Source organism: Schistocerca serialis, chromosome 8 (assembly GCF_023864345.2).
Source record: "Schistocerca serialis cubense isolate TAMUIC-IGC-003099 chromosome 8, iqSchSeri2.2, whole genome shotgun sequence".
Lineage (NCBI taxonomy): Eukaryota > Metazoa > Arthropoda > Insecta > Orthoptera > Acrididae > Schistocerca > Schistocerca serialis.
Genome location: NC_064645.1, coordinates 455,582,143 through 455,709,875, shown reverse-complemented (window position 1 = coordinate 455,709,875; position 127,733 = coordinate 455,582,143). Strand labels below are relative to the sequence as shown.

General features: G+C 40.3%; 1 protein-coding gene across 1 annotated transcript; it reads right to left on the bottom strand.

The window, feature by feature from the left end:
- Positions 1-9,480: 9,480 nt before the first annotated feature.
- LOC126417067 (RING finger protein 44-like) lies at positions 9,481-124,794 on the bottom strand. Its single transcript, XM_050084960.1, has 14 exons — positions 124,589-124,794; positions 123,790-123,944; positions 103,912-104,080; positions 91,134-91,263; positions 90,968-91,044; positions 90,505-90,644; positions 84,138-84,422; positions 82,556-82,559; positions 82,288-82,434; positions 58,503-58,613; positions 56,281-56,423; positions 54,022-54,192; positions 36,265-36,400; positions 9,481-17,839 (listed from the first exon to the last, which is right to left on the bottom strand). Exons 2-14 carry the CDS (start codon positions 123,942-123,944, stop codon positions 17,777-17,779), a joined length of 1,731 nt encoding a protein of 576 aa, XP_049940917.1. The 5' UTR covers positions 124,589-124,794; the 3' UTR covers positions 9,481-17,776.
- Positions 124,795-127,733: the final 2,939 nt, after the last annotated feature.

Genomic DNA, 127,733 nt, shown 5'->3' with positions numbered 1-127,733 from the left:
ATTTCTCTGAAATCCAAACTGATCTTACCTGAGGTTGGCTTCTACCAATTTTCTTTTCTTCTGTGGTTGAAACCTGTAATTGATAGCAGTGAGATTTTTGGGGAAATTTACAGTATATATCAAAAGGATAGACTAATGGTAATTAGAGGTGATGTATTTGTCACAGTAGATAAGAAACTCAGATCTACTGAGATAGAAATTGAAGCTGCATGTGAGACTGTTTGGGCAAAACTCAATATCAGGGGTGGGCATAAAATGGTAATTGGATCCTTTTATCACCCAACAGACTCATCTCTTGATATAACTGAAAATGTTAGAGAAAACCTCAGTTCACTTGTAAGTAAGTTCACCAATCATACTGTAGTCATTGGTGCAGACTTTAATCATCCATTCATCAACTGGGAAAATCGCTGTTTTGTTAACTGTGGGTGTGATAAGACATCCTGCAAAACATTGCTAAATGCCTTGTCTGAAAACTATTTAGAACAGATAATTCAGAACCCCACTCATGATGGAAATATTGTGGATCTAATGGCAACAAATACACCTGGCCTTTTTGAGGATGTCTACCCTGAAGCTGTTATCAGTGACCATGATGCAGTTGCAGCAACAATTATTACAACTAAAACAAGAACAGTAAACTAGATCAAAAAATCATCATAGGGTAATATCTCAATGAGGAACGTGAAACTTTCAGCAAATGGCAGAAACACAGAGGATATATGCCTCAATTTTAAAAGAATAGTTGACCAAGCACTGGATATATATTGTGATGGTACCTAACTGTTACTGCTGAGCAGTTGCTGATCTAAACAACAGTCCATACAAGCAAACCAGTTGTGTTTTTACCTCCGGTTACTCGTACTTTAGGTACTTTGGGCTATGCACAGCGCTGTTTAAAAAGAATAGCTCAATCTAGTCATAGGGGCAAGCCGCGCGCGTCTGCTTTCAAGGCCGACAGCTAATTTGCTGCAATTAATATATTGTAGCTGTGATCCTGCAGTCACATAGTCTATGGATTGGCTAGAATTGGAAATTAAGAAAATACACAGAAACACAAAAGTTAAATGGATAATTTAATAACAAGGGGTCTATTCTAATGCCTGTAGTTGATGTAGATGACAGAATTTTGTTGAATAATATTTATTCAAGAAAGGACATCTCAAATAAATGGGAAGTGGTCTTATGACATTCATTTAAAATACAGATAGAGAATACCCTTATCAATTGCAGTAAAGTTACGTTTAGAGCATCACGAGAATTTTAGCATAATCCTCAAACCGAACTGTTATCAAAGATACACAAAAACTAAGTTCATTTCACTATCACAATACACCAAATATTCATCAGCTTAAAACAGTTTAGAGTTCAACATGATGATTCACAAATTAACACATGATATACATAGAACAGTAACTCATATTCTGTCTGTTCTCAGTTGCATAAATCAAGTGGTAATAGAACTCCACAGGACTTTCAGATCTCTCAAAATATGAACTCCCTTCAGAACTTAAAAGTACAGTAGTGGCCATTCACTGCCTAGAATCAATCACTTATAAGACTGAATCATGCACATTGCTGCAGACAGGTCTGCCTTCTTCAAGAACTTGACATAAAGTGTCCAGAATCGCTCCCATGAACTCTTCACTTCAAGTCCCAGTCTCCACTTGCCTCCTGTAGTGTTCCGCTATTGTCTGCTTGTCCGTTGGCTGAAGGCCATCCCCATCAAAAATACATCATTCTTATGTGCTATGGACATGATTTGACGCATCTTGACTACTTCCTGGTCTAACCAAGCCATGATGTGGTTGAAGCAACAATGATTACAACTAAAACAAGAACAGTAAACTAGATGATAAAATCAGTAGTGTAATATCTCAATGACGAATGTGAAACTTTCAGCAAATGGCAGAAACACGTAGAGGAAATATGCCTCAAGTTTACAATTATATTTAAATAAAGGAATGTCATAAATATTTGCTCAAACTCAGATCATTCACAATAAATACAAATAATGGTTCGTCCATAAATTCATAAGCTAGTATTCTTGCACCAGTGTGCTCATGTTAAATGACAATGAATTGTCATTAAATGATATTTGAATAATTATTTATGCCTTCCTGACAGAAGTGTCTTGATTCTCTTTTCAGTTGTGGTGAACAGTAACAAATGCGCTTGATCACTTTTAAATTAGCATAGTTTTTTAATAGGCACTTGCAATCAACATTTAAATAAAGTTACTGGCAAAATAGTAAACTGTTCATTAAATATATAAACTAATACGACAAAATGTGAGGTATTCGTGCTGTGTAATTATGGACGATATGATGTTCTGACAAATGATTGCATAATGAAACAGATATAAAAGGCACTTTAAATCAATAAATAAAATAGATATAGACGTGTAGCTTTCAGGGATGATAGCTATAGTGCAATGCTATCATCTGAGATGACGTTTGTTGAAATTGCACGAAGCATTTCAAAGTTGTCAATTAAGAGGTTCATTGTGAAAATGTTTATTCACTGTGAAATATTACCTTCTGTGGTTTTAAAGGTATTGAAATATTCTTGTGCCATTGGATGTGCCCAATTTTTCTGAGGTTGTCTATGCATACAGATTCAATTTAGTACTTGATGCGAATTATTATAGACTCTCAAAGAGCTGTAAGAAACAAACTTTCAGCTTGCCTGACACTCCAGCACATCTTTGAGCATTGTCTCCTGCACAAAGGCGATGTGAGTGAGAGCTGTCATAATTACTACAACTGTGGTATAGTTCCAAATAATCAAATAACTTCTGGGGTCTCCACAGATGAGGCACTGAATGCCTTCCCCAGTGGAATCAATACATCCACAAACAGGATAGCAAGCAAAAACTGATTTGTAGCATAGGCAAAACACATTTGATTTAGCTCAACATTTCGAATACTCTGACCATGTTCCCACTAGAAAAAGTCTTTCATGCTGTGAAATTTGTTTGAGACCATAATGCAACTAACATTTTACAATTTTCGTCCATTTAGTTTTCGTTTTGTGTATGATCGGATCATAATTCATCAATATCTTATCTGCATAATAAAGCTCTCATCCACAGAATTATTTTCATAAACATATAATGAACATATCCCCATAGTTTTACATACATAAATCTGTTCAACACTTCCAAAATAACATACATTACATAATTAACCTATATAATATACACCCAAAACTTTGCCATTATTCTGCGCATAACTACATATCCCTCCCCCCCCCCCCCCTCCCTCCCCTCCTCCCTATGCCCTATGAACCACGGACCTTGCCATTGGTGGGGAAGCTTGCTTGCCTCAGTGATACAGATAGGCATACCTTAGGTGCAACCACAATGGAGGAGTATCTGTTGAGAGGCCAGACAAATGTGTGGTTCCTGAAGAGGACCAACAGCCTGTTCAGTAGTTGCAGGCCCAATGGTCTGGGTGACTGACTGAACTGACCTTGCATTGCTGCACTGGTACTGCGAACAGCTGAACGCAAGGGGAAACTACAGCCATAATCTTTCCCTAGGACATGCAGCTCCACTGTGTGGTTAAATGACGATGGCATCCTCTTGGGTAAAATATTACGGAGATAAAACAGTCCCCCATTCGGATGTCCGGGTGGGGACTACTCAGGGTGATGTCATTATCAAGAGAAACAAAACTTGTGTTCTATGGATTGAAGCATGGAATGTCAGATCCCTTAATCAGGCAGATAGGTTAGAAAACTTAAAAAGGGAAATAGATTAAAGTTAGATATAGTGGGAATTAATGAAGTTTGGTGGCAGGAGGAACAGGACTTCTGGTCTGGTGAATACAGGGTTATGCCTGGTAGAATTTTACACAGAACATAACTTAATCATAGCTAACACTTGGTTTAAGAATCATGAAAGAAGGTTGTATAAGTGGAAGGGGCCTGGAGAAACCACAAGATTTCAGAGAGATTATATAATGGTAAAACAGAGATTTAGGAACCAGGTTTTAAATTTTAAGACATTTCCAGGGGCATATGTGGACTCTGACCACAATCTATTGGTTATGAACTGTGGATTAAAACTGAAGGAGATGGGACCTAGATAATCTTTAAGAACCAGAGGTTGTATAGAGTTTCAGAGGGAGTATTAGGGTATCACTGACAAGAACAGGGGAAAGGAATATAGTAGAAGAAGAATGGGTAGCTTTGAGAGATGAAATAGTGAAGGCAGCAGAGGATCAAGTAGGTAAAAAGACGAGGACTAGCAGAAATCCTTGGGTTACAAAAGAGGTGTTAGATTTAACTGATGAAAGGAGAAAATATAAAAATGCAGTAAATGAAGCAGGTGAAAAGAATACAAACATCTCAAAGTTCGACAGGAAGGGCAAAATGGCTAAGTAGGAATGGCTAGAGGACAAATTTAAGGATGTAGAGGCATATATCACTGGGATGTAGGATATATGCCACTTACAAGAAAATTAATGTAATGTAAAAAATTTTTACTTCTGATGAAGGCTGCCTTAGAGCAGTTGAAACCTAGGTAAAGTTGGAAATTTTTACCTGTGCAACCGAAGAGCTGTATTTTCAAGTAATATTATAAATTAAAGAGAGCTTTGACAAAAAGAGAATCACTTGTATGAATATAAAAGCTCAGACGAAGAACCAGTCCTAAGCAAAGAAGGGTAAGCAGAAAGGTGGTAGGAGTATACTGAGGATCTATAAAAGGGTGATGTACTTGAGGGCAATGTTATGGAACTGGAAGAGAACATAGATGAAGATGAAATGGAAGATATGATACTGCACGAGGAATTTGACAGAGCACAGAAAGACCTAAGTCAGAACAAGGCCCTGGAAGTAGACAACATTCCGTTACAACTATTGATAGCCTTGGGAGAGCTAGCCATGACAAAACTATTCCATCTGGTAAGCAAAGTGTATGAGACAGGTGAAATACCCCCAGACTTTAAGAAGATTATTATAATTCCAATTCCAAAGAAAGCAGGGGCTGACAGGTGTGAATATTACCAAACCATCAGTTTGGTAATTCTCAGTAGCAATTTATTTTTTGGGGCACAGATGTTAGACTCTCGTAGAATTCATTAATTTTCCACAACTTCTGTCATTTTGGGGATGCTTGTGTTTACTTACTCCACTAGCCTGCATTTATGGCCAGAGTAGTGAAAAACCACCATTCCTGCATCTAACACTGTCTTCAATATGTTTACCAAGTATAACATAATCTAGTTCTGCTAGAAGTGGACTTATGTCCCTTGTGTCGTCAGTATTTACAAGATTTACAACATTATATGAGTGAAAATTATCTATTAAAGTCATGTTATACATATTGCAAGATTCTTCCTCAATATTCAGATTACGAAGTATAGTGAGACCACTGGGACCATAATATCCCACTATATTACTAAATATGTCTGTGAAACTCACTACCTCAGCCTTTTATGGATGATAAAGGCGAATAACCTTATGTTTTCTCACAATCTTTCTGCTTGTTTTTGTGTTGAGTTCAATGTGTCACTCCAATCAACCATTGTTTACTGCACAGATTTAAACAGTTTATTTACTTTGCCTCAAGAAGACAATAACAAAGATGTCCAAGCAATGGGAATAGTAAAACCAGGTCACATATGAAGAAAGTTACCGATGCTCACCCGCAGGAAAAAATAAAAAGCTGAAAATGAATACGTTGGTGCAACAATGTTGCAAAAACAAGGCACAAAATTCCCTACAAGTCTGGAAAAATTCTTAGAAACTAACATATCTTTAAACACAATAGTTACAACGTTACCTCACAGGCATGATCTAATACACAATGTGTGCGTCAACAACGAGATACGAAAAACGAACATTAACATCAAACAGATGTGTGCTTAATATACTGCTTGGTTCTTGCAAACGTTTCCATTACAGATCATTGGCTTTCGCATTATTTGGCACCAGATTTTTTTGTCTATACGTATTTCAGCATCATTTTCTAACTTCTGTCGAGGGAGTTCATTGAATTTCTTTTTAATTCTTTAACTTCAACAATGAGCTTACTGATTACATCATTAGTAAAATCACTGTTATTCTAATCTAGTCCTAGCTCATCTTCCATGTACAATCAGATCTTTTGTTTCAAATTCAAATTCGCAGAAGAGAAATGAAACTGTTTCACATATGCCTTTACAGACACTATCTCCAGGGTAATGTGGCACTTTGCTCGTAAGATGAAGTTGCTACACACTGTCACAAAATATGTTGAATTTTTTGCACATGACATGTCTTTACAGACACTTTACATTTGTTTGTCAAGAAATTAAACTGATTATTCACATCTGATGCCATGTTGAAAGGGACTTTGTCTAGACAGAACAAAACTGTCTCCATGATCAATTTGGTCTCTATGCGTCCACAATGCAGAACAGCATGAAATTCCCCTACACTGTGATGTGTGAAGGTAGGCAGGAGTAAACCTGGATCAGTGGGGAGGTCACATTATCTGCACTGACAAGTGCAGCATTTGTCTGATGCCTGACAATTGACTAAACAGAGTGGAGGCAACCAGATATTGATGCACACACCAGACAAGCAGCCCCACAGATGCAACAGATAGATTTGTCATCATGTTTTGGCTGGTATTAAGTAGAAGTATAACACTTATTATTCTCAATGATAGGACTACACTGTATACGCTGACAAGAACTCTATAAAGCACACTTGGGGCCATCTGAAACTTTCAGTACGGGTTGAAAGCACACACTTACACTGGAAAGAGTAGTAGAATTTAATGTCCCTTCAATCTTACACTGGATGACATAAGGGCTCCCAACAAGAAGTTTTAAAGGCTTGGATTATCTCTAGCACATTGCATACAGAAAGCAAAGGAGGATCCAAAATATTTGCAATGCATGGACTGGACAATACGCTATTGAATGTTACTGAGCAGCAATTTAGATTTCACAGAAATACATTTTCATACTACTGTTTTTATTTTTGGTTGTTATGTTTTTATTTCTAAGTAAACTTAACATCATTCCTTACTAGCTTAGAGTTTAATCTTGCCCCCACTTTTGCAGATAAGCAGCTAATGCAAAATTTTTTGAACAATCTATTAAAAAATATACCTTTTATGTTAAACTCTGAAAATATCTAAGTATCATCCTTACTTAATAAATGCAAATCAAAATATGTGAATTATGAACAGAAAGAGTCATGACCCATTAATTAGCTGTAGTAAAAGACAAATTAAAACATATGAAATACAATGTACATGCAACATATAAACTTATTTCTTGTCGATTAAATATTTTTCAGGCCACCCTGTATTAAACAGCTTCTACTTACAACTCTGCGCAAATGCCCTGTATACCAAGAGATGTTGACCAGATGCCACTGCCTGTCATTCACATTCTGAACACATTACTGAGGGACATGGCTCTGACATCATTAGCTTTGGGAATCACCAGAGAGAGAGAGAGAGAGAGAGAGAGAGAGAGAGAGAGAGGCTACAAGACTTACTGGGTGTTGCTTGCCACGTAGCTGCAACTAGTCCTTGCCAAAATGTCACTTAATAAAAGAGCTGTCACATCTGACCTGGGGAGGGAGGGATAGAGAGTAATTTCAAATGTTACCCAAAATTATCTCCACAGATTACTGTAACAGGAACTATGTCTCAAATACTAGAGCATAACAGATGTACAGCTCCTTACTCAAGGCACTAATTATGCAAAATCTTACTTAAAAAAGGGTCTAGTTAAATTAACAACTTAGTTTTCATGCTGATCAAACCAATATTTAATCCATCAATTAGTAAGGTTCATGTATATGTTACTGTTGACAGAAAGAAATAAGCAGCTGGCTCTTTCAATATGTAATGTGAATGTATTTCAAACATACAGCACCTCCAGTGAGTGAATCAAATGCCCGAACAATTACGGAAACATTATCTAAGTTGTCTCATTTGTCTCGACATACTACTGAAAACTCTTAACAAAGATACAGCCACAAACTTTTAAAATAAATCAGCCTTGCCAATAATTATTATAATAATATAATATGCACACATCATTAAACCAGAAAGAAAATTGCAACAGAGCATCAATAAAATTTACAGTAATAAGTAATTTTATTTACTCAACAGCATCTAAAAAGTTTAGGTGGTTAGTATACAACAGTACGCACAGAAGAGTTAAGTACAATGAAATCTTAAAAAATCAAATTGTTGCTTATATCAAATTTCCAAAAGATTTTCATAAAATTTATGCAGATGTGAAAATCAGCCACATGTCCCTGTTTCAATAAATTTTAGGAACTGCAGCCAGGTCACTACATTACAAATATTTACAGATACCATATGGTAGGTACTCTACATGGTCCACATGTCACTTTAAAAGAGAAGTTACTTTATCTAAGACTTTCAAGTTACTTAAAGATACTGTTGACATACAGTAGCCTAGTTATTGCTCTAATTGCTCACATTATCAATACTGTGTTGTTTATTTTCTGAACAATAGTATAAAATACAAAGATTTCACAAATGGCAGGAAAACTTCCATCTCTGAATCCTTGCTGAGGTGGAAAAGCAATAGTGCAAAGAATTACATTATTTACAGGATGGGTATTTATTTTGATACACACTAAGGCACACAGCTGTGTTAGTAAGTAAGGCTTATATTCTGTTGCTGGTTCAGTATGGCCAATTGCCATTGTGAAATATATATGTTTACATATTTTTACACAGAGAAGCAGCAAACATATTTATGTTAAGACATGATTGTGTTAAGTACATAGTAATAAATCTAGCAAATCACTTATTTCACACTGCGGTTTCTGATGCTTTAGATACATGGCCTGATACTAACCACACAATCTCTTCTCAGCTTTGAGGGTTGCGTACAACAAAAGAAACCATATTCCAAATTGAGTTTGGATGTAGAATACTGTCAAACAGTTTCACAATTTACAGTACTAACACAATTTCAAAGTTTTGACTAAAAATTATCATCTAGATGTTTTTTGTCCCACACTAGTATTGCACACTAACAAATTAAGTTTGCATTCACCTACTGCTCCAGTTAAATGTATAAAGAAAATTGGATACTAGAAATGTCACTTTGACAAAAAATTAAAAATATCTGTATTAAAAGACTAGAGGTAATATTATGGGCTACAGCTATTTAAGTGTATATGGGTTGCATTGCATGGAGTGTTTATTACAACCTCAACATGCCAGTGATTAATGACTGAAATACTTGTGTACAAATCAGAGTTGTGAGTGGTGTTAATGATTGTCATAGTATGATCCTCTTAAACTAAAGTTACATATAAACTTATAATTCCTCCCCCCCCCCCCCCCCCAACACACACGTTTTTTATGTATGTATATTAATATAAAATATTTTCACAAGCAACTGCAATTACATGAACATAAATTAAAATCCAATCAGGTATGCCTTAACCTTTTAACTGCAAGTTTATTTTTTCCCCTTCATATTTTGTGTGTGTGTGTGTGTGTGTGTGTGTGTGTGTGTGTGTGTGTGTGTGTGTGTGTGTGGGAGGGGGGAAAGATCAACGCAAATACACCACTGGGTTTCAAGGGAGTTGTAGAGGGAGTATTTACGGACAAACTGAGGACAGGAACCCACGTTCAGAAACGTCATCCAATAACCTACACAGCATTGAAGTTATGGTAGTGGGCAATGCCTGCTGCTAGGGATCCCTTTTAGTAGTGGTCTTGGGTTTGTAAATTGAAGGATCTAAAGCAGAACTTCAGGATAGAGACTGCTAAGCACAACAGCAACAGGAGTGTCAGATTGGAGGCCCGCATCTGCTGCCAAAGGGATGGCTTGCCTCATGCATTTCCCTTACAATTTCCACACTATGTAGCGTCGTTCGATGACTTTTCTGGATAAGCCCTATCATCAAGATATTTTCTACAAACACTCACTCAAAGGTTATCTGTATATTTTTGTTACACTGTATGCAACCAGTATTCGACCCAATAGAGAGAGAGAGAGAGAGAGAGAGAGAGAGAGAGAGAGAGAGAGAGAGAGAGAGAGAGAGAGAGATGGGCATTCAAAATAATTCGAAATTAAAATACCCTCTGTCGAATCACAGTGCAGTTCTTCCATCACAGTTATGATATGTTGGTGTCTCCTTGTTGATACATTAGAATTACACCTAAGATACATTCAATGAGAACACTACATCAGTGTAAAACAGTCTCATTATGAACCTTTGTTTGTTATACAAAATTGGGAAAGTGCAACTGAAATTTGACTGCTTAAACAATTGTGTGTTTTCTTAATAAGCCTGAGCACCAACTGACTTTGCTACAACCTATCTAACTCAATTTCTCAACCGACCAAATAATCCACCTCTTTAAAAGATTCTAGAACTTAATTAGTGCATCAGTCAATCTACTTTCATGCGTTAAAAGAATATTTCTTTTTCCATTCCTTGCTTGACTCAAGTTCAGGTTCAGGTTTAGTTTTGACTTCATTAATTTGTACAGACAACTGGGAAGTGTTTATGGAAATGCTAACCACGATAATGCAAAGAGTTGAGGCCTTTCAATCACCTATGATTGCCTGACCTCAGTTGCATTCACTGATTTAGCACAAATTTTTTAAGACAGACACTGGAATGACAAGGACTGACATGTCTCTCCGTTGCAATCTGAATCTTGATTTATTAATTGTCTAGCAATGAACTTAGAACATGTTTTTAATTTCACTTAAGATTGCTATCTATAATTGTTAAAATAACCTTAATTGGCTCATCAGGGTTCCTCACCTGATAAATATTATGAAAAGAAGACTGAACTAAGACTTCTAACTATGTTGTGGGGGTAGATTTTAGAGATTCAAAGTACATCTCAACAAATCTAGTTAAATATAACTTCAAGAAATACAGCAACCAGCCACTCATGCCTGTATTTTTATTTATACCAATGTTTTCCGGCCACAATTAAATACGGTAAATAGGAGTAACAACAAGCACAGTATAAATGAAAAAAAAAAAAAGTGCTAACTGAAGATCTAAATATGTATTATGCCAATCCAAGAAGGACAAAAGTTCAAACCCATTTTGGAATAAATGAAAATGCTTAAAAATCTGCTGGTTGTTGTATTTCTTAATGTAATATAATCCACAGAGACGAAACTCAACAAACAGTAAAATAGATAAATTAACATCTAGTTAAATACTGCACAAAACTTAAGTTTACATTACAGACATCTGACATCACCCTATGAGATAGAATTATAAATGCACTGAAAATTTGGATATTCAGGACAGATACAGAGAGCATGTTTGCACAAAAGGTGGGTACAAACCTGTCCCTAACTTACAATCAAGCGGACTACCTACATGGAATGACGTAGGAAGAAAGCATTTTCCAATTTCTCCTAATTTTCTATACATTTCTTTATATGTGAAAGCATGTGTAAGAAACATTTAAAGCACTTTTTGTTCTTCGGCAGCCTAATTCAACGGTTTCAATTTACCTATTACAAGCACGTGTATGTATATAAAAAATGTGTATGCACATAACAAACTGGAAAGAACATCAATGAGCTCATTACTACTATGAAGCTTGAAATGGCTAAGAGAAAGGGGGCAGGGGAAATCAGAACCAAAAACATGTAAGTGGATCAGAAAATCAGTTTGCTGATGACATTATTTTCACATAAATTTAAAATTTGTCATTCTCATCCTTTAAGCGTCCACTGCTTGTGGGAAACAAAGCTAGAAATATAAACACTCATGTTGTAACCTAATACAAAGCAGACCATTAATTTGTCAGGATAAATAAATAATACAATGTTACATATTACAAGGACCTTACAATTGAAATTCCTCTGGACAGACATATTTCAATGTGCTATGTTGGAGAACATTTACACTCTTCAAATAATCAAAGTTGCTCAAAGTACAAGAACTCAGTTCATTATCCTCTGACAGAAGTAACTGTTACAATATTTCAGTCCAACAATATACTGGGACTGTAAAAAATATGTTTAAAGTAGGATTACATTGCATTCCTTTCCCCATTAACTGCAAATAAGCCACAAGTCAGAAATACAACAATAAACAAAGTAAATCATTTTGTACATGCTGCTAACAAATGGCAATATTCCACATGACTAGTGAAAGAGGCCTGAGTTAATATGATGGCTATAAGCATTGGTTACTTACAAACAAATTGACTTATAACTATGTAAACCAACAGAGTAGCCAAATTTTTATTGCTATCACTAAAGTGAGCTTTAAAGAGTTAACATGAAAGTGCATTAACTACAGTAACAAAAAAGATTACAGTCACAAACAAAGCTTAGTGTATTCACAAACATTACTTCGATGACATAATATGCCTCCAATGCAGACTCAAAGTTCTATATCATCATAATACAAGGGCAATTCTACATAATTTCACAGCAACAGCTTATGGTAGACAAAATGATAACGCATTCTTAACCAAGAGCTTTCACTGCACATACAATTTACAACTGTGTAATGAACACACCTTCAAATCTAACAGTTGGCAGCCTCAACAAGCTGGTTGTTCCATCTTCCCACCTGCTCCTGTTTCAAGCCAGGTGTCGAAGGAAACAAGTATTATGTTAATCTTTGGCATCCAAAAACCTCTCTTCCATCAGACTTACTTCATACTGGGTGTCAAAACACTGCAGTCAGTTGTGTAACTCCACATAGTTACACAACCACATAACAGTACACCCACTAAGTGCAAAAAGCATGATTCTATGTGTATAAAAAAAGCTATGAAATTCTAACTTACAAAGCCACTAGATAACGATATTGCTTCAGTCACTTACAAAATAAGCAAATATTTACAAGCCATTAGTTCATTACAAATGAATAAAATTACATCTAAAATTAGAAAACAAGACTGCCACAATGCAGTTTTTCAGTAATCCCTGCATCAAAACTATATACAGTTTGTAGTGGTTCTTTGTACTATTCAGATCTTTTTCCAAAATACTCTGACTGAAATGGTTCTAAATCTGTATTATGCAAAATGCTACTGTTAATGAGGTAATATTAATTTTATTGCATTGCTCAGAATAACCTGAGGGGAATGAAACCTCAATATGTTATGGTTTTATGACCAAACTGAAGGATCCTAGTTAAGGAAGAAATTGTTAGCTTTTGGAGAACACTGCACAAATCTTTACCCCTTACACTAAACCAAGTATTATATCCCAGTGAATGAAGAATGGGAAGAAAAAGCCATTTTACAAACATGGTAACCAAAATTCATGAAAGAGCAATTGCAAACACATTTGTATGTTCATTATCCCCTGGTATATGCTTGTAGTATGAAGGCACAACACACTCTGTAAGCAGATTTTTGTTGGGTTTAGCTCAGCTGGCATTCTACCTCTTCATGCATATTCCTTGTAACTATTTAATCGATGTACTATGGGTAATTTGTAAAATACTGTACTTTTATACCATACCAAGTCATGAAAAGGAATAATATACAGTAAAACCCTAAACTAACGAACCTGCTTCTAAGGAAACCTCACTTTTAAAGAAAATTTCTGTTAGTCCTGGCGAATCTCCCATAAGAACAATGTTATTTCTACCCACTTTCAACCATGCTCTACGAAAAAGTCTGCTTTTGTGGTATAACCATGAAACATTTTGCAAACTGAAACCCAACATTTATGTAATTCCTAACATGTTCAAGTGAGTTTGATTTCTTTCCATTTCACACACACACAATTTCTTGTCATGTGGCACAGTAGATGGTAATCTATTCAACCAGCCAACATGTATGTAGATCGTAGCCAATAATTCGGCTTCCTTTGTATAGATACCAGCAGATGCGTTGAAAGAATCTGCAATCTTATTTTCATGAGACTTAGCTTACATAATCTGACACCACAGTCACCGAGTCATGGCCAACAAGATATACTGAAATTATGAAGCATGAAGTGTCTAAGTTATCAGTTTTACTTTTGTGGATTTGTGGCCAGCAAAAATAGAAAGCTGATGATTATTTATGATGTCAATGACAATCTTAAAATAAATCTTTCCGACACGGCGAAGAAATATATTCAAGAATAAGGATGCATTCTTAAATGTCAAAGCACATGATTCCTGTGGATTCAGAAAGGAAGAACATTCAATATGTCTACATTCAATCATGTGGAAAATATTATTCTTAAGTTGTTTCAAGGACTGAGAAATTGAAGCATTCCTCTTAGCAGAAACTTAGTGCATGAGAAGGCTATTGAAATCACTCTGAAGATCAGCGCTGAATATTTTAGTACATCAAAATCTATCCATTCAAAGTGTAAATGAAGAAAGTCAAGCTCTTAGTCAAAGAAAGTGTATACTATTGGAAGAACATTATGTCGCCAGGACTGATACATGCTTCTGAGCCCACAGCATTGATGAAACTGGTGCCTTTTTATAATTTACTTCTTGCAATATTATATTCCATTAAGGGAGAAAAATGCCATGGAGGTAAAAAGTAAAGAAAGGATTATGACACTATTGTGTGTAAGTAGTGATGAAAGTTAAAAACTGCCTTCATTACTTTTCTGGGTGTAGATGCCACGATGGGTGCTGCAGGAAGGAAAATTTACTTATTATTGACCTATGTTTTGTACATACCAAGGAAACAATTTCAGAGGAATGTAAATGTTGTGTTTCTAAGTCCGAACTACCCAAGTCATCCGCAGCCTCTGTACCTAGGCATAATATACTCTATTAAAACCAAATACAGAATAGCAGTTGTCTAGAAGCCAATTTCATTCCTTGAAAGTAAGGAACTCATGAGACTTGGCACCATACAGGTTATGCGTATGTTTGTTGCTGCCTGGAATTCTGTGACATAACAGATTGTGTTAAATTGTTTCACAGAGGCTTCCTGTGGTACATAAGTTGCTGTTTAAGATGACAGTGTTCTAGAAGAAGCATGGAATAGGAAAACTGGTATTTCTGAAAATGCAAGATCATAGGACGTTGTCATGATGACAGCATCCCGGCTCCCAAACCCGAGACTGATGCAAGTAAAATGTTTGTAAGGTAACACAGATAGGAACTGGCAGTGGGAATAATGAGGATGATGATGATTTAAGAAGACGAAGAAGAAGAAACTAGTGTGTTGCATCAACTTTCACTGCTGCTGTGCAAGGAACTGATACTCCCAGAAATTTCTTTTTCTCTTTTAACATAGATGGATCTATTCTACCTTATATCAACCAGTTGGAGTACAACTTCTTTCACTATAATATGCTGGAAGGACAGAAGAAACAAGACTTGTTAATTTTAAAGAAAATGAAAGATGTGTTTGTGAAAAGTGTAATCATTATATATTTACTGGATTTATATCTGTAGCATAGGATACTGGTAATTCCGTGATTAAAAAGCATTCCGTATACTTTGGCAAAACCCCCATTTAAGGATAAATATTTGAGTGACCAGAGATTCGTTAAAGAGGGATTTTACTGTGATAGTTGTGCAAGTAATCTTCCAATTCGAAGTTTTTCCAGACTTCTGGCAACATCTCTTATAGTTATATCAAAGGAAAGAATTTTATTGTATCATACTGACACTTAGACAATTAATTCCAACACCACCTGCAGTAACAAAATTATTTCCAAATGGTGGTTCCACAGGTAAGTACTGTCTACATGGACAAAGTTGCTACTTGCACTTTTTTAATATCTTAAAAATAATTTTCAGCTACACACTAGATGTCATACATTTCCCTGGGTCAGACTGTATAATTCAGCAATTTTGTTTTATTAAAACACCAAGAATGAGAACAGACAAACTTAACAGCATGTAAACTGACTAAAGGGAACTGCATCACATTAAGTGTATCAGCAATTACACTGATCAGCACAAAGATGTCTTACAAGGCACATAAATGTACTACCCGAATTGGGACAAACGAAAATGACTGAGCAATCTGAACAATTTTTGAAGAAAAATTATATCGACAATTAAAATGATATTTGTTTAGTAATGATCAACTTATTGTTTATCTGAACAGATGACAGGGTCACTTAAGACCGAGCATGTATTGATACAAAATATTCAAATAGATGATTCCCACAAGGAATAGGCAACTGTATCGATCATCTTGTATCCTTAACAGTACATGAATAAATAACTAGATCCTATTTCTTATTTAAGCTTTAGAATCTTTACCTGGAATTACAGGCTAACAAGATTGTGTGTGTTAAAACTCTCACTTCACCTACAGAACTTCCAGAACTATATTTATAGTCTGAATGAACGTCATCTTGCAATTGGCTAACATTTCTTCTTACAATAAAAATTACTTCAATAAACATTCTCAAGGTGTTGATGGTTTCTGTATCATCCTGTGACAATATTAAATTCACATGCATTACTACTATATTATGCCCACTTCCCCAAATCTCACACATACAAAAATTTACATTAACCACATAAAAATTTATGCCATTCTTTAACAGCTAGTGTACTACTTTGAAACACTTCCCTTCTGTAATATTCATGGGAAACCACACATTTTTTCCCAAATTGCTCAAGTCATTTCAATGTCTCCAAAATAAAGAACATTTGTAATAGTAAACATTTCATAATGTTCGGCACAGTTATATTTATTTTGTTGCAAACTGGCTTTTGGCTTGTCGTTTTACCTTTACCTAATAAGTCTAAAGCTAGTTCGACACCAAATAAATACACTTTTCCAGAACATTAGTAACTTTTTCCTATTTAATGTTACGTTTTGCTAAACACCAACAGAAAATTCAGTTGATGTTAATAAAATTTGTAGTCAATACTACAAAAGAAAACATAGGAAGAACAACATAACGGAGAAGAAAATTAAAAGTAGTTATTTCACATGTCAAACTTTTTTTCCTGCTTCCCACACATCTGGGCCTACCATAAATCTTCAACAAAGTAATATCAATTTTTCTGTAGTAATAAAAAAGCTAGGGTGATGAGGCAAAGTTACATCTGATGAAGATTTATGGTATATATCTAATGAAGTAACGATGTTCTGAAAAACACTGTTGGGGGTATAAAAACAGCAAGTTTGCTATGATGGTATTCACCAGGTAAACCTCAATACTGCATCCTGTAAAATGGGATGTTTCATTCATTAACTTTACAACACTTCACCCAACTTTGTAAATCATTGTGCTTATGCTTAAACTAATTTTATAATTTCTACTGAAGAATGTAAGACATATTACATACTTCACAGACTTCTTTTTTTAAGGCAAATTTAACCTTCAAAACTAAACCATAAAAATATACCATTAATGAGATAATCTTAGATTTTTTTTAATGCATACCAGTAACCATCAGAAGTTTGACAAAGAACTTGTCATGGTGGGTTGACGGGAGTGTTAGGTGGGGGGAGTTAATGACACATGCTAATATGTTGATACCCTGAATGTGTTCCTTATCCTTCTCAACAGGGCACACACATGCAGCTTATTAATATATTATTTGTCTGTGTAATAATATTAATTGGGAAACCACAGAGCTTGTAAGAGGCACGAAAAATCTAAAAATAACTTACAAAAAACTACGAAGTACAACTTCTGTTCATCTGTTTATATGATTTTACTTCTAAGAAAATAATCATGTAAACTGCTCTAGACAGAATGAACAAAACAAGAATAAATAACATCAAAGGAACACATCTAACAACATAAAGATTAAATCTTTTCAATTTTCTTTATATAACAAGAAATATATTCTCTTAACATAAGAAAATAGCACTTCCAAGTTCTGCTGTATTACTTGCTCTCTAATCCTGGTGGCTGAAATAATGAGATGCATCTCCACGGCAGATGGGACACGTTCTGTTGGACTGAAAATAAAACCGAAAAACAGTTACATGCAAGTACTACTGTATTTGTAGGCAGAGTCATGTAAACAATATCTCTGACAGATGTAAAAGGCAAAACAAGTATATTTTTGAAAAACAGATTCTCTCAATCTTTCTGGTGTTAACAAATGTCTTGACTCAAGTGCTAAAATGTGGGATGTTTTCAAATTATTTGTGCATGTGCACGTGTCCACATGTCCGCCCTCCCTCTCTTTCCTCCACCCACAAACGTACAACATTAGAGAAAATATAAACGAATATTGTAAATGGGAACCATCAAGTGTCATAAAAGAGTATGAAAAATAGAAAACTGCTGTTATATGAGAGAAATGAAACAGAGTTGGAAGAACAAAAACCACGGCATATTAAATCAGAGAAACAACAGTACAAGGAGAGAAATGGAATTTTAGAATGTGAAGAAAGAACAAGTTTCCGGGTAGGAGACATGTACTGGCAGAAGTGAAGCTGTGCGGACGGGGTGGGAGTCGTGCTCGGGTAGCTCAGAGGTAGAGCACTTGCCTGCGAAAGGCAAAGGTCCCGAGTTTGAGTCTCTGTCCAGCACACAGTTCTAATCTGCCAGGAAGTTTCCAGAATAAATTTTTCCTTCTGCAAGTACAAACTTAATTATGTATATAGATATTTCATCGATACTGACAAGATATTGGTCCTGTCGACTCAAGACTTTTGAGAATGTTTTAAGTTTTCATTTTTTGTGTAATTTTGCATTTGCTACTGTAATTCTTGAGAAAATGAGGGTCTTGACAGACTAACAGCCAGATAACAAATGACAAAAAGGTATATAATTACAAATTAAAAATTTTCAAATTTTTTCCGTTAGTTTAGCAGTGAAACCTTGCTTCTTGCCAAATTTCATGATTCTAGGCCAACAGGAAATATCCTATAGTTTCTGATGAGCGAGTCTGTGAATTTCAAAATATGGGACATAAACGGTTGTATCTGTTGATTGCACTAATTTATGAACCTAAATTTTTCACACTCAAAGGAATAATAGACCTTGATATGTGACAAATTTCAACTTGAGATGTCTAGCCATTCCTGACAGAAAGGGGTCTTAACAGGGAGACAACAAGTAACAATGCAGTTAGATTCCTTCTAGCTGTTGCGTTTTTCTTCCACACAAAATAATTACTATTACTATTATTACCATTATTATTATTATTATTACTATTCTTTTCCAAATTCCATATTATCTTTAATAATACTGTCATTTACGTGGCATGCACACAATACTTAAATATCTAAAATATTAACTCATGGCTTATCCAACTTATTTTATTACCTATTAAATTCCTTTGGTTATCAGGAGTTAATGAGCTAGCTGGTTTGCCTGAAAATGATAAAATATCAGGAATTTCTAATTTCACTATCATGCACACGACTGATTACTGTCTTTCTGTTGTGACAACACACTTATCTTAAGTGACAGTACACTTTCCCTTGGGAGTTTTAAAACTTATCAGTCCATTGAATGGTAAAGATTTTATACACCGGCGTAGAATGTGAAGTTTCGTATTATGAAAGTGTAAATATGAATTCCACCAAACACACCACATTAGTATGCGAACTGAGATTGTGATGTGCTTTTCTCAGTTGATCATAGTTCACGTCACGTGATCTCGCCATCCATTACAGCAGATATTCAGAGCATATGAAGATTGGTGTAGTTAGCCAATACCAACCTCATTACAAAGTAGTGCGAACACACAAATAGGAAAAGTTAATGATTTAAATTAATACACCTAGAGCACAGCAACAAGCAAAGCTAAGCTTCCACATATAATATTGGTGTGTGTGTGTGTGTGTGTGTGTTTTACCCTTTCAGATATATGAAACGTCAATGTGCAGCTACAATTTTAAATAATTACATAAATGTCGGATCTTCTGGGGGGGGGGGGGGGGGGGGGGGCGGGGGGGGGGGGGGGGGGCGGCAAAAAAAAAAAAAAAAAAAAAAAAACAATCACTGTGACTGAAGAAAATCATCATACATTCTCACATTTAAAATGCCTTGGAGTCAAATATGGTTTAACACAGAGGAGATATTGCCATTGTGGAGGATTGAGGTGTTGAAGCACTTGGTTATGGACGGAGTCAGTGCCAAGAGCTGAATCATGAGAAGAGAGGGCCAGAAGAAACTCCCATTCAGTAAAAGGCTCCTTGTATGATTCTGCCTAACAATGGGTAAAACATAAGCAGGAAGCTTCAGCCCACTGTTTCCTGTGAAAGAAGGCAGCCAGATAGGGGGCTGTCGCCAATACCGTTGCAAAATGGGTCACTAGGTGTTGTGCGAGAACTGATGGCCACCTGGTAGGACAAGGCCTGGAATAGAAGACTGCCGCAACAACCTTGGAGGGTGCAGAGTGTAGCCCACACCTGTGACAAAAGGGCAGAAGAACCTAGAGAGGAGATAATACGTTCCCAACACACTCGTTTGCTCTATTTGATTAAGTAACAGGCTTTCCCATAAAGAAGTTTAAAGGTAATAAGACCAGTGGAGGACGGATGCCACTTGAGAGGTTGCAAGCCATTTACAACTATCACGGATAGTTGTGTCAATAGCTCTGCTCCACCACGGAATTGGCCAACGGTGAATGGGGCCTGTCACGTGGGGATTGGGAATGCCGGCAGTGTGGATTATCTTATCAGATAGATCACGGACGATTTTGTCAATACAACCCAACATAGAATGGTGGAAACATGACCTGGAAGGTATATAGAGGCCAACCAGCAAGGTGTAAAGCCCAGTGGGAAAACCTGGTTTTCAGTAAGAGGGAAGGGAATGACAGAATCCATGGAAAGTCGTCACTAACACACACATTATTATGTGGCGACCACTGTAAAGAAACAAGAAGGGGAGGGGATAAGAGCGGTAGGGGAAGAGAGTGAAAGATCAATGCAGAAAAAGTGGTATATGCTGCACTAAAATACGTAGGGAAACAATCATTAAGAAGGCACAGGTCGTGTCCAAAAGAAATTGGTCAATGAGGAGCCCCTGATTAGCACTGCCCCACAAAGTGTGATGGGCTTAAAATCCCCGAGGAGGGGGAAGGGAGCAGGGAGTTGCTGAAGGAGGGCAGTTTATGGTAGTAAGGACTGTCATGAGGGAGATAGAGAATGCAAACTGGATTTGCAGAGTCCAAGTGGACCCGAACAGCACATGCTTCCAATTTGGTACAAAGTGGGACCCGTGTACTAACAATATCTGTACGGACAAACGTGCGCACGCCATCCAGAGGCCTCAAAGGGCCGACCTGGTACTGACAAAGTACGAAACCCACGAAGGGTTGCTGAGTGAACATCAGAAAAATGAGATTCCTGGAGAGCAGGGCACAAGGTGCCGAGTAAAAGACAATAAGGGCTTGCAACTCTGGGAGTCGACGGTAGTATCCATTACAGTTCCCCGAACAATCACAGAGACGGCATCCAAATGGGAGAGGAATGGGCTGAAGCCAATCATGCTGTCGGGTCACCATCTGTCACCAACAATGATTGAGGTGACATTCATTCATTCACAAATAAGATGTCAGACTCATATTGCGAGGGGAGGTATGGACGTCTTGGGGCACAGTGGGAGCCTTCTCCTTCTCCTTCTCCTTCTCCTCCTCCTCCTCTTTCACAGGTTGAGGACATGGTACAGATGAAAGCAGACTTCTGCAAGATTGAACTGAATGAGAGTGAGCAACCTTGGTGCGCACAGACTGTGTGTGTGCTATGGGCGAGTTGTAGCAGCCCTCCAGCCCGAGAGAAGCTTGGGGAAGGGGTCCCAGGAGGGAGCCCCTTCTCCGGTAGGTCCTGAAGAAGGGGGGCACTTCTTTGGCTGGGAAGCGGGAGCGGCGCTCATAGGGGAGGGCGTGGGAACTGCAGGGGATGGAGAGAGGAGAGGGGAGTTGGCACTGTAGTGAGGAACAGGGAGGAAGGGTAAAGAGCATAACTGAGGCAAAAGTAGAGGTTATAGACATGGGGTGGAGTCTGTCGTATATTTGAGGAGCCTCAGCGTATGACAGACGATTCATGGATTTATACTCTCATGTTATCTTCTTTTCTCTTTTGTAAGCCGGGCGATCCGGTAAGCATGGGGAGTGACGGTTGTGACAATTTACACACATGGGTGGTGGAACACAGGCTAACTCATGGAGTGGGTGTCCACAGTCAACACGTAGAGGGTCTGCTGTACATCAGGAAGACATGTGCCCAGAACACAAGCACTGAAAGCACCTCATGTGTGGCAAGACATACGGCTGCACATTACACCGATAACACACAACCTTGCCTTCTAAAAAAATAATGGCTCTGAGCACTATGGGACTTAACACCTGTGGTCATCAGTCCCCTAGAACTTAGAACTAATTAAACCTAACTAACCTAAGGACATCACACACATCCATGCCTGAGGCAGGATTCGAACCTGCGACCGTAGCAGTCGCACGGTTCCGGACTGAGCGCCTAAAACCGCTAGACCACCGCGGCCGGCCTTGACTTCTCTGGAGGGTATTGTAACACCTATTTTGTATCTGCATAGATATTTCTATGCCAATTTGTCATATTGCTTAGGTAAAATGTTGTAGGTCATGGAAATTCTTTGACTTTTTACACGTATTAGTTATGTGAACTTTTGAATGGTGTTTAAATTATGCATGTGAATTTAAATAGCTACTGAAATGATAGTTATATACTGTACTGTAAATGATTAGGGAACATAGTGTTTAATGTAGAAGATGTGGGGAAGCCCCGCAGCTACGGAAGTAGCCTGGCGGAGTGGAAAAGGCGTGGTTGGCGCACAAGTGGTAACTTGTCCTTTGTGACGAGTAAAGAGTCTGGGCTGAGCAGTACTGTTGTTAACATCTCGTCAGCAGTAGCGGATAATTGTGGCTCATAATCCTAGAGTTTTGAGGCCAGAAGAGCTTAAGGGCGTATTTATGGGTCTTGGATGCTGCATTTGGTGATACCATTATCATGGCATGGTTTTTGGCCCTATAAAAATATAACTCTGATGCCAAGAAGATCAGTAATAGGGCGAGGCCAACAGTATTGTTATGACTGGATCGCCGCCAGGTTAATAGCCACTGCAAATTGCACCACCAGTCTTCCACTAAATTGTTAATATTTCGCACTCTGTAAATGGACCAGGAATTTGTGAAATTTGGTTGATTTTAATAATAACTGTGGTATTGCTAAAAAACTGTCTTACACTCAAGATTATCCCAAATCACAGACCTGGACAGGAATCCTGTCCTAGTGAATTTTATTCAGAGTGCCCTACTTTATTATGAGAAAATAGTTAAATTTGATGTTGTGTTGTTAGTTCACAGCCAATTATATTTCTGAAGTATGAAGACTGTTTATGAAAGCACATTTGTTATTTAAAGAGTTCTAGTTTGTTGTCCTTTACTTAATTATTAATAAGAATAATTGCCATTTCTCACACATACTGGTGTAGTTTCGTTAATGAGCAGCGTTTTTCAAACTATGAAAGTTTAAGGGCCCTCATGTACAAGGCTAGTTATTTAATGAAGCAATGCAAAGGTTCCTTCAGACCAAGTGTTGTTAGATTTTCATTCTGTTTAGTTGCTTCAAACTGAATTTAAGAAAGAACTCTTCATTGTGTTATCTATTCTAATGCAAGTTGGTTAATGCACAGGCACAGAGACCCTGTACTAAGCAACGAAGTTACAGAGTACGATCATTAGCAGACCCCCTGATTTAAATTCAGAATCATTTCAAGCTTTTCCCTGATCAGTATTGCTACTAGTGAAACGCGTGTCAGTAATTAGTTTTATAAACTGTCGCACCTAGTTCATTTAAGGTATGTGTTAAGCATATGTCGCACTTTACTATCTCCTTGGCCTTTTGTTTGTCTGACTTACTAGTTAGTAGCACATGTATCTGCAAGGTTTGGTTACTGTGTTGTAGTGTGAACAGGTATAAAGAAAGAGTTTAGGGTGTGTGTCAAGGATGGCTAGGTTGGTCTCAGCACTGCCTTCTGCTTTATTATATAGCTTGACACACGAATGCCTAATAAGGCTGGCGACCAGTTTTAATATGTAATGTTAAAACTTAGTTTTGTGCTGGGAGGACATCTGTTCCTGCCCCACTGTTAACTGTTGTTTATACTCTGAAGGAATGTTTCGGAAATGAATCCTGGTTTGATCGATCTGTTTCCACTAGGTTGTCTCACGGTCATAACTTTCAGGAATTCCTCGTAGAGGTATAATGTTATTATCGATTACTGTTTTAAGGTGCTCGATGGTACCGTTATAGTATCTCCCTCTTAAGCCAGAATAAAGGTGCCAGTATCAGTGCAGTTCTCCTTACGAGTGTTTTACACACATCGGACAAAACGAATGCCCCATCGTTCCAGATTAGCCTGGATTTCCTCATCAGCCTGAAGCATGATGTCCCTGGACCACATTCATAGGCTGGTGAGGTGTAGGATACAATAAGATGTCACCAAGATGGTGAAAAGCACGAAGAGCTACAGACTGGACGGCAGAAGCAGCTTTAATCAACAGGGAACCCAACCGTATCTTACCGAGAGATTCCGCTTCGACAAACTTGTCTTCGATATTTTCCACAAAATATAGTGGCTTTGTGGCAGTGAATGTGTTTCCATCTGACCTAGTACACACCGTGTAGCGGAGAAAGTGTTTCACTTGAAGTCGACGAGTCTTGCCCTTCTCCCAGAGTGTAGCCAGTGATGGGAAGGCCGCAGAGTCATAAGAAACAGCATTCACTGATCCATTACCACTCAAAGAGACTGCCAGATTTTTGGAGTTTGGTACACTTCATGGGCAAAGCATTCGCCCTGATACCACCCACTCTGACAGGGGCTCTCCTCATGGGCACCACCCAGCCACAGCAAGGGCCTTCTGCCAAGGTGGCACTGCAGGGAGTTCTGATGATCCAAAATGACTAGCAACCACTCCTAGGCATACGCAGGAGGGGGGGGGGGGGGGGGGACTGTTCAGGTATCAGAAGTTTTATTCTTGTGATGTCAGGGGCCTCAGCCGGATGGGTACATAACAGCCAAACCACACAGACCAGCTACATGTGCTAGTGAACTAGCGGGTCGGAGGGGGTGGGGGGAGGGGGCTGCGTGGCAGGGAAGGAAAGGAAGAGAGGAATCCACGCCGTACTTTTAGGGAGGGAGTTCTTCCCCAAATGGCTCACACTACAGACAGAAAATTTAGATGTGGAGGTCAAACCCCAAAGGACACCAAAACGCCCAAGAGGATGAAAGAGAAAAAGCAAAGGTAACAAAACCGCAAGGGATACAGGAAACCAGGTGAGTAGCCATTGTGAGAGGGGAAGGAAGGAAGGGCAGGGGAGGGGAGGAGGGAGGGACACGGGAAGGAAATACAGCACAGGAAGGAAGAACGAGCTGCAATAAGTTGAGGCCCCATGGGCACCACGCACAAACTCCCAAACAACCTGTGAGCCCCCTGGGGGTATATAAGTCATATTTTATATTTATTCCTGGAATAGAATATAAAGTCTTGTGGGAAGTTACAATCATAAAACACTGTGTGTGCCAGTCTGTAATTTACTGAAGAACGGTGTTCCGTAAATTTTAGATGTGATAAGAAATAATGTCAAGCCTAGAGGAGGTACGACACAAGTGTTGAAACATGTCTTGTGATTGAAAAACATTTTGTTTCACAGAAGACAGAATTGTAAAATTCAATTAAGCTGTTGATATATTTGAAACAAAATGTTTTATTTTATACTACTGACCAAATTTGTCTGATTAGTCATCCTCAAGAGAACATTTATGTAGGTTCAATATAATGGAAGGAAACATTCCACGTGGGAAAAATTATATATAAAAACAAAGATGAGGTGACTTACCGAACAAAAGCGCTGGCAGGTCGATAGACACACAAACAAACACAAACATACACACAAAATTCAAGCTTTCGCAACAAACTGTTGCCTCATCAGGAAAGAGGGAAGGAGAGGGGAAGACGAAAGGAAGTGGGTTTTAAGGGAGAGGGTAAGGAGTCATTCCAATCCCGGGAGCGGAAAGACTTACCTTAGGGGGAAAAAAGGACAGGTATACACTCGCACACACGCACATATCCATCCACACATACAGACACAAGCAGACATATTTAAAGACAAAGAGTTTGGGCAGAGATGTCAGTCGAGGCAGAAGTGTAGAGGCAAAGAAGTTGTTGAAAGACAGGTGAGGTATGAGTGGCGGCAACTTGAAATTAGCGGAAATTGAGGCCTGGCGGATGACGAGAAGAGAGGATATACTGAAGGGAAAGTTCCCATCTCCGGAGTTCGGATAGGTTGGTGTTGGTGGGAAGTATCCAGATAACCCGGACGGTGTAACACTGTGCCAAGATGTGCTGGCTGTGCACCAAGGCATGTTTAGCCACAGGGTGATCCTCATTACCAACAAACACTGTCTGCCTGTGTCCATTCATGCGAATGGACAGTTTGTTGCTGGTCATTCCCACATAGAATGCATCACAGTGTAGGCAGGTCAGTTGGTAAATCACGTGGGTGCTTTCACACGTGGCTCTGCCTCTGATCGTGTACACCTTCCGGGTTACAGGACTGGAGTAGGTGGTGGTGGGAGGGTGCATGGGACAGGTTTTGCATCGGGGGCGGTTACAAGGATAGGAGCCAGAGGGTAGGGAAGGTGGTTTGGGGATTTCATAGGGATGAACTAACAGGTTACGAAGGTTAGGTGGACGGCGGAAAGACACTCTTGGCGGAGTGGGGAGGATTTCATGAAGGATGGATCTCATTTCAGGGCAGGATTTGAGGAAGTCGTATCCCTGCTGGAGAGCCACATTCAGAGTCTGGTCCAGTCCCGGAAAGTATCCTGTCACAAGTGGGGCACTTTTGTGGTTCTTCTGTGGGGGATTCTGGGTTAGAGGGGACGAGGAAGTGGCTCTGGTTATTTGCTTCTGTACCAGGTCGGGAGGGTAGTTGCGGGATGCGAAAGCTGTTTTCAGGTTGTTGGTGTAATGATTCAGGGATTCCGGACTGGAGCAGATTCGTTTGCCACGAAGACCTAGGCTGTAGGGAAGGGACCGTTTGATGTGGAATGGGTGGCAGCTGTCATAATGGAGGTACTGTTGCTTGTTGGTGGGTTTGATGTGGACGGACGTGTGAAGTTGGCCATTGGACAGGTGGAGGTCAACGTCAAGGAAAGTGGCATGGGATTTGGAGTAGGACCAGGTGAAACTGATGGAACCAAAGGAGTTGAGGTTGGAGAGGAAATTCTGGAGTTCTTCTTCACTGTGAGTCCAGATCATGAAGATGTCATCAATAAATCTGTACCAAACTTTGGGTTGGCAGACTTGGGTAACCAAGAAGGCTTCCTCTAAGCGACCCATGAATAGGTTGGCGTACGAGGGGGCCATCCTGGTGCCCATGGCTGTTCCCTTTAATTGTTGGTATGTCTGGCCCTCAAAAGTGAAGAAGTTGTGGGTCAGGATGAAGCTGGCTAAGGTGATGAGGAAAGAGGTTTTAGGTAGGGTGGCAGGTGATCGGCGTGAAAGGAAATACTCCATCGCAGCGAGGCCCTGGACGTGCGGAATATTTGTGTATAAGGACGTGGCATCAATGGTTACAAGGATGGTTTCCGGGGGTAACAGATTGGGTAAGGATTCCAGGCGTTCAAGGAAGTGGTTGGTGTCCTTGATGAAGGATGGGAGACTGCATGTAATGGGTTGAAGGTGTTGATCTACGTAGGCAGAGATACGTTCAGTGGGGGCTTGGTAACCAGCTACAATGGGGCGGCCGGGATGATTGGGTTTGTGGATTTTAGGAAGAAGGTAGAAGGTAGGGGTGCGGGGTGTCGGTGGGGTCAGGAGGTTGATGGAGTCAGGTGAAAGGTTTTGCAGGGGGCCTAAGGTTCTGAGGATTCCTTGAAGCTCCGCCTGGACATCGGGAATGGGGTTACCTTGGCAAACTTTGTATGTGGTGTTGTCTGAAAGCTGACGCAGTCCCTCAGCCACATACTCCCGACGATCAAGTACCACGGTTGTGGAACCCTTGTCCGCCGGAAGAATGACGATGGATCGGTCAGCCTTCAGATCACGGATAGCCTGGGCTTCAGCAGTGGTGATGTTGGGTGTAGGATTAAGGTTTTTTAAGAAGGATTGAGACGCAAGGCTGGAAGTCAGAAATTCCTGGAAAGTTTGGAGAGGGTGATTTTGAGGAAGAGGAGGTGGGTCCCGCTGTGACGGAGGACGGAACTGTTCCATATTGATATCATTAATTTGAATCCAACAATTACGTTTGTTATTGTCACTGTTGCATTTCGAAATCTTTTCTGTCGTCTTATTTTCCTCTTTCTGTTTTTGCCAGTAGTTTCACTTTGTATCCACCTTCTCCTTTTTACCGTAATCTGCTATACTATTTTATCCCGCCTATATATATACTCAATAATACGTAACCCACTTCCAAACCATAACCAAAAAAATATTTTTTTGCCGCTTTCAGCACTACCGCCGCTATAATATCCACCGTTTCTAGTTCACAAACAGCTCCTTTCACCTTTTAAACAACCATTTCGGCCAGTTCTAATAACTTTCGCTTTATTTCCATTTCCGTTTTTCCCACATCACTGGTCATTTTTAGCCGCTTCCCACAGGTTTTAACGCCATTATTTCTTCGTCAGACAATTGTTAGCCTCATTTTCATAATCTGCCACCACAATACCACTCCTTTTAATATACTACACGCAGTTTTTTCGAAATTTTCCCAAATTTCTCCGTCCTTTAACGTGTTTTGGCGGCAACACAACCACCTAACCTTTATGCACATCGTTGTTTACCAACCCAAGTCCAACATAGCCCAGCTGCAACCAACACCTTTTCGCCTTTTTTCATTGCAGATCTCCAGTTTCTTTCCGGCTCACCTTTATCTCTCCCCATATATTTTAATTTTCATTTTCATTTCACCTCATGTTACACTTTCCACCTTCTAATACCATGTCACCCTCACAACACCCCCACAATGACCCCATTAAGTTGTATTTACATTCCCTCCGCAAACATGCCTTCGCCCTAGCCAGATTACGCTCGCATATTTTATTTTCTCAGGCTTGTCTGACATTTGGCATTACCCCCAAAGGCCTCACACCCAAAGTTCCCATCTCTGGCTGCAACCCTTCCTTCCATCAGTCCCTATACCAGTTCCAAACTGAACAATCCATTGCCCTCACCCACCTAATCCTTCACCTACACATCAACGCAGCCAATGAACACACCCGTCAACTCCTATCCTTAATAAAAGTCCTTAATCTTTCCTCTCCCACATCCACACCGGCTGTTCAGAGCATCCTCCTACAGGCCAACCGTAAATTAGAACAGCATGCCACCCTCCACCTCAAAAAACTATCCAATCTCCTGGTTTCCCACCTCCGGAACGGCAACTCACTCACCCTTCACAACCTTTCCAGCAAACCTCAACCCCCTCTCATTGCACACAAACCCAGTCTCTCCCATCTACTCAATCTCCCACTTCCAGCTCCACTCCCTCCAAAACCTCAAAATTCCGATCAACACAATCTGGAACCACAACACCCTAATTCAGTAGTTAACCTTTCCTCCAAACCTCTCTCCCAATCCGAAACCTCTGTCCTATCCAAAGGCCTCACCTTCAGCCCCACTCCCAGATTCAACCAAACAGCCCTCGTCAAAGATTTACTGTCCTACACTCGTACTCTCTGCTGGAAGTATCACTTTGCCACGAAGAAAAATGATCCTAATCCTACTCCTAATGATCCGACTCCTCAAGACACCATCCAAATTGAACCCTGCCTGGAACAGTTCCGTCCTCCTTCACAGCGGGACCCACCTCCTCTTCCTCAAAATCACCCTCTCCAAACTTTCCAGGAATTTCTGACTTCCAGCCTTGCGTCTCAATCCTTCTTAAAAAACCTTAATCCTACACCCAACATCACCACTGCTGAAGCCCAGGCTATCCGTGATCTGAAGGCTGACCGATCCATCGTCATTCTTCCGGCGGACAAGGGTTCCACAACCGTGGTACTTGATCGTCGGGAGTATGTGGCTGAGGGACTGCGTCAGCTTTCAGACAACACCACATACAAAGTTTGCCAAGGTAACCCCATTCCCGATGTCCAGGCGGAGCTTCAAGGAATCCTCAGAACCTTAGGCCCCCTGCAAAACCTTTCACCTGACTCCATCAACCTCCTGACCCCACCGACACCCCGCACCCCTACCTTCTACCTTCTTCCTAAAATCCACAAACCCAATCATCCCGGCCGCCCCATTGTAGCTGGTTACCAAGCCCCCACTGAACGTATCTCTGCCTACGTAGATCAACACCTTCAACCCATTACATGCAGTCTCCCATCCTTCATCAAGGACACCAACCACTTCCTTGAACGCCTGGAATCCTTACCCAATCTGTTACCCCCGGAAACCATCCTTGTAACCATTGATGCCACGTCCTTATACACAAATATTCCGCACGTCCAGGGCCTCGCTGCGATGGAGTATTTCCTTTCACGCCGATCACCTGCCACCCTACCTAAAACCTCTTTCCTCATCACCTTAGCCAGCTTCATCCTGACCCACAACTTCTTCACTTTTGAGGGCCAGACATACCAACAATTAAAGGGAACAGCCATGGGCACCAGGATGGCCCCCTCGTACGCCAACCTATTCATGGGTCGCTTAGAGGAAGCCTTCTTGGTTACCCAAGTCTGCCAACCCAAAGTTTGGTACAGATTTATTGATGACATCTTCATGATCTGGACTCACAGTGAAGAAGAACTCCAGAATTTCCTCTCCAACCTCAACTCCTTTGGTTCCATCAGTTTCACCTGGTCCTACTCCAAATCCCATGCCACTTTCCTTGACGTTGACCTCCACCTGTCCAATGGCCAACTTCACACGTCCGTCCACATCAAACCCACCAACAAGCAACAGTACCTCCATTATGACAGCTGCCACCCATTCCACATCAAACGGTCCCTTCCCTACAGCCTAGGTCTTCGTGGCAAACGAATCTGCTCCAGTCCGGAATCCCTGAATCATTACACCAACAACCTGAAAACAGCTTTCGCATCCCGCAACTACCCTCCCGACCTGGTACAGAAGCAAATAACCAGAGCCACTTCCTCGTCCCCTCTAACCCAGAATCCCCCACAGAAGAACCACAAAAGTGCCCCACTTGTGACAGGATACTTTCCGGGACTGGACCAGACTCTGAATGTGGCTCTCCAGCAGGGATACGACTTCCTCAAATCCTGCCCTGAAATGAGATCCATCCTTCATGAAATCCTCCCCACTCCGCCAAGAGTGTCTTTCCGCCGTCCACCTAACCTTCGTAACCTGTTAGTTCATCCCTATGAAATCCCCAAACCACCTTCCCTACCCTCTGGCTCCTATCCTTGTAACCGCCCCCGATGCAAAACCTGTCCCATGCACCCTCCCACCACCACCTACTCCAGTCCTGTAACCCGGAAGGTGTACACGATCAGAGGCAGAGCCACGTGTGAAAGCACCCACGTGATTTACCAACTGACCTGCCTACACTGTGATGCATTCTATGTGGGAATGACCAGCAACAAACTGTCCATTCGCATGAATGGACACAGGCAGACAGTGTTTGTTGGTAATGAGGATCACCCTGTGGCTAAACATGCCTTGGTGCACAGCCAGCACATCTTGGCACAGTGTTACACCGTCCGGGTTATCTGGATACTTCCCACCAACACCAACCTATCCGAACTCCGGAGATGGGAACTTTCCCTTCAGTATATCCTCTCTTCTCGTCATCCGCCAGGCCTCAATTTCCGCTAATTTCAAGTTGCCGCCACTCATACCTCACCTGTCTTTCAACAACTTCTTTGCCTCTACACTTCTGCCTCGACTGACATCTCTGCCCAAACTCTTTGTCTTTAAATATGTCTGCTTGTGTCTGTATGTGTGGATGGATATGTGCGTGTGTGCGAGTGTATACCTGTCCTTTTTTCCCCCTAAGGTAAGTCTTTCCGCTCCCGGGATTGGAATGACTCCTTACCCTCTCCCTTAAAACCCACTTCCTTTCGTCTTCCCCTCTCCTTCCCTCTTTCCTGATGAGGCAACAGTTTGTTGCGAAAGCTTGAATTTTGTGTGTATGTTTGTGTTTGTTTGTGTTTGTTTGTGTGTCTATCGACCTGCCAGCGCTTTTGTTCGGTAAGTCACCTCATCTTTGTTTTTATATATAATTTATGTAGGTTCATGCGTATATAGCATTAAGATATCCCACATTACGTCATAAAAGAAACAGGACATCAGAATATTCGAAGAACTTCGAAGTTTCAAAAACCACACTAAAATTCATAATTCGGCTTAAAGTGCACATTTTTACTTCCAGGTTCACACTGAAGTATGCCCCTACTTGCTATTACACTTTTCAGTGTAGTTTTTGGGAAGCCAATTTTCTTGGAGTGACATTACTGTATTATCTCTTGTTTTAAGTTCTTTATTATGGCACTATGCCGTTTGTGCCAGAAGATGAAAACATGCACTTTAAATTCAGTGAACAGTTGAAACTAGCCAACAGTGTAGAATGAAACCATTTCAAATAAACTGGCTGCCTCTGCGGGAAAGATTAATAAAAGCCGAATTTCTTTAAGAAACTGACAAATGTAACTTCATTATTCTGCAAGACAATTAATCCTCGACTGTCAATAACATGTAAATAAAATCAAATCAGGAAACAAACTAATAACATATTTTAGTCTTGTTTAGTTATGTAATGTATTTTTAACTTGATAGCTCCCATCCTCAAAACTCCCTTTTGTTTTCATTTGATGTGTGAGCTGCGAATGAAAAATCGTGAAACGTAAACATGAGTCATGTGGAGACTAACTCCTGCTACTGCTTACAGAGCTAACAGCCACACTTCAAGTAGCTAGAAGCAGGATAAGAATCTGCTCATATGCAACTTCAGCTCTGCTCATGCACGAGTCCACTGGCACCCGATTGAACGAAACTAATGTGAACAGTTGTGACACCGTGCTCATTGAAAGCCGTTTGTTGTTAGGAAGTACTGCATAGTTTTTGTTGTGAGGCCCTTGACAGATTTTGCTGTCTGTAGACACTTATGTGTGCACTATCGTCATAAATGGCGCACTTTCTTTGCAATTTACGATTAATTTTGGTGTTCCTCTCTCATTTAAGTTTTATTGTTGCAGAATTATTCTGCAGAAGTGGGCTAAAGGAAACTCCTTTGTTAGGATATCAGTTCTTATCAGTCAAAATTACAAAAAATTAACTGAAAACTAAACCAATGAAAAATCCTGGAATTCTAAAAAATTCCCTGGTTTTTCCTGGACTTCCCAGGGTGCATACAACTTGATAAAGCATTTACACAACCAATGACGAAAATATGTAAACAACACTTGCACTCCTTTAATTCTAGGGTGATTAACATCCTTAGTTAAAACATTGTTACAACAACAGAATCTCAAAGGTAGGCAAATTATCCAGCATAGTTCAAGAGAAATTACAACTATTTCTGAATGTTCTTGTTAAAATGACTCTCCATTCAGTTACTTCATGAATGTAAACATTCAATTGTAATTAGTGAAAATCAAGTAAACAACAATCGCTAACTTCATTTTCTATTATTATATACTTGTTGCAAATCATTTTAAGCCAGACAGTTCAGTCAAAATGTCAAGTCTGTAGAAGGTTATAAGAAGTACAAGATCTTTGTCCACAAAGACTAGGAAATGTATTATAACGTATGGAAAGTTCGACTGAGGACAATGTAGGAAGACAGGCGCGAGCGTGTGTGTGCATACAAGTACAAGCTGCAGGTCAGAAAATGTATCGTGCCTTACCTAAATTGTGTGCCCAGTAGTCTGTTCACCGATTTGTTGACTGTTTAAACAATTAATTGGACAGTGTCATATTTCAATAATTCCCATTGTGAAAATAGGATCAGACTGCGAACTACATTCATTGCCGAATGATAATTACTGTGCACAATGTGTTCATACCTATTTGAATGCTGACTAAGAGAGAGAGTGTTTCAAGAGCACAATTCTGTGACTGTAATAAATGTATGTTCACCACACATGGAACTCTCGTGAATAGTTACTTCAGCGTTAGACTGCAGCACTCGAGCAGCTTTACAGGATAGTAAGTGGCTATCTATTGAGCTATACAGTAATTATAAGAGAGATGGCCATGAACAGTAGTTTATTCAACATGTAAGTACAAGTAAGTGTTTGAACTGCAAATTTCTTGCGTGGACTACATTATTATTATTATTATTATTATTATTATTATTAGTGTAATGTCTCTACCACCAACTTTTCAGACAGATTTGACAGAAATGCAGCTACCGAGGACTAATCTGTACAGCTAATGGGTAAATTACAAACAAAGCGAACCTATAAGGGTAAGGGTTCTATTTCTACCGATCGAGGTAGAGGACCCTAATGACATAATTTAAAGCAGATTTCACTGTACACTGAGCTGCTATATTAAAAGTTTACAGGAAAAAATCTGCGGGTATATGCTTATCGCACCTGCAAAATGCAAATATCAAATTAAATAATTGCATTATTATTTCTTTCCTTTCTCAGACGTTATGTCTGGTTAAAAATGGAAAGTGACGCAGACCTTGATCAAGCGTGACTTCCTTTTAACTGCACGGTATATGTTACATTGCATTTAGGAAATTTCGGGTAATTGAACATGTATCAATAATTACAGATTTCTGTAGTTGTATATATAAGTTTGGATGTAGCTGTATTGCATTGATGTACTGGTGGATATTGTGTGGTATGACTCCTGTAGTTAATAGTATAATTGGTATGATGTCAACTTTATCCTGATGCCACATGTCTGACTTCCTCAGCCAGTTGGATGTATTTTTCAATTTTTTCTCCTGTTTTCTTCTGTATGTTTGTTGTATTGGGTATGGATATTTCGATTAGTTGTGTTAATTTCTTCTTTTTATTGGTGAGTATGATGTCAGGTTTTTTATGTGGTGTTGTTTTATCTGATATGATGGTTCTGTTCCAGTATAATTTGTATTCATCATACTCCAGTACATTTTGTGGTCCATACTTGTATGTGGGAACGTGTTGTTTTATTAGTTTATGTTGTATGGCAAGTTGTTGATGTATTATTTTTGCTACATTGTCATATCTTCTGGGGTATTCTGTATTTGCTAGTATTGTACATCCACTTGTGATGTGATCTACTGTTTCTACTTGTTATTTGCAAAGTTTGCATCTATCTGTTGTGGTATTGGGATCTTTAATAATATACTTGCTGTAATATCTGGTGTTTATTGTTTGATCCTGTATTGCAATCATGAATCCTTCCGTCTCACTGTATACGTTGCCTTTTCTTAGCCATGTGTTGGACGTGTCTTGATCGATGTGTGGCTGTGTTAGATGATACGGGTGCTTGACATGTAATGTTTTCTTTTTCCAATTTACTTTCTTCGTATCTGTTGATGTTATGTGATCTAAAGGGTTGTAGAAGTGGTTATGAAATTGCAATGGTGTAGCCGATGTATTTATATGAGTGATTGCTTTGTGTATTTTATTATTATTATTATTATTGTTGTTGTGTGCGCACACTGCTGTGTCAAACTGAAACCACGATTATTATTCACGTCACTGAAGTACTCAGATTATACAATACTGGGGTAATTAAATTATTTTGCAGTCAGTAAAAAAAGGGGGGGGGGGAGAAGGAAGACAGCTGGATAAAATATTTCTATTATCCTCTTCAAGTTTAGTTCATCAGAACATGGTAACCACATGTATAATGAAAATGTTAAACTACAGGAAAGTAGGATGATTCTGAAACTTTCTAGTTTTATCATCAAACTGACCCAGTGTAAATTAGATATGCAGGACCAATTATGTTATGATATGATAACCATGCAATAAGTGTTCACAAAAGGAGTCCTGTTATCAGTAGTGAGTCAAGTAGCTTTCCAAACAGTTTGTATAATTCAAAATCTAAGTATTGCCTCTGTCCTTTACGTTAATCAAGGAACTGATCGGACAAAATTCTCCAAAATCACACTCGGTAACTGTTAATTGATACAGTGGGGTACCAATAATTTAAAACCTTCGGTTATCTTCCCAGCTACAACTTTTATGTCTAGTGGCTTAAGGAGACAAGCAAATCAACATTTTAAAGCAAAAGAGGAGTTTCTACAATAGGGATAAAATGCATTTATAAGCAAGACAAATCCATTAAGAATCAAAGAACTTTCATCTAATGGAATGCCGAAGGATAATGTTTAATTATTTAAAAAACATGACAAAGCAATTTAATATTTCTGTTTGCATTATGATCCGATTTCTATTCAAACACTTAAACAATACTTTTATATGTTAATTAATGCAACATTGAATAATGTAGACTTGGTACCTTCAGCCACTTGTCAACACACTTTGCGTGGAACTCATGTGAACAAGGAAGAACTCTAAGCATCTGCCTGGCTTCAAAATCACACATGCATACAACACATGACGTCTGGTCACCATGGTGTGTGTCTGCGTTGAACCTGAGACAGGAAGAAAACTACTACTACCATATGCACCAATTTAAATAGCAAAAGACAATGAAGATATTATGTTGTCTCAATGATACTTAATTTCATTTATAGGATGCTACAATGATTAATAATGTGTACTCAAATTTTCCAACACATTTGCTCACAAAAAGAAGTAAATATGAAATAACATAAGAACATCTTTTTGCATGCATATCACACACAAGTTTAAGAAAAAATGATTTCTCATGTTTTTGTTAATTATTGTCAGACTGACTGCCAAAAGAGACACACAGAAATCTCACTTGGGTTTTACATTTCACACACACTGCTTTGAATTCAGTATGCTGAAAGGCAAATAAAATTTAATTTTCTTATACTTTTGAGGAATATGAAATCAATATACACATGCCTTCCTTAAGGGCTGCTTTATCAAAAGTCCAGCTCATCAGATTTTCATTGTCATCAGTAGGTTAAGTGCGATTACATGTTAAAAGTGTACAATAATCGTGCTTTGTTCTTATAACTGCAAGATAAATTTTACTAGAAGTTACACATTTACAGGAGTTTTTAATTTTATTTATTCACTTTCCTTCAACTTTTACCAACTCTGAAGTAAAACATTAACTAACAGATATTTTTAATGTTGTTCTTCCAACAATATTTTTTCACAAATACTATTACCCGCTGTCTTTCTTGAGGAAATAGTTTTAAAGATTCATTACCTGGCATAGTTCAATCAATATTAGCTAAATGATCCCATTTGTTAGTGGTGAAGTACTTCCTGTTTCTGGCTACTGTATAGCACTCGACATAATTTTGGAAGGATTCCATCAGCTTCTCGAGGTGATAAAAATCTGTCAATGTGTTTTTTTAGTTTGCAATAAGGGAACAAAACGAAGTCTTTAGGGGATGAAATCAGGTCAATACAGGCAGTGAGAAATTGATTCCTCTATCAAATAATCAACTATTTTATGCCATGATGCAGAATGACACCAGGCTTTTGGTTGTTTTAATCTAATTTCATCAATGATTTGTGGTAATCAGACTGTTATGAATCATTTAGCATTAACTGTTCATCAATGCCATAAATCAACTATTGCAACACATACATTGTAATCAAAGAAATAGCTACAATTTTCCTGTTAAGTGCTTTGTGAATGAACCACTTTCGTTTGTTTAGCTTCACTTTTTAAAACTCCAACAGTAGACTGCTAATTAAGTTTCCAGCTTGCACAAATATATGCAAATTTTGTCTTCTGCTGCAATGTTGTATACATATTTTGCACATCCTCACCTGACTTTTTGAGCATTTCCTAACCCCAATTGACAAGAGGCTGTTTCTGAGCTTTGGCCAAATAGTGTAGAATCCATTGGGAAACGATCTCTTTCACAGCTACATGTTCTTGCAAAGTCTAAAGTATTGCAGTCTTTAATACACCACTACCTCACAGGAAGTAAAACTAAAGTACAGTCATATGCCACGACTGTCTGGAAGACCCCAAAGGATAGGTTCAGCTGCCACTGTGTGTGTGTGTGTGTGTGTGTGTGTGTGTGTGTGTGTGTGTGTGTGTGTTTTACATATTTATTAAATAATGAGGAGAGAAGGGAGAGGGGGAACCTGGTGCTGGCATAGCCTGCTTCCCCTGAAGAGCACTAAGGTGACTGCTGAGCTTAACGTGCCCATCAGATGGATGGATCACCAACAATAATGTTGCACACCCTCACTTCATGAGACACTGCGAAGTGGTCTGGAATTTAATAAATGACATTTGCTTGAACACTGCTGATTAGGGACTTTACGCCACCCTCCCGTAAAGGCAGAGTGAAACAAGAGCATGCGGGTTACTTGGATGGTCACCCAGCCAAATACTAGTCGCCTACAATGGTGCTTAACTTTAGTGATCTGATGGGAATTACTATACCCACTATTGCTGTTGACAAAGTCATGTGCTGATCCTCATACACATAGCAACAACATTGCTTGGAACAACTAATTTTGGTTGACCATCACAAAATTTGTTGCTGACTGAATCGTGACTGCAATAAAATTTGTAAACCAGTTGTAAACAGTTCTTTCTGAAGGCGACAAATCACCAAAAGATGAATAAAGTGATCCGAGGCGTTGTCACTGAGCTAGACCTTTACAAGTATCATCCAAACACCTTCATGTGAAATTTTTCACATTGTTCCTTTAAGTGCGCACTGACAAGAAACTACTCTGCCTATTTCCGAGCTGCCACTTTTCTAACATTAACAATTTTCAAAACAATCGTAATGTCATATCCTCAATGACCCCCATCTAGTGGTTGTTTTTGGAAATTAAAAAAAAGGCACACATTGAAATGGTTGTACTTAGAATTGTCAGAAAGAAAGGAAAAGGTGGAGGGAATCATTATCAATGCGTAGCACGTTTGTCTAGTATTTGCACCAGATTGTGTTAGTGTATTACTAATTTTTGAATCTTCCCACTAATGTTTCATTAGGTTTGTTAGTCCTGTAGCAGCAGGTGTCCGATACTGAGATGAGTACATAAAAGAAGAAGAAAAAAGTGTCACTGAATTCCTCACCACTGAACTGTGACGATTCAAATCTAATGAAACAGCTAAAGGTGGCAATGGAGATGGCACAGTAGACGTCAGTAATGCTGAGGCAGTTGGTACTGCATTAAAAGTGGTGTTAAAAAGGATGAAATGCCTTAGAGAAGTTGTTATGCAATCTCTGTTATTGCAAAAGTAGTGCGATATGGGATTTGTTAAGATGTGCTGGCCTGAAGGTGACAATTTATCTGAACACCATTATCACTGGAGACAAGATGTCTCAACACTATGAGCTGGTAGCCGAAAGACAGTCCACAGAGTGGAGACATGCCAGTTTTCCAACAAGGGCAAAATTCAACACACAGGTCTGTACACAGTTTTCTGGGATAGGCGAGGAGTGGTTCTTTTGAATATCTTGGAGATTAAGGTAACTGTCAATTCAGAACTCTATATGGCGACAATGCTTAGGCCAAAACCACGAATTTCCAGACTAAGGCCAGAGAAGAAGACAAAGTTCTGCTCACAACACAATAACGCTAGGCCCGACAACAGTTTTGCAACCTCAGAACTCATTTCAAAATTTGGATGGAATGTTTAACCACATCACCTGTACAAGCTTGATTTAGCACCTTCAGACTTCCATCTCTTTGGGCCTATGAAAGATGGCACATGTTTTCCCAACTGAGATGCTGCTGCCAAAGCTGTAAGACAGTGGCTAGCCATTTCTATAAGAATGGCACAGAGGCTCTTATTCATAGTTCGCGACAGTGTGTAATGAATGGTGGTGACTACTAGGACTGTTGATATTGTCACATAGAAGAAGGTGCAAGTAGATGAATGACGAACACTAACTTCACTTAATGAAGGTTTATTCAGCACTTGCACATACAAGAGTGCGAAGCAAACTGCCTCCGGCCAGAACACATACAGTATATATACAGCGGCAGAACATTCCGGTACAATGATTCTTCATATTTGTGGATACTTCTAGAATGTACTCGAACCGAATATAGAAATTAAAATTGTACAGTCCAGGTGAGATTTGAACTCACAATACTCCATGCAAGTTTAGTATTATCACTAGAGGCACCAGTTTTTGGCAAAGCGCGAAATCGCGAAATTTTCACGAAATTTTACACATCTTGCTGAAAATGCGAAACTATTTACTTTTAAGCCGAATCACGAAATAATTGACGAAACTTTGCAAAATCTCGTCAACTGAACTTAACTGCGGAAATTCAATTGGAGTTATGGTAATACAATCTGGATATCGATTGTACACCGTTTCGATATATATAATATATCGAGTATTCCAAAGACATTCTGCAATGTTCTGGCGGTGTATTCAGTATTGTGTGTTGGAAATAGTTGTGGATCACCGGTGCATTGAGTGTGGTATTTTGTGTTTTGTTTTCGTGCTACAGATAATTAATATGGTAGTGACAGTTTTCGACCAAGAAAAGGAATTTTCGTCAGAAGGATTTTATGTTTTAGACAAAAGTAGGAAGATACTAATGTGCAAATACTGCAATGTGCGTATTGAGTGGCAGACGAAGGACACGTGCCTGAAACACATTAATAACAGTTCTTCCCATAAGAAGAACAAGGAGAAGGCGCTAACAACTACTGGTATAAAAAGACAAGCTATGCTCACGGAAGTCACTGCAGCGGCAAAACGAGCGAAAAATGATAAAGAAGAATTCATTTTATCGACTACTCTAGCTTCCACTGAGGCTAACATTCCGATGGAAAAAGTTGATCATCCGAAGCTGAGAGAATGGATGAACAAATACATACCAGGTTTGTGTAATAATTAATTTACCGTCTGCTAATCGCAGCAAAGATTAGGTAATCTTGATAGCCAGTAATTTTTGTTGGTCAGAATAGGCCTATATTAAAAATAATTTTTCCTTGAGCACTCTCTTGAAAAAATTCTTATAATTGGGTAATGTGGTAATTTAATTCGATACATAATAATCTAATAGCAGTTATATTGACATTTTTAAGGTGCTGGAGAATTACACTCAGCTGGAAGACTACGGGAAGGTTACATACCTCGAATCATCAAAGAAGAAGAGGAAAGATTAAAAGGAGCCGTGAAAGACGAAAGAGTTTCAATTCTTTGTGATTAAACGACAGACAGAAAAGGGCAGTGTGTGTTCGTGGTTCTGATAAAAGTACTTAGTTGTGACGATGGTGTAGTTCAGAAATTATTTGCCGGGGAGTGAAAGTTATTGAAAATCCAAATGCTACAGAATGTGCACAAGCAATTATGAGTGTAATACAGAAACTTTAAATTCAGTACAGAAATGTAGTTTCTATAACTTCAGATTCAGCCCGTTATATGGGCAAGTGTATAAAAGCAGTTAGGGTTTTAGTTTCGGAAGGGTTAGTACACACACAATGCTGGGCTCATAAATTAAATTTGTTTGGCAATGTGTGGGCTGTGGAACTTTGTGATTTGAACCATTGTGTTTTGCAGACAAAACACATCTTCCTTAATACCCGAAAGAGAAAGCATGCATACATTCAGTTCTTAGCTCAGAAATATGTAGGTGTACACACAAAAGCTAAACTTTTCCCTATTCCTGTCATCACCAGGTGGAACTCGTGGTTTGAAAGTGTCGAGTACCTTGGAGAATATCTCTGCGATATAGTAGAATTTGTTGAAACTGTTGAAGATGAGAGTGTAGCTGTCAATTATTTTAAAGCTTTGACTTCTGCTGACTTAAAAAAAAAAAAAAATTCAATGCCTAGCTATTTTTCTTGTTGAGCACTGCTCAAAATGTTGCAATTTGCTGCTGACATTAGAGGGCTCCAAGATGTTGTTAATTCATCTTCTGCAGTCTAAGCTTGATGACCTTGAAGAGCTTTAAGTTACAAGAGGATGCATTTCCCCCCCCAGGAAAAGTGGTGTAAATCCTGTGGTTTCTTGTTTGGCGGTGTTGTAGGCAAATGTCACGAAAGGTAACACCTCATCTCAGTTGCTCTGCTCAACATTGATGAACATTGATAGCATGTCGGCCAAAGTCTTAAGGCATTCAGTAAGCCAGTTAGTTCGCGGATGGTAGGCAGTCATCATGTGATGAGTAATGTTGCACCAACAGTTTATCTCTGTCACAAGATTCGATTGAAACACTTTCCCTCGATCCGTAACTAACGACCTTGCGGCACCGTGTTTTAATACAATGTCTTCCACAATGAATTTGGCTACCTCAGATGCTTCGGCTGTTTTCACGGCTTTTGTAATGGCATAGTGTGCCAGATAATCAGTGCCAACAATAACCTATCTATCGCCACTAGCAGACGTTGGAAATCATCCGAGAAGGTCAATCCCAATACGCTCGAAAGACGTTTCGGCTGGTGGAATTGGCACAAGTCGGCCACATGGTTTCTGAGGAACTTCCTTTCTCCTCTGGCACTCTCGACAGTGCAACACATAGTGACTAACACTCCTAAATAAACCTGGCCAGAAAAATCTCTTGCGAATTCTATCTTATGTCTTAATAAATCCTAAATATCCAGCCTCAGGTGTGTCATGGAATTTCTGTAGAACATCTAAGCGCATGTGTTTGGGAATCACTGGTAGCCACCTCTTTCCAAACGGATCAAAGTTTTTCTTGCAAAGTAATCCATCAACTACCTTAAACTGTCCTTTCACATCCTCTGACCAGTTCAAGGCAAGCATAGTTTGAGATATCTTGGCCTCCTCCTCCTCCTGCTCAGCAGAGAGATCCTGGAGTGCAGCGAGACATTCACTATCTTCATCAAAGTCTTGATGGTCTTGCACAGGGTTTCTTGAGAGACAGTAGGCATCTTGGTGTCTTCTTCCACTTTTTTACACTATGGTAATGTCATACTCTTGAAGACGTAGTGCCCACATGGCGTGTCGTCCTGTTGGATACTTAAGACCTGTCAACCAACAAAGAGAATGATGGTCATAACAACTGTGAATGGTCTTCCACAGAGATACTGTCGAAATTTGCACATGGCCCAGATCACAGCAAGACATTCTCTTTCTGTAGTTGAGCAGTTTCTCTCGGCTTTTGTATGTGTCCTAGAAGCATAGGCTATAACCTTCTCTTTTCCATCTGAAATTTGTACCAGAACAGCACTGATCCCATACCTGCTGGCATCTATGTGTAGTTCTGTATGTGCTCTCTCTCTCATCATACAGACCAAGTACAGGGTCAGTTGTCAGAGCTTTTCACAGCACATTTAAAGAATAATGTTGAGCACCACCCCAGAAAAATTTAGCACCAGCTTATAACAACTCTTGGAGTGGCCTGGCTTTGATACAAAAGTCTTTGATAAAATAACGGTAATAAGAACATAATCCGAGGAAGCTTCTCAAATCTCTAATACTTTTAAGAACAGGAAATTCCGTTATAGATCTCACCTTTTCTGGGTCTGGCCACGCACCTTCATTTGACAAGGTGTCCAAGTATTTTGATTTCTTTTGCTCCAAAGAGACACTATCTTGGATTAAGTTTCAGTCTGCCTTGTTGGAGACACTTAAGAATGGCCCTCAGTCTCTCTATATTTCCATCAAATGTCTCTCAGAATATCATCTAAAGAACAAAGACACATCGTCCACTTCAGATGCCTTAGAAGATTATCCATAATCCATTCAAAAGTTGCTGGTGCATTACACAAATCAAACAGCATTACCTTAAACTCACACAGGCCTTTAGGGGTGATGAATGCAGCTTTCTCAGGATCAGCCTCATCTACTTCGATCTGCCAATAGCCCGAGTACATGTCCATGGTTGAGAAAAACTTAGCCCCCTTTAGACAATCTACTGTATCGTCAATTCATGGAAGAGGGTAAATGTCCTTTTTAGTTATCTTATTAAGCTTTCTGTAATCAACACAAAAGCGCCCTGAATGATATCAGTCATCATCATTTTCTCTACCTTGTCACGAATTATTTGACGTTCGATTGCTGACACACGGTATGCTCTCTGGTTTATTGGTTGATAGTCTCCAGTGCTAATCTGGTGCTTTTTGTATAATTAGCTCCTCACCTATGTATTGCAGCATTCGGAGAACTCTTGAAGAATGGCAAGTAGCTTCTCCTGTTGTTCCTTAGTCGAGATCTGGTGACAGTTGAGCTAGATCTTGTCTCGTAGTGGTAGTGCCAATTTTGCCCACAGACTTGGCATCGGAGGTTTCTATGACGCTCAACTGTTCTGCAATTAACGGTCAGCATTTCTCGGGAACAGTTAACTATCCACAATTCACCAAGTCTGTTCTTAAACAAGACGACAGAGGCTGGAATGACCGAGTTATTCTTTTGTGGTGTGCTTCTTTTACATTCCACTAGAAGATCCATGGGTTGCTGCATCGCACAACATGTGACAGTTAGCTTTCTAGCGCTGACTGCAGGAATGATCACTTCATCCAGCATACAGCCTCCACACACTCGGATGCGCATCTTCCTGTCCACAGTATCTCATCTCGTCTAGCATAATCTTTGAGCGACCACAATCTGTAAATGCCTGAGAAGCTTTCAAGAAGTCCCATCCGAAAATGACGTCATGATTACACTCTTTAAAGACAACGAATTCTAAGGTCTGTGTATGGCCACTTATACCAACACAAACAGTACATCTTCCTGTGTGTTTTACATATTTCCCATTAGCCACCTTCAGTAGAGATTTTTTTTCTGTCGAACACGATTTTCTGCAAATGGCAACGGTACTTCTTCAAAATGACTGAATATGACGCTCCAGAGTCCACAAGAGTTGGGCTGGTCGGCCACCCATGAGGATATAGACATAGTTACCTATCATTTTTGTAGTGATCGAAGGCAGAGGGTATTTTTCTTCAGCAGCCTCACCTACAAGGAAGGTCACAGCATTTAGTTTTACAGATTGCGGTGGCTAGGTGATTGGCTGGGGCTTCTAAACGGCAAAAGAGACCTTGATCAGCGTGTTGGGGAGCATCCTCTCCAGAGGCTAGCTTGCAGGGATGGTGACCTACGTCGTCCTTCACCCACATAATCTTGTTCGTCTTTGTCATCCCAGAGTTGGCGTCGGCTAAGGTCAGTCTGCTGTCTTCTGGCGTCATCAAATATCCGCCACATTTCTCGACAATAGCGCACCACATGTCCTGGCCGCCCAGTGGAAACATACTGGTTGGTTATGCTGGGTCCTCCACACATCTGCCTCCTTGGTACCTAAACAGGTTCCTCATGCGGCACTGTGGAAATGTACCTCCGCCTGAGTCTCGACTTTTTCACCGTTTAAAGGGAAATGAAGGACAAGAGAATGGGTTCAATGTCTGTTCCACTTCCTCCCTTATGACCTCTTGAAGCGTCTCAGTTTTTTGCTCTCCGTGCAATCCAAGTGCCTTATGAACTTCCTCTTTCACTATCCGACGAAGAACACTTCCTCCATCACAGACATCGATACGACGTTTGGAAGCCGTTCAAACTTCTTGCGTGTAATTTTGTTTTGATGCATGGTCTCTACAGACTGGCACCATTTTATGAAATAAGGCTTGATACATGTCCTCAGCAACACCCTTCTTGAGAAGTGCAACCTCATCTTCCTCCTCCATTCTAGGAGCCACTATTTTACACAGCTCCAAGACGTCGTTAATGTAGGCCGCTGTAGTTTCTCCTGGATGCTGTGCCCTGCACTTTAATTTATCTTCAGCCTTGCGCTTCTGTGTGTTGCTGAAATACTTGCGCAGTTCCACCTGGAATACTTCCCAGCTTGTGAACTTCTCCTAGTTGTTTCATACCATTGCTTGGCTGTACACTCTAAGTAGAAAAATACGTTAGCCAAACACATGGCATCATCCCACTTGATGAATTTGGCTATATGTTCATACGCCTTCAGCCACTTGTTTGGAACTTGGCCATTGTCACCAGAGAACCCGAAAGGATGTCTCATGTGGTGGCATACAGTTGCTGTCATCGTAATGTCCTTGTCTTCTGTCCCCGGTAGATTCTGATCTGTTGAATATGGCTCTAACTCTGGTTTCTCGCCACGTAAATGGTGGCTCTGTCTTGGCCTAATGAGAGCCACTGTGTCGACAATGTGCGGTATCACAAACTACAAAACCCAGCACCTCCACCAGAACAAATCACGTAGATGTGCTGTAACTAGATGAATGATGAACACTAACTTCACTTAACGAAGGTTTATTCAGCACTTGCACATACAATAGAGCAGAGCAAACTGCCTGTACAATGATTCTTGACATTTGTGGATACTTCTAGAATGTACTTGAACCGAATATAGAAATTAAAATTGTGCAGTTTAGTTGAGTTTTGAACTCACGACCCTCCATGCAACAGTTTAGTATCATCACCACTACACCACGGTGTTAGTCAACTTCTTGTACGACAACATTTTTAAGATCAACAGGTATCTGATATGTCGATATTTTAAAAAATATTGTTATCGGCTCTCTGTATATAAAAAAAGTATTGATACATCAATGGAAAAAGTATCAATGTACCTGCCTATAAAAATATCAGCTGCACATTGTAAATACACGCCCAATTTTAGAGCTGTGTATTTAAGTACTGATTTATTATTAAATATTCTGTACATCAACAAGCTAGTAGCCTTACCGTATTTACTCGAATCTAAGCCGCACGTTTTTATCCACTTTTTGTACTCCAAAAAACCGCCTGCGGCTTAGAATCGAGTGCAGAGTAAGCGGAAGTTCTGAAAAACGTTGGTAGGTGGCGCCACAACTAACTTCTGCCGTCGAATATACGTAGCGCTACACAGGCATGCTTGTGCAGACTCAAAGATAAATACTGGCGCCAAAACCTCTGCGCCAATAAATAAATTAATTAAAAGAAAACTTAGAAGAATGTAAACATTATGCCATGTATTCTTTCGTATTTGCTGCTATCTTATTTAAATCCCGTATGCCTAATAAACTAGGAAACTAGAGTGAGACACCAGCAAGCGCGGAAGAATATACGTATCATGTCATTATTATATTCGTATTATTCTTATGCTGGATAGTGATACAGTCAGAAATGAAGCACGGCAACCGACTAGATTTTTAAATTTAAGATGACTAATTTCTATGCGGAATGTTATGTACTAAACAGGCGTCTGCAAGGATTTTCAAACGGAGAAAAATTTTCGCTAAACTCTCGTTCAGAACATCTATCATATGCAGTCTATTATTTGGTTCTTGTTGATCATTATCAAAGAAAGCAGCAGTGTAACTAATAACAAATAACAGTCTCTTGTCATTCTTTCGCTTATGTGACAATTCCTATCTTCTTTTTATTGTAAGTGGCGGTAGCGCACACAAAAGCAAGCCATGCCTCGAACGGCGACATGTCATAATCACTCATTAACAGAATCCGACAAACAATGCATGACACAGTACAGTAATGCATTTTCAGCTTAGAGTGACGTAAACACCTACAACGAAGAGAACGGCACTGATCTGATTAAAGCAAAATAAGGGATCGATTCAAACCAGACAAAACATTTGAAAAAGGAAGGGTACCCTATAAATATGGACTGAGCGCCTGACACATACCAATGGCTACTTGATAAAGCTTAAATGTTGAGCTTACGACTCAAACCAAACTACTGTAGCTGTATATTCATCTATTCGACCTAAATTGTGTCTCATATTACAATGGACCAACTTTGTTTCAATTTGGAGGTGCGGTCTAAAACTTTGCTCTCCCCCTTGAATTTCGAGTCTCAAATTTCAGGTGCAGCTTAGATTTGAGTGCGGCTTAGATTCGAGTAAATACGGTAACCCCCTTTGAGCAAGAACTGAAAGGAAAATGATGCATGTTCATTTATTCGGAAAGAATGAAAGGAAAATGATGCATGTTCATTTATTCGGAACACTTCATATTGACTTCACAAACTGTTCTTTGTGTGTAGCACAAATTGTGAAATACAGGATGAGTCACTAACTATTGCCACCAAGAATGGGACATGGAACAAAAGTTGCTTGGGACAACGAGGGGAGGGGAGGGACAAAATATGACTTTTTTTGTTGCTGTAGTTTGATATTTATTATCTGACAGTGGCTATCGAGACGAATTCCATGATGTGTAGGAGTTAGGTCTTAGAGGGTCAAAAAAGTTGCATGAAAGTCCATTTACAGAAGGTGTTCAAAGTGATGACTATCGGTATCAATGTAGTGCTGCAATCTTCTTATCATGGACTGAGTGGTATTCCTTATCACACCAGCACTTATCGAAGCATATGCTCTGATAATTCTCTCTCAGATATCTTCAGGTGCAGTTGAGACATCTTTATAAACAATGTCTTTTATGAATCCCCACAAGAAAAAATCCAAGAGGCATCAAGTCTGGTGAACGAGCCGGCTACGACATCTCCTTCGTGCCCAATTCAACGATTTGGGGATTGTTTCTGCAACTCATTTCTAGCAATCAGTGAAAAATGTGCCAGACACCCATTGTGTTGTACCACATTCTCTTCGTTGTTCCTAAAGGTATTTCTTCCAATAGCAGACCTAATGTTTCTTGCAGGAATGTGGTGTTCTTCCTACCATTAAGGTTTCCTTCGATGAAGTTGGGGTGTATAATTCTGTCCTCCAGAATCCCACACCATACATTCACTGACATGGTTTCTGGAGTGAAACTTGTCGTAGCCAACATGGATTTTCTGTTGCCCAATAATGCACGTTATGCAAATTAACGTTTCCATGGTTTGTGAAAGTAGCCTCGTCAGTAAATGAAATCAAATTAATAAATGTGTCATCCCTCTGAATCTGAAGTTGAGCCCATCGTCAGAATTCATTGCGACGCATGCAATCTGTACCAGTTAATTCTTGGTGGAGACTGATATGGTAAGAATGATATTTATGGCGATGCAGAACACGAATAATTCTACTCTGGCTTATGCCAGATTCCCTTGCGATTTCATGCGAACTAACACAAGGATCTCTAACCACAGTGGCAAGAGTACCAATTTCCATTTCCTCATTAGTAATTTTCCTTCGCCAGATAAATTTCCGATGCATTAAAGATCCAGTTATTTTTAATTTACTGTACACATTTAAATGTACGACGTGTAGGGTGAATATGTTGAGGACATCTTTCAGCGTGTAAGTCTCTAGCTCTAACTGAATTTCATTGGCATTCTCCATAACTAAGAAGCATATCGAATCGTTCTTCAAAGGAGTACATCATTCACATTCACTTGGTTTGACGACACTAGTCTTACTGTTCCTATTAGTGTTGTATTGCGAAACCGCCAAATGGTGTTTACATGTCAATGGCACGTTAGATGGATATGCCGTATTTGGCGAATATTTACTATTTGCATGGTATATGAGAGAGAATTGTCGGAGCATGTGCTTCTATAAGTGCCGAAGTGATAAGGAATACCAGTCAATCCATGATAAGAAGATTGCAGCACTGCAGTGATACCAATGGTCATCATTTCGAAAACCTTCTGTGAACGGATGTCCACGCCACCTTTGACTTTCAGTGATCTAACTGTTACACATCATTGGATTCATCTCGATAGCCGCTGTCAGAAAGTAAATACCAAACTATAGCACCCCAGAGACCCCAACTAGCAACAAAAAACCAACAGCATATTATGGCCCCTGGTGTCCCATGCAACATTTGTCCCACAAACTTTTCAGCTACTATCATACTTATTCAAGGTGGCAATAGTTAGTGACTCACCCTGTATACAGGGTGTTACAAAAAGGTACGGCTGAACTTTCAGGAAACATTCCTCACACACAAAGAAAGAAACTATGTTATGTGGACATGTGTTCGGAAACACTTACTTTCCATGTTAGAGCTCATTTTCTTACTTCTCTTCAAATCACATTAATCATGGAATGGAAACACAGCAACAGAACGTACCAGCATGACTTCAAACACTTTGTTACAGGAAATGTTCAAAATGTCCTCCGTTAGCGAGGATACATGCATCCACCCTCCGTCGCATGGAATCCCTGATGCGCTGATGCAGCCCTGGAGAATGGCGTATTTTACCACAGCTGTCCACAATATGAGCACGAAGAGTATCTACATTTGGTACCGGGGTTGCGTAGACAAGAGCTTTCAAATGCCCCCATAAATGAAAGTCAAGAGGGTTGAGGTCAGGAGAGCACGGAAGCCATGGAATTGGTCCGCCTCTACCAATCCATCGGTCACCGAATCTGTTGTTGAGAAGCGTACGAACACTTCGACTGAAATGCGCAAGAGCTCCATCGTGCATGAACCACATGTTGTGTCGTACTTGTAAAGGCACATGTTGTAGTAGCACAGGTAGAGTATCCAGTATGAAATCATAATAACGTGCGCCATTGAGTGTAGGTGGAAGAACATGGGGCCCAATCAAGTCATCACCAACAATGCCTGCCCAAACGTTCACAGAAAATCTGTGTTGATGACGTGATTGCACAATTGCGTGCGGATTCTCGTCAGCCCACACATGTTGATTGTGAAAATTTACAATTTGTTCACGTTGGAATGAAGCCTCATCCGTAAAGAGAACATTTGCACTGAAATGAGGATTGACACATTGTTGGATGAACCATTCACAGAAGTGTACCCGTGGAGGCCAATCAGCTGCTGATAGTGCCTGCACACGCTGTACATGGTACGGAAACAACTGGTTCTCCTGTAGCACTCTCCATACAGTGACGTGGTTAACGTTACCTTGTACAGTAGCAACTTCTCTGACGCTGACATTAGGGTTATCGTCAACTGCACGAAGAATTGCCTCGTCCATTGCAGGTGTCCTCGTCGATCTAGGTTTTCCCCAGTCGCGAGTCATAGCCTGGAATGTTCTGTGCTCTCTAAGACGCCGATCAATTGCTTCGAACGTCTTCCTGTCGGGACACCTTCGTTCTGGAAATTTGTCTCGATACAAACGTACCACGCCAAGGCTATTGCCCCGTGCTAATCCATACATCAAATGGGCATCTGCCAACTCCGCATTTGTAAACATTGCACTAACTGCAAAACCACGTTCGTGATGAACACTAACCTGATGATGCTACGTACTGATGTGCTTGATGCTAGTACTGTAGAGCAATGAGTCGCATGTCAACACAAGCACCGAAGTCAACATTACCTTCCTTCAATTGGGCCAACTGGCAGTGAATCGAGGAAGTACAGTACATACTGACGAAACTAAAATGAGCTCTAACATGGAAATTAAGTGTTTCCGGACACATGTCAACATAACATCTTTTCTTTAGTTGTATGTGAGGAATGTTTCCTGAAAGTTTGGCCGTACCTTTTTGTAACACCCTGTATACGTACTGAAGTGCTTCTCGCCAAAACTAATATATCAGAAAGTAATACACAAATGATGACATTCAGACAGTGGTGAGAAAAGGTTAATAAGCACAGACATTGGTAACCATAATTTTTTTTCTGAGTGGACCAAATGGCTCAAATGGCTCTGAGCACTATGGGACTTAACATCTATGGTCGTCAGTCCCCTAGAACTTAGAACTACTTAAACCTAACTAACGTAACGACAGCACACAACACCCAGCCATCACGAGGCAGAGAAAATCCATGACCCCGCCGGGAATCGAACCCGGGAACCCGGGCGTGGGAAGCGAGAACGCTACCGCACGACCACGAGATGCGGGCCAGAGTGGACCACCTTTGATCTACATAGCCAACTACAGATTGGACAACACAACTATTAGTAAGTTCTCCTCTCACACATCTATTTCAAAAAGACTTTTGTAATCATATTTTTTGTTGAATCTACATTTATGAATTCTACTCGCTTATCTTAAATTCCAGGCTTTTTAAATTATGCTTTCAGTAGCATAAAAAGGTTAAAAGAAATTAATTTCTTTCAAGTTTCTTGTTGTAGCCATTTTCACAACAGACATATATTAATTGCAGTAATTAAAAAAGTCTTTCCTATGCTGCACATTATTTTTTTTGTTTTACTTATGCATTCGGACATATTATGCCTCTTGAATGTCACATACTAGTTATAGATTTAATACAGCCCCTGGAAGTTTTCATAATCAAATGGAAAAGTTCTTATGGTTTAGGTTCTAATTCTTTATTTTGCAAAAAATTCTTTATTTTCCAATGTGGAAAACTGGTTGAATGCTTGCAGTTTTTATCAAGGTCACTGTTTTCGAAACACAACACTCTGGGCCTAGAGTCTTTTTTCTGTTTCAAGTGTAAGTGTGTGTGTGTGTGTGTGTGTGTGTGTGTGTGTGTGTGTGTTTTAAACAGTTTTGCTGTTTTTGTTTGTTTGTGTGGCTTTATGTGTATTGATTAAGTTGCATACATGCACACAAATCTCTCCCCCCGCCCCTCCATTATACACTTAATAGAGGAATAAGATTTGTGATCATCTATTTTTGATTTTTTTTTTTTTTGTATTATGTGATTAATTAGTGTAAACAGTGAGTGGTTAGCTATGTTCACTTTGTCATTTAGTGGTAGCTTCTTTTCTGCCTTTGTTTTGTATATGAAAACAAGCTACTACTAAACAACCAAGTGAATATAAGTAACCACTCACTGTTTACACTAACGGATAATCGCAAATACCATTCCTTGCCTATGCATGCATGCATGCACACAAATATTACACATACAGTCAAATAAAAACAGCTGAAAACAAAAACTTCGAATGTAAGCAACAGTTACAAAAACAAATGTAACTCTACACACAGAAAATGGCAGTTAAAGTGCTATGTTTCAAAAAGAGAGTGGCCACAAGAAAAACTGTAGGCTTTCAAACAGTGAGAGAAAGTTGCTTGGATTACAAATAATGAATTAGACACTGATCTGTAAGTACCTTTCTATTTCACTGTAACACCAACAATGAACTGATTTGAACTGTAACTTATATCCAACAACAACAAAAAAACGTGATGTTCCAGGATACCTACTGAAGATGCCTTGTTAAAAGAAGCAACACACATGAGAGTTTAAGTAAAATAAATAATGTGCAGCATGCACAGCGTTTTTCCCTTTGTAAATTACTGCAATTTAATTTCTTTCCTTAAATACTGTTTTATAACAAAAATTGTATTTTTGCATGTACTCTCTCTTAACATTTCCTCCACTCTTCCAGCATTTAAACATCCTATAAATTCATCTGCAATATTTTTTTTTAAATTTTTGTCTCCTCTCCATCTTAAATTACATATAAGTGTGTGTTTGCAGTGTCTGGGAATTATTCCTTTCCTTTGTACATTTACCCATACTCCACGTAGACTTACGCGTTGTTACGTGCTAGTAAATATGTATGTTGTATGGTGTCCGCCATTAAGCCACTTGGCTACTTCCAATACGGAAAGATTAAGGGTGGGGATTTTCATTGGTTAAGCGTTTAGACCACATCAAAACTTTGAATCTGACAGATGTGTGTTGGCTAGTGCTTGTTTGCATCTTATAACTCATCACTTTATAATATTCCAGACACTGTGGGACCTTGCTTACTTGATTAGTGAATATCAGAAATTGTTTCAGTCTTCAGTCAGTGTAACATTCAGTGAATTCTGGAAACATTCAAAATTTCATGTTTATTAATATTCCAAAATCATGTGGAACTGACCCGATACTCATTTCATTAGAAATATATCATGTTTGCTGCGCTTTTAATATATTTTGGACAAAATTCTAGATCAATTAGTTTTATTGTTAATATTTTTATATAAATATCATTTTCTGGTAAAAGCAATATAGGGAAGGTTCATGTTTTGTTAGACCCTGGTCAGGTTACTCTCAGACAACATCGTCTCCCCATATTTTAGATGTGGTACCACATAACACAGAGACGACAGCGATTTGTTATAATGAAATATTAATAAAGTATTTTAGTAACCTAGAAATAATATAAAATGCTTAAGTAGAGTCTTTCAATTCTGCAACTAAAACCATAATGGACGGCATTATACTAATTGAATGCTCATAATTGAGGAATGTTTCAGTCCTACTGGCAACAAAATGTTGCTATTCTTGGCATCTGCATGAAAAGAAAAAAAGAAAAAAAAAATCATAAGTTTACTAACTTAACAAAAACCAATTACCTGAAAGTAATAATTACACCCATTCCTTACATTATTACAATAGTGAAACTACGATTATCTGAAATTCAATTTACTTACTTATACGAGGGTAGCTGCTCTATCTCAATTTTTGCCAGTCCACGAGGCTTGGCTTCACCCAATCTCTCTGCCAAATGGAGCAGAGCTTCATAGTTTTCAGTCTCTGTTGAATCAGGGCTACCCAAATCAGCTTGACTGTATGGTGACAATGGAGCATTTGAGAACATAGCACTGTAGACAGAAGTGAAAAAAAAAAAATGTAGTTTCACCATAAAACTGCATAATTACAAAATTCAAGCTACAATGGATTCAACAATTCAATCTAAAACTTATTCAACTTGACGAACTAGCTCTAACTTCTAAGCTTCATGAATACAACAGAATTCCCCTCCTCCATAAAATGTCATTTCATAGAGCATGACGTACCACAAAGGTACTGTCTGAATGGGTAAATATGATTTACATCATGTTCGGCCTGGAATCTCATTGACTGGAGTATAGTTATCTTCAGTGATGAGTCCCACCTCGAACTGAGCCCTGATGACAAGTGAAGACATGTCTGGAGATGCCTGGCATAGCAATGGGATACCAACCTGATTGTCATGTGCCATATGGCCTGCGAACCAGGAGTAATGGTCTGGGCTGCCATTTCATTTCATAGTAGGACCACTCTGGTTGTCGTCCATGGCACCCTTACAGCACAGTAGTATGTTGTTGATATTCTACGCCCTATTTTGTTGGCCTTCATGGCAATCCATCCTGGACTTACATTTCAGCAAGAGAATGCCCATCCACACACAGCATCAGTTTCTACTGCTTGTCTTCCGGTTTGCCTAATCTTACTCTGGCCAGAAAGGTCCCATGATCTCACCGCAGTTAAGAACCTTGGAGCATTCATTATGGGAGGGGCCCATTAACCAGTTCAGGATTTTGACGATTTATTGATTTTAGCACACTGCAATACTTGGTATTTTATAAGTAATTTAACACACTTATAAAATGTGTATAATTTAAAACGAGTAACACTAAATAAGCTAATGACTTGGAGTATGAAGTAGAAAAGATAAATTCTAATATATGGTATATCAAATTATTGAAGATTTTTACACTGTTCAATCACTTGGAACTCAGCCAAAGTTCAGCTTTTTTAATGCCAAACTTTTTTTCCTACAAGTTTTCCTTCCAAATCGTCTGCTTGAGTTATTGTAGATTCTTCGGGCATATAAGAGGAAGTAGTGTTTCCTGTAACGGCAGAAAAAAATTAGAAGCTCTTGTACGATGAAGGAAAGTAGAAGTTAAGAATGACGTACAAACTTTGTTGGAAATTATCCCTCCGACGTCTCCAAACAAAAAGTTTTGGGAGATAAATCTGGTAATCTAGGTGGCCGCAGGTCACATAAGATGGTACTTCCATCAAGGAACTACATTATCATTGGGTTACTTGATGTGTGCACTGTTACACCATCTTGCTGCAACTAGCAGTGTCGTTTACACACCTTTAACACTACTAATTGAATGACGATATCCTGGTCACACTCGGAGGAGGAAGAGCCACCAACAGGCATACAGTTCTTTTGCGCACAACTCCAACTTTCTGTGGATTTAATGGCAACTTTGGGAAAACATAAGGGTTTACTAAACTCCAATCTTTGTAATTCTGGCTGTTTACATAGCTACATAGATGGAACTATTGTTCATCAGAGTATAAAACATAATCACTATTGCAAATAAAACACAAAAAACAATGACAGTAATGTAGTCTATTTCAAATGTGATATTAGATAGAGTTACAGATTTTTTTTGTGGGTCTGCAACCGCTCCTGTAAGACATTCCAGTTTTCTGACAGTTTTCAGATTGACTTTCTCAGAAAACGTATCAAGGATGCATGGATATTTGCCACTCAGGCATCACTTCAGACCGAACATCAGCCGGAATGTTCGGATTCCTTCATACGCTATCTGTTTTTCTGAAACTAGGGACTTTGCGTGAAATCTTCTCAGTTGTTAGGTGCTTTTATTTCAGGAAAAGCTACCCTAAACTCTTCCTGGCAATTTAACAAAGATTACAATTTGAAGTAACTTTCAACAACAAACACACATTCAGTCTGGAAAAAAAAAAGGAGGTGTGTGTGTGTGTGTGTGTGTGTGTGTGTGTGTGTGTGTGTGTGTGTGTGTGTGTGTGTGTGTCTTACAATGCCATATCTTGCTAACACAGACATTCCTGATAGTAAGAAAGTCATGATTTTTTTTTTTTTAATTTCAGGTTGTGTAACTTACAGCTCACCCTTATTTTTAATCAATATAGTAAGTAACACTTACAGGAAGTGTAACAGAAGCCCTGGATATGATGTGGAAGCAGGAAGAGTAGGAGTAGGTCTCCACCGGCGTGGTCCAACACGTCTGCTGGGTGTGCTAGGTCTACGACTTCGTGTTGATAGGTGATCTACTTGAGCTGTTCTTTGCTGTAACACAACAAATGAAGGAAAATGTGTTGATGACAACATACCATAGCATACCATAAAAACACAAAACTGAGATTTAACATAAAAAAGCAACACATGTCTATCTTCACTGAACACAGCTTGTAACCCAGAGGCCAAAGATTTAATTTAAATAGTAATTCTTCAGCAGTTCCAATACTGCAACCTACTTTTACACGATCTTCCTCTGCATTACCACTTGCCATGTTTTGTTCTCTTGTTTCAGGTGTTTTTCCTTACTTCATAACTTGTAAAGGATCTCAATAAAAAGTAATTGTACAGTGTCAGCCACCTCATTTTGATGTGAAATGCTCCCTCCTCTGCACTGCAAATTTATATTTGGACTGATTTCTGCAAAACTACACTGTCTCATTATGACCTTAGCTTTTCACAATAGTGCTTTACAAGCTCAATTATTCTACTCCCCCCCCCCCCCCCCCCCAAAAGCTGTTTACTGTTCAACAACCACACTCCCCTTGCAGCATCATCATAGCCATACCCTACACCTCACCTATAATACTTCATTCACTCGATTCCTATCCTTGCAGCTGTCCTACTTTAGAGTTTTTCCTACCTTCCCACCTCATTTATCTAGATATCCACTTTATGATAGGGTCAGTCTTTTTTAGACTGCCATCATAACAAGGGATACGCAAAGATTTCTCAGTTTTTGAAGTTGAATATGAAGATGGAAACAGAAGCTCACACTGTCATACACAATATGCTGCTGAGGAGTCAATACTGGTGTTTATTCGCCACATGGGCCAACTGAAGGTTTTTTTGCCAATTTCAGGGCTTTACAGAAGGGCATTTCTTCTGTGCTGGCATCAATTTACACCAGTCATTTATTATTTTATATTTATTGCAATGAGTACAGTGATTATCTATGTCCAGATAGTTTTCTGCCATGAAAGCATCTCCAAAATTGCCACTACTGTCACCCATCACAGAAAAATGGAACAATGCTTTGGGAACTAACTGCTCCACTTTTATGTTTCCCTTTCTTTTTCTCTGTAATGACTCCTGAAGTGAATTAATATCATTACAGTTATACAAACAGCAGCCTTGAATCTTTTGATTATTATAAATACAATCATATTCACACTAATCTGTGTATACTAACTCAACACTAACCTGTATATACTACAGTAATACAACACCAATTTAAGACCTAGAATATATACCAGTTATGCACAAACCAAATTTGTGTGTCAAGCACACAACTTAGGACGAAAAAACTGAAAATTTGGTTTAAGCTATTCAAAAGTCTGTAAAGCCAAACTAGATCCATATTTCTTAAGATTAGCGCCAGAAAAGCAGTTTTTACCTGGCAATAATTTATGTGAAACAATATTCATAAAAATAACACACAAAAAACTCAATAAATTCAATTTCAATACTTGGTTAAAAATGCAGAATTCTGAGATTTTACAAAATACCTGAAATTCCCCAATTTTTCCATGTAATTGAATTTCCAGAAGAAAAGCCACCCCAGGAACTGCATGTGGACTGTGTTGTTAATACTGTTGGTAGGAAAGAAGTAATAAACTAAAACCTCATATCCAGTGCTCAAGTTTTACTGCATGAACAGTGACAATGTGGTGAACGATAAAACTTTCCTTTTCTGGGGGAGGGGGGGGGGGGGGGAGTAGGGGGGGAGGGGGTGAGGTAGGGGGAAGGGAAGGAGGGAGGATATCAGTGAGAAAGTTTCATAAAGGTCTGGAATTATGCGGAAAGTTTACTGGAAGTCGTTAAGTGCGACTACCCTAAGTGGGTAGTTTACGCACCATAAGTTATGCTGCCTTGAGAGAGAGAGGGATATTAATACTTGACTTATTGTGTTAAATCTTTAACCTAAGATTATACTTCTTAATAAGTGGATTAAAGCAGTATTTTAAATTTGGTGAATAATAATATGAGAAACTAAAACCTTTTGTTGCCCTTGGAAGCCATTAGATACGTAATTGGCAACTAGTACTGGGTGGCTATTTCAGCTGTTCAGTAATGTAACAGACAATTCGGCAGTAATTACTAATTCTATTAATAGGAAAGAGAGAGTACCTCTGTTACAAAAATCGGTGGTGGAGATGGAGTAGTCGTGTGCAGATGGGTGCCATGCAGCTGGTGGAATGTAGATCGCTGGTCCGCCAGGAGTTCCACTGCATCAGCATGCTGCAAATGTGATTTTCATCACAATGTAAATTTTCAAATACTATAATGTTATTCCAACAAGTGGGAAGCATACACCTGAACAACAAAACCAAAATATAGACCCGAAACAAGAAGTCACTACCTTGAAATAATCTTCACAAGATGACTGCAATCGATATTAGGTAAATCCAGAGAGGAGCCAAGGCTGTCCCCCAGCTTTCATTCGACTATGCTGCCACAAAAATTGCAGGGCACATTTCTGGAGCCCTTAGCCCTTATGTGCACTAAGGAGGAAATAATGACATTCACACCAAATAGTCAATGCTATGCACGGAATCCAAATCGTCTCCTTGCTTATGTGGGTTTTATGTAGCTTAAATCACTAAGCCTCGATAGTTCTCTTTAGATTATTTAAAGTTTGTATGTTCAAATCTAGTTCAATTCGCTAAGCATTCTTTATACACTTGCTAAGAAAGGATTTTTGAAATGCAATCCCTCAAGGAATCAAAGCAGTATCCCCCATCCTTCCCACACCCTGCCCGTACCTCACTCTTTGGTCCAAGAAACATGAAATCTGGTGGCAATATGTATTTTATCGTACTCTTCCAATGAGTGTATTTTATCGTACTCTTCCAATGAGATGTGTAAACGGGAGATCCTCTGCTGACAGTGATTTCAAGTAACTAGCGACTGAACTGTAGCAGATGATGGGGTTTGTAGGGCTGAATTTAAATTTGTGGTCTAACCTAACCACAACCTTGTGATGTGCAAATGTACCTCAGAAAACAGCAATCAACCATCTGCGGGAGAATTAAAATCACGATCCCTTTGTTCATAGCATTTGAGGCTAAGCTCAACAAGCAAACTCAAGACAGAAAAAATTCATAATGTGTTTGTTTGCAAAGACATCTTCCGTAGCAAAATTTCAGTTTTAGTGGTAAAAGCAGACTGTAATATCGCACTGTCATTGGTTACCTGAAACTATCCTCACACTGAGTATGTTACCAACTGATTAGCAGTCCCGGTTGGCACTTGGTTGCACATTATGCATGATGAAAGCAGACTCTAGATGAAAAAAAGAATGATATGAGGAAAAGTAAAACCAAATAAAGTCAATATGATGACGAAAATGATGCAGCACAGTATTAAAAAATAAAAACATTCAAACCAATTACTTAAATAAAAATTATAATGTCTTGATCACATTTAGAAAAATAAAAAATTTCACTGCATTTGCTGAGATTTGAACCTTTCATCTTCTATACATTAGGTCTGTACACTGACCACTACGCTGAACTATTACACTCCTAAAGCCTGTTGCATTTACGACACTGGTGTCCCAGTCACAGCAATTAATTGACAGCCTTCAAAAATTTGGCTTCATGCAATGTCGTGTGAACCTTATTTAATGTAATACGAAATACAAAGGGTCAACCCACGATTCAGGATACATACCCATCAAGAAAGAAAGCCGGTATGAAATAATTGTTGTGGGAGTTTGGTATTAACGAATTGTTCGGTCATGACGATGAGCTCTCTGGTTGAAGGAAACCAGCTCAACCTACATCTGCATCCATACTCCGCAAGCCACCTGACGGCCTGTGGTGGAGCGTACCTTGAGTACCTCTATCGGTTCTCCCTTCTATTCCAGTCTCGTATTGTTCGCGGAAAGAAAGATTGTCGGTATGCCTCTGTGTGGGCTCTAATCTCTCTGATTTTATCCTCATGGTCTCTTCGCGAGATATACGTAGGAGGGAGCAATATACTGCTTGACTCCTCGCTGAAGGTATGTTCTTAAAACTTCAACAAAAGCCCGTACCGAGCTGCAAAGTCTTCCACTGGAGTTTATCTATCATCTTCGTAACGCTTTTGCGATTACTAAATGATCCTGTAATGAAGCGCGCTGCTCTCCGTTGGATTCTCTCTATCTCTTCTATCAACCCTATCTGGTACGGATCCCACACTAGTGAGCAATATTTAAGCAGTGGGTGAACAAGTGTACTGTAACCTACTTCCTTTGTTTTCGGATTGCATTTCCTTAGGATTCTTCCAATGAATCTCAGTCTGGCATCTGCTTTACAGATGATCAACTTTATAGGATCATTCCATTTTAAATCACTCCTAATGCCTACTCCCAGATAATTTATGGAATTAACTGCTTCCAGTTGCTGACCTGCTATTTTGTAGCTAAATGATAAGGGATCTATCTATCTTTCTATGTATTCGCAGCACATTACATTTGTCTACATTGAGATTCAATTGCCATTCCCTGCACCATGCGTGAATTCGCTGCAGATCCTCCTGCATTTCAGTACAATTTTTCATTGTTACAACCTCTTGATATACTACAGCATCATCCGCAAAAAGCCTCCGTGAACTTCCGATGTCATCCAAAAGGTCATTTATGTATATTGTGAATAGCAACGGTCCTACAACACTCCCCTGCGGCACACCTGAAATCACTCTTACTTCGGAAGACTTCTCTCCATTGAGAATGACATGCTGCGTTCTGTTATCCAGGAACTCCTCAATCCAATCTTTGTTCATTAAACGACTGTGGGGAACTGTATCGAACGCCTTGCGGAAGTCAAGAAACACGGCATCTACCTGGGAACCTGTGTCTATGGCCCTCAGAGTCTCGTGGACAAATAGCGCGAGCTGGGTTTCACACGATCGTCTTTTTCGAAACCCATGCTAATTCCTACAGAGCAGATTTCTAGTCTCCAGAAAAGTCATTGTACTTTAACATAATACGTGTTCCAAAATTCTACAACTGATCGACATTAGAGATATAGGTCTATAGTTCTGCACATCTGTTTGACATCCCTTCTTGAAAACCTGGATGACCTGTGCCCTCTTCCAATCCTTTGAAACGCTATGCTCTTCTAGAGACCTACAGTACACAGCTGTAAGAAGTGGGGCAAGTTCCTTCGCGTACTCTGTGTAAAATCGAACTGGTATCCCCTCAGGTCCAGCGGCCTTTCCTCTATCCCTCTGTCATCTATTTCTATATCTACCATTTTGTCATCTGTGTGACAATCTAGAGAGGGGACTACAGTGCAGTCTTCCTCTGTGAAACAGATTTGGAAAAAGACATTTAGTATTTCGGCCTTTAGTCTGTCATCCTCTGTTTCAGTACCATTTTGGTCACAGAGTGTCTGGACATTTTGTTTTGATCCTCCTACTGCTTTGATATAAGACCAAAATTTCAATGTGTGAAGCATCAACTATCAAGTAATTTTAATTGGCTTATAGCATCATTTTAGTGTATAATGAACATGGAAAAAAGGAGGAGTTGCAATATTTAACTGTTTCAGTCTGATTTCAATAGTAAATTTCCCAACTGATAAAATATGTAAAGACAGTGCTCAGCCTGAAACAATGTTTACTCAGTCATTAATTTACTATCTGATCATGATGCACAGTTTATGGACATAAACAATATAGCACCTTACAGCTCTAGGGCATGTTCATACACAGCAGTGAGGTGTACGAATAATAACACGGCACAATGCTTTAAGAGTTGGTTAGAAGAGGAAGTATGGAATGAAGTACACGCATAAATAGAAGCTAACGTGAAATTCAATACATTCCACTGTAGATTTGTGCCAATATTTGAAAGTAGCTCCCCTAAAAAGTAATGCAGTAAGCCTATTAAGAAAACAAGTAAGCTATGGATAACTAAAGGGATTAAAATTTTGGCTAAGAGGAAAAGGGAAATTTATATAGTGGCCAGAATATGCCAAGATATTAGCAAACTATTTCACACCTCCACAGTATTACCTCACGCGATCTTACCAGTCCATCCGCGTTGGGCATGACCCAGCCATTCCGCGCTGGGCACGACCCAACCATTATCTGTTTGTAGCCTCACATGCAGCCCAACCAGCTGGGCCACGAGACAAGATTCTCGGGCTGGCATACAAGCTGTGCACGGTCTCTGGTATCTCAGATGCCACTGCCCTCGGACCACATGCCCCAGCACACAAGCGACAAGATTTCTCTGGAGTATATTTACAATTTTGACCCTACACTACCACCCTTCCAACTGGAACACCTGGCAACATAGTTCATGATCATCGACATGACACTACAAAGCCATGTAATTTTTGATGATACTTCTCAGATGTCATACAAGCCCCCCTGGCCAATAGCAAATTCAATGCCGCGAAGGCAGTGTTGCCCCACTAGCTCGTCAATGTACCAGAGTGACAACTGCGACAAGAAACTTGGAAGGATAGATCAGACAACTGGATACCACCATCTCAGCTTTGGAGATATCTCAGTACATAAATCAATTTGACTCTCATGCCAGACAGCACGCAATGGCTCGTCAAACGACTATCTCAAGATACAAGTGGCAATGATCGTGTCCAAAACAATGGAATGACAACTAGCCCTGGTTGGCAGAGTTTTTGCTATACTACAGCAACAACAATACATGGCTGTTACAGACAACAATGACTACCGCCAATACATTCCTGGTGCAGCACACTGCTAGCATCCACGAGCAGATGACATGACCCGAGCGACTGCACAATCACAAGAGTGATGGCACTAGAGGGTGGTGACTTTCAGCCGGCTGCAACAGGTACGCCCACATCTAACGATAACATTCCCCACACAGGTGTGCCGATGTGACCAGGACTGTGTCTGTTTCACAACTGTTTTTGCTAAAAGTCACACAACTCCTCCATGCCTTGTGATCACCAAACGTAAAATATGGTCCACAATAGGTGTTCCAAATAAATTGCACTCTTAAGTCACTTAGAGCTGAAGCATGTGAGCCAAACTAGTTTCGGGCTGTTTGAGTGATGGTAATAGACTGTATTTGGCAGACAATTCAAAAAAATTGATACTTGCTCATCTACACTGGCTCTGAAGTGACCACCATTCTGAGAAACGAGCAATGGAGCTTACTATGCCTGCCCTCCAACTACATGCTACAAATGATACTTTTATCAAAATTTCCAGAATTGCCATGCACACTGTGGATCAATGTCCACACAAGAAATTTCCACAGCAGTTTCTGGTTGCAAATGTTCAAGAACCGATCTCGGGTGCTGATTGACTGTCGCTGTCATCTCTATGTGGACCTAATATGAGGTATCCTCATACAGTGGAGAGAAAATACCCTGTATCACCAGCAGTTCACTACAACATCAACAGACAGTTCCGAATGAGACTTTTCCGAGAGCATGTTCTTCAATCTCTGTATGTAACACTCATCTGTAACTACTAACGATAGTTGGACTTTAACTGCATACCAAAATACTTTTGTTAGGAAGTGAACCAGATGTCATGCGTTTTTACCTCCAGTACCTAAAGCAGGAATGGCATCACTGTCTCCAAATATTCAGTGTGAACGAAACAGCACCCCCAGGCAGATGACACACACACACACACACACACACGCACACACGCACTTGGGACATACCACACTGCACAACTAGTCACAAACACAGGTCAGTATGATGAACTTTTCTAATAGAGTGCCCTCCGTGTTCTCCACACTATGTGGAGAAAGTGCACATCTGAAACACGAGTGATATGAAATACCCAATGGTTAGTTACATTGTGCCTGCCTCGACCTGATCAGCCCCCTTCCAGAGTCTGAAGGTTTCCAAAATATTCTTTCTATGATCAATCATATCACCCGCTGTGTTGAGGTAACACCCTTTCCAGGCATACCAGTGGAAACGACAGTGAGGACATTTGTACAGTTGGGGATGTCGCGTTTCAGCTGTACGGCATCCATTGCTACAGACCAATGTTATAAATTTCAATTCGCACTATTCTCCACTATACGTAATCTTTGCATCATCCAATGCTATCACATCACTGCCTACCATCCACAGAACAATGGTTTGGTGGAACACTGGCATCAAAAATTCAAAGCAACACTTGTGTGTCGTGGGACCCCCATGACAGAGTACTTACCCTTGGTTCTTTTATTAGGCACACCTTCTGTGTTCAAAGACGACGTCTGTGCCTCTTTGGCAGAGACTTTATACAGCAAGCCAATCACTCTACCAGCATATTTTGTCTCTTTAGTACAATCACTGATAATTATGGAGCTACCAGCTCTAGTCCGGAAGTGAAACATCACATCGCATGACCAGGAATAAAGCCGTGCCAGTCCCATGGGTCACCAAGAATTTTCATGCACGAAGCTTTAGAAGACTGCAAACATTGGAAGTCTGTCAGTTTTTCAGTATTTCACCTCAAATCTGCCTGGATTTTATGAGATATAACCAGCACAGCTGATGCACAAACTGCTCACACTGGTGTCGCCACTCGCATCACTCTGGAGCACAACACAGAACATTGAGAATACTGACGTGTTCGAGGTGAGCCTTTATGTGCACTAATTCCAGTCACACGACATGTTATTGATAACGCATTACGTTATTTTCCGCCAATTTTACCCCCCTCCTACTAAAATATTTACAAAAAGACAATCATGCGGTGCATAACGATACTGCAATTTTCTGAGCTACCACATAATCGATCGAACCCTGAAAGCAGTGCATACTTTAAGCTGTGGAGAATTTTCTGTCCAGTGGAAATAACTTTTCAAAACGGTTCCTCTTTTAAGGATTATATTTTCCAGACATATTGTAGAAATGGGAAACAATGTGGCAGTGTAGTAAAAATATGGGAGTAAAAATTTGCCTTTTATATCATTGGCTCTGGCCAAAAGCACTGATGTAACTGACATTTCTCAATTTGCCGTGTTTGTGAGGGCTGTTGTTGAGTTCACCACAATGCATAAACTTTATTTTGTCCCAATGCATGACAAGTATGTCTGCTGACATTTTCTTGGTTAGTAAACATTAACAACAACTTAATAATGTTGATGTGGTACTTCCATACCCACAACAGATAAAAGTTTCACTGACACAGATGGTTCTGGATGAGGTGTGGCTTATGGTTTCCATACTGAATAAGATTGTCACAATCTATAGGAACTAACCCAGACCTTGGGCTATGCTACAGATCTGCATGTTACCACAACCAAGACCTGGACTCTTGTCAACCATTTACATACTGTATTTTCTTTTCATTTCATAATCGACTACCATATAACATCAAAAGTTAACTCCAAGATAAAATTTACATGTAGCTTATTTATCCCCTAACATCTTATTTCCACAGCAGTTTACCATAACAAATCATATTAAAATAAGCACTTTGGACAGATCTTTAATGTGGTATATGTCACAAGGGTAATCCCAAAAGTAAGGTCTCCTATTTTTTGTAAGTACATAGACCTGTTTATTTCTACAATGGTTTACATCAGTTTACAGCTTGAACATTTAACTATTTTTCAACATAATCACCTTTTCTGTCGATCATTTTTGTAGACGCTGTGGCAGTTTTTGTATGCCCATGTCATACCAGCTCCCTGCCACGCTGTTCAGAACGTTATGAACCTCTTCTTTCACCTCGTCGTTGGAGCTGAATCGCTTTCCGGCCAAATGTTCTTTTAAACTAGGGAACAGGTGATAGTCACTGGGTGCCAAGTCAGGACTATAGTGTGTGTGTGTGTGTGTGTGTGTGTGTGAGAGAGATTTGTTCCACTGAAACTGTTGCAGGAGAGCAACGGTTTGCTGAGCGATGTGTGGGCGAGCATTGCCATGGAGAATGTGTACACCCTTGCTCAAAATTCCTCTTCTCCGGTTATGAATTGCCCGTTTGAGTTTTTTCAGAGTCTCACAGTACTTGTCAGCATTAATTGTGGTCCCAGCAATTCAGATCCGATGATGAGGTGAAAGAAGAGGTTCATAACTTTCTAAACAGCATGGCAGCGAGCTGATATGACATGGGCATACAAAATCTGCCACAGTGTCTACAAAAATGCAATGACAGAAATGGCGAATATGTCGAAAAATAGCTAAATGTTCAAGCTGTAAACTGATGTAAACCATTGTAGAAATAAACATGTCTATGTACTTATAAAAAAATAGAAGACCTTACTTTTGGGATTACCTTCTTAGCTTCAGTGCACACTTAACATTTCTGGCGTTTTCATTTCTAAACTTTGGACTTTTAAAAGTGCTCACACAGTGGCTTTCGAGTTTGCAGGACGAAATTTATGTTTTTAGTATGGTTTCTGGAGCGAAAGTGTCAGCAAATTCAACATTTAGCACAAGATGCCATACTATGAATGAGAATGTGTTTTGGAAAACGTAACACCAGTGGCTAAACATGTCACTACCCCTCTCTCATGCACTCAATTTCATAAGCTAAACTGATACTTAGAACAAAGGAATTGTTTCTTATCATTTATTGATGTACTTTTGTTTACCTTAATCCATTTGTTTGTAGATGAAATCAGCTTGTCTCCCCTTCTGTGGCACAAATTGGTCTATGACCATTTCATTGAAATTTGGCTGATTCAGTAGTTCTTTTTCAAGAGAACACATTGCAAGTGCACAAAGTCTGTCCTCATTCATACTATCGTGCATAAATGTTTTCACTCGCTTTAATATAGAGAAGCTGTATTCTGCCTCTTCTGTTCTCATAGGAAAGGTTACTATTATTTGTAGAAGTTTAATACTTTCAGGAAATACTTTTGCCAAACTGTTTTCATACAGAAAGTTCAAAAAGTCAAAGCACCTGACGCTTTCATAAAATCATTTTGGCTATATGGCACATTCAATTCATGATGCAAGTCTGAACACTGCAATTTAAACACACTGAGAGCTATATTCAGTTCTTTTTCAGGGAAAAAGAATTTTATGTTTGGAAAACAATGACGGTTCAAAGAGTTGTGCAAAATGACAAGTTATCATTAAAATTGAATGGATCAGTGATCTGAATCATGATGTGGTCACAGACGTCTCTTCCTGCTCCCAGTGATCATCAGAGTCCATCAAGGTCCTAACATGCAGGACAGAAGTTGCAAACTGAGATGCATGTTCAATAGTTTTCACTGGATTAATATTCCTTCGCTGGAGTTGGCTGAAGAGAATGTCACAATGAGGATATATAAAAATGTAGCCAGAAGAGGAAATCTTCATCTTGGAGGGAACTCTCGAGTCCCATAGCCTTGTTTATTGTCTTGTCATCATCATTACTATCATCATCAATTATTTTTGCATGCACTCAATTTCCGGGGTCAGGGATTTTTCTCTGCCTCGTGATGACTGGGTGTTGTGTGATGTCCTTAGGTTAGTTAGGTTTAAGTAGTTCTAAGTTCTAGGGGACTGATGACCATAGATGTTAAGTCCCATAGTGCTCAGAGCCATTTGAACAATTTTTTGAACTCAATTTCCTTCTGGTATTTGTGTATATAGTGCGTTTAACATCAGTTGCAACTTTTGATGTTTGGCTCACTGGAGGGAATGCAATAGCATTGCCCAGGTAACACCAATGGTGAGCTGGCTTAACCAACCGAATCACTGGCAGTGTGGTAGGGAAAGTGCCCCCCATTGCCAGATCAACAGAACTACGTGGTATCGAGCGTTAGATAAAAGTTAAACTTTCAAAACGCTTTAGAAATAACACCGCTGGTCAGAAATTGCAACAGAATATTATCAGAGAAAGGGGAAAACGTAGGGCAGAAGAAAAAAAAAAATAAAAATTGATCAATAGAGGGCACTGCTTTTCCTCCTTTTGCAAATACGGCATTCACCATGACTGTCTCAATGCAGGATTGCGCTCTACTTGTAAAGCTGTATCACAAAAATGATGACTGTGCACACATCGCTCTGCAGAAGTTCACTTAAACATTTGAAAAAAGGCGTTGTTCCAGTGACTGCCGTGGGTCTGGAGAAAATACTTCCGAAATTTGAAAGGATGGGTTCTTTAGGTCTGCAACCTGTTAGAGGGAGGAGATGAATTCATTCGACGTCAGTGAAAGCAGTGACCACAGCAATGCAAGATGAGACGAGTGGAGGTGTACAAATGCGTAGTGTACAGAGAATTGCCCAAACATTGGACATACCCGTGAGCATTGTGCGTAAAATCCTGTGGAACATCCTTCTTTGCTATCCATTCAAAATTACTAATGTGAAAGAGTTGCTTCCAGTTGACCTGCCAGCAAGCGAGACCTTTGCTTTAGAATTTCTTGCTTACATGGAGTTGGACAATGATTGGCCGTGGAAGATTTTGTGGGCAGATGAAGCCCACTTCCATCTGACAGGATAGTCAATTTACAGAATTGTCGAATATGGGCAACAGAAAATCCATAAGCAAATCAAACAGTACCATTTCATCCTGAAAAGCTCACTGTGTGGTGCGGGTTTACAGCACGATTTATCGTACGGACATATTTTTTCGAAGAGACAGGTGCTTCCGGTCCGTAAACCTCTCCAGTCCGCTTCCTTCCCCTTCAATTCTTCTGCCAGAGGAAGGAGCCACTGGTTCCAAAAGCTTGTAAAAGTTAAATCTTTTTGTGAGTGTGTGTGAGTGTGTGTGTGTGTGTGTGTGTGTGTGTGTGTGTGTGTGTGTTCCCCCCTGCCGCTGTTTGGTGAGTAGATTTTTTTTATCTGTCCATTTACATTGAATTATCAGCAATTGATTATTTTCATTGAAATAAACTATAAAATGTGCGAGAATCAGAATTTACTACTGAATCATTTGAGATTGGCCACTTCCGAAGCTTGCTGTCCATGCAGACAAACAAGACTGATGGGTTCCGCACCCAGTAGGCCTGGCATTATCATCACCTGCTAAAGTGCTCAGCACATGTTGGCAACTACACTTCCCTCCACTTGCTCCATACTGAACTTTCGAAAGTAGCAACTAATTTTAAACGCACTATAGTTGTTACACTCTGTGATTTGAAACTCCATCTGATGGACTTAGGACAAGTAGGAATACGTTTTTTTCACATACGTTTTTTTCACTATCTCATCAAGAACAGCAATGTGTTTAGGAGTCTGGCAAAAAAAGGGTACAAATTCCTTCCAAGCTGCTGAAGAAGATTCGCTCTTGCTTACTGCCAGTCACACAACTTCCAACAACTAAATTTAACTGATGCTCACAACAGTGAATGGAGTGGCCATTTTTATACACTGCTTTAATTCTGAAACTTCCTGGCAGATTAAAACTCTGTGCCGGACCGAGACTCGAACTCGGGACCTTTGCTTTTCGCGGGCAAGTGCTCTACCAACTGAGCTACCCAAGCAAGACTCACGCCCCGTCCTCACAGCTTTACTTCTGCCAGTACCTCGTCTCCTACCTTCCAAACTTAACAGGAGAACTTCTGTGTTTGGAAGGTAGGAGACGAGGTACTGGCAGAAGTAAAGCTGTGAGGACGGGGCGTGAGTCTTGCTTGGCTAGCTCAGTTGGTAGAGCACTTGCCCGCGAAAAGCAAAGGTCCCGAGTTCGAGTCTCGGCCCGGCACACAGTTTTAATCTGCCAGGAAGTTTCATATCAGTGCACACTCTGCTGCAGAGTGAAAATCTCATTCTGCTTCAATTCTGATTTTAACTCCACTTTTCTGGCCACTGATAACAGGAGCACCATCATAACAATGAGCTGTCAGTTTCAGAGGCGTTTCATTTATGTTCATTTTCTCTAGCTCGCTGCAAACAGCTGCTGTTACATATCCTGCAGTGTGACTTTTTGGTCGTACAAAAGAAATAAATCTTTGTTAATTTTCCCCAGCGGCTCATAGCGAATAATTACAACCAGTTGCAACAAATTTGCACTATCAGTGGTTTTGTCAACTTCGATAGCAAGGAAACTTGTCTTCAACAGTTCATTCCTGATCAGCTTTAGGCATACTTTGTAAATTAATTCTAACAGTTCATTTTGAACTGTTTTGGAAAGGCCTAAGAAAAACCCATTTCCTGATTTTGAATCGTGATGCTTCAATATGCCGTCGTTCTAGTCCGCAAAAAATTGCTGCGTTCTTGGAATTTTCTGCAAAATTTAATGCAATCCATTAGTTTGCTCAAGATATACCAGTTTTTTGAGACATTTTCACTGTATGTCTTATGTTACGGTGGTAAGCACTGTCTAGTTCACACATTATGTCCACTCTTCCTAGCACTGACAATTCAATAAAACCATTTCAATGTTTTTCACTAGAACTGTGTTTTTCACCATAGTGTGAAAATTTTTTAAGTCTGATGCTCTCACCCGTACAAGCATTATCACACCCATTTTTCACAAGACAGGTGAAACAGAAAAATGCGTTTTTTAGTTCACAACCACACGACCACTCAGCTGCATTGCACCTTGTTTTGTTAAACTTTTGTGCTTACTCTTGCCTGGACTTACACTGTTTTTGTTATTGATTAATTTTCAGTTCTGGTCTGGGCACCCCAAGTTCCTTCACTTTTATCCTATTGGCATGTTCCAAATTTTTATCTGAAACATTACATACTGAATTCATACCGTGCTGTTTTTGAACTTTTGGTACACTGCAGTTACTCTGAGATTGTATAGCTCACTTCACTCAGGCCAAATACCCTCACAAAAAGAGAAACAATAACACACATTACCTGTGAACAGTGTCAGCAAGCAAGGAAATCAAAGTAACGGAACACATTTTGCACGCTTTGTTCTACTTCTCTTTTGGTAGAAGCAGTGGATCATAAAGTGTGTGTGGAGGTTAGTAGGACACGCTTAAGCTGAACGACCAGAGCCTATGGGCCAGCCACAAAAGCTGTACCCAATACAGGCCACTCCCCCAAACCTCTGCTGCATAGAGCTAAGCAGCATTTCAAGGCACGCAACCCACTTGGCTCGGCGCCAGGCTGGCGCACCAGCGGACGCGCATACTCTAGAACACCCAGTATGCGTGTCCGGGATAACGCTTTCTCGCTGGTGTCTGCAGAGTCTAAGTCCGTTATCAGCGCATGACATAACAAGGTCTTGCGCTCCCTATATAAGCGGGCAGTGCACGCCAGCAGAATCATTCTGCTGTGAGCTCTATCTGCAACAGCATTGAAGCACTACACCTCATCGACGTGTGTATTGTCAACGCCGCCACCGCATGCCTGTCTACAAACACATCTTAAGCCTTGAAAATAAACTTGGCACAAATGGAACTGCACAAAGTGTTATATTGAATGGACCTATATTTTTCCGTGGATGTCGAGTTAAATTTAGTCTCAATGCTGGCACAGGGAATACTGGAAACTGATGGTTTACCCTTGCTATTGTTCGATGTGAAAATGCCTCTCTACCTGGACTCTAATCTTTCGCCGACCGAGATGTCATCGCCTACAAGACCTGGCATTGTGGAATAGATGCTAAATCTCAATCTAGACCCAGTTATGTATATTAATAAATATTGCTTGACATCACATTTCAACAGTCCCAAAAGCACTGACTGGCGTTATTTAAATCCATGTGGAAGGTATGCAAAATGTGTCCCGATGATGTAAATCTGTAAAATGTTGTTCAGGAATTTATTTTAATATACGAGGGCCGTTCAGAAAGTAACCTCCGGTTGATTTAAAAAAATACACCAATTTAAATAAAAATATTTTAATATATACATCTTACAACTACATCTTTGCACTATTTTTCTACATAGTCTCCATAGCGATTGAGGCACTTATCGTATCTCTTCACAAGCTTTGAAATTCCTGCATAAAAATCACCCACTTGTGCCTGGAGCCAGCCTGTGACCGCATCTTTGAGCTCTTCGTCGTCATCAAACCGCTGTGACCTGAGCCATTTCTTCAAATGCATGAAGAGGTGATAATCACTTGGCGCCAGGTCTGGGCTGTAAGGTGGATGGTTGATAACGTCCCACTTGAAGGACTCGAGAAGGGCCGTTGTTCTGCGAGCAGAGTGAGGACGGGCGTTATCGTGCAAAAAAACGATACCGTAAGTCAGCATACCACGGCGTTTGTTCTGTATAGCCCGTCTTAACTTTTTTATTGTTTCACAGTACACGTCTTGATTAATGGTCGTACCACGTTCCATGAATTCAAGCAACAACACCCCTTTGGCATCCCAAAACACCGTTGCCATCAGTTTTCTGGCAGAAAAATCTTGCGAGGCTTTTCTTGGTTTGGTAGGCGAATTTGAATGTGCCCACATCTTTGATTGTTCTTTTGTCTCAGGGTTCACGTACTTAATTCAGGTTTCGTCACCGGTCACGATTCTGTTTAACAATGGTTCTCCTTCGTCCTCATAACGTGACAGAAAGTCTAATGCAGAGAACATTCTTTGAGTTTTGTGGTGGTCGGTAAGAATTTTGGGCACCCATCGCGCACAGAACTTAACGGTAACCCAATCTTGCTGTCACTATCTCGTACAAGAGAGTCTTAGAAATCTGTGGAAAACCAGTAGACATCTCCGACATTGAGAAACGTCGATTTTCACGAACTTTTGCATCAACTGTGAACGAGTTCGTCAGTCACCAATGATGGTCTACCACTCCTCTCTTCATCATGAACGTTTTCTCGTCCACTTTCAAATAAACGTACCCATTCACGGACAACTCCTTCACTCATAACTCTTGGTCCGTACACGGCACAAAGCTCACGATGAATAGCTGCTGCAGAATATCCTTTGGCTGTAAAAAACCTTATGACAGCACGCACTTCACATTTGGCGGGGTTTTCTATTGCAGCACACATTTCAAACTGCCACAAAAACTAAACTAGCGCAGGTACGACGTTCACTCGACCACGGCTTGATGCCGACTGACCTGTTGAGTGCGTGAACGCACAGATGGAGTCGCTACTCCCCCCACAACCCGCACTGTGACCAATCGGAGGTTACTTTCTGAACCGCCCTCGTATATTCTGTGGTGATTCCACTTCAGAGCCTTTAATTACAAGCTGAGCCAGTTCTGGATCTTTACTACTAGTGTAAGGATGATGCATAGACTGGCAGCTGACCATGAATGCAAATAAATGTAACATACTGCACATACACAGGAAAAGAAATCCACTACTGTACACCTACACTATTGGTGACAAATTTTTGGAAACAATAACTAACTGTAAAAATGAAGGCGTATCTATCCTGAGCAACCTCAAGTGGAATGACCACATAAAATAAATAGCAGGAAAAGTAGATGCTAGACAGATTCATATGCAGAATCTTTAAGGAAACTATTCATCCACTAAAGAAATGACTTATAATGCACTTGTCTGACATTCTCCAGTACTGATCATCAACCTGGGAGCCTTAGCAAATAGCACTGATAGAAGTCAGAGAGATGATCAAATGAAGAGAGGCATGTTTTGTTATAGGATTGTTTAGTACACTCTACAGCATTACAGAGATGCTCAACAAACTCCAGTGGCAGACGATACAAGAAAATAATTCACATAGCTACGAGTGTAAATGATATGTAGTAACATAACAAGACAGGGTGATACATGACTTGACAAGTGCTAATAGTTTATTTCACAACTTTGTTGGACAACACCAACTGTTAGTGTGTGTGTGTGTGTGTGTGTGTGTGTGTGTGTGTGTGTGTGTGTACGCGCGCGCGGGTTTTTGAGATAATGGTAAATAACCTAGGGTAATATTATGCTCTCTTCAACAACTAATATTTAATGGATACAGAAACTACAAACAGCTGTAGAAATGATAAATGTAAACATGCAAATACTGCTGTCAGATGCTTGCGCCATTTGCCAGTGACGGAGCTTGCCTATTTCAACCCCTCACACAGAAAATTGCTGGTATTGTGTATTGAACAATATTGTTACAAATAGCTGGGATGAGCTTTCAGTAAAATCATGTGACTACACCAGTGACAATTACAACAAACTAAATGAATTCTAATTATTGTCTTATATCTTACAGAAGGTAATGTTGTTTATCTGGTAAAGCACCTTCACTATATGTAGTAACTGTCAGGGACAGCTGTGGACACTAAGCTGGAGAAGCAGTGGGAAATGACTGCGCCAAGTCACCAAGCCGCCCGTGAGTGCACACAGACGTCAGCCACCGACACTGCCGCTACTGCTAATCCAATAGACATTGTCCCAAACACATATTCGAAAATATCTAGATTATACACTTTTTCGATTATTTGTGCATCTTCTGCTCCACGTTAACCTGAATAATCTGGAGTATATAGTGTATAACACTGTTGGTAATAAATTAATTAACCAAGCATGTTCCACTGGAATTTTGTTGTAGATGGTCAAAAAAGTAGCCAGATACAGAACTGCGTGGTTGATATGTGGAGCACTTAGCCATTTATTGTATACCATATCTGCTATCCAAAATTCTCCAACTTTTACAGATGCACTTCTTACACGACTCCACATGAATACTTACTACCCCTCCCACTGGCTATTCACGATACACAAGCCAATACTACCCCAGCAGCCAATTCCCATAAAAATGAACTGTGTTTACAGCCCGTTCTTCAACTCCTGTTCCAAAGCATGGGCAGACAGCTAGTCTGCTTATAAGCATGATCAGAGATATTTGCAACCATTATTATGTATATTACCTTCAACAAATTTTGAAGAGCCCAGGTAACTATGATATTCAAATATAATAGACAACTATTTTCCCGTTCCTTCTGTACAAGCCCCATCACTGAACTTCTGAGTCAGCCTAAATGCCTACCTTCCCAAAAGACGTGGCACGGGAGTAACTAAGTACTTCTACTAACGTATAAGGCACGCAAACCTTCGCCATCCAACTTTATATCTCATCATACAAATCACACACTATTAGCTCAATTTCGTCAGTGTTAGATCTAACATAATCTCATAGTTTTTAATTTGTACAAACAAACACCGTTTGAAGAAGGAGAAGGAGGAGGAGGAGGAGATAACATGCGGAACAAATGGCTGGGTGTCAATATAACTCTTACACATACACACCATTTGTAGGTATGTAAGATTAAGATGATGATGTTTCGTTTGTGGGGTGTGCAACTGCGCGGTTATCAGTGCCTGTACAAATTCCCAACCGTTGCCCAGCCCAATCTAGACACTTTCATGAATGAGGATGAAATGATGAGGACAACACAAACACCCAGTCATCTCAAGGCAGGTGAAAATACCTGACCCTGCCAGGAATCGAACCCAGGACCCCATGCTCGGGAAGCTAGAACGCGACTGCGAGACCACAAGCTGCGGACAGGTATGTAAGAGTTGCAATACTCTAAGACAGAGCATCAAACAGAGTACATTACTGTCGTTCGTGTTTAATGTTGTTTCCAGGGCTGGTAAGGTGTATAAGGTTCTTGTGCAGGGTGATCACTGAAGGACAGGGAGTGCCACTTATCCATTTGAGGTTTCATTGTGGTTGTCCAGCTGGCTAAATCAAGTGATTTTCAGATTTGTCGGACAATTAGGTGTGACAGTGGCATGGAAGTAGATTGCACGAAAATGTGATGCAGACACACGTATCATTGAACTTTCGATTGACTTCATCTGATCGCCACGTCAGGGGACCACCGTTTCTGCACAGAGTATATCCTGTATCCTAACCTCTTCGCATCTGCACCTGCCATCTCAGAACAAGTAATTGATTCCCTGCAACCTTCCGTGGCATCCCAAACCGTCGGTTGACAGCTAGCAGCGGCGAGACTACAGAATTAACATGCTATGTGTATGCTGCTGTTAACACAACACAAATGGCTTCATCTGGAGTGGTGCCACGACTGGAAAGCACAGAGTGCTGGCGAATGGCTTCACACTGTATTCAGCACCAAATCACAGTTCTGCATTACCCTCAATGACCACCGTCAGCAAGTATGGTGACAGCCTGCCGAGAAGTCCTAATCCAGGAACAGAGGTCTTACTCCTGGCACGACAGTAAGGAGCCATTCCTTATGACGTCTGGTCACTGCTGGCAAGAGATTCAGGGGAGGGGGGGCTCCGATAGCAAAATTGTTCGTCCTGGATATCCGGCAATCTTACATGTTGCCTCTTGTGCACCAGTATCGTGGTGCCATTTTTATAGAGGACGATGCTTAGTTCCACATGGCATGTGTCTTTAAGAACTGTCTGCATGACTTTGAGGTACTCCAGTGATCAGTAAAATCCCCAGGTCTGCCCCGACAGAACATGTTGTGGGCCTAGATTGCACATCAACTCCGTCCTAGTGCCAGAATACCAAGGACCAGTTACAAAAGGACCAGTTACAAAAGGACCAGTTACAACTGCTGTAGATCAGTTTGCCTCAGGAGAGGATACAACGGAATTATGACAACCTTCCCAACCTTATCAGGGTACGCACTCAGACTCAAACTGCCAAGTTCATAGTAAATTTCACTATTTTGCAATCACTGACATGACATAACAAACACGCACTCAACCCATGAATTTTCTCTAAGGCTGTTTATTTATCCAGTTAAATAACATTTCCCAAAGGAGTATGTCTAAATCCCCCCCCCCCCCCCCCAACATCCCTTCCTCAATGGCGGTGAGATTTTCACAATACCAAATATTAGTGTCCTCACTGCTCACCAGTAAACCTACATCAGACAATGAAGAAGTGCCACTTCCCTCACACAAGAAGCTACGGAAATGATGCACTCAGGCAGAGACCCTCTTGCCTAAGGAAGTCAAATACAATTTAGGTAAAAAAACCAACTACCTGCAAATCACTGATTCATTTTAGTTTAGTGCAGTGGTTATCTTAATGTTACAGTGTCGTTATGATTTATAGCTTCCTTGTGATCTAGGTAACCAAACAAAGATACTTGCTACTTCGTGCACTTAAGTACTTTAATGGTTCCACGATGTAACTTCTGACCTTTGCAGCTTGCAGACCTTCTGACTTGTATTAAACTGTACAATCCCACATCTGTTTCAAAATTGGAAGTCTTTAGTGTTGGGGAATGGGCAAACTTCCCTTCAGGATTTTCAATCTTGTTGAATTCATGTAAGAGAGGTACACAATAGTGTTTGGCATTCACTGTGAAGATATATTATTGTAGAGCACACACTTTTTATGGACTGACCACAAGGCCTGCCACCATGCAATGCTGCATGAGCCAGCTCAATAACAAAATGCACTACGTAAATTAAATGTACGATGTAATTAAATGCTCTATATAAATTAAATCAATACCTTTGACATCAGATTCAGGTTTTCAGAAAATTACCTTTCGTTTGGTATGCATCTCAAGTTGATTAAATTGTTATTTCAAAACTTGTTATAATTAATCTTTAACTATTCACTATCAGACTAATTTTCCTCCACGATTTGAGATCACCACCTACTTGTCTAACCGATGGACTATGGCTTGTGGCAGTGAATGTATTTTCTGGGTCCTAATTTGATTAAATCTACATATTGCAAAAAAGCAGATACTGGTAGAGGCTAGACAGCTGTTAGTTTCAAATTCAGGCCATGGTTACTTGCTACAGAAGGACAAGAGAATGCCTGCCGTTTTTGCAGAAGTTGCCAGCTCGTCAGGATTTCCAACCCCCGAATCGTCGTTTCTGACAGCTGCAAAGGGGATCTAATGGCAACCACAGTGCTATTGTCAGTTAAAGCTTACTGTGCCAAGGGTTCCTCAGCCACAAGAGTGTCTAGAATCACCGTAAGCATTGGGCTGTTGTGACTAGTTGATCGAGTTGAATGGACCTGTGAAGTTAAACAATCATGAATTTGGGGTCAGTTGCCATCTTAAGAGTCAGTGAACATGCTCTGTGCACAGTTTGACACCATGGACCACTCTGCTCACGAGGTTGCGAGTAGTTAAATTCATCCTAGAGTTCACACACACACACAAGAAACTTCTCCCGACTAACACGTATTTGTAATTTAAGCATTTGTACAAGCACCCATCCCTCACTTCTAACAATGTCTGTGATAGAGTGTGGTTGTGTTGCTTTGATCTGTACACATCAGCACTTGCAGTCTTTGTGGAGGGGGTTTAACATGCCTGTTTATCAGTTACTTCAGCAGCAAGTAGCTGACGCATTTAGTAGGTGTGTTATACATGTACAACAAAAATTAATGAAACCATTAATGTTTGGAATTTTTAAGTATTGTGGTATCCAAATTAATGCATTACCCAATGGAAGATAGTGTAGTATAAGATGGTGACACTTTCGCAATGTTGGGGGTGGATCTGATTATTCAGAAACATGAGTATTCATTCGACTGGTGAACTGAAGTTACAATGGATATCATAGCAGTTGCAGAAAATGACTTTATAGACAATTACAAAATTAACTGTGCTCAAGATTGTAGTGCTAATGGCAGTGGTGGAAATAGTACTTCTCAATGAGGAGCTAATAGACCTGGTGACTATGAACCTTCACTAGAAAAGAAATGCATTATGTTAGTACTTTAACCAAATTTTCAGAGGAACGTCTTAAACGTATTTATGATGATTATCATAAACCTCAATGTAAAGTTGTGATCTACAGCTCGTTATTGAAGAAACATCCATCTATAAAAAGCACATTGAACATCAAAGTAATGATCGCTTTTGTGGAGGAAAAAAGATATAATGAACATCCATTTCAAGTAACAGTGAAATCACAGAACTGGAGATAAAATAATACATTCTATCCCAATTTGACTTAGCAAGGAATAAAGTAAAACTTGTCCATTAGAGCATCTGAAATTTTGGGCAATGTAAAATGCAAGAGAAATAGTGTCCACAAAGCTTAAATGTTCTGTGGCTTTCATAGCAAGTCTCAAGAAAGAATACAGACTGTGGCGTGGACACATCACCGCTTCCATGACAGCCAGAGATGTACAGGAAGATCAAGATATTAGTCAATCTGGAGCATGTATTCTTGAAGAAGCAAATTATAAAACTACAGGTTTCCAGATACAGCCACATGGCATTTGGAGCACTGATAAGAGTGAATTTAATAATGAAATAACTTCTGGTCTGACACTACCTAAAAAAGGGAGAGAAAATCAACTTATCTTGGTCCAGCCTGCACACAATACAATTCATAGTTGTACAATAGAAGTTGGAGTTTCGATAAGTGAACATCTAACGAAAGAAACATATTTGTCTTTCAGAAAAAAGATTTTGGCCTCAAAGTTAAAAAGGCTACTGAAGACAAACTTCCATCAAATTCACATTTGGAGGCTAAAAGAAGTGGGAAAATGTCAAAAGGCAATTTAAAATCATTTTTCATTAATGTTAGTAATGAGAATATTACAAAATATGTCTGCTTGTGTGTGTGTGTGTGTGTGTGTGTGTGAGCACGCGCCGGCGGGCGAGCGAGCGAGCGTATACCTGTCCTTTTTTCCCCCCTAAGGTAAGTCTTTCTGCTCCTGGGATTGGAATAACTCCTTACCCTCTCCATTAAAACTCACATCCTTTTGTCTTTCCCTCTGCTTCCCTCTTTCCTGATGAAGCAACCGTTTGTTGCGAAAGCTTGAATTTTGTGTGTATGTTTGTGTGTCTATCGACCTGCCAGCACTTTCGTTTGGTAAGCCTCATCATCTTTGTTTTTAGATATATTTTTCCCACGTTGAATGTTTCCCTCTATTATATATATAATGAGAATATTACAAAAAAAATTAATGAGAATATTACAAAAAGGAAAGTTACTACTCACAATATAGCGGAGACGCTGAGTCGCACATAGGCACAACAAAAAGACTATCACAATATAAGATTTTGGCCAAGAAGGCCCTTGTTGAAAACACACAACACACACGCGGGCGTGCGCACACGCGCGCGCGCGTTATGCGAGTTGCGTTTGCATGCGCTCTCTCTCTCTCTCTCTCTCTCTCTCTCTCTCTCTCTCTCTCTCTCTCTCACCCCCCCCCCCCCCCCCCCCCTCCTATTTTCAACAAAGGCCTTGTTGGCCGAGAGCTCATATTGTTAGTCTTTTTGTTGTTTTCCTATCTGCAACTCAGCGTCTCCATTACATGGTGAGTAGCAACTTTCCTTTTCATAATATTGTTACATTTTACCCTGGATTTTCGACTGTTTGTTAATGAGAATGTCGCAAATAACCACAGGTGTAGCCTACTCTGTGGTTATTTGAGTACTCGCAAGGACCAGGAATAGTAAATGATTCATTTGCAGGTAAAGACATTGAATGCAAGATCATTCCACTATAAACAATGAAATACATACAGTCTTTGAATGTGACAAGACTCCAGAAGGACTATCTGCAGTATTTCGACACTATATTTGGAAACTGAACCTTCATTACGAAAATGCGTTCTATTATTCATAACCAACTGTCTGCTCTGTGTACCGGGCTATGCTTCAATATTTCTGGGTACAATTCTCCCACACATGTTGCTGAATTCAAGAATGTGATTCAAACAGCATTTGATTTTGCAGCTCAAGAACGCGGTTCAGAAGATTGTCTAGTTATTGCTTTTGCAAAATGTGCCTACTGTGGTTCTGCATATAGATTCACACATTTTGTTGAGAAATGTAATGTCTGATAATGGAACAACTAAGACTAAGACAGTCAAATGCTTTCACCATCCTAATCACAGTGTACTTGAAGCTTCTAAATACAATTGGAGCACTGAATCCCTGTTCGAGCCAAGAGACTTCCCTTGTCAGTAGTGTTCATAGTTATGCTGCAGCTTCCCACTGTTGTCTTATTGATTATGTCAATAAACCATCAACTGAACCCCTGCTAGAAGAGAATTAGTTTGATACCAGCCATGTTCAGGACAGCAGCCAACAGGTAGGTGAATGACAAACCTCGCCACTTGCAGGGGGAAGAGAAAAATCATCTGTACAAATAATTATATTGGGACACACAGTGCTTATTTTGAGCCACATTGATAGGAATTACATGAGTAACTGCATCTGCATATTACACTGTACACAAAAGCTCACCTTCCAATGTTAAAATTAATGTGATGTGTAATGCGCCTTCTAATTCACAAACTGTTTTGAGCAATACATCTTAATATTGATCTGCATTTTTAAGCTTCTTACATTAAGAGGAATTTTTAAACTTATTTAAAACCATAGGAAGTAACAGCATAAATAATTGTCATTAAGCATAGGTTTATACATTTTTCTGTAGCACTGCAGTCTATATTAAAACCAACACAAAGGATAAGACCAACCCACCCCCTCGGTTGAGAACACTAACGCTTGTGTGGTGGTGCACAACACAGGGGTAAGCCAGTTCGAATCCTGGCGGTGGAAAAAATTTTCCACTGCCAGTATCTGGCCGGCAAGCAGAGGAGAGTTGGTAACAAAGTTCCTGACAGACTTTGCACCAATGTCCTGGTGTAAATACCAAACCTCTCTGCAGAGTCATGAAGTGAGAGTACTTGACATTGGTGCTATTCGCGAAGAGTAGGCTACTTGCCAATGCGCGCGCGCACACACACACACACACACACACACACACACACACAGGCGCATGCACCGTTACAAATAAATAAGTAAGTACTGTTTTGGAGTACTGCTGCACTGTCTGGGATCCTTACCAGATAGGATTAACGGGAGTACATCGAGAAAGCTCAAAGAAGGGCAGCACATTTTGTATTATCGCAAAATAGGAGGGAGAGTCACTGACGCGATACAGGATTTGGGATGGACACCATTTGAACAAAAACATTTTTCGTTATGGCAGAATCTTCTAATGAAATTTCAACCACCAACTTTCTCCTCCGAAATCGAAAATATTTTGTTGACGTCGACCCACAAAGGGAGAAAACAATCACCATAATAAAGTAAGGGAAATCAGAGATTGCACGGGAAGACACAAGAGTTAACTGTGATTTGCAGAGTATTCGTATAGATCTAGATGTAGATGACAGGAGGACCAGACAAGGAAATACTAAGAACAGAAATTAATATAAAGCTCTTGGCAACACTTTTTACCTGAGGTTGTTGAGGGAAATGGACTGGAGAAACTGAAAGGCACGGACTGGGAGGAGCTGTGAACCCAGGCGTTGGTTGAGCTTGCGCCTGAAGAAATGCTGCATATGACTGATGATGGGGTGGTAGGCAACTCCCAAACTGCGGAACCTAGGAAAAATAAATTTGGTGCAGAGATACAGCACAAAAGTTTGTAGAAATACACCAGATAATATCCAGTTTCTGTAACGATATAAATAATTTTTGCTACTGATATCCTTAAGTAACATACACATCTGCATAAGAAGGAAAATACAATCAGAAAATTAGGAACAAAAGCACAAAGGATGGCCAGTACATACATACCTACCTTCAAGACGACAAATTCCTGCAATTACAGTTTTCAGAACAGTTAAGTTCCCTGTGCTTCGAGGAAGGGAGGAAGTGGTTGGGAATAGTCGGTCCGGTGAGAGGTGGGAGTAGTGGCACTCAGAGCCCACATTAAAAGGGACATATTTGTTTAGTTTGCCTCCCTTCTTCCCCATAAAATTTGAGTCACGTTAGCCTGGAGTTTGAGTGATCTGTCCCTACCCAAGCTCTCACAAATCAATTTTGTGTGGGCGAGAGGTAAGTAGGGCAAGTGGGGAGGGTGGGGTGGGCAGGAGGCGGAAGATCCTTTTGATGGTCATATTTTGGAAGTACTCATATTAGAATGGGATTGGAGCCAAGTGACCAGAGTGGGAACATTAATTCCCCTATCCATTCTGGTGTGTTTCCAAAACTTCAGACAACGTGACTACTCTCAACACATACGCCACAAACCTAACCATAGTTTATAGGCTTTATTCCACAAACTTCCTTCATTTCTTATCTACCTACCTTCTGCATTCTCTCTCCATCATTACTCTCAATTTTGTCTTCTTGCTTCTGTCTTCCCTCCTCAAGACTCTTAGAATTTTTATTTATTTTTTTACAAGTTTATTATTGACCTACCAACTGAGGTAAATAAGTATTCATAAGTATCAATTCAATCAAGCTTTTTAATTCACTGTCCACTCTTTGACTTTTCCCTTACCTAGTGACTGCTTCATATTGATATTTCTAACGACATATTAAAATATCCTGAAAGTAAAAGTCAGATTTAATCATGTTTAAGTTCTCCTGTTTTGGAACTTGATACGAAGATGACCCCCTTCTTTTATAACATTTGTAATTTTAGCAGAAATCAATGTATCTGTTGTCCACTTGATGAGTGAACATTTATACAAGGGGCAGTTATAAAGTTGTAATTATCACTTCAGGGAGGTATAAGTTACATAACCAATTTTTTGTTTGTAACTTTAGGGCAGTTTCAAACTCTGTGTAAAAAATTTGCCATTGTGGGCAAATGTTAATTGTGAAATTTTTTTTATCACTTTGCACGTACATGTCTGCAGGACTGGTACACGCACAAATCTCTGTACCACATACAACAGCGTGCAGGTAGAGCGGCCAAAACAAAATTGCACAGCCCACCAATAAAATGTAGACACGCAGCACCATTCTGTTTTTGCTCCCAGCAGTTTGCTTCAGTACTGTGGTGCAGGGATTTCGATGCATACCGTGATGGCAGACATATAGCAACATATAAACAAAAATTAATTACGTAACTTTATTTTCTTCATGCGGTAATTAAAATTTTATGGATAACTGTTGTATCCCTAGAAACAAAAACCACCATCACATGAAATTACACGCGAATTAGAGTAAGTTTATAACAGTTGCTTAGATAATAACGAGAGATATTACAGAATTTATTCTACAACGGTATTATTTGTGCATAATGAGAATGTTAGTGCTTAAAATACACAATACCAACCACATGCCTAAATTACGAACCTGCACTTGTGGTGGAGGCATCGGCGGAGGCCCTGAGGGCGGTGGAGGGAATGCTGGGGGGCAGCTGCAGCAGCCGTACAGCCCATGCTGGTGGCAGCCGTGCTGCGGAGGGGGGGCTGCTGCCAGGGTACAGCGACAGTGGAAGCGGTATTGGCACTGTGGCAGGACTCGGAGCCGTGTGCGCCGGGTGTGGGTGGAACGGCGTGTAGGGCGACTCCTGGTGGGGAAGCGGACCCCACACGGGCGTGCAACGCATGGTGCGTCTCAAACTGTTACTTACACTGAGAATGAGTGAACGAAATTATTACAATTTATTGAGTTTAGTGATTCACATTATTAAAAGTAAAAGATGCTTGTGGTCACAACTAACACTTCAACTATTCAACATTCACATAGTAATGTATCTAAGTCTCAGTCACATCCTCTGGATCACTGTTCTTTTAACAGATGAAACATAAAACTTAAAATTAAGACCAGAAATGTTACAACAGGCACAACAACAACCACCTCAGCATTGCTAGGTTTTTCTGTAGCAATGTCACATAAAGCAGTAATGTCACAAGCTTAAATCAGTACTGTGGTTAACAAGTAGATTCAACTTGCATTTCGAGCAAATACAGAAAATTAAATTCCAGACTTAATGAAGAACCATGTTTTTTAAAACTCTTCTGTTTGTCGACACACTTCTTATATGTTTCTAGAGAGTCAAGTAAATTTTTTACATTTTACTGTACTGTTTTATTTCACACACAAATTTTCCAATTTTGTTGCTATAACAATTTGCTTACATAAGAATGAAGAAAATAAGATAGGTAGATAATGGAAGTTATGAGGAGGTACCGAACAAAACTGGCGAGACACGCAATTTGAAGCACAACCTGATTAGAAGAAAGGACTAGCTGATAGGATACATTCTGAGACGGTAATGAATCACTAATTCAGTCCTGGGAGCAAGTGTGTGAGGTAAAAATCGTAGAAGCACACCAAAACATGAACACAGTAAGCAGATTCAGTAATATGTTTGTTGCAGTAGTTCTTCGGAGATGACGAGGCCTGGACAGGATAAAATAATACGGAGACCCGCACCAAACCATATTTCGGGCTGCAGATCTCAAAAATGACTTATTTTTTGTTAGTGAAATTAGATCATTCCCTACAATGACAATATCAGCAATAATTTTAGCTGCCTCAAAGTTCTACAATGCTAAAGGAAAACAAACGACAAGTCATTTTTTAAGATTGACTGTGGATATTTCTAGTCCAATTTTGAAGCAAACATTATCATTTCTAGACTTATGCCATTTTCTCTCTGTTTAGTGGCGGCATAATTTACTGACTGGAATGAGTAATAGCTTTTCTGCTTACTTCTTCAAGAAAGAGGAGGGAGGGGGGGGGGGGGGGGGAGGGGGGGGGGGGGGGGGGGGGGGGGAGGGTGGGGGGGGGAGGGGGGGGAGTAGCGACAAAAAGTTCGATAAATGTTTACGTCCAAAGTTTTTCTGGAAGTTGCTAAGTGCTCTCATTATCAAATACTGAATGAATACAGTCTGCGCATTTGGACATTGTCAGTTATTCTGTCTCATGACAAAGACACAGTTTATAACTGTAATACTAGTCTTATTTTTAACTTCAGTCCTAATTACACAAAATATTGAAAATCAAACAATGGAAACTCCAGATTGGACTAACAGAATAACAGGACAGGAATAGGACAGATTGCTACTCACAGTGATGACGACCCACTGAGCTGCAGACAGGCACAATGACAAGACTGTTACACACACAGCTATTGGCCAAAGTCTTCCTCAGAAAAGAAACACACACACACCACACACCACACACACACACACACACACACACACACACGTATTCACAGTCACGTAACCAAGAACATAACACACACACTATGGTGCCACCATCGGCAGCTCTGACCAGACTGCAAGTGTCACGTGAATAGCAATCTGGAGTGGGGCACAGGAGGGGGAAGAGGAGACAGTGTCTGATAGGACTAGAGACTGTCAAGCACAGCATCAGGTGATGGGGTGGGGGAGAGGAAAAGGAAAGGTGCGGAAAAGGAAGGGAGCAGGGAAAGGGAAAGGACGGACACGTGCATTGGCAGAGGGTGTCACACAAAAAAAGATGAGGGAATGTGAGAGTGAAGAAAGTGATAAGACAAGGAGGAGGAAACTGTTGGGTTGAGGGTGTGGGGGCAGTAGGTTACCACACCTCAAGACTGGAATAATTCCAGGAGTGGAGAATGTATTGTAAGGATAACTCCCATCTCCACAGTTTAGAAAATGGTGGTGGTAGAGCTGAGGATCCAGTTGGCCCATGTTGTGAAGCATCCACTGAAATCAAGCTGCTTATGTTCTGCAGCATATTGTGCCAGACTTTGCTTTTGACTGTGGTTTGATGGCAGCCTTTCACCCTGGTGGTAGTCATACCAACATAAAAAGCTGTGCAATGGTTGCACCAGAGCTGGTACATAACACGGGTGTTTTCCAGGTGGCCCGGCCTTTGACAGGTTAAGATAAGCCTAAGACTTTAATAGTGGGTGGATTGGACAGGTCTTGCACCTATGTCTTCCACAGAGATTTGACCCCTGTGACAAGGAGGTGGGATTGGGAGTAGCATAGCGATGGACAAGAATGTCGTGGAGGTTGGTGGACAACTGAACACCACTTTAGGAGGAGTGGAAAGGATCTTGGGTTGGAAGTCCCTCATTTCAGGGCATGATGATAGGTAATCAAAGCCCTGGCAAAGGAATGCGGTTCAGTTGTTCCAGTCCTGGTGTGTGTGTGTGTGTGTGTGTGTGTGTGTGTGTGTGTGTGTGTGTGTGTGGTTGGGTGAGTGGTGACATGAACTGGATGAGGCAGGAATCAATTTTGGAATTATGTTGGCTTTGATTGGAGGGGTTGGTGAGAAAGAATAGTTTCCACTGCAGGCGACTAGGAGAATGAGATTAGATCTTTGACAAGTCTGACATTATTACATTGGGTGTAGGGCTAAAGGTGAGTCCTTTGAATAAAACGAAAACTTCCGTAGAGCTGAGGATTTTGGCGAAAAGGTTAACAACAGCATTTCAGGATTGTTTGGGCTCTGGACTTAGAATGTTGGTAGGGAGTTTTGGGATACGTGTCCAGTTGAAAAGGTCTGCTAGGCAGGATATGGGTGCTATCGGGGGCTGATGAGAAGCACTACGGATAGGACAAGAGCTCAAATAGTGGGACCCCAAGGTGGCAGTAGGATGTCGGCAGGTCAGATAACTTACCAAGGTGATGTCTGGAATGCTCTTCCAGGTGCTGGAGAGCAAGGGATTGAATTTCAAAAATGTGGTGTATGTAGTATGGATTGCACAGTAGCTGTATCTTACAGAGGGAGCAGAGGTGGCTCTGGGAGGCCTGTGCCATGGAAATGTGTTTTTGCAGTAGCAGATTTGTGAGGGATAGGAACTGGCAGAATCTGAAAAGGTGGAGGTCATTGAGGAAGGAGATGTGGGATCCACAGAAAGGAATTTTTTTATGGTTAGGACCTTGGGGAGGATTCCAGCAACATTTAAGAAACAGAATATGGGATACTTTTCTGAATGGGTAGAGAAAGATGCAGCAGGTATCCATTGTGGTAGGATGGATTGCTTTTCCTCTCCCCCTCTTTTCGTTCCTCATTCTCCTCCCCCCCCCCCCCCCCCCCCCCAATGAACATGATCACAAGTCCTGAATCTGCGCCTGGCAGTCTCTTGGCCCTGCACGCCCTGCCAGCTCTCTTCTACACCTCCCCCCCCCCCCCCCTCTCCAGATTGTGCTATTCATATGACAGTCCCATTCTGGCTGGTGGAACTGCCAGCGGTGGCGTCCAAGTGTGCACGAGGCACTCTTGGTAATGTAAGTGTGTGTTCATTTTCTTTGCTAAGGAAGGCTTTGGCCGATAGCTCCATGTGTAAGTCTTTTCACTGTGCCAGTCTACAAATGAATGGGTCCTTCACAGTGATCAGCAAAACTATCATCTTCCTTACATTTTAAATATTGGAAATAACTTTTGTTGCCTCTGGAAGCCATTCTATTTTGAGTTTGGCAGAGGATAAATCCAAATTGCAGAGACTTCGTGCACAATTCAGTTTAGCTCATTCACTGTTGTATATGAAATTAGTTCATATATTGAAACTGTATTTAAAAGAGCAGAGTTTCATCTATCATTGTTCTAAATATACTGGTTTTTATAAGTATGGGAGGGCTGTGCACAGTGTGCTGCACATGTTTTAATCATTTCAGTTACCGTCAAGAACTTTTGTTTGTTTGTAGCCTTTAGAATGCTTTATAACTACATGTAATGATAGCAGCTTACCAACTAGTCTCTCCAACAACACTACTGGAATGATCTTTATATAGAGGGGTCTACTTCAGTTTATTCTATTGTAATGGATCTGGGAGATTTGTTATTTTTTACCGGATTTGTCGATACAAAATCTAATGAGGGACGTTGTAAATGTTTTCTTATATTTTTGTCAGAATATTTTTTGTGAATTGTAATTTGCCTTATTTTATGCTAATATGTTAGAGAGTGACAGCATATTGATTAATATTAGTAGATGTGACGAAGAATATCAAAGAGACTGGTTACAAGTGGAAGCTTGTGTGTTGTGTGAAATGTCTGACACTAGAGTCATCTTTGACCGTAGTCAGTCTGCAGTGAACACTCTGTGTGTGTGACAGCGGAACAATGTGCAGGTCGCCGTTATAATAATTTGCTAGTGAACAGGAAAAATGAATTATGTTACTACTATTTTTGTATAAACGTCAAGAAGGAACCACATTCGAAGAAATGGTATTTGAAGCACCAAAAATGAGGCAAACGCATTGATCCAGGTCATTTCTGCAGCCGACGAAACAGCATTGTGGAATCATACTTTCACTAGACGTCTGAAGCCAACACAAAAAGACAAATATCATATTGTAAATATTTCACAGAAAAGTGAGTACTGTCGCGAAATATGCTAAATTCAAGTATATAAAAATAGTGAGTATATTTCACTATCCTGTAATACTAAGTACCAGGTGTAATTGCCCGTCACTACCTTCGTATAGTCATCTGTGCAACCACAATGGCATGCCATTTTCTCAGTCAAAAACAAAGATGAAAAAAGCAACAAAAATAAGATTACAGCAGCCAATGCACACAGGCCGAATGTCAGGAAGCTACTGAGCACTTAGGGTGGAAATTGGGCTACCTGGGTACTAAGGACCTGATGCGTTAATGCATCCAGAGCGCACACAGAATCGAGTGGCAGCCCACCTCAACACCCAGGAGCACAAAGGTGTCAGCAAGCGGTGCGAATAGTATCATCAAAAGGAACAATATCGTGCATTACCATGTCCAGAGCACCAGAGGACAGCAGCAATGGCGCGTGTCAACATGTTATAGAGCAGTTGATGGGTTAAAATGAGAAATGAACTGTGTCCTAATATGTGTGAATTCCAAAGGAACCAATTGGGGGTACATGTACAAGCTACATACTTTCTGATGCTTTGCGCCAATTTTAGTTTGTTTCTTGAGTTTTATTTACAAATTTCAGACTAATTTTAATACATTTAAAACTAGGCATGTTTTTACATTCATGGACACTAGCTGCTATTGATTTTTATAAAAGACCTTGTCGTTTAATTTATATGCTGTGTGTACCAATCAGTTTTATTAATTCTGCTTCCTGCATATCTAAATGTATATACCCCTTCTAGATCCTTTTTACCCAGCTGTAACATTTAGTTCTCCAGCACATCCAAATGTGATACTTTCTTCTTATTTATTTTGCATATCTTAAACTACAGCCAGCCCATGTTCCATTACGTTTAGCATAAATAACAATTCACGTTCACTTTCAGCTACCACCACTGCATCATCGATTCACTGTATGTGCTAATTTTCTGCCCTTAACAACACTTCTTTAATTACCCAACTCCTCTTCAATGAACAAACATCAGTGGTGATGATGAACATACCTTACACTTTTCCTGGTTTTGACTTATTATAAAAATCTACCAGTACAGACTATTTTAATTCGCTTTCAAGAAAAAGTTGTTTTCCATCTCTCTCTGTTACTGAAACCACATTGCCTAGGTAAAGAAAAACATTTTATTTAATTTCACATTATAAAACAACTTTCCATATTTACAGCACCACAGTAAGCTCTGAAATAAGACCTCATTTGCCTTTTAAATGTGCTGCTTCACCCCCACACAACACGCCATCGTTTCACATGTTCATACATGTCAGGCACTTGATGGCACTTCAGCAGCAAAGTTGCAGGAAAACAAGGAGCTGCGTGACTCACTGTCTTTAACAACTACATCTGAAAAATCAAACAGAACAAACCTCCGAGCAGTTGACTGGTGCCTGGGAGAACGGCGCTGTTCCCAAGGTGTCCTCGTATGTGGTGCTGTTGTGGGAACAGGTACTGCCATCTGAATGCCTCCACGAGACACTCTCCTTCGTTTTCGCGAAGGGCTTTCACTCTGTAATAATGGCATTAATACAGCAATTTCTCTCTCCATTCATAGACAAAGTTGGAAATGACAAATGGTGCAAATCATCATCTTGTATTGTAAATTTAGAGATGTGTCTTTAAAAGATGGGAGAAGAATTAAATTTAAGTAAACAGGTTATGTCAATATATGATTATTCCATTACATTTGTTTTCTTATACTTTCTGCTGTTGTGATACAGACTTAATATATTTGTACACTGGAAGCAGAATATGTGAGACATTAACAATGTGACACAGATTGAAGATGCAACATGTACAATTAACACGAAATCTAGAAAAGCTAATACTTGCCTTCCTTCCATCATCTTGACTGTTAGTTCTAAAATACGGAGGCGAATGCTGAATTTGTAAAGGACTCAGGCGAATTTCTGTGAAGTCAAAGAAGCACATTATTAATCGCCCCTAAAAAAACTTGAATCCAAAATCACAGTAATAGAAAGGGTTAACTTTATCTCACCTCCAGCAGTGACTGTCCGCCTCGGTGAAAATTCCAGACCTACTCCTGTATGTTGATGAACATCCACAGTGCTTGCTGGCAAACCGCTAGGACTGACACTCAAGATGGGTGGACCACACAAAGTATTTTCCTGTGGAATTTATTAAACTTTGCTTTACATGGGGTCTAAGCCTGATAAAACGAGAAATCATAAAAAAGGAACCCAATTCATCAATATTAATTGGTTTTTCAGGTCAAGCACGTAAATACTAAATGTAACTAACTAACTAACTAAAAACAATATCTGACATGCAACTTACTCAAAAATATTGTACTTCTTGTTTCCGCTTATTGTTCCCATATTGAGAAGTACACTGTTCTAACGACTACCTTCAGAACATTTATTATTTCTCTTTGGATGTCAAGATGCAAGAATTGTTGCAATCGTTAATTTATTTATTTTAAGTACAGGTTCTCTAAAAGAGATTCTGAATAACCGAAAACACCAAATGGGACTGTAGAGAAGCACCACACAAGTGCTGAGCTGGCTAGTACCTGAGGTACGAGAGTTGCTCTGCAGATTTGCCAGCTAAGCTCCTTAATTATCATGCCTTAACAGAAAGTTAAGAATTTGCAAATAGGACTAGTTGAACACTGCAAAAACACTCAATTCCTATGGATATCTGTATCAATCAACAGTCACCTCTGCGAGTCTTTATTTATCTGTAGGTAGCAGTTGTTTCCGGTGGTTTTGTTAGAAATTCTGTGCTCAGAAATACGGTGGTAGCATCTGTACTAGAACAACTTAAAGAAAAGAGGAATTTCATCATTGAGAAGACACAAAGTGATGCTCATGCAGTTTTGTTTTGCTTTAGGGCACAAAAACGACTGGGGTCACGCGTGCGCAAGTCAAAACTATAGAAAACGAAACAGAGACGAGTTAAAAAAAACGACTATATACCAGTACCAATTGACATAACAGAAAACAGTTAAAAACAGGCACATGGATAAAGGGCTAAAAAAGACACCATACAGAAATGGAGACCCAAAACTAAAAATTACATGGCCTCGCTATATTCCTTTGGCCGATAAAAAGTAAGACATGGGCGACAGCCCCCACATCATTTGCTAAAACTGTCAAAAACTGAAATGGCACACCAGACTAGGAACGTAAAAGGTTAAGAAAATGGACATTTCATCAGAAAGTGGCGGACAGTTGAAACTTGAGTGCAATGTGTACAAAGTGCTGGGGTAGCGCCACTTGGCAAATGATGAAGGCTAAAAAGGCAGTGCCCAAAACGCAGCCAAGGGAGGGCCGAGAGAAGGTCGTCCAAGCCACTGGGAAAGGATTAATAAACCGGAGCTTATTCCTGTGAAGGGAGAACCATTGGCGATGCCAAAGGGACACAACCTCCTGACAGACAGCAACACAGAGATCATCAAAGGGAAAGTAGGTTCTCACAGGCTGAGGTATGAAGACTGCAGCTTCGGCAGCAGCGTCGGCAGCCTTGTTTCCTGGCAGACCGACATAACCAGGAATCCACAGAAAGATCTCACTGACTCCACCAAGAGTGAGCAGATGACAGTTTTCCTGGACCTGCTGCACTAAGGGATGGGCAATGTACAGCACACATAGACTTTGAAGGGCACTGAGTGAGTCTGAGCAGAGGACACAATTGAAAAGGCTATGTCGTCGGATGTATTCCATGGCCTGATACAAGGCCAAGAGCTTGGCTGTAAATACTGAGGAGGGTGCCGGAGGCTGATATCTAAAGACACGTGTGCCAATGATGAAGGCACACCAGACCCCACAATCAGTCCGAGAGCCATCAGTGTATACAAAGGTACTATCGCGAAGTTCCATGTGAAGGTCGTGAAACTGATGGCGATAGACCGAGGCTGGAATAGTGTCCTCCTACATCTACATCTACATGGATACTCTGCAAATCACATTTAAGTGCCTGGTAGAGGGTTGATCGAACCACCTTCACAATTCTCTATTATTCCAATCTCTAATAGCGCGCGGGAAGAATGAACACCCATATATTTCCGTATGAGCTCCGATTTCCCTTATTTTATCTTGGTGATCGTTCCTCCCTATGTAAGTTGGTGTCAACAAAATATTTTCGCATTCGGAAGAGAAAATTGGTGACAAATTTCGTAAATAGATCTCGCCGCGACGAAAACCATATTTGCTTTAATGACTTCCATCCCAATTCGCGTATCATATCTGCCACACTCTCTCCCCTATTACGTGATAATACAAAACGAGCTGCCCTTTTTTGCACCCTTTCGATGTCCTCTGTCAATCCCACCTGGTAAGGATCCCACACCGCGCAGCAATATTCTAACAGAGGACGAACGAGTGTAGTGTAAGCTGTCTCTCTAGTGGACTTGTTGCATCTTCTAAGTGTCCTGCCAATGAAACGCAACCTTTGGCTCGCCTTCCCCACAATATTATCTATGTGGTCTTTCCAACTGAAGTTGTTAGTAATTTTAACACCCCGGTACTTAGTTGAATTGACAGCATTGAGAATTGTACTATTTATCGAGTAATCGAATTCCAACGGATTTCATTTGGAACTCATGTGGATCACCTCACACTTTTCGTTATTTAGCGTCAACTGCCACCTGCCACACCATACAGCAATCTTTTCTAAATCGCTTTGCAACTGATACTGGCCTTCGGATGACCTTACTAGATGGTAAATTACAGCATCATTTTCTAAGTGTCCTGCCAATAAAACACAGTCTTTGGTTAGCCTTCCGCACAACATTTTCTGTGTGTTCCTTCCAATTTAAATTGTTCGTAATTGTAATACCGAGGTATTTAGTTGAATTTACGGCTTTTAGATTAGACTGATTTATCGTGTAACCGAGCTTTAACGCGTTCCTTTCGGCACTCATGTGGAAGACCTCACTTTTCCTTATTTAAGGTCAACTGCCATTTTTCGCACCATTCCAACATTTCTTCTAAATCGTTTTGCAGTTTGTCGTCTGATGACTTTATTAGTCGATAAACGACAGCGTCATCTGCAAACAACTGAAGACGGCTGCTCAGATTGTCTCCCAAACAGTTTATATAGATAAGGAACAGCAAAGGGCCTATAACACTACCTTGGGGAACACCAGAAATCACTTATCCAGTCACATAACTGAGATGATATTCCATAAGCACACAACTTCACTACGAGCCGCTTGTGTGGTACAGTGTCAAAAGCCTTCTGGAAATCCAGAAATACAGAATCGATCTGAAATCTTTTGTCAATAGCACTCAGCACTTCATGTGAATAAAGAGCTAGTTGTGTTTCACAGGAACGATGTTTTCTTAACTCATGTTGACTATGTGTTAATAGACTGTTTTCTTCGAGGTTAATTCATTATGTTTGAACACAACATATGTTCTAAAATCCTGCTGCATATCAACGTTAACGATATGGGCCTGTAATTTAGTGGATTACTCCTACTACCTTTCTTGAATATTTGTGTGACCTGTGCAACTTTCCAGTCTTTGGGTATCGATCTTTCGTCGAGCGAACGGTTGTATATGATTGTTAAGTATGGAGCTAATGCATCAGCATACTCCAAAAGGAACGTAACTGGTATACATTCTGGACCAGAAGACTTGCTTTTATTAAGTGACTAAGTTGCTTCACTACTCCGAGGATATTTACTTCTATGTTACTAATGTTGGCAGCTGTTCTCGATTCGAATTCTGGAATATTTACTTCGTCGTCTTTTGTGAAGGCATTTCGGAAGGATGTGTTTAGTAACTCTGCTTTGGCACCACTGTCTTCGACAGTATCTCCATTGCTATCGTGCATAGAAGGCATTGATTATTTCTTGCCGCTAACATACTTCACATACGACCAGAGTTGCTTTCGATTTTCTGGCAGGTTTCCGGATGAAGTTTCATTGTGGAAACTGTTATAAGCATCTGGCATTGAAGTCTGAGCTAAATTTCGAGTTCTGTAAAAGATCGCCAATCTTGGAGATTTTGCGTCTGTTTAAATTTGGCATGTTTGTTTCGTTGTTTCTGCAAGTGTTCTAACCCGTTGTGTGTACCAAGGAGGATCAGCTCCGTCGTTTGTTAATATATTTGGTATAAATCTCTCAACTGCTGCCGATACTATTTCTTTGAATTTAAGCCACATCTGGTCTACACTTATAATATTAATTTGGAATGAGTGGAGATTATATCTCAGGAAGGCGACAAGTGAATTTTTATCTGCTTTTTTGAATAGGTACATTTTTCGCTTATTTTTCGAGGATTTGGGGATTACAATATTCAATCTCGCTACAACAACCCTGTGTTCACTAATCCCTGAATCGGTTTTGATGCTCGTTATTAACTCAGGATTATTTGTTGCTAAGAGGTCCAGTATGTTTTCAAAACCTTTTACTGTTCGCGTGGGCTCATGAACTAATTGCTCAAGATAATTTTCAAAGAATGCATTTAGCACAATTTCGGATGATATTTTATGCGTACCTACGTATTTTCGGCAACATATCGAGGGTAAATTAAAGTCACCACCAACTGTTATAGTATGCAGAATGAGATTTTCACTCTGCAGCGGAGTGCGTGCTGATATGAAACTTCCTGGCAGATTAAAACTGTGTGCTGGACCGAGACTCGAACTCGGGACCTTTGCCTTTCGCGGGCAAGTGCTCTACCAACTGAGCTACCCAAGCACGACTCACGCCCCGTCCTCACAGCTTTACTCCTGCCGGTATCTCGTCTCCTACCTTCCAATGATTTGGCTACGGGTTTGAAATCAAACTCAAGTTTTCTTTGAAACTTTCAGCAACTGTATCATCTGAATTGGGAGGTCGGTAAAAGGATCCAATTATTATTTTATTCTGGTTGCCAACAATGAGCTCCAACCATACTAACTCACAGGAAGTATCTACTTCAATTTCGTGACAAGTTAAACTACTTCTGACAGCAACAAACATGCCTCCGCCAACCGTGTTTAGCCTATTCTTTCAGAACATCATTAGGTTCTTTGCAAAAATTTCGACTGAGCTTATATCCGGCTTTAGCCAGCTTTCAGTGCCTATAACGATTTGAGCATCAGTGCTTTCTATTAGCGCTTGGAGTTCTGGTACTTCCTTAGGAAGCGAATGAAGGCTAAGGTTAACATGGGCCGCTTCACGAAGCCAAGGTTGTGAAGGGTTCACCACCCACTGGGAAAGGTGCAGGTAGTGTGAAGTTAGGCCGCCGAAGCAAGTGCCAAAAGTGGACTGCAGGAGGTAACAGAGAGAAAGGATGAGCCCCATACTGATGATCAAAGGAATCATGAAAGGAGGCGGCATAGGATGGGTGGCTATGCACGGCAGACAAATGGCATGCGTACCTGCAGAGGAGAGTCACAGCGGTGGATAGGGGTAGTTCAGCAGCTTCAGCATACAGACTCTCAAACAGGCTGGTGTAAAACGCACCCATGGCCAAACGGATGTCACGATGGTGGATAGTGTTGAGACGGCGTAAGAAGGATGGGCATGCACACACATAAAGCACCCATAGTCTAGTTTCGAATGGACAAGGGGCCGATACAAACAGAGGAGGGTGATTTGATCAGCACCCCAGGAAGTACCATTGAGGACACGTAGGAGATTGAGGAACCGTGTACAGCGGACTGTCAGATAAGATACGTGGGAGGACCAAGAGACTTTCCTATTGATCAAGAGCCCCAGGAATTTCGTAGTTTCAATGAACAGAAGGACAACAGGCCCAAGATGTAAAGATAGCAGGAAAAACCACTTGCATCACCAGAAATGCATACAGACGGTTTTATCAGTGGAAAAGCAAAAGCCATTGTTGATGCTCCAAGACTAAAGACGATCAACACACCACAGAAGACGCCTCTCAGTGAGACTGGTCTGTGGAGAACTACAATAGATGGCAAAATCATAAATAAAAAGGGAGCCGGAGAGGCCCAGTGGGAGACAGGCCATGATACGGTTAATGGCTATAGCACACAGGACAACACCCAGGACACAACCCTGAGGCACACCATTATCCTGGATAAAGGTGTCCAACAAGGCAGAACCCACACGCACCTTGAAAACTCGATCTTGTAAAAATGCCTCAAGGAAACAGGGGAGGCGGCCGCGGAAGCCCACGTGTAAAGAGTACAGAGGATACCAGTTCTCCAATAGGTGTCGTATGTCTTCTCTAAACCGAAAAACACGGCCACAGTCTGAGATTTCAGCAGAAAACCATTCACAACATGGGTAGACAAAGTAACAAGATGATCAACTGCAGAATGGCGTGCTCTAAATCCACACTGTGTATTCATCAGTAAATTGCGAGACTCTAGCCACCCTACCAACCGGGCACGAATCATACGTTCCACTACCTTGGAAATGCACCTGGTAAGAGATGGAGCAGTAGCTAGAAGGAAGGGTTTTTGTCCTTACTGGGCTTAGGTATGATTAGGATGGTGGCTTCACGCCAGCACCCAGGAGATGTGTCCTCTGCTCAAATGTGGTTGTACGTGTTAAGCAGAAAGTGCTTGCCCGCAAAAGAAAGGTGCTGCACCATCCAAATGTGGATGGCGTCCGGCCCTGGGGCAGAGGATCGGGATGAACTAAGAGCATGATCAAACTACCTCATAGTAAAGGCGGCATTGTAGCACTCACGATTCGGAGAAGAGAAGGATACTGCCCGAGCATCCTCCGCTCAGTTCCGATGGAGGAAGGCAGGGTGATAGTGGGAAGAGCTCTAAACTTCCGCAGAACGGCAGCCGAAGGTGTTGGAGACAGCAATAGGGTCCACGGTGACGTTTGTTACTGTGTGGCCAGAAATGGGGGAATGGATCTCAGACACAGAGAGCCATCTGAGGTTGGCCCACACGACAGAGAAAGGGGTGGAACTGTTGAAAGAACTAGTGAATGAAATCCAGCTAGCTTGTTTGCTATCCCGAAGAACGCGACGACACTTTACAAGCATCTTTTTATAATGAATACAGTTTGCAATTGTAGGATGACGGTAAAAAACACCGAGAGCACGTCTCTGAGTGCGAATTGCATCGTGGTATGCCCAGCCCACCAAGAGACTGGGACATGACGTGGTAAAGAGGAAGTGCAAGGAATGGAATATTCTGCAGCAGAAAGGATAACATTGGTGAGATAGTCGACCCAGTCATCACAACTGGGGAAATCTTTTTCTTCAAAGATTGCCAGGGAGGAGTAAAGCTGCCAGTCAGCCTTAGTAAGCTGCCATTTGGGCATGCACACAGATGGGACAGGAGTCAGCAACCGGCGTAGGTGTCGGAAAGAACAGATCACTCAAGACGATGGGCAAGCTGGGCAGTGTAAAAGGATAGATCCAAATGGGAACAGGAGTGCGAGTAGTCAGAAAGGAAAGTGGGTGCTCCAGTGTTAAGGCAGAAGAGGTTAAGTTGGTTAAGGAGGTCAGCCAACAGGGCACCTCTCTGACAGGTCCTGGGAGAACCCCAAATGGGTTGATGTGCATTAAAGTCACCGAATAGCAAAAATGGGGGGAGGTAGCTGCCCAACAAGATGAAGGAAGTCTTGCCCTGGTGACATCGAATGACTGAGACACATATATGGTACAGAGGGAAAAAGTCAGCTGGGGAAGAAAAAGGCGAACTGCAACAGCTTGAAGACAGGTAGTCAGGGAGATGGGTTGACTATGAATGTCATCCGTACGAGCAGCATGACACCCCCATGAGATGGAATGCCGAACTCAGGGGGAAGGGCAAAACGAATCGATAAGTAATGTGAAAGCTCAAAGTGGTCGTGAGGGTGCAATTTTGTTTCCTGAAGGCAGAGTACAAGGGGATGATGTGATGTTAAATGCAGCCATAAATCCTCTTTGTGGGACCGAAGGCTGTGAATGTTTCATTTGAGGACAGTCATGATGAGGAAGAGATGTAGGGGTGTCAACTCGGCAGTCACCAAGGGACAGCCAGTGGAGAGTCGCTACTACAGGGCACAGAAGCAGGAGGATCCTGCTCCATGGGGTCCACAGAAGCATCTGTTTGCTTGTGCAGTCAGTCTGTGGAGTCCAACACTGAAAATCGGTTGGTGGTGGGCACTGGAAAGAGAGGCCGGCTGGGCTAAGGTACCACGTGCTGACACTGTTAAACAGGATCTTTGAGTTGGAGAAGGAGAAGACTGTTTGCCTTTGGTGGACTTCTTCAAGCTTTTCTCTAACCGGACAGTCTAGGGTGTTGTTTGGCTGGAGGGACGGAGAAAGTCTTCACAGGAGTACTCCTTCTGTCCTTTCCTGCCTACTGGTTGTGTAGCTGGTGGCTTCGCACATTGAGACGGGAGGATGGCAATGCTAGCTTGACACTGGGAGATTTCACAAACTCGGAGCTGAATTTGAGGTCACACATCTGCGTGGCCATGTGCTTCACAGAGCGAGGAGCAACAAAAACAGAACTATATGAGCCAGAAGGGAGAACACAGGGTTTGCGACTAGCCAGTAACTTGTTAGCTACTGAGTAAGGCACTTTTTCCTTTAACCGAACCTCTTTGACAGCCCGCTCATCAAGATGCACGGGACAATCCCAAGAGGCGGCGGAATGGCTGCTATTGCAGTTGATTCATCGGGGAGGAGGAGGTGGAAAATCGCCCTTGTGTGCATCCCTACCACAGGTTACACATTTGGCTGGGCGTCGACAACACATCTAGTGTGGTTGAAATGATGATACTAGTAGCAGTGCATAGAGTTCGGAATGTACAGCCGGACTGTGATAATTTCATTGCCTGCTTTGATCTTCGACGGCAGCACCACACTATCAAAGATGAGGAAAAGAGTGTGTGTGGGCACTAAGGAGGAATCTACCTTTTACATTGCATGATGAACGGCAATGACGGCCTGATCAGAGAGGTAAGACTAGATTTCAGCCTCAGTTAGACCGTCGAGCATCCTGGTGTAAATTACACCACCGGAAGAATTCAAAGGTCTATGGGCCTCTACACGAACAGCATAGCCGTGGAGAAGCGATGCAGTAAGCAGTTGTGCTTGAAAATCCGAAAGCAAAGTGCCATTCTGTAAACGAGAGCAGGATTTCACAGGGTCAGCAATTGCATCAACACCTTTCTGAATAATATACCCTGGCGAAGGACTGACCATCTTCAGTACACGAGACCATAAGGAACCATGGTGCAGCAGGAAGGGTCTTCAAATAATTAGCCTCATTACATTTATGTTTCATAGATGTTGATTGGGAAGATGATTGACTCATTGCGAGAAAATCCCTCATGATTGCCAGTGTCTCCGACGGCGCACTCCTTCCAACTGGGGGCTCCCTTCATAACGGGCCCACCCATCTTAGGTGATTGTTCACACCTTAGGGCATACTTCCCGACCATCTGATAGAGGGACCAATCGGCAATTAGGGAAAGTTGCAGCTCAGGCAATCACCCCTGTACCAGGGGGTACATGCAAACCCTATCTGTCGACCCAGGGCTGGGAGTTACCCATTATCCAGTCACGTGTTATACTTCAGATGTGTGGGCTGGCCTTCAGGAGGGCACAGGGAGGAAGAAGAAAAAGGGGAACCCCAAACGCCGAAGCAGAGGAACGAGAGGAGAAGGGAACCGAAGAAAGGACAAGCGAGTGAAAAACAAAGGTGAGACAGTTCTTACGTCAGCGACAGACAATGCAGAACATTTCCAATAACATCATAGACATGTTCCACAAGGGAGGGGAAAAGATTGGCAGGAGCTTGGAAGGGAAAAAACGCTGCAAAGGCAGGGGCACTGTGGTAGCCAATCATGAACCCGCCAAAGAGTGGCAAGCTACCTGCGGGGATGCTCACACAGCGAGGGAAAATTTAAGTAACTGAACACTACTTATGGACTTTATTTTTGATGGTTTTTATATTGATACAGATTACCAGAGGGAAGAATCCAACAGCTAAGTTCATAACTAAGTGTGGAGGATTAATGTTTTATTCGATTTCCATCCTTATAAACATTATCATAAAAAATAATTGTGCGCAGATTAAATTGATGACTGATTCAAGTTAACTGTACAAATAAAGTGCAAATTCCCCTTTTTAGCTCCATTGAATCATGACTTAAAGCTTGAAGTGAACTTTTACTTTAGGGAAACCAAGCATTTCTGAAGTTTATTAGCATCTTAACTCTATTGAGGGCCAGTATTAGCATCTTAACTCTATTGAGGGCCAGTGAATGTTCTTATAATGAAACTGTTCACCCCCACAGTAACTTTGTCAGCGAGGTGGCGTAATGGCAAGACACAGACTTGCATTCGGAAGAACACAGTCTGAATTCCCCATCCGTGCATACAAATTTTACACGATACCCATAAAACTTTTTAGAGAAATGTCAGGATAGTTCTTCTAAGGGGCACAGTCAACTTCCTTCACCAAACTAAGCCTGTGCTCCAACTCTAATGAATTCACTGTCAATGGGCCATCAAATTCATACTCCTTCCTTTGGGGCGATTGTAACAGCTCACCTATGAGGTGGATCCACATATCGATTCGCGCTCCTCCAGCAGGAAGTGCTCTGCTATGCACTTTGCACGATCTGACGAATGCCGATGTACCACTACTGACCAAAAAGTTGTCCAGTGCTCTATTGTTAAAGCAGAAACACTGTAAAAAGCACTGTGAACACCGGACATATCAGCATTAAATACGACTGTGCACTGGAGTAACACTGCTATTTCAAGGAACTTGCACTTCTGTCATGGACGTTCCAAACATACACACTGCCTACCAAAAAAAGTGAAGCACCCACAAGTGGAGGAGGAAATGAAACGAAACTCCACTGGTTGAGAGGGTACACGATGTTTCAGTGATTGTAAAATCTAATCAAATTTACAAACAACTTGGCAGTATGAGCCCACTTGTCAGTAGGGTGTTGCATCCTCTCTGTCCTGGATGCACACAGCAATTCAGTACGAAAGGGTGTCAAAGCCGTTTTATCCTCTTCTGAGGCAAGCTGACCTACAACTGTAGTTACTCGTCCTCGCTATCGCTATCCTCAACACACGTACTGGGCCGGAGTTGGTGCCCGAGCTGGTCCTACATGTGCTCTATCGGAGACAGATCTCTTGACCCTGTTAGCCGTGGGAGTACCTCAACATCACGAAGACAGTTTATAGAGACACGTTCCATGTGTGGAAGAGCTGTGTCCTACAGAATAAGGTTGCCCTGCCATACTCTCTGACGTCAGTCACCCGGGGCAGTGCACCACTGAAATGTGTCGCTGAAAGCAATGCGACTCCATTTGTCAGTATGTACTTCCTAGTCACAGCATCATTCCAAATGCAGCCATCTGTGTTGTGGCATTAACGGAATCCTACACACGGGTAGTACTTACCTCGTATGGTAGCCGATAGTCTCCGACCGGTGGTGCGGGATAACACAGAATGTAGCATCTAGTCTGTTAGTTGGATGAGAGGTGCAAATATAAAGGGTCACGTTCGGTGAGCAATGCGGCAATCCTCCCTCGCGACGGGTAAACCCGGTTGACCGGGACTTCGACAAGTATGCCTGCCCTCAAAATTCCCATGCAGTCAACATCGAGCTACTGTCTGTATGGTGAGAAAATTGTCAATTGATCCTAAATAATGAAAAGTGTGAAGTCATCCACACGAGTGTTAAAAGGAACCCGTTAAATTTCTGTTACACGATAAATCAGTCAAATTTAAAGCCCGTTTACAATTACAATTATGAACAACTTAAATCAGAAAGAAACATAGAAAATGTTGTTGGGAACTAAAGACTGTTTTATTGGCAGAACATGTAGAAAACGCCGCAGACTACTGAAGGGACTGCCTACACCACATATGTCTGTCCTTTTTTGTAGTACCGCTGTGAGGTATCTGATCCATAACAGACATGATTAACAGAGTACATTGAGAGAGTACGTATACATATATTTTGTATACACAGACCTACATAGGGAGAAATGATAGTCTCAATAAAATAAGGGAAATCAGAGCTTGCATGGATAGATATAGGTGTTTGTTTTTCTGCACGCTGTTTGAGACTGGAATAATAGAGAATTACTGTAAGGTGGTTCGATGACCACTATGCCGAGCATCTAATTGCGATTTGCAGAGTAGCCATTTGCTGTCACATCCAAATGCCACACAAATCTGAATATTACAAGATTTGACAAGCCAGCCACAGAAAATTGCAACTCTATTCATTTACATAACTCCAACAGATGTTTACACTTATGAAGTTACACTGCCGTCTGACGATGTCTTCTGGGTGCTTCACTTTTTTGGTCAGGCTTTAAATTGCTGCTACATCAAGAAACCGCTCACTTAAACTTGACTGGCCTAACCTCTTTAACTTATTTATTTTCGAGAGCATATGTTTGTGTTGTTAGTGAAGGTAAAGCCTCATACCATTTCCCTCTGAGAATGACTCAGCGGCTCTACGGGTGGAGACCAACAGCATCGCTAGAACAGGTAAAATGCATTGCTCTGTGACATCTCGTCTGTCTCGTTTAACAGTATATGCAATGTTCAAACAATACATAGATGGATTCACAATTTCAATAGATGTACGCTAATGCAATTCAAATGCTTTGAACACCACAACTGTGGCAATCTCATTGAGTATTTATCAAGACCGACTACAATGTGTTTCTCCTTATGAAAAATTAGTATGCTAATAGAAGCCTTCTCTCTCTCTAACCTTTTGTTTAAAATATGGCAAATATATATCAACTTCAACTTCATGTTAAACACTGAAACAGTAATAATGATTCTGCAGTCACATGAGATTTTCAACAGTGGTTTCTCTCTTCAGAGATTATACTTGTGGCTTACCTGTGCACATATATTTATTCGCAATGGTGGAGAAACATCACCAGGCACAATCTCTGGTGTGTAGATTCCATGGCCATTAACAGGTGGACTTCCAGGTTTCGGGTAGCTGAGATAACCGGATTCTTTTGGAGGCACATTACCACCAGCTATCTGCATGGCTGGACAATCCCTAAGAATGGAAAAGAAAATTACTGAAGCAGGTGAAGCATTTCAGTCCAGGAGAGTTTATAATTTTGCAGAAATATCACATACATAAACCATACACTACACAGAAACTACATCCCAGCAGGCAGCCAGAGATATATAAAATTTAAAAAAAAATGAATTTAATATTAAAACAGTGAAACAAACTGGAAAAAATACTCTGATTAAACGGAAGTTTCAAAACTTAGCAAACGGAACATTATACACCTGGGTGCCCGTTATAGGAATCTGGATACTTTTACGACAACGTCACTGCTGAGATAAAAAGAATATATTTTTCTGGCATTGGTGCTACTAGGTTCACACTTTTAGTGATTTTTTAAAATATGCCATCTGCCTGTGTAGTTTTAAAAGTAGCCATACAATTCATTTTTGAATGCATAATTGTTATGCTCTCTAATGAAGACGTCAACAAGGAAGGGCATTAAATCAATTGAATCTTGCACTAATGTGCCATCCCTATGCTTCAAACGTTACAATTTGAAGGCTGTACAGGCCATAATCAGAATGCCAATCAGGCAAAAACGCCACAATTATTGAGCCAATCGTCCCACTGCCACACCAGGTTGAAGGTACATATTTGGTAAAGCACTGTGTTCTGCTACATGAAGTCCATAAGCTGTCTGTTGGACAAACAGATCCGACAGGAATTTTGACCCCTCAAAGACTTTTTTAAAGGACCGCACGCATGATATGCTCGTGGGGAGCAAACAGTACTATAAGATGGGTGACCAAGTGTCTCCAACTTTAGTCTCCCAGTTGAGACTTGCCTTCCACAGTAACTAGCATCTTGTGTCGAATCATGACCCGCATGGCACTTGGCGCACCATTCCACAACGGTAGTGTTTGACCAACATGCTGCCCCATACACCTTCTTCATTATCTGATGGATGTCTAATGATGTTTGTCCTTCAGCAGGAAAGAAAGCAATAACAGCATGTTGGTCCATCTTGGATGCACTTAGTAATATCACTGTAGTATGCATTTCGCATTTACCACGTGCACACATGAAAGACAAGAATGCCCTAGACTGCCAGAAGTTTTCCGAAGTGATTTCCCTGGTTTCAAGATAAGTTTTAGCATTTTTTCCTGACAAATTTTGAGATCAAGGATAAGTAAACACGTAATTTGGAAAAAATAATAATAAAAATAAAAAAGTGTAAGGACTTCTGTATTTACGAATGTGTTATAAACCCTCTAATTTTGAATGAACAGCAAGTTGTCCCCTTTACAGGATTTATGATCTGAAGGGAAAGTAAACGAAAGTCATTTTTAGATGAATTTATGTTTTTATTAACTTTGCAGTCACAGCAACTCCGTAATTGCTGACCCTAAATCAGAAAAAAAAATAATAATAATGAGAAAAAATTTTACTCAAGAATTTTTCTTCTGCTACTGTTAGCTTCCTTTTTTAGTTTTTTATTCCACTTTTAAATACACAGATGGTGAACATTACATTGTAGAACACTCACATAAAAGGCTACAAAAATATCAGTCCTCTTCAAACGCAAAGCAAATATTGACACACATCTGTATGCCTAAGATGTATGCTTAAAAACACAAATTTATCAAAGCACAGAATTAATGTATGTACAGAAAATTTTACTTGGCTAAAATTGTTTTTCATATAATAGCTGTGACAGTGACATATTAAGAAATCATAACTTAAAAGAAACTTTTATGGCAGAACCCAGTATTTAATTACAATTAATCACTCCAAAATCTCATACACCACATTGAATACTTTGACTTTAAGGTATTCATATTAAGACCATGTGATAGTGCTTTCAAAGATAAAACATATTTTGTGTGGAATCAAACATTTTAACATATGTGATGGTATGAAATCATCACACAAACTGTTTGAATCCCAGTGCAAGAACTTGATATTAACAGAAAACTATACCAGAGATTAAAATCAATAACAAATTTGAAGTTTGTCAAAACTGGTTTTATATCTGAAGCACAGTCAATCTTACGATTAAATGAAATCCCTATCAGAAGTTTTGCCTTTTCATTAGGTGTTACAATATGTGAAACTTCAGTAATTTTCAGCACATTAGGTGACACTATCAGTCCTTTTAAGTAAAATTCACACAAATTTTAAGCTGTGAGAAAACACACTGCATGTGTAAAATGCACAAGGGATTCAGGCATTATATTCAGTCTTAAATGATAGAGAGTGTATTTTTACACAGCTCCAGTCCCAATAATTGCCATCTGGGACAGTAGCAAATTGGATAATTATACACAAGTGCTAAAGTAATCTAACAAGACACACACAAAAATAATAACAGCACATTTCTTGATCCTTTGTATACAAGGGTTATCACATATTTCATTAGATAAAGTCATCGCAAATTTAAAATTTCTACTTGAATTAACTTTCAGCCAACACTGAATGCTACTTGTCCAACATCGTATACAATGTATCTGAAAAGTTATTAAGAAAGAAAATAATTTTTAACTGAAAAGTTATTAAGAAAGAAAATAATTTTTAACTGAAAAGTTATTAAGAAAGAAAATAAGAATTTTTAACAACAATTCAAATCATAACTACAGTAGACATCCTTTTAACACATAGCTGGAAATGGCAACTCACCGGTGCATTAACAATATTGAGTTACTACTATCTCTTTTTTAAATTTTGTCTCAAACCATATAAGTAATTTTTCAAACGATGGGCTGAAGACAAATATTGCAGCAGAGATGGCATCAAAAACTCTTCTTTATAATACATATTTCTTTCAACAGAGGATTATCAGTTGTCACACGCCCTCCTGCAAATGTCTGTTGGATCAGGACACAAACCTACACTGCTGCATAGAACACTCAACTGAATTTGGAAAACTGAAGTAGCTATTGACAGACTTCAGCAACGATGTGGGTAATGAAGGGTTCATCCCGATAATGGTTGTGAGGCTCCTTCACAACTGATGGAAATGGAGTAACAAATATTTTAAGATAGATGGCTTGAAATACTTTTTGGCATCAGTTTACATCACACTAATTTCTTTATGAATTTTCTTTTCTTTGTGTGCAGACTATGTATGAAACATTAGCTGCCTGGCAATATTTCCCTGAATTAGCATAGACTGTAATGGACCGTCTGCTACAGTCAAGATTCTAGGACTGAATATTACAAGGGGGTTCAGAAAAATGGACACAAACCAGAACATATGACAAGCCTGGCAAACTGAACATAAAAATGTTCACAGAGGTCTTTTCAGTCACCTTCTTCACTAGATTTCATACTTTGGTAACACTTTCATCCTACCATACAAGATCTATGAACTTTCCTGGCAAGATAAAGCATCAGACCAGACAAACATAAAAGAAATATATTCTATAATATAACATTAAAGTTTAAGAAATAAAAACAGTACTGAAGTACATTTAGTGACTGCCATGTAACAATACTCTGAATTCTGTCAAACATACATTTCAAATTGAACAATGGGAAATCCAGGATGGAATGTAGCAATATTATGAAATGGAAAGTTGATGGTGTTGATCTACGTAGGCAGAGATGCGTTCAACCCATTACATGCAGTCTCCCATCCTTCATCAAACACACCAACCACTTTCTTGAACACCTGGAATCCTTACCCAATCTGTTACCCCCAGAAACCATCCTTGTAACCATTGATGCCACTTCCTTCTACACAAATATTCCGCACGTCCAGGGCCTCGCTGCGATGAAGCACTTCCTTTCACGCCGATCACCTGCCACCCTGCCTAAAACCTCTTTCCTCATTACCTTAGCCAGCTTCATCCTGACTCACAACTTCTTCACTTTCGAAGGCCAGACATTCCAACAATTAAAGGGAACAGCCATGGTTAGCAAGATGGCCCCCTCGTACGCCAACCTATTTATGGGTCGCTTAGAGGAAGCCTTCTTGGTTCCCCAGGCCTGCCAACCCAAAACTTGGTACAGATTTATTGATGACATCTTCATGATCTGGACTCACAATGAAGAAGAACTCCAGAATTTCCTCTCCAACCTCAACTCCTTTGATTCCATCAGATTCACCTGGTCCTACTCAAAATCCCATGCCACTTTCCTTGACGTCAACCTCCATCTGTCCAATGGCCAGCTTCACACATCTGTCCACATCAAACCCACCAACAAGCAACAGTATCCCCATTATGACAGCTGCCACCCATTCCACACCAAACGATCCCTTCCCTACAACCTAGGTCTTCGTGGCAAATGAATCTGCTCCAGTCCGGAATCCCTGAACCATTACACCAACAACCTAAAGACAGCTTTCACATCCCGCAACTACCCTCCCGACCTGGTACAGAAGCAAATTACCAGAGCCACTTCCTCATCCCCTCTAACCCAGAATCCCCCACAGAAAAACCCCAAAAGTGCCCCACTTGTGACAGGATACTTTCCGGACTGGATCGGACTCTGAATGTGGCTCTCCAGCAGGGATACAACTTCCTCAAATCCTGCCCTGAAATGAGATCCATCCTTCATGAAATCCTCCCCACTCCACCAAGAGTGTCTTTCCGCCGTCCACCTAACCTTCGTAACCTCTTGGTTCATCCCTATGAAATCCCCAAACCACCTTCCCTACCCTCTGGCTCCTACCCTTGTAACTGCCCCCGGTGTAAAACCTGTCCCACGCACCCTCCCACCACCACCTACTCCAGTCCTGTAACCTGGAAGGTGTACACGATCAAAGGCAGAGCCACGTGTGAAATCACCCACGCGATATACCAACTGACCTGCCTACACTGTGAAGCTTTCTATGTGGGAATGACCAGCAACAAACTGTCCATTTGCAAGAATGGACACAGGCAGACAGTGTTTGTTGGTAATGGGGATCACCCTGTGGCTGAACATGCCTTGGCGCACGGCCAGCACATCTTGGCACAGTGTTACACCGTCCGGGTTATCTGGATACTTCCCACTAACACCAACCTGTCAGAACTCCGGAGATGGGAACTTGCCCTTCAGTATATCCTCCCTTCCTGTTACCCACCAGGCCTCAACCTCCGCTAATTTCAAGTTGCCGCCACTCGTACCTCACCTGTCATTCAACAACATCTTTGCCTCTGTACTTCCACCTCGACTGACATATCTGCCCAAACCTTTGCCTTTACAAATGTCTGCTTGTGTCTGTGTACATGCGGATGTGTGTGTGCGCGCGCACTAGTGTATACCTGTCCTTTTTCCCCCCCTAAGGTAAGTCTTTCTGCTCCCGGGATTGGAATGACTCCTTACCCTCTCCCTTAAAACCCACATCCTTTAGTCTTTCCCTCTCCTTCCCACTTTCCTGATGAAGCAAACATTGGTTGCGAAAGCTTGAATTTTGTGTGCATGTTTGTGTGTGTATCAACATGCCATCGCTTTCGTTTGATATGAGAGAGAGAGAGAGAGAGAGAGAGAGAGAGAGAGAGAGAGAGAGAGAGAGAGAGAGAGAGGATTTTTTGGAGGAACTTGTAGCACTGTGTAGTGGAGAAACAAAACACTATTTCAGAATATGGTTTTGGGTTTCTTTTGACAAAAAATTAAACTTATATTTAACGGTAAACATAATATAAGTAAAATAGAGTACCTCCAGTGGGGTCACAGGTTCCTTTCATTGTCGTAATACATCACATGTGTACTGTCATATTTTGTAAACAAATATAGTGTTTGGAAACTACTGGGTGCAAGGATCATATAGCAGAAGAGAAAACATTATCACAAAGTACGAAGAATAAACATTGTAACAAGATTATTACAGCATAAATTTTAAAGGATCTCCAATTATATTCACATACAACCCATGCAAGTGACCACATGATATGATTGCACAATGGCAAAAAATGCAAGGGAACCCTCAGCTTGATTCACTTTTAAAGATTCCGTTATGGTTTTGACTGGTATTTTTCTTTAGTGTGCTGCAGCTGTTTTTTCTTTTTTGTGCCACTATGGCTTATATGTCAGCATAAGGTACAAACAACATACTACAACAAAACTTGCTAGATGCTCTTGTCATCACCAAAAATTCTTTCTGATCAGTTTACAAATTTACTACCGCACAGCCATTCAGCACAACATTTCTGGACTTACTGTGTCTTTACTTTACCCATGTTTAGTGCTAAAACAATATCCAGTTGTGTAAAAAATACCACATAAACACTGGCATGATATATATGTACACTGCAAGCAGCTGCAGATTTATTAATACCAGAATGCATAACAATACAGTAATGACGACAGAATACCGTATATTATAAATGTTTAGGTGATATCAATTCAAGAACTAATAGATGTTAATAAATAGTGTTATTTTCTGCAAGATGAATGGATCAAGTGATTTTACTGTAACACCACCACAATATTTTTAAAACCTACTATGATGCTCACTAGTCACTAGACAGGTACCAAAACCACTAACTTGGCAGCACTGGCACAGTGACAACACACAAATGCAAGTCCAAACAGAGCACAAAACTGAACAAGTATACATTCTAAAAAATGTGCAGGAAAGAGCACAGAGTACACGTTGCACATGACTTTCTTGCCACTAGCCAAGCAGCTGCTGACGAGAGGTGAGCAGGCATGAGTGATGGTTTGTTTGGACGTGATTCTCAGAGACTGTAGATGCAGCGGCCGGAGATGGTGGGCATATGTGCACGAAATGTGTGTGACTAACTGTGTGATGTTTGTGTGTGCTCTTGTCTTCTGACAAAGGCTATGGCCGGATATTTAGCTGTGAGAGTGTGAATGTCTTTTCTACATGCCTGTCTGCGGCTGGGTGATCATCTTTACGGTGAGTTGCTACCTGTCCTCATTATTAACAAGTCTCTCAGTATTAGCACAAGTTATCTGTTGCATGAACTGATTACCACAGAAACAAATTCTGATAAGCACATCGATTAAAAAAGACTAATAAGCAAAGGACTTTCCACAATTAGCCAAAAACAAAACTGATGGGTTTTTCAGAACGACTATCTTAGGGTTTATGATCCAGGGTGTATACGTGGACAAAAAAATTCCAGATTTCCCGGTTAAAAACAAACTTCTCCTGGATGAAATTACGTATAAAGCAGGTGAAAATACATCCGTGTTAAGCAACAGTATACTTTCCCTCGGAGCTGTAAAACCTATCAGTCCTTTGAATCGTAAAAGTCTCATACTGGCGTAGGACATCCCGGCACTTTAGGAAACAAATCTGGGAAAAACAATGTGTCTGGAAAAAAAGTTTGATGCGAGACAATATGCACACAGTTTATTTTCGTACTGCGAAAGTATATATATACAAATTCCACAAATTACAGCATGGTAGCTTCCTGAGCACTAAAATAGAGATTGCGCTGAGCGATGCGCTTTTGCCAGTCAGTCATAGCTCATGTCACGTGATCTTGCCAGCGAATGACCGCAGTTATTCAGAGCACAAGGCCTACGAGAAACACAGGCTGCGGCATGTACGTTATGAAGGTAGGTTGAGCTCTCTCAACTTAGCAAAGTGCATTTCTACACTGGTTAACTCATACGCAGATGTGTATGTACGAAGGAGAATTGCATCGTCTATTGGAATCCATTATTATGGAAACTAACCTTTGTTAGCCCTACAATCATAGGAAGTCCGTAGGCCTACTACTAGGCACTAATTTGGCAATTAAAATCATGCCAAAATGATTTTCAGTTGCGTAAGGCACCACATCTTCAATGAACGGGGAACTGTTATGAAAAAGAGACAAAATCCTATAACCAAGCTATTATACCATTTCTATCAAGAATTTATTTCAAATTTTGTTGTACGAATAGTAATCAGTAATATTTCATAATAACGGATTCCAGTACAAGATGCAATTTTCATTAGTATGCACGCACCCAGTTGCAAGTTGACAGATTTAGAAATGCATTTTACCCGCTGAGTTAAGCGAACGAGTGAGCTCAGGCCATTCTTTGTAATGTACACGCCGTGGCCTTCTTTCTCATGGGCCTAGTTCAGAGTATAAGACATGTTATGTAATCAACCACTAGCAGCATCGTTGTTAAGTAGCGCGACCATACGGAGACGAAAGGTTAATGGTTTAAAGTAATGTAAGTACAGTATAACTTCACGAAAAGCTGAACTTTCACATATAATATTGGGCATTAACAATGGTTTGCTGTTTTTTCTTGGAGGGCATGGTTAGGCAGGAACCTAAGATTGCTTCGGAAACTAAACTGCAGTATTTGATGTATTTCTTACTTCTACTTTCGTATTACGCAAACATACACTTCAAATGCTGAAGTGAATCAAAGATCTGTCCAAAACGCGTTGTTTTTTGCTGGATTTCGTTTCCTAAAGTGCTTGGAAGTATAAAACCCACAACCTTTCCATAAGCCATTCTCCAATAACACAATTTATGTAGTTTTCATTTCGTGATCATGGTTGCAGCAATTTAGGAGAACCTTTACAAAGTAAAGTTCATACTTAGCCGTAGACGGTGTCATGTTTTCTCAAAGAGTGATGCAACAACTTTTACATTGCTTTTTTCAAAACTCCGAATATACTGTACAACATTTAAACACCCACTGATGTAAGGCTGCGAGCACTCACAGCAAGGTCTAGGGATCTTTGAAAGCATTCTGCGTTCTGCCTGACTGGGACTGGAGTGGCAATGAAGGATGGGACAGATTAGGAGCAGTCACCATGGTGTCAGCTGGTCAATGCAAAGCGATCCAGTGACTGGATGAACTGGGAAGAGAGATCGCGGCGAGCTGAGATGGGGAGGTGAGGCGACCAAGCCAGCAATCAATCACACGAAAGACGAGCCATCGCTTTCAGCAGCTAACATCGTTACATGCCTGCTCAAAATCCCAATACCGTGAAACACCATAATACAGCCCCTGTTAGCACGATTAAATACAAATACAACAGTTGCCGTTTATACATCCAATGCCAAAAAATATAACTTGGCATATGTCAAGAGAGACAAAAAAAAAGGTCGAGACAGTATTATAGGAAAATACTAGATGTCAGGGAAGTGGTAAACAATAACATTACGTAAGTTGGTCAATAATTTAAGAAGGAAAGTTTGGAGCAAGAGTTTTGAAAAACGAGTTTATTGAAACGAGTAGCTTGTTCTTCAGATGATCACGGACTACCATGTAGCTAGCACGGTTCGGGTTATTTTTGTGCTCTGTCTTTGCAACAAACATTCAAAGATATGGAAGCAGTTACTAGAGCATATTCCGCAACATCTACGTTCTCCAGCCATTGGATCACACAAAACTCCAAGGGCAACCGTTCTGATTCTGTGGTCCAAATATACAGAGCTACTCTGGCATGGAAATCCTTAAATAGGTTTCGCAAGGCATGTACAAACTGAATTATCATCCAGAGTGTTTCCTTTACTGCGGACTTTATTAGTAGAAAAATATGGAGGGGCTTGCAAGTACATCAAAGAACAGCAAAAAGCATAATGTGAAGACAATAATAATAGCTGAAGAGCTGTTTATTATAGTAGAAAAATATGGAGGGGCTTGCAAGTACATCAAAGAACAGCAAAAAGCATAATGTGAAGACAATAATAATAGCTGAAGAGCTGTTTATTATAGTAGAAAAATATGGAGGGGCTTGCAAGTACATCAAAGAACAGCAAAAAGCATAATGTGAAGACAACAATAATAGCTGAAGAGCTGTTTATTATGTTTCTAGGTACGGACAGATACATAAAAAGCAACATTATCAATATACTGGATGTCAAGTAAAACCATATTTTTAACTTAAGCGGGTAAATCATTCCTCTACAAGTAATACAACATGTACGCTGGTACAGAATCTAGGCTTTCAATTAAAATCTGTGTATGTACAACAGAAGGTCTACCAAGTCCAAAGTACTTTGGAAATTGCCATACAGTAGAGCGCCTCAGCTGTACAGTAACTGGGAGGCCAAGTCGTTTGTAACCGGCAGACTTCATAACTTAGAAATCATGGATGGGAGACGAGAGCAAGTAACCAACAGCAGCAGGGGAGGTGGGGGAGGGGGGGGGGGGGTCTAGCCTCATGGTAAGGAATAAGCTAGAACGAAAGGGTGGTGAAGCCTTCAGCACTTTGAGCACGGTGGCCTTAATATCTTTCGTCTTTATAACTGTGGTGCTGTACTGTACATGTAAAATTAGCTACTCTCTTGCAACAGATTACTGGAGTAAGACTGGTTGATAAGTCTTGCCATTCATAGTTTCTTAAAGGGTCAACAAACACAGCACTACTAATAATTTCGTGATTTATGCTAATTGGTGCTTGGCAGAGACAAGTGTTGTCAAGCGTGCATCGCTTGCTTTTCAAATCACACAGTCTGTCAGCAGTCAGTGGGCTCAGGAATACCTGTTGAATTCAGTTCTGCGCACGTGCGGGGCAAAGTTTTATAAACTGACAAGGTAGGTAACACTCATTGTGTCTTATTTCATTATGCGTAATAACGAGGCGCAGCTTTATTTACATCCAAAGTTCCTCTTTCTTCAATAAAGGTTACCCACCAACAATTACTGCGACTACGCCATGGCGATTGGCTTTCAGGATAGCTGGCTTTCGGGTCCAGCATTCAAGGACTGGTTGGTGAAAGTACCCACAGACCTTTATAGTGCTAAATGTGGATTATGTCCAGGCACCCCCATTAACATCCGTACTATGGGAAGATTGGCTCTTACAATTCACATGACAAAATCCAAGAAGCACGTCGTGAAAGCAGCTGCCATGAGAAGCACAGCAAGTTTGTACGTCTACACCCGACCGGCAGCGACCACTTCAGCCCAGCAGACAGATTCTGCTCCCACTACCACATCTGCGGACTCAGCTGGGTCAACAACAGTGGCATTGGCCGCTGGAATTGTTACACCTCCGCACAAGTACATCACTGCAATGTCAAAACCCAGGGATAAACAGAGGAATTGATCGGATGACAAAGGACGAAGTAACAAAAGCGGAAATATTGTGGTGTTTGGAGTGCATCGTTTCACACAAGTCACTGCGTAGTTCTGTGAACAACGTGTTACTTTTCCCCGCAATGTTCCCCGACAGTGAAGTGGCCAAGAGCACGCATTTACAAAAGGACAAAATTGGTTATATCGTGCAATACTGACTAGCTCCTTTCTTTGAGACTGAAATTAAAGCTGACCACGTAAACGCATCACGAACTGTTGTTTTGACGAATCCTTGAACAAGGTGTGCAAAACAATCCAGATGGACATTTTAGTGCATGATTGGAACATTTAAAAAAATAAAAATCTCGTGTGCATCCGTTACTATGCATAGGCTTTTCTAGGCAGTTCGACGGCAGCTAAGCTACTCGAGTCCTTCAAGAAAAACATGAAGGCAATGAAAAAGCTTTTACAAGTATCAATGGACGGCCCTAATGTCAACCTCGCTTTCTTAAAGCAACTTAAATGTATGAAAGAAATCGAAGGAGTAGACACCGTTTTATTGGAAATTGGAACATGTAGGCTTCATGTTGTTCACAGCGCCTAGGATTCTCGGTGAACAAAGAGTGCCTCTTCGAGAATATGAGGGAACAATCTGTAGTGAGCACAAGACTGGTGTACGACGCAGTCAAGACACGGCGGAGTGCAATGAGTGCTTATAACAAAGTCCCTTATACACTCTGTAAGTAACTGACGAGATCAATATGCTGAAGACCTCAAAAATAGAAATGACGAGTTATTCAGGAAAAAGGATCATGACTAAAAGGAAGATTGTTGACACAGAAATAAGACAGCTTAAAGAGAAGAAGGCAAAACTTGAGGGGACCACTCAAAATGCTCAGATAGAGCGAGAATCTATTACAGAACGAATCAATGCTCTCGCACACAGCTCCAAATGAGTTACTCTCCAAAGTCAATTCATAAATTACAGTATTTGTTGTTAAACATGGTACTTATTTCTAAATTATTTGTTGTATTGTCTAATAATAATTAAAATGTTTTTAAAACAAGTGAATATGATAGCAGTTTAAAATAAATAATGCGAACTCCCACAAATGTTTAAATATACATTTCACACAATACCTTTTGTGATTCAAAAATGTTTGAAAAATAAACCAAATTTAAGAAATTAAATATTAAAATAAAGAAATTAAATATTAAAATAAAGAAATTAAATATTAAAATAAAGAAATTAAATATTAAAATAAAGAAATTAAATATTAAAATAAAGAAATTAAATATTAAAATAAAGAAATTAAATATTAAAATAAAGACAGGAGGTAAAAATTTAGCAACACAAAAATCCGAAAAGAAAAGACTGTAAAAATGCACAAAATATTTTAGAGAAAAAAAATCTCTTATTATTCTAAAACAAAATAAAGTAACTGAAGGTCTTTTAACAACGATTAAACTGCAAGCTTTTGTATTTAAATAAAAACAATAATAAAAATCAGAAAAACTGAGGAATGGAAGGGGTAAAAAAAAAAAAAAACAGCCTCGTCCTTGCTGAAAGCAAATTTTAGAGCAGGGAATATAGTAGCTGCATTTGATACAGGTTTTCACTCTAAAACTGGACTAATTTCGTACGAGAGCAAGGTACGGATGTCCTGCTACCTGTCGCCTGACTGGTGCTGCCTTCTGTTGTCTATTTATAGGTTTAGTTAAAAAGAAGCAGTAGTGAACATTAGAGCTGTTCGGAGACAAAGAGACAATTCACCGGCAAAAAAGTAGAAAAGAAGCGAACTGGTATTGCCATTGATTGCGTAATTTATCTATGAAAGAACAACATTAAATATAAAAACTAACTTGAAGGTCGGTCTTTTTTTTTAGCGTGTGTTACACTAAGCCATATCAAACACAAATGCGCCGGTAAAATTTTAAATAGCGGCATAAATGACTTATCTTCTGGGCCCGAAATTTTTCAAATGGCTGATCCTCAAGTGTTACATTTTGAATGAGAGTTATAACACCCTGTGATTTAAGAAATTCACTGCACATTCTCACACATAACATAATTCATCTTGTGTGGAAATTTACTTTGAAAGTAACACTTCTCAAGCCACTATTCATAATATTTTCCAGTGATCTGTTAGAAATGTGACTTCACACACATCAAATGCACATTATTTGTTACCAACGTACTGCATAATATTCAGCCTAAAGCCTTTGACACTTTTCGGTGTAAAGCCTTTGACACTTTTCGGTGTAGGTAAACTTGTGCGTGCACTGTGTAAATGACTCGTTTTCTATGCAACTACAGTTTAATTTTTGTGTTATTCTCTGTGTTATGTTTCATTGCTGCAGTATTATTCAGCAGTACTGGGCTAAAGTTCTTTGTCAACATATCAGTTCTTACACGTCAAACCTAAAAAAATTTTATCGAAAAACTAAAACAAGTAAAAATCCCGAAATTCTAAAAAATTCCCGGGTTTTTCCCAGATCTCCCGGGACGTATACACCCTTTGATCGTAAGTCAAAAATCAGGAGCAATAATGGAATAATTGGGAAGTGGGAGAAAAAGCTGAAAATCTGGAGTCTACCGCCTAAATCAGGAGAGTTGGCTGGTATGTACCATCAGGGTTGTTAATAGATGGATACATCTGGTTTCAGAATGCACATTCAATGAAGAAAGTATTAATGAAATCAACCCCCTTGTCTAAAGAGGAAGCAGGAAGCATAAAAACATCGGGAAAGCACGGTGTTGAGGCATACCTTGCCGATCCTCCCTCTTCGCTGAAAAACCAGTGGCAAGTTTCCATAATGGAAGCCAAAGGTTACATCAAGCTGCGCAAGGTATGTCAGAAAGGCCACAGACTTCTGGTCGCTTTTCAGCGCCACTCTGTTGGTGAGATTTCCCAACTCACCTGCCATTACTGTTCTCCTCGCTTAGGTTTTAAAGCATTATTGGAATAACCCTTTTAATGGTCTAACACACATCACTAAAATGGCAAGGTGAAAAAACAATGCAGTTATTGAAAATAAAATCCCCTTAAGGTCAGTGAGATGATGTGCAGCCTTTAAGAGTCTATCAGTATTATGAAAAGGATAGTTGCTACTCACTGTATAGCTGAGATACAGAGTTGCAGATAGGCACAACAAAAAGACTGTTGGGAAGTGAATTTTTCGGGCAACAAAGCCTTTGTTAAAAATAGTCAAAACACACACACACACACACACACACACACACACACCTGGAGCTAGACACTCGCAAGCACACTTTCCAACAGTCTTTTGTGGTGCCTATCTGCGACTCAGCATCTCCGCTATACAGTGAGTAGTAACTACCCTTTTCATAATATTGTTCTATTCATGCTGGATTTTCCACCGTTTTCTTTTGCCTTTAACAGTCTATGCATCACTTAACACTCTTCGCACTTCATTTACCGCGGACTGACAAAAAAGACTAATGTCCGTTGTATTCTTAACTGCTCCGATTGCCTTCGAGTGCTTAGCTCCTTCCCCATGGCTGAGAGTGAAAGACTTTCAGAAATACTGTGCAATATGCCTGGAATTCTGACACCTTGTGGGCCCTGATGTCCTCAAACCTCCAACCATTCAGGATTGAATTTCGCACTGGTTGGTTTCACCCTGATATACTACTAGAACACTGTGAGAGGTGCCACATGATTGAGGATAGAAAATTGTTTGTTGACAACACTTCGGCAAAAATTAAAGCTGGTACACCTTCGAAGGCAAGATACCACGCAAAAAACGGATTTTCCTGATGAGCCACTGATATTTCCATCAGATTCTTTGATACATGCAGCCTTTGGCTGTGTGTTTGCAGAGGCCTGACCTCGAGACTGTACTCACAGAATGCAAGGATAAAATATTCACAGCGACCCTCAGGCCTCATAAATAAGAAGTCCGAGTTATCGGAACGAGATTTTGCTAAATGGTAACACAGAAATATATAAGTATTTTTCTACATGATAAGCTTGTGGAATTTTTTATCTACCGCATTATACGAATAACTGTAGACTTACGTAATGGAATGAAGAGCAATTTTTTGAAGTCTCTGATAGCAGCTGAAATGAGAATTAGTGTGACTTTGTAACAAGGCATGTTCAGCAATTACACATTTGTTCTTATATCAAAGATATGATTTTTCATAAACTTTTGACCTGAACTGACCACATTTCCTCATATAATGAACCACTGTTTCAGGATTCTGTCACAACTGCATGTGCATTAGGATGTTAGCAGGGTGACATCATGGAAACTCCACTTTGTTTCACCAAAGGAAGTAAATTTTAACAAGGAAACAAGAGAAATGTAGCTATTACTCGAAATTCGCCACTTCTGTTTGAGTGGTTTTCAAGATACAGCATGTTCTAGTTGATACAAATACAATGAAGGGGCTGAACCAATGACAGTATCGAAAAATATACAATTATACTGAGAAGGGGACCTCCCCATCGCACCCCCCTCAGACTTCGTTATAAGTTGGCACAGTGGATAGGCCTTGAAAAACTGAACACAGATCAATCGAGAAAACAGGAAGAAGTTGTGTGGAACTATGGAAAAAAAAAAAAAAAAAAAAAAAAAAAAAAAAAAAAAAAAAAAAAAAAAAAAAAAGCAAAATATACATACTGAGTAGTCCATGGCAAGATAGGCAACTTCAACGACAGTATGAGCTCAGGAGCGCCGTGGTCCCGTGGTTAACGTGAGCAGCTGCGGAGCGAGAGGTCCTTGGTTCAAGTCTTCCCTCGAGTGAAAAGTTTAATTTTTTATTTTCAGACGATTATTGTCTGACAAACTCTTATGTTTTCATCACTTTTTGGGCGTGATTATCACATACACAAGAAAACCTATATCAGGCAAGGTAGAAGAATCTTTTTACCCATTCGCCAAGTGTGCAAGCTAGGTGGGTCGACAACATATTGCTGTCATGTGATGCACATGCCATCACCAGTGTCATATTGACTATATCACACACGTTTTCCTGTGGAGGAATCTGTTGACCTATGACCTTGCGATCAAATGTTTTCGGTCCCCATTGGAGAAGCACGTCCTTACGTCTACTAATCGCACAGTTTTGCGGTGCGGTCGCAAAACACACACACACTAAACTTATTACAGTGAAAAGAGACGTCAATGAACGAACGGACAGATCATAACTACGCGAAAATATAAAATTTAAAATTTTCACTCGAGGGAAGACTTGAACCAAGGACACCTCGTTCCGCAGCTGTTCACTCAAACCATGGGACCACGGCGCTCCTGTGGTCACATGGTCCTCGATGTTGCTTATCTTACACATGGGCTACTCAGTTTGTATATTTTGCTTATTTTTTTCATAGTTCCGCACAACTTCTTCCTGTTTTCTCGATTGATCTGTGTTCAGTTTTTCAAGGCCTGTCCACTGTGCCAACGTAAAACTAAATCTGAGGGGGGTGCGATGGGGAGGTTCCCTTGTGAGAAATACCTTGCTTATGAAAACTGACACATGAACATTACACAAACAAGAATATAAAACAGAGCGTACAAAGAGATGACAGAAAAATTTCTTGACCGTATTCAAACTGTGGACCACAGACACAAAATTTGAAAGGAAGTTTCAGGGGAGGGGCGCATTTATGTGACCACACTGAACGTAGCTGCTTTATAATAACTGAAGGTATTTTAAAGCCATCTTTGCAGCTACAGTACAAGAAACAATAGTGCAAAACGAGGAAAAACTCTAAAAACTTCCAAGCAGATGGCGTTTTCTGAGAAGAGCAAAAATCTTAAGTACTAACATCAACATATTTTGTAACAAAATGTTCTTAGATGGAGAAAGTAAGCCAAATGGTGTGTGTGTGTGTGTGTGTGTGTGTGTGTGTGTGTGTGTGTGTGTGTTTCCATTTAGACCACCTGTTTATTTCAATAAAAACTAAACGCAATTGTGGACAAAAGTATGCATCTCCTTGGATTCGAAAGAAAGATTTAAAACACCTTCAGTGATTTCAGAAATAACATCAGGAAAAGTAGCCCTCTTGAAAGAAGTGTATAAGGTACGGAAGAGTTATATAAACCAACACTATACATGTAACCAATAAAGTGTTGGTTCTACTATGTTTGTTATTGTTGGTTATAACCCAATGTGTTATATCTATTGTTTTACACTTCATACTTCCTAATATATAAACTACTTTTGACGTGCCAAAATGTACTAGAATAAATAAAATGTCTATAAAACACCACACTGTGCAACATACTTGCAGTGGGAAAGTAGCAATTCCTGAGGTCCATGGATAACCCACAAAAATCAGCCGCATTACGACATGTACAAATAGGCACGGCCTGCAGACAAATTGGTGAAACTAGATCCGATGGGCAGGGCCTATGCATTAGTGGGATATAATGGGCTTCAGATTGGCAGGCCCGATCCGTTGAGGGATAACAGCAGAAATGACCTGTGATTTTGTCCCGGCGCAGAAATCCACTCGTATGGCATGTCACACACAGCATGTTGATGAAATGAGACTGCGGTAATCAATCCACGCAACAGATAACTTGTGCTAATACTGTGAGTCTCAATAATAATGAGGACTGGTAGCAACTCATTGTAAAGATGATCACTGAGCGGCAGACAGGCATGTAGAAAAGATATTCACACTCTCACAGCTAAATATCTGGCCATGGTCTCTGTCAAAAGACGAGAGCACACACAAACATCACACAATCAATCACACACAACTAGTGCACATATGCCCGCCATCTCCGGCCACTGCATTTACAGTCTCTGAGAATCAGGTCCAAATAAACCATCACTCACACCTCCTTGCCTCTCGTCAACAGCTGCTAGGCTAGGCTAGTGCCAAGAAATGATGGCAGCACTGGCTACAAGCTGAGGGGAGTGGCGTGAAGAAGAGGAGCATCAAAATGGTGGAGTAGGGAAGTGGTGAATGTACTTAGCTGCACCTGGCCAGCAGCGATGCATGACATCACAGTAAACTAATCATTTCACCTACTGAGACAGAAGCGAGATTCTTTTTAATTTCCCTGATACATTTGAAATTCCCCGATTTCCAGAACATGGGGCAACCTGATGACATACTAATCCCTTGCCTACATATTGGTGCTTGTATACTGGCATCAGAGTCACACTACATTAAGCTGCAGCAATGCCCTCAAATGGAAACTTTTTGATTGTCCCTTATATTATACTCAAAACCCCTTATAAACTGTTTGGCATTTTCTAGTTTTTTATTCTAAGAAAAGGAAAGTACACAGAATCACTCCATACAGGACCATAGAATGTTAAGTATAAACAATTACCAAGCTTATTTAACTGTCCCAATGCATTTCATTTTTATTTTTTATCTTGACACCACAGTATGATGGTACCACAAGGCTCTTTTTTGGCCCTAAAATATTAGAAGGGATTTTCATTTTTATTTATTTTTCTTCCGGTTACTGAGTGTTCAGTCTTAATTAATCCTAATACCTTTCTTCTGTAGTGAGGCAAGGTATCCATCTGGTACACCTACAGTTCTGTATTTACACCTCTACTTAGCACACTGGAAGTAGAACACACAAATCTGATCATCTCACAAGTTTTGACACTTATCCAATGTTTGTTTCCTTGGTAATGCGATGGAAATGCACTGTTTGAAATATAATTGTGTATCACCTACTTCACAGATATGCTTTTATCTATGTCAAATAACCATCTGAAGTCTGTCAAAGTGACTGCATAACATCTTACTCATTTCTTCCCCATCCACTTGCTGTTGATATTGGGACAGTTCACCATCATTATTCAGTATTAATTTTTCCAATGCTTATCTCTTCCTCAATTTCCTTGTTTGTTTCCCTCCTCTACTCTGCAACTTCTTGTTAATTTCATCCCTATGTAATCTATTATCTGTGTGTATATGGTGGCCAATGAGGATTTTTCTTTTTTCGTCTCCCACAAACTTCAACTGACATGAACATGGGTGTAACTGCTGACTTTAAGAGCTATAGCAATCTACGAGGTGAAATATGACAAAAATGATGAAGCTATCCTTACACAGTCTGTAATTCACAAATTGCTCCTTATTCATGACACAAAAGTTTGCTGCACATTCCTAGGCTCTATGGCAGAGAGATGGTGAAGAAGAACAAGCCAGACTCTTATTTGTCAGGAGATATTGTCATGTAACAGTATTTTAAATCAACAGACTCACCGTAGTTCCCACTGATTATATGTCAGCTCTATCCAACAACATGCCCCAATTTGATGCTTACAAATACATTATTTTCAAACAAAAAATTACATCATTGAAATTGTTATTTTCCTTTTAAAAGTAAAAAAAATGCACATTAAATAATTATGCTCATGAAGCAAAATTACATAGCATTACTTTTAGTTTTATAGAGTCATGTCAAATTGTTCTGAGACAAGTGTTTGCAAACATTAACCTTGGGTAGTCATGTCATATGTTTTTGTGGAATATGTAAAATTTATGTTTTTAATTTAATGTGAAGTCAAGAATCGCAACATTAGAATCACGAGAGATACAAGGGTGACATTTTACAATTAACTGCTCAATGTATAAAGCTGGTTTCTTGTTCTAATATAATCAGACCCCATTAGCCTAATCCTATTCTGAAACATGCCATACTTTACAGATTCTAAATGAACAGAAAAATCATTATTTGCAATCTACAGGAGAGTGTGTACTGACATTAAGTGACATATTAAGGGCCAGTAACAGCCATCAGCATAAACACTCGGAATGCCCTGATGCCGTAAAAACGAATTTCCAATATTCAGACGAATAATTTACCCATTTTGGTAGCACTGCCTATAGTCCTTGGCGTATGGAACGTGATTGACAGGCCATCTTGGCTGATGATTTGGCCTGGGTACATGGTTGGCACTGACATGACGAGGATATTGTGATGAACTCCTGAGAGGAGGCACACGGCTGTTAGGATTCATCTGTGAACAATGATAAAATTAATCACTATTATGGAAATATTCTACTATTGATTAGATTGTTTGTTATATCACTATATGAATAATAGTAATTGTAATAGTAGTGGTGGTAGTGGTAGTAGTAGTAGTAGTAGTAACTAAGTCAAAGTTCCACTTGTTGTGCTATACAAAAACACCCAACTTTGCCTTGAAGGCTGCCAAATGTTGCAGTAATTATTTACCATTCGTCGTCGTATATAACAGTTATATTAGCCACCGTTCGAGAAAGTATCACTGAAATTGTAACAGATCTATGTCCGGTTGTAGTTCAAGAATGGTAAACCTTCAAAATTTCTCACAAAAATCGAACAAAAACATCGATTGTTACAAACGGAAGCTTTTCCGATTTTCGTCACGCTAGCAAGTGTAAAGTGACATTAAATGGACATACGGGAGAATCTATAATTCATCTACCCTATTGGGAAGTAATGCTCCAGTCGGAACAAATGTAAAACCTACGCAATTAAAGACAGTAAAAAACTACACTGGAGCATGCAATTATTATATATAGAATGCCTACCGGAGAAAAGGTTTCCTGCCTAGGACTGCAGCCTGTTATCTAGTGAACAATTAAGTACTGTATCAACAGTTTCTTGTATTAACATTACCCGAGGATGTCACCTTTGCTGCAGGGTATGATTAACTTTAGTTTTCATCAGGCATAGCAGTTTCTGGCAGTGGACAAATTCTGACGATTATTCAGAACCTTTGACTGTAATTATTTTGTCAGCAAGTTCTTGCAACCTTACAACGCGTATGATGCGAGAAAGATCAGTCGTCACTACGTGGCATCTCGTACAAATATTCCGCGAAAGTTAGCACTGCATCCGTCGTCCGTATCTGCGCATACATAACGCATAGACGAGGGGGGCCAAGTCAGGCATGCAGTGCGCTATCGACCAGGAGCGGGGCTGGCGGTCGGAGGGGGACTGCTCTCGCCCGCACATGTATACGTCGGTTTATGGTATCGCAGCACACGCGAACGTCGAGGTGGCATTCCAACCCAGGCGCGTAGTCCGCGAACGAATATCACTGCGACGCACACACACAAAAAACACTGATCGTTTAAGTTACGAGGTTGTTTTTTCAGAGAATAATACCTACGAGTGACTTAACAATACGCAAGGAATTTAAATTGAGTCCTTAGACATCATCTCATTTCCAATGTGGTGTTTACGAAACTAAGCGCACCTTTTTCCTTTATATCCTGGGAGCATGAAACAGAAAAGACTGAGAATTGCGGCTTTTCATTATGGTCACGAGTTGCCAGACGAATTTATTGCACAATTGTGCGCTATACTGTCATTCCTCGTGATTTTATAACATAGCTTCATACATATCTTTAAAATTAAATACACGTCAGCTAAACGTGAAAGGACGTACTCAGAAGCAATAAAGCTGCTAAGAGAGAAGTTTGGGCATTGTTAGGAAGATATTCGTTTAACAATAGTGACGTGATATCTTTAAATTCAAGCAAAACTACATTGGACTATTTGACAAGACATGCAGAACGTTTTCTTGAGCTGTTCATACTATTTAAGAGACGGGACAATATAATTTTGGGACCTGGATACTTAACCGAAGTACGGTTGGACAAAAGTATGGTATATGTGCCTATACAGCCGACAAACTGCGGATAGGAAAAGCTACTGTGGATGTGAATCATTTTCTCAGCATACAATCGATAAACTTAAGTCAAGCTTCCATAATTCGCAGAAAAACTCCAGAAGAGTAACGACTTGTTTCAGAAAAATTAACATTGGCAACCAAATTGTCTCTGTTCTTTGCAATGTTTGTAAGTGCCATTAGAGACCTTTTTTGCACCGCCACGACCTCTGCAGAATGCACGGTTGCCTTGAATGCAACAAGACTATTCTAAACCTCGCAACAGAATGGCGGCTGAGTACAGTGCAAGGGGAGACTTTAGTTTCGTGTTAAGCAAAACAATCTAAAAACTTATGAAATGAAGCCTGTGCACCATCCATCACGATTTGAAGATCCAAGACAGCACGAGCACCAAAGCTTAAACCACGGTACCCAGTAACCACGTGTAAACGTGGCCGAAATCCTTGACGCATTTGTGATCCTGTAAAGACATTTCCACGCGCTTTCAGAAATAACGAAACACACTGTCAATCACTTACTACCGACGATCAGGGCAAATGAAAGATTTGTCACTTAACACCATGCGAAGTATCCGGAGATGAAAACCATGCCACAAAGAAGAACAAGATTTCAGTACATACCACTCACAAGGAAGTATTAATTTGAGCCTAAAGACGCTGAATACACAGAAAGTGTGTATACACATTAGAGTCTAGGGATGGAAACCGTTTCCTTTCGTTCGACAAGAACAGTTTGTTATAGATTATAAGAACATGTAACAATGAATTCTAATAATGATCTCAATCGCTTTGTTGACTAAAAGTGGACAAGGAATGGTACTGTAATTCTTCAATTAGACACGTTCTGATCCAATTTCTGACAATTGGGAGAAGCACGTTCATAACTGTCTACAACTTGAAATGAAGAGATTATTTCGGAAATTATTTTTCTAATTTTTATGGTCGGTCCTAAGAAACATGGATGCAATGGGTACTACATTTCTAAGAGTAGCATGTAACTTCATGCAAATTTGCCGCTGCATTTCCCTTATTTGCACACTTTTTACCAAGTGCCACGGCCTAAATATAAAATAAATAATAATTATTCACATTTTTTCAACATAACATGTTTTAAATGGTACTAAAGAGTATAAAATAATTTCTCCTAGCTCCATTCGGATTCCTAACATCCACAAAGATACTCCTGAAAATTTGTGCTTGTCAGTTTTAAATAGCTATGACAATACTTTTATGATTTATAATGGAAAAACACTGGGTTTATGCGATATACAACTGATGCATGAATAGTTAGTTCTCCTCTTGACTATTATCTATTGCATGTGCCCCATATTTTTCATTATTAATCTTACAAGAATTGTCATAGCAATTACAAATGCACAAACTAAAAATTTCAAGGAGTACTTGTCTACAGGTAGGAGAGTATTTTATACTTTTTAGCCCAATTAAAAATTTATTTTTGGGTAGGCTAAACAATTATTTTATGCTTTGTGTGTGTGTGTGGGGGGGGGGGGGGGGGGGGCGCCCGTGCGCGCGCGTTGGGGGGGGGTGTTGCATGTATTCAAGCTTTTTATCTGCAGCTTCACTTGTGTACACACATTGCACACATCTCATCCCCCCCCCCCCTCCCCCGTCCATCTCCTCTTCCCCCATCTGCTCAGTTGTGCCCATCCGCTATCGTACTGCCTGGAACGCATTCCAATACTACATGCACAAGACTTGGGGTCCTGCAGGGTAGCCGAGATATCAAGCATAACCAACCTTTAACACCCCCACCTCTACCGAATAGACTGACTATAAATCAAATTAATACTGCACTATCATCCAGTTTTGAGCTATCTTTAAAATTGGGAAGTTAGGTTAAAACCAATTGCAAAACTTGTTCCGAACAGACAGACTGACAAGAAAGCAACCGAAGTTTGCACTACATGTTATGAAAATAATTGGACAAGGTACTGTGTACCTATATTGAACAGATTCACTCTGTTTTTTGTTGTTCATAATGTTGTTACATTTTAGAACATTTCAAAATGGTGTAATGCGCAATGGACAATAAAGTGAATAAAATACTGTGGTCGAGACAAACAGAATTATGAAATTGCAACCAAATGACCATGACCTCTCGTAGAGC

Bases quoted from the DNA above. Each gene is read 5' to 3' on its own strand.
- LOC126417067 (XM_050084960.1), bottom strand. From the start codon at position 123,944: ATGAATCCTAACAGCCGTGTGCCTCCTCTCAGGAGTTCATCACAATAT. The intron at 91,045-91,133 runs GTGAGATAAAGT...TTGACTTCACAG, and splicing joins GCGGACAGTCACTGCTGGAG to AAATTCGCCTGAGTCCTTTA. The intron at 54,193-56,280 runs GTAAGTGTTACT...TTCTGTCTACAG, and splicing joins GGGCTTCTGTTACACTTCCT to TGCTATGTTCTCAAATGCTC.